This window comes from Aedes albopictus, chromosome 3, assembly GCF_035046485.1.
Source record: "Aedes albopictus strain Foshan chromosome 3, AalbF5, whole genome shotgun sequence".
NCBI lineage: Eukaryota > Metazoa > Arthropoda > Insecta > Diptera > Culicidae > Aedes > Aedes albopictus.
This window is the reverse complement of record NC_085138.1, coordinates 326,949,493-327,069,588: the sequence shown is the minus strand read 5'-3', so window position 1 is coordinate 327,069,588 and position 120,096 is coordinate 326,949,493. Positions and strand designations below refer to the sequence as shown.

Below are 120,096 nucleotides of genomic sequence, written 5' to 3'. Positions count from 1 at the left end.
GATGCATTGAACAAGAAAAGAATTGTGTTTACGATTTATTTTTCTGCGATGTTTGTCGTTTTGACGTGTTCTTGGTAGTCTCGTTTGAGAGTGGTCAACACGTGCTGGTGTTCATCTGGCGTTCATTTGGCGCGCTCCGCGTGAACACAAATCTTACGTGCGAACTTACACGCAAGTAGAGTATCCCTGGCACGAAACTAATTTATTTGGGGCTCATTCAAATATTACGTAACGCAACATTTGACCATTTTAGACCCCCTCCTCCCGCCTCACGTAACAACTTTTGTATAGGAATTTTTGAAATTTTGTATGAGGCATAGGGTTCGTTCAAATATTACGTAACGCTAAGGGGGGAGGGAGGGGGTCAAGCGCTGTGTTACGCTTCATACAATATTCCAAAATTTCTCATACAAAAGTTGTTACGTGGGGGAGGGAGGAGGTCTAAAATGGTCAAATTTCGCGTTACGTAATATTTGAATGAACCCATAACGCAGCGCTAGAATCCATCCCTCCCCCTTAGCGTTCCGTAATATTTCAACGAACCCTTGGAGTAAAGCCAATAAGAGAACGTACTTAAATTACGTCACGCTTTGAGGGGGAGGGTAGTTCAGCTGTGTGACGACCCATATAAAAAATGCAGTGGTCCCTTACAAAAAGTGTGATATAGGGGGAAGAAGGGTTAAAAATAGACGATTTTTGCGTGACGTAATTTATGGATGTTCCTAAAACCGGAACAAAATTAGCCATTTTGCGAGACGCTTCGGATCAGCTGATCGCTAATTAAATTAAATAGCGATCAGCTGATCCGAAACGTCTCGTAATGAATGAAAATTTGACAGGAGGTCGCGCCGAAGCCCGTGAGTGTTAATATCAATATCAACACTGTTGTCGTTTCGTAAAATAGACTATTCAATTTTGAGGTGTAGAGTCAACGATTCTACCACACCACTGACACCATCAGAATCAGAACAGAAATCACAAAATAAACATAAAAAACATTGCTAGCAAGCACTTTAGTAGCATTTTACTAGAGTGTTTGCATGAATTTGAGTGCGCATGTGTTTGTGAAATGAAGGCGAAGTTCGCGAAGTTCATCTCAGTCAGTCAAATGCCTTGTTATTATTTACATTCTTAAATTTTGAAGAGCACAAACTTTTTCATGATTTTCCGCAGAAATTCTGTGTAAAATAAAGTTAATTTGCCTTCCTCTCGGATCCACAACCAAAAAGTAAGTAGAATTCACAACTCAGCAGCAGAATCAGCTCTCAATCGGTAGTTAATTCCAAATCTTCTGCCGTCCAGTGACCAGAACCTGCTTCGTGCGTGGCTGCAAAAGTAGAGCCAATTTGAAAGGCATGCCCCCGAACTCGATCAAGTTTTTCCACTTTCCAAAAATTGATCGTCGGACCAAAACGTTCGAGGCGCTTTCCACTACCAGGCGGAAAATGTGGTGCAAGGTGCTGGGGGTGACGGACCAGAAGCGCTTCGATTACCACGTCGTTTGTGCTTATCATTTTGTAACAGGTAAGACGGAAAAGTTTTTTGCTTCGGAATTAGCTAAAGCCCTATTGTGTTCCAGGTCAAAGCGCCAAGCTGAACGAAGATGGACACGTAGATTGGGTGCCCAGTTTGTATCTGACTGAGGAGGCGGCTAGTCGTATCCCGCGAAATGGACCAAAAAAGCTCACACACGTACAGGTGCAGTCGGAGTTTACCCGGAGGCAGTTCGATTATACGGCCCCCGCACTGGTGATTGACGACGACAGCGATGATAGCTACGAGTACGACATCACGGAGATGGTAAAGGATCGTCAGGAAGAATGTCCGCAGCAGTCACTGATAATCGAGAACAACACCGGCATCGTGCAGGAGGTGAAGGTGGACTTCACCAACGGTGATTTTACTGGGGCTTACAAAGATGGAAAGATTCGTATCCCTAGGATCCCTAGAAACTAAGAGGTGGAGAAAGTGCATACTGACTGGTTTGGGGTTGTTTATAAATTACGTAAGATAACCTTAATTGATTTTCGACTTTCCATCCCCCCTTGTAAGATGCTTTGTATGAAAAAATAAACAAATATGTCCCAATAACGCGTAAAATGTCTCAAACCTACCATCATAAGTCCTTACGTAATTTATAGACGCTCCCTATTTATTAAATAATGTGCTGCACACTACCAATGATTCATTATTATAATTAGTTTTATACTTATTACCGCGTTGTTTTAATTCATTCTACTTTGCGACACCACAATATAAACTAGGAAATCAACCTTTTTGCATGTTGTCGAAGCAAAAATACTCAGATAGGCTGCCCTTCTTGGCGTAACATCTCAACTGAGACAAAAGCTGCTTACTGGATACTCGATGATACTCTACGCCGAATCAGCAATAAATGCCTCCACTGGTTTCGGTCCTGGGTCAATCGCTTCCAGTCGCCCTGAACTGTTAGATTTCCTCAACTGCAAAAAGCCAAATCGTGCGCGGCCTACCACGAAGCCGACCGCCTCTCCCGGGTTCTCTGCTGAATACAGTTTTAGCTAGTCGTTCCCCCAGCATACGAGCTACGTGTCCAGCACACCGCAGTCTTTCGTGTTTCATTCGCTTCACTACATCCATCGTTGATCGGCCCTCATGAAAACCCGCCTGATGTTCAGCGACGGCAAACTCTTCAATCGACCTCAGCCAGTGCTGAAAAATTCATTTCGTCATATCTATTTAAATTCAATCACCTACAGCTACAGCTCATATTAGAAGTTGAACCTGAGAATACGGTGTACACTCAGAAACGAAATAAAACTTAGTTCGGTTTTATTTGATACCATTTTTGTTTTCTCTGCATTTACACTTTGTTCAGTTTAAAGAGTATACTTGCGACTATTAAAAAGTTATACTGCGGAAAAATAACATGCGATTATTTTACGCGGTGTATTCAATAAAACATCAAATTTTAAACGTGTCGAATCACCAACGGCCAGGAGGAATTTCATAACAATATAAAGTCCTGGAGGTTCTTTACGCCGATTCCATAATCGGCAATCCTGCTTTCACTATCGCCTACCTTCAGTAGGTCGGCTCCAGAGGCACGTTCTCCTCGATTTCGGAAATGTGTGCCATCACCTACCTTGCAGTTCGTTGTAAAAACAGGTAAATAGTTCCCCAAAATATTATCGCCAAGCAGTGTTATCTAAGAAACCCGTTTTTAGGCACTTCCGTGGGTACCCGGACCGGACAGCACAACGAATATCGGCGGAAACGCTCTAATGAAAGATCAGTACGACCACGGATAAAGTGAGCAAATGGAAACCTGAATGGCACCGGCATCAAGATGCTGGTTTTCATGTACGTAGCCACGGTTCCCGTGCTGCCGAAACTTGATGCATAATACCGGTCACGGAAGCCACCGAACCGGTGGATGCATCGATTACAATCTTCCGCTTCCGGCAGCAAAGTGGTCATTCACGGCGGTGGAAGTAGCCTGAAGAACACCAAACTGGCTCGGCTTATCCTGGGAGACCTGAAGCCGCAGTTCCTGACGATTGGTGGTAACAACTAGAGAGTGCTGGTTTTGTAGACGGGAATGGAACGGAGCAACATATATAAAACTTTGTATTATTTAGAAAGTTATTTAGTTAATAAATTTAATTCGCTGTATTTATATTTCTTTTCCAAATATGAAAGCAAAACAAAACAAATTCTAGAGAAAATTAACTTAATCTCGGTTATACTAGCTTCGGTAGACCGAAGTTATACTAGCACATGTGTATATTAAAGTTATACTCAGAGAGTATAGCCTCCATATATACGAAGCCTGGGGTCAACCAGGCGAAATTGATTTAGTGTGGGATTTATACTATTTAGTTTAGATTTTTTTCTGAGTGTATGAAAAATTTGTGCGGCTAGACCAGTTCTGCATGAAAGTCACGAAAAAAACGATATTTTTTGAATATTTAAGGTGAATGTCACGGACTACCTTCGAAAAATGCGAAAAACGTATTTTTCAAAGGTAGTCCGTGACTACCTTGAATATTCAAAAAAATAGCGATCTTCCGTGACTTTTTTTGCAGAACTGGTCTAGCCGTACAAGTTTTTACATATATCATATTCTCAGGTACTCCTTCTAAAATGAGCTGTTGTAGGTGATTGAATTTAGATACCGTCAAGGCACCATTCACCGTGGATCTAAGAGGATTCAGGGCAAATAAGGGCTGTCATTTGACACCAGTCTCATAAACATTGTTGGTGCCGCTTTTAATTACCTTCATTATAGGTTAAAATTAAAGCAATATCCACAGAAGTAGAAAATTCTTCACAAAATTTGGTGATATAGTACAATTAGTAAACGGTAGTAGGGTCTGTCGTATCCATCCCTTTTCGTTTGGGACTGTGAACTTAACACCAACGAAATTCCAAAGAAATTCACCATTCTTAAAACAATCACACAGTTCACTAGTTTCCGCCGAAACACGGTTCTCAAAAACATACAACGCGCAACCATCAGTTACAAGCATCGTCAATAGACTGAATAAACATCGCACTGTCGCTCCGCTTCAAACCATCCATTTACTCTCTACCCCTTTCAGAGTTTCTTCGCTCTTTCATTCACTCTTCCATTCTTTGAGCGCACTCCACTGATCATCGTCTACGGTGTCTCTCCCATCGAAGGCCAACGACGCAGAGCATCGTCATTCATTTACATCTCACTCACACTCATACCCACGTACATACCAGCCAACCGCAAGACTTCTGCAGCATGCGCGCCAAATCAGTCAGATAGGTTTGCACGATGTGCGTTTTGTGTCATACTGATACACTCAAGAAAATGCTGTGTCAAAATTCATTTTATAACTACACAAATAATCATCCATTCACTACATCCTTCTCCTTCCCTACTCTTTGTTTCGAATTTAAAACTAGTTTTCAGAAACACACGCAATAAAAAGAATATCATAAAACCAAAAGTGGCCTAAAGTAATCAATTTAAAATTATTGAAGGTACTGAGTTTCAGCATTATTTTGTACGTTTCAGTATGTTTATTTTTAACTACAACTACTTTAAACGTCAATCCTTGCTGATCTAATTGCGACGCTCATCAAATCAAGCTGCAAACATTAAATTAATAGTAACAAGTGGATAAATACTCGAAAAGTACACATACTTTAGCAATATCAGGAAAATCGCAGCACCTAAAGCACATGTTCTAAAGATACACAACTTCAAAGCTAAATTTTAAAATGCGTTCATGGCTGAAACTTATCCGGCAATCATTCAATTAAGAAATCCAATCACGAAATTCTCATTTCGTATAATTCATATTAACGTGATATTTAACCCAAGGATAGTATCACAGAGAAACATAATTGGGTTCTTTAGGGGTTTCCAGATTATTCCATAATCGGAATCTCCGTCCAAAAGTTAGTTGAAATCCAAAATTTCATCATTTTTGATGCCCGGGAACTATTTCTCAAATGCATTTGAAGTTTGTATGGGGATTTTTTTTTGTTCGGGATAAACTGTCATTTTATCGATTGAACTGTCATTCTATCCACAAAAATAAAAACTGTTTTGTTTATTTAACCATCAAAACAAAGGCATTGGATCGCAAAAAAATCACGCTATACTCAGAAAAATGAGCTCTTTCTATTAGGATATAGAAAATAGCAATATTTTGTTCATTAAACAACCCAATTAGAAATCTCACAAGATATTTAGTATGTAATTATCAAGCAACCTTCAACCATCAACAGACAAACAAAACAAACGGAAAAATGTAACATCCTCAATCACATCAAATGCTTTCTTCGACACAGATTCTCTTTTCCCACTATGCTTAATCTCTGATCCCAGTTTTTCAGGCTTAATGTTTCCATACGAGCATCAAAGTCAAAACCTATTCAAATCATTCCTTCTAAATCCCTTCAAATGTTACCATTTCCAACTATTCGACATCTCCGATCTCAAACACGCTCTCTTGGATTGAGTTTTCCAGGCTCAATGTGTCTAATCGAGGGTCAAAGCCAGATCATATTCAATCGCTTCTTTCAACGTTCTTCATTATTGATTCTCAATTCCAACTATTTGATATCTCTGATCTCAGACACTCTCTCTTGGATTGAGTTTTCCAGACTCAATGTGTCCAATCGAGGGTCAAAGCTAGAACATATTCAATCGCTTCCTTCAACGTTTTTCTTTATTGATTCTGATTTCCAACTATTCGACATCTCTGATCTTAAACACGCTCTCTTGGATTGAGCTTTCCAGGCTCAATGTGTCCAATCGAGGGTCCAATGCCAGATCATATTCAGTCGCTTCTTACAACGTTTTTCATTATTGATTCTGATTTCCAACTATTCGACATCCTCATCATAAATTCTCAATTCCAAATATTTGATATCTCTGATCTCAGACACGCTCTCTTGGATTGAGTTTTCCAGACTCAATGTGTCCAATCGAGGGTCAAAGCCAGAACATATTCAATCGCTACCTTCAACGTTCTTCTTTATTGATTCTGATTTCCAACTATTCGACATCTCTGATCTCAAACACGCTCTCTTGGATTGAGTTTTCCAGACTCAATGTGTCCAATCGAGGGTCAAAGCCAGAACATATTCAATCGCTACCTTCAACGTTCTTCTTTATTGATTCTGATTTCAAAGTATTCGACATCTCTGATCTCAAACACGTTCTTTTGGATTGAGTTTTCCAGGCTCAATGTGTCCAATCAAGGGTCAAAGCCAGAACATATTCAATCGCTTCCTTCAACGTTCTTCATTATAGATTCTGATTTCCAACTATTCGACATCTTTGATCTCAAACACGCTCTCTTGGATTGAGTTTTCCAGGCTCAATGTGTCCAATCGAGGGTCAAAGCCAGAACATATTCAATCGCTTCCTTCAACGTTCTTCAATACTGATGCTGATTTCCAACTATTCGACATCTCTGATCTCAAACACGCTCTCTTGGATTGAGCTTTCCAGGCTCAATGTGTTCAATCGAGGGTCAAAGCTAGAACATATTCAATCGCTTCCTTCAACGTTCCTCATTATAGATTCTGATTTCCAACTATTCGACATCTCTGATCTCAAACACGCTCTCTTGGATTGAGTTTTCCAGGCTCAATGTGTCCCATCGAGGGTCAAAGCCAGAACATATTCAATCGCTTCCTTCAACGTTCTTCTTTATTGATTCTGATTTCAAAGTATTCGACATCTCTGATCTCAAACACGCTCTCTTGGATTGAGCTTTCCAGGCTCAATGTGTTCAATCGAGGGTCAAAGCCAGAACATATTCAATCGCTTCCTTCAACGTTCATCATTATAGATTCTGATTTCCAACTATTCGACATTTTCATCATAGATCCTCAATTCCAGCTATTTGATATCTCTGATCTTAGACACGCTCTCTTGGATTGAGTTTTCCAGGCTCAATGTGTCCAATCGAGGGTCAAAGCCAGAATATACAGTCATGACTCGCTGGTTGGGGGCTTAATAGTTGGGTGACTTTTTAGTTGGGGCCCCGTTAGTTGGGCTGTCAGCCAACTAAAAAGTACCTGGATGTCATAATTCAATGTCAAACTGAAAATGACAACCAATCTGTAATTCCGAGGGGTGAGCTAATGAGTTTTTGGTTTCTTAAACTTTACTAATAATCGAAAAGAATTTCTATTTCATATTTCTTTAAAAAAAAAGGATATGTACAATTACTTCGAAACAAATGCAAAACATCGGTAATCTTTATTTTGTCGATCATTGAAAGCGTTTTTGCTTGCTTTTGGTCCGGGTTGTTTCATAAACATCTATATTTTCACTTCACCGACTAAAAATGAGTGAAAATAATTATTTCCTGCATTGGCCATATATGTATCTTGCAAAACGTATCAGTTTTGTTCCAAATTGAAAAAATTTCCTTTTTGCTTCCAACCTAAACATGATTTAAAAAAACAATGCGCACGCCCCTTGTGCTGCTGTCACTTCACCCAACTAGCGAATCGAATTCGTTGGTTGGGTGGAGGTTGTGGCTCAACGAGCGGGTTCCGACTGTATTCAATCGCTTCCTTCAACGTTATTCATTATAGATTCTGATTTCCAACTATTCGACATTTTCATCATAGATCCTCAATTCCAACTATTTGATATCTCTGATCTCAGACACGCTCTCTTGGATTGAGTTTTCCAGACTCAATGTGTCCAATCGAGGGTCAAAGCCAGAACATATTCAATCGCTTCCTTCAACGTTCTTCTTTATTGATGCTGATTTCCAACTATTCGACATCTTTCGACATTTACTCTCTACCCCTTTCAGAGTTTCTTCGCTCTTTCATTCACTCTTCCATTCTTTGAGCGCACTCCACTGATCATCGTCTACGGTGTCTCTCCCATCGAAGGCCAACGACGCAGAGCATCGTCATTCATTTACATCTCACTCACACTCATACCCACGTACATACCAGCCAACCGCAAGACTTCTGCAGCATGCGCGCCAAATCAGTCAGATAGGTTTGCACGATGTGCGTTTTGTGTCATACTGATACACTCAAGAAAATGCTGTGTCAAAATTCATTTTATAACTACACAAATAATCATCCATTCACTACAGGGTCGCCTAATTCCGTGGTAGGTCACCATTCACCGTGGTAGTAGGGACCCATTCACCGTGTATGAGAAATTTTATTCTACTTTGTTTAAAAATGATCAAAACAACCCAGCCAAGGGAATTTTCTTCATTTAAATTCATTTCAAGTAATAACTTGCAAGATTTTATTAGAAAAACGAATGTTTAAATTTTCGATTTTTTCTAGATATATGGAACAATAAGCTATTTTACGAGACGTTCTACCGGTGGGCCACTCATTGTTATTGTTTACATTCGATGTTTTTGTTTTCGCGAAAAGTAGCATAACATTTGGTGAGCGCCAATCAGATTTTAGCGTGCAGAGATGTTTCGGTTTCTAATGTGGCATGTATCAATCCCCCGAGCTGCATCATGTCACTAGCTGATGAAAAAAACATCCCCACGGTCTACGGGTATTGATTATAGCAAGGGGACGGCAACCTATTTTTTCACTATGGAGTTTGACAGGTTGGATTGTGCCTCCTTACGTGGAGCATAAATTTATGCTCCAGCCAAAATATTCACCAACACAGTCGTGAAATTTGAATGTTTACCTTTTTACGAGGGATATCGGTGCAAAACGCTTACATCACATTAGATCTCATAAAAGTGTTGATCATGAAAAAGCGGCATTAATTGATAATTTTCAGTTCCAGAGTGTCGATGTTTAGGTAAAGTTCCTACAGAGAGTGAGAATTGCTTATGAAATGACACACAACACCTCTTTTCACAAACTTTGTTCGCCAAAGTGCGTTTTTCCTTATTTCCTCCCGCTTCTGTATTGAGTAAATGTTGGTTTTAGTGAGCGCTGGTTGCGCATGATAAGCGGCAACAAAATTAGATCACCGTAGCATCCCCGTGGATTATAGTGCACGGATTGACGCATTTTCGCAGCTAAATGAACCCCGTTTGTTGGATGGGCCTGTATCACATGTTATGCTAGCGAAAATGTAAATAAATGGGCCCAGCGGTTGGGCTTCAAAACTGGTAAACATTCAAAAAACAGCTGATTTGAAACGTCTCATAAAATGCCTTATATGGGGCACGGTGAATGGAGACCATTGATTTTTAGGGTACCTATTTACCGTGCCTTTTTGTTTCAATTAAAAAGTGCGAGTAATCGTACTTTCTGTGTGGGTGAGATGGCAACAGCGTGTGCCACTCTATATTATATACTCAGCTCGGGCCCGATCATTGCTGTCCGATCAGGAGCGGCGAGTCAGTCGTAGTGGCGACGTCCATACGGTAGGACGTGCGTTGTCATCCGAGCCGCAGTGGGTGATTTCTCGGTAGCGGTTTAAAGTTGCACATTGGCGTCCGTGACAGGTTTTGTCATGGTTGTCATTTTCCACCATGGCAATAAAATCGAATATCTGTGAGAAATCACCCATTGCATCGATGAAAATCTATTATGACCAACGAGAAGAAAAGTGAAAAAAGACAAGAGTTTGAGCGGCAGCAAGGAAAAAAGTGCGAGTTAAACGATGGGACCGCCAGTTGGAGGGGGTGTACCGGGTGAGTGAAACGACTAGTTTCAATTATGTAATCCGCAAGCGACAGTCGACAGGGTAAGTAGGTGTTGCCGATTCGGATGGCCCGCGATTTTGCATTATGCTGTTTCGGTCGGCCCGCTTGGGTGATAGTTTGTTCGTGTATTGACGCGCTTACTCCACTCTCTCTGGTTTCAGTCGTTGGCGAGATCGTAAGAGCCAGAAGAGCATGGTGCACGCAAAAAAATGTTTCAGACAATTTGGTTGCCAAATGTTTTATTTTTAAAGTTTTTTTTTCATTTTCAATGTTGTTGGCAAACGCTATTACCATGTGTAATGTTTTGAACTGTATTCGTCGCGGCATTCGAACATTAGGAACAACGAAGCGTCATCAAACAGGTTTATGCATGGTTTTAGATAATATTATTTTGCATCACCACTCTGTGCATTAAGCACGCAGTAATTTTACTTTTACGACCTTTCTTCACCTTTTCATTTCACTAGCTCAGATGATCAATCTGGATCAGCAACAAAAAGCGTGTTTTGAGGACCGCTGACCATATTTATAGCGTGTTTTGAGGACCGCTTAAGGGACAACAAGCGAGTTGAGAGGACCGCTTTATGATACATAAGAAACGCGTTTTGAGGACCGTTTTGTAAAAAAAAATCAAAAAAGCGAGTTGAGAGGACCGCTTGTAGGTAAATGAGACGCGTGTTTTGAGGACCGCCTAATAAAAAAACAAGCGAGTTTTGAGGACCGCTTGATGGCAGATTCAAAGCGTGTTGTGAGGACCGCTGGCCATATTCGAAGCGTGTTTTGAGGACCGCTTAATGGAAAACAAGCGAGTTGAGAGGACCGCTTGATGATAAAACTAAAAGTGAGTTGAGAGCATTGTTTGATAAGCAATGAGAACCACAGATTCGAAGCTTAACTGCTTAGCCTTCTGTAACTCGTGCGATTGGACACCTCCGTCAAGCCTGGAGCACATAGCGTCCTTTCCGTCGAGGTTTGCGTTTTTTGACAGTTTTCCCATGGGAAATGTGTCAAACTATTGTCACGCACACGCAAACGTATACATTGTGTGGGGCACTTCAGAACCACGCTAATGCTGAGTACAAAAAGTGGGATTTTTTTCAACGTGTTGTACAAAATTCAACAGCGCGATTTCTCGAGGGTTAATGGAAAACAAAAAGCAAGTTTTGAGAACCGAATGGTGAATCGTTGCTTGAGAAAAGCTTAGTAATAAGCGGAAAGCGAGTTTTGAGAACGGCCGGATGTTAGACGAAAAAAAACGATTTGATAGGGCTTCTTGGTCGTAAATTGAAAGGAAGTGTTGTGAACCGTTATGAGATCATTATTAAAAGTTTTTGAGGGCGTCTATGAGTAAATAAAAGGCTAACTAAGGAGACGCAGTTTCTTCAGGAGCACATAGTAGGCACGATTTCCGCTGAAGATGCACTTTTGTATTCCAAGACTCACATTGTTGTCAGCCGTTAATGAGGATCCAAGATAAATAAATTTCTCTGGTCGGGGAAAAATATTCATTCCTGTTATTGAGTTCTCACAGCGCGGTGTCACATACACTAAAATAAATCTACTGGCTGAAAATATGTACGTCCGTTTGATTTTGCAGGGAACAGCAGATTTTTGTTTTTCATCAATAACTATAATAGAGTACGTGTACATGCAACATCACTAGAAGTAGAAACCACTATTTACTGACACATGAATATTCACAATGGAGGTAAACAAATGCTTTTCATTAGCGCGGTAAACTCACACAATTTTCAGCATATATTTTCCATGTGTTATTGTGCCTGTATTAGCGGGTTTTTGTTGCGTATACCTAGGATGTGGTTTGGCACATAAGTAATTGTCAATAAGATGTGCGGATTTTCCTGAGTGTAGTTACTCGATGGTGTTCGCGCCTATCGTGGCATTACATCCTTAACGAATCTGGTGCTACTTCCGTCTGGTGCTTGGTTCCGTCCAATAGCATACGCATTGTTTTTGACTATTCACCAGCGATATTTGCTGCGTCGCTGATTGATTGATTGATTTGTCTTTATTAAAGAGACTTTCAGCCTTTGGCTGGTTCGTCTCAGGCCTGCTGCGTCGCGTTTCAGTATGGTGTACGTACAGCTCTGCCAGTATTTCAAACGTTTATGGCTTAAATATCCGTTTCGTCCGCAAAGCACACAAATTGACCGGATTTAGATAAAATCGTACCCCTGTGGTTAAGCTCAGCTCTTCGTATTACACATTCTAGGGTGATGGTACGGATTAGCATCGTAGACCACGGCAAGATTCAAATGAATGGATCACTAAATTAACTAAAACGACCGCTATGGAATGAACAGGTAGCGCCACCGTAGCCATGTGTATTTGACATAACTCCACTGCTGTAACAATGTTAATGGCCATATACGGTGGCGTCTCTGTTTGCATGCGGTGAACACTAGAAAAGTTGGCTTCATTGAATAGTTCACCTAAAACCCTTTAAGCAGTTTTGTACACCTTCCATCGTTGATTTGTTCAGTCTAGTCAATTGTTCAAGAAAGTCATATTCTCCATAGCTCTGCGCGGTTGAAACTGTCGGTTACCGCCTTTAAGACGACATATCATCGTATTTACGGTATATTTCGTTGATTTGCCATACGCCGAACATCTAGTCCGTTGTGGACTGACTGTCGATGAAGCTTATAATAACCAGTTACCTTGTTGGTTTTTTAGCTGATGAATGATATACTTCAATCCCATCCTCTGCTATATTTATTAAGCCATTTTTCCCGTTGCTGTATTGGCACCCACCTACCCCGTCTCAGTAGGTAGGTAAGGTACATTCTTATCTATTTGGAAGAATGTAGAACAGTACAAGGACAACAGAATGTCCAGAAGATTCAGGTTTCCTGGAGTCAGTTTCACTTAATAAGTACATACTCGGAAACGCAGTTGCAAAAAAATCGATAGTAACTTAACAAATGATATGAATTTAATCGGATTCACGGCTGTCGCACACAAATGAGTTAGCTTGCTGAATATTCGCCATGTGATAGATGAGTCTGCAGAAGCCAATCAATGCATTGCCCAACTTGCTGCAATCCTGCTTAAACGAATTTGATAGATACTTCGTCACCCTTGGCGATGGCTCAGTACAATGCCATTTTGTTTGACGACATGACTCCAAACTAATCCAATATTGTTTGTGCTTAGTGCCACCCTAGATATCAATCTGAAGCTTTACCCAACATTTCGATATCGGAATAGCTGCCTCAGGTCCAATGAAGTCAGGTGACTCATAAGTCAATTCACATCCAGGGATGGAAGAATGGCCTGGCCAGGTACCCATACAAGGCGAACAGCGTTTACTAAACTCAGCTCCTCGATTTGAGTTCGACAAGCGATAACTACCTTTGGCCTAGCGTTGGCGCGTCTGACTGTACTCTAGCAGTCTTCCAGATGGGACATCCATTTGATTTAGTCACCTTAGATCGTACCTTGGAAATTACCTTAGAAGTTGAAATAATAACAGGCTTTGACTTGGATGTGTATTTTGATTTTTGATCTATTTTCGTCCAGTGGAAATCAGTTGCGAGTATTTTTTGAAAAGTATCTACAAACATGAGTGTAGATCTTCAACCGTTGTTAGGGAAACCTAAACTCTCTGTGTTTCCATGGTTATTTTGGAGATATTCCAACAAACATTTTTGCTGTATAAAAGTGGAACAAATCATTCTTAATTCAACTTTAGCTTTGGAAACTGCTATTCAGTTAGTTACTGTTTACTGATTTCGCAAGGCTGATGTATTATCCAGTTTTGAATTAATATTTTCCACTAACTGGGCTAAAAGCTTAGTGCAACGTACGAAAGTTGACTGTACAAACAGCGTCAGTCCATATAATGACGTTCGATAACTTATCTCTGTTTAAGGGCATGCGACACGTCATGATGTCATCAGAATCATCAAGCACTAACCATGAATATTAAAGATGCGAATCCTTGGTTCTACCGTATTAATTGGACTGGAACCATCGATCTTCTTCGTTCTGTCGCCACCTTGACAGTGATTCATTGCAGTATTGGTCTATGTTGTATTTTTGCCTTGTTGTGTGCTTGATGCCGAAAAATATGACGTGTTCAGAGTTGTCTACAGTGTCGCAATTATAGCAGATGCCGTCGTTATCTATTTTCATTTTACTCATCAAATGGTTGGAGTAGTCATTTCCGGAGAGTAAACGGTTTAGTGTGCAAACTTCAACGTTTTTTTTCAGCCGTAGATTGTGGTGCCAGGGCTTCTTAGGGAACGTGTTGTTTATCTGGAAGAACTTTATGCCTTTACCAAGTTCTGCAGTAACCATCGATTGAGTTTGCCACGCCAGAACCAGGCATTGTTGTCTACAGCTAAAACAAGCCGTAATGGGGTTATGAAATGACGCAGCCAAAATATCCTACCTACGTTAAATCTACTCCATTGATTTAAGCGTACACTCTAAAAAAAAAAGAATTTACATGTGACGAAAACATTTTATGACTGAATGGTAAATTTAACTCTATATTACATCCATGTAAATTCGAGTTGGTTGCACAAGATGTCAACAAAGCTATTTGACCAGATAGGTAGAAAGAGTTTGACATTTATCGTTTGTCTCACAACTCGGTTATACAGCCGAGAGGTATAGCACGTGCCTTTCAATCATCGGACCAGAGTTCGAATCCAGTTCATTGTTTTACTTACATATGTTTTGTCTCTCGCTTCGGCTCAAGCGATTGCTAGCTCGACTTTATTTGTGATAGAAGCCGTAAATTTGTGTCAAACGGATCGCTCCTTTTATGTGCATCCAAGTGAACTTACATTTACATGATTTTTTTCTAAGACTGTACCCGAGACTGTACCTTAAGCTTGGGCTTTAGAGTTAGATCAGTCAATAGGAATTTTAGATTTACATCACCCGTACATAATTTTGTTTTTCTCATCATTTTTCCAGAGAGGAAGGGGGATGTGTGGGTGAGATGGCAACAGCGTGTGCCACTCTATATTATATACTCAGCTCGGGCCCGATCATTGCTGTCCGATCAGGAGCGGCGAGTCAGTCGTAGTGGCGACGTCCATACGGTAGGACGTGCGTTGTCATCCGAGCCGCAGTGGGTGATTTCTCGGTAGCGGTTTAAAGTTGCACACTTTCTTGTTAAACTTACTTCGGTAATGCAAAATACATACCTGATATGTGAATTTAATTGCTTCTTGGTGGAATAAAATCGTTACTACATTTAGTTTATCGCTTAAATCACCTTAGCGCAGTTTTCGTTTTTTCACTATGAATGCAGTGAACGAGCAGAAACCCGCTTCATGTAAACACACTTTAGTGTCAAAATGATACTTTTAAATGTTTCTAATGAGCGTTTTAACATGGTAACAATACATTAGTGTTGTATTGGTGAAATTGAAGGGAAATTGTCATATCATTCAATCATAATATGGAAATAATGAACAAATATTCGAAGGCACACGGTGAATGGCGCCTTGACGGTATGACGAAATGAAATTTTCAGAACTGGCCTCAGCTTGTTTAACAGAATTCAACAAAAAAAAAACAGTTTCTTTCATATTATCGTCGCAGCACCAAATCGAAGTTACAGATGCGAAATAAATTTGAATCGAGTTTTGGCATTGTACCGTGGGGTGCCCTGATTTCGTGCGGGTCCAAATTTCGCTCACTGATAATATTAAGAGATCAAAATCATAGAACTAATTGTTGAATTGTCCAAATAACACTATAGATATGTAGTATGAAATTTGGACAATTCAGGGCTGGTAGCAAGTCACTTTTAGTGACTTAGTCACTTTTTTTTGGTTGGTCACTAAAAAGTTTTTTTTTCAAGGTCAGGTCACTAAAGTCACTATTTTCACCTAAAAAGTCACTTCTTTCAACTTTTTTGAGAAATTGATAAAATACGGATTGAAAAATATTCAAAAATGTTAAACCATCAAATGATGCCACATTAAAAAAAAGTCCCTATACAAACCGTTCCATACAAAAAAAAATCGCTTCGCAACTACTTTTATGTCTTTCTTTAGGATCCATGGGAGACATTGAAAGAAAATCGGCTACTACTAACTCCTATCCTGTAATTTCAATGAAGTTGTCGGCGATGATTGAAATATTCCAACATAAAATTACCATATTAGCCATTAAATACCTCTGAGGAAACATTTGGTCGTCATGACCGCTTTTCTCGGTAGATCAATCATTGCAGAATCTAAATCTGGTATTAGATTTCTTAGTGAAGCGTGTTTTTACGAATTGGAATATATTTTGTAAACTGGAACAGCCATCTTCATGCACAGATAAACGCCCAAAAGTAAGCAATGCCCTTGTAATTTCATAGTGTTGAAACTGTTGTGTTAAAACTGTTTATTCAAATATTTACAACACCTCAAATAATGAGAGTGAACCATGCACGGCCTTGAATAATCTTTAAAGACCATTACAGCGCTTTGCGGACCTCTAAATTCCTTCGCGGACATTATTACATTACGGACCTTCACAGACCTGCACAAGCACTGGTTGTTTTGTGGACTGGACACAAAGGCTTATATTCCATGGAGATCTTGTAATATATGTACCATGTATACAGTTCAATATAACACTCCATTTTTTTGTTAGAAGGGTCATTGGTCTGAGGCGTATAGAATAGTCATTCGTATAATACTAGTTTTGCTTGTAGATCCTGCACCTACATTTCATGGAATTTTAGGACGACCTAGATCATATGTAGAACTAGAAGTAGTAAAACTGTTATAGAAATCTTCAAAACATATGCCTTAAAAAAAACAACATCAATGGAATCCAATCACTGTATGTGTGTATCGATACAACTTTTATATATATATACATATATATATATATATATATATATATATATATATATATATATATATATATATATATATATATATATATATATATATATATATATATATATATATATATATATATATATATATATATATATATATATATATATATATATATTTATATATATATATATTGGACGACTGAGTTCCATAAAGTTTGGAGAGTTTTATAAACTAACGCAAACATATTTTGTATAGGGCTGCCCCATGGTGCGTCAGTGAGAGTGCAGGCCTAATAGTAAGTCGCTATTTAGTGGCTTGGTCATTATTTTAAGTCCCCCAATAAAATTAACAACTTCTCCCAGAATGCTTGTAACTACATATTATGAAAATTTAACCAGAAACTATGAGACAATTCAAATAAATTAGTAAATATGGGACATTTTGAAGAAATTAGGAGTTTTATTACATGTCCATAGGCTATTAAAAAACCGTTGTTTTCTTCTTGTAATTCTTCTGAAAATTTCCAAGGGGGTACGTAGAGAAATATTGAAAGTATTACATCAAAATTACTTGATTATTTTCTGTTATTCATTTTATTTTATTTTGAGAGAATTTTTGCAAAAATATTCAAGAAATCATATTTGAAAAATTCTTATTCAAATTCATTCGAACATTTTTAAGCATTTGTCTATATAAGTTTCCATCAAGGTGAAATTCATGACAGAAAACATCCAACAAGTTTTCCAAGAGTTTCATAATTTATTTATTATTTCTTGACAGAATTTTCATGCCATGCTCATCTAATTCTGCACAATATATTCTATAAAATTTTAAATACATGCAGCTTTGTACAATTTTAGGAATGGAAGATGAAAGTTTTTCTTGAACATTTTCATTATGCGGTACTCCAGGGTTTTCTGAATCAAATTCGTTCTACAATGTTTCCTCACTAAGCATATTTTAGTTCCAAAAGTCACTTTTTAGCCACTTTTTTGCTATCTGAAAGTCACTATTTGGTCACTATTTCAGAGATTTTGGTCACTAAAATAACTATTTTGACCCTCAGTTCCTGCTACCAGCCCTGACAATTGCACAATTAGTTTTATGATAATTATTGCAGACTACATCCCAAATTGGACTATCACACTTTTTTTAGTACGCCTAAAAAGTGTGATAAAAGTGCACATTTGCCTCGGATCGTCTCGACGTCTTTGGTGCACTTATTCCTCCATTTACAAGGAATAAGTGCACCAAAGACCTCATTTCGATCCGACGTGACCCTGCGCTGCAATCACACTTTGAAGGTGTGTGCACACTATTGTGTCAGTCCAATTTTGGGTGCAGTCAGCAATACCTCTCAATATGATCAATGAGCGAAATTTGGACCCGCGTGAAATTAGGGCACCCCACATCATTAAGCTAAATAATTAAGAACTGCAATATGCACTAAGCCGAATCGAGTTAGGACATATAAAAGTGGGTAAAACCTTAATTATCGCACATTTCGGATTTCAACCAAAAGCATAATGTAACTCAAATGCGCATACTTTAGATCCAAACAATCAGGAAGCGTGATTCACAACCTATCAAGGCAGGCGAACTTAAATTGTCACACTCATCCTAGGATCTGATTATCCGCAATTAAAAATGTCAATTCAACAAAATTCCTCTGAATCAACCCTGAAAAGTGACAACCCTTCCGTGTCCGGCTCAACACTCGGTTCAGAACCGTCGAGCATAGTATTGCGTATCGCAGAGAAAGAAGCCTGGCTACCATCACCAATCGATATCAACATCAATTGCTCAGAGAAACTGACCCTACCGGAACTCCTATGGCATGGCTATGACACTCTTCCGAGTAAAATCAAGCTAACCAACACGGGCGAAACGGTCATTCTCAGTGCCAAGTGGGCAGATAATGCAATTCCCTTCCTGGAGGGGGGTCCTCTTGCCGGTCGATACGTATTCTCCCAGCTGCACTTTCATTGGGGAAATACGGCAGTGGATGGTAGTGCCCATACCGTGGATAATGCTCACCTCCCGCTGGAAATTCACGTCATCCACTTCAACAGCGAGTACGAAACTCAGGCGGAAGCACTACAACATGTTGGCGGAGTTATCTCCATTGTGTATCTCTTCAATCTCAAATCATCACCGAACAAGTTCATCCAACCAGTGATTGACAACCTAAAAGAAATTGTGTTTCCTGATTCGGTCTTCAAACCCGACCTGTTCCCAATCCTAGATTTGTTCCACACTTTCACCAACGACTACTTCCTGTACTGGGGATCAACACGTGCGACTACCCGCAGCCATCCTATTCTGTGGTTGATATCCCGCACGCAGGAGTGCATCGACTTCCAGCAGCTGACACACTTCCGTCAGCTCCTCGACCAGCGAATGCGAGTAATTGTCCGTGAACCGAGTCCGGTAGCTACCCTGGGCGAGAGGCACTTGTTCCACGTGAACTCGCTGACGCAGTGCTGCAATTCAACGCTTTCGGTTCTGCCACATGCCAAGTACCGGAATGACCGGTGGTTGGTGGATCGGATGAACATTGACATTGGATCACCTGGTGGGTGTAAGCAGTTTATCGAAGCGCTGCGGAATGAGATGAAGAGCAAATTCGGGTAGTGTTAAGCACGTACTAATAGTTAATCAGTAAACTCTTCAAAATCATTCCGTTTCATCAGATGGAAATATAGAGACCTCCTCTGGTAGATCACGTCTATAGTTATACTAAAGCTATTAGTACACAGGGTAAAATATTTGTCCAAAAAGAAATCAATGCTCAAACATCTTGTTTGACTCGAGCGACTTTTCATTAATGTCCAACTGATGTTGTTTCTTGAGTTCTTTGCTTGTCAGATATTTGACCCTGTGTACTACTGGCCTATTTATTTGATTATCTACAAACATCACATGGGGTTTTCAAACCATTACCTTACCTTACTGGTCATGCTAAGGTGTATTAGTCTTAGTCTAAGGCCTGAGTGACCTCTGCTGTGCGTAGAAGTCGTCTCCAATCTACTCGGTCCATGGAAGTGCGTCTCCAGTGCACTCTGCGAAGGGTTTGCAGTTGCTATCTGACATCCTGATGACGTGACCCACCCACCGTAGCCTCCCGATTTTCGCGGTATGGACGATGGTTGGTTCTCTCAGCAGCTGATACAGCTCGTGGTTCATTCGCTTCCTCCAAGTCCCGCCTTCCATCTGCACTCCACCGTAGATGGTGGGCAACGCCTTCCGTTCGGAAACTCCAAGGGCACGTTGGTGCTCTGAACGTAGAGTCCATGTTTGGTGCCCATAGAAGACTACCGTTCTAATCATCGTTTTGTAGATAGTTAACTTCATGTGACGGCGAACTTTGATCGATCGTAGAGTACAGTGGAGTCCAAAGCATGCTCGATTTCCAGCCAAAATGCGTCTTTGAATTTCTCTGCTGGTGTCGTTGTCGGCGGTCACCAGTGAGCCCAAGTATACGAATTCTTCAACCGCCTCGATTTAATCATCGTTGGTAGTAATTTGGGGTGGTGGGCACGGAAATTCCTCCCTAGAGCCCCTTCTTTGTCTTCGACTTCGACACATTAACGACTAATTCGATTCGCCTGGCTTCATTCTTTAGTCGGATGTACGTTACCACCATAGTCTTAAATTTGGGAGCTTTCAAATCAATATCATAAGCAAAACAAAGCAGCTGAACGAACTTCGTAAAAATTGAAATTGTTCCTTCTGTGTTTAGTCCCGCTCTCCTTATTACGCCCTCTAAAGCAATGTTAAAAAGCAAGCACGAAAGACCATCACCTTGCCGTAGCCCTCTGTGAGATTTGAAGGGACTCGAGAGTGTCCCTGATACTCGAACTACGCACATCACTCGATCCATCGTCGCCTTGATCAATCGTATCAGTTTATCCGGGAATCCGTATTCGTGCATAATCTGCCATAGCTGTTCTTGATCGATTGTATCATACGTCGATTGAAAATCGATGAACAAGTGATGTGTGGGCACGTTGTATTCGCGGCATTTCTGCAACACCTGACGGATGGCTAACATGTGGTCCGTCATAGCGCGTTCACCCATGAATCCAGCTTGATATTACCCCACGAACTGTCTTGCAATCAGTGATAGACGGCGGCATAGAATTTGAGAGAGTATCTTGTAGGCAGCGCTCAGTTGTGTGATCGCACGATAGTTCCCGTAATCCGACTTGTCACCATTTTTGTAGACGGGACACACGATACCTTCCATCCATTCCTCCGGTAATACTTCCTCCTCCCAAATATTGGTAATGACCCAGTGTAGTGCGCTCACCAGTGCTTCTCCACCGTATTTCAGAATCTCGCTTGGTAGTTGATCTGCTCCAGTGACTTGTTGTTTTCAACCGGCCAACCTGCTCAACCTCCGGTGCACCTCCTCAATCTCTTGGAGGTTAGAGCAGAGGCCGGAAGTCTTTCATCCTGCGCAAGAATTCCTAGATCTGTAACCTCCCCAACATTTAGTGCTTGCAACATCGCATGGAAATTTTTCAAAAAATCTAAAAATTCGATTTAAAAAAAAACTTTAATTTTTCATTTTGCTCAATTCACGGCATATTTTTTCAATCGTGGTAAAAGTGAAATACCACTACACTAAAACCTCTTTTTATCCATGTTTTTTTCCTCCCCTTTTGGGGGAAATTAAGCCACTGCGTCCAATAAGCTGAACTTTTATGCATGTTATTTTGATGCACTTTTAATTTATACACCTTTTTATGTTCTGCAGAAAAAGAGAGGAAGGGAAAGCTACTACATGGGGTCCGGAAGGGAATTTAAGGGGGTTTTAGAGGCATTTCAAGAAGTTTCAGAGCTGTTTCTCCGAGATTTGAAGGCGTAACGGAAGCGTTACGGAGGAGTTTACTAAGGTTTCAGAGCCTCTCATGTGCGTTACATGGGGTCTGAGGGGATTTACAGCTTGTATGCAACATTACACCCTAGTTTTATACAGTTTTACAATATGGACTCTTGAACAATCTGCTACCCATTATATTCATACATAATTTAAATTGGTTTTGCCTTACTAATAGTGACCCTCTTTTAACCTACTAACCCTAAACCTTGCCCTAAACAAATCCTACACCACTTAATACTAGAGACGTGGCTGTTCACAGGACAATAACACGAATTAAAAAATCTATAAATTAGTAGCAAACGGTTACAACTCTTTTATTTGAAGGTGTTCTTGAAACCCCTGATACGTCTCTGACCTAAAATGCCTCGAAACGTCCCTAAAACCTCCGAAATCCCATTGAAACGCTCTTGAAATCATCATAATAATTTTTAAATGCCTCTGATACCCCTTTGGACGGGTGAAAGTCTTTTTAATAAAGACAAATAAATCAATCATCCCTTTGGACGCATTTAATAGGGTCCATACATACATACATACATACATACATACATACATACATACATACATACATACATTTATTTGTTCAACATCATTAAGACAAGACATAATCAACAATAGTACGCCACAATACTCGGTTTGTGGCTGCCGCTCTCCATCCTCGGTCGCGCCCAAAGCTCGCCAAGTCACGCTCCACGATGGGCGAGCTCTCTGCGCTCCACGCTTTCTTGTGCCAACCGGATCCGTTGCAAACACCAGCTTTGCAGGGTTGTTGTCCGGCATTCTTGCAACATGCCCTGCCCACCGTATCCTTCCGGCTTTGGCCACCTTCTGGATGCTGGGTTCGCCGTAAAGTGCAGCGAGCTCGTGGTTCATCCTTCTCCGCCACACACCGTTCTACTGCACACCGCCGAAGATCGTCCTTAGCACGCGTCGCTCGAAAACTCCGAGTGCTTGCAGGTCCTCCTCGAGCATGATCCATGTCTCGTGCCCGTAGAGGATTACCGGTCTTATTAGCGTTTTGTACATGGTGCATTTGGTGCGTGGGTGAATCTTTTTCGACCGCAGTTTCTTCTGGAACCCGTAGTAGGCCCGACTTCCGCTGATGATGCGCCTCCGAATTTCTCGGCTCACGTTGTTGTCAGCCATCAGTAAGGATCCGAGGTAGACGAATTCCTCCACCACCTCGAAAGTATCTCCGTCTATCGTAACATTACTACCCAGACGGATCCGGTCGTTTTCGGTTCCGCCTACCAGCATGTATGGTAAGTGGGGGCAGGATGGGTCACTTAAGAAATGGATCCCTATAACTTTCTGAATATAAATCGCATTTCTCTGTATTCTACCACGACTCTCAGATACACTAGTCAGCTATGATATAAGAGTATAAAAAGGTAATAAAGTTTGAAACCTGCTTCTTGACAAACAATTTTCAAAACATGACCCATCTTGCCCCACCTCATTTTAACGGGGGCAAGATGGGTCAGCTATAAGAAAACTCGATTTTCCTTCAACAAAAAATACTATATCTCCTAGTTTTTCTCTATACATCTAAGCTTCATAGACGTACAGATTACATGAAGAAAGTGTTGAAACATATCGGTAGATTATTCTCAGAACTAGAAGATTTTTGTTCGGGTAGCCATAAACGGACTTTGAAAACCTATATTTTTTTAAGGAAAATTTAAAAAATATGTTCTCAAATTTTCAGTGCTTTCATCGCTTCGATAATGTAGGTCACAAAATAGCCTTTCCATGAAAAATAAAACATTTTCAAAAACTATGCAAACATACCGAAAAATTAGGGTGACCCATCTTGCCCCGTCTACACAATACACGTAGTTATATGGGATGTATAGCATAAGGAGTATAACGAAAAAATATTTTATTTTTTTCTGTGCGAGGAACGTATAGAATTTTCAAAACAATATACCACTTTTTTGTATATCCCCGTCGTTCATCTGGGAAAATTATTGAAAGATTCAAAACTTATATTGTGCGATTGAAAACGGTACTGACCCATCTTGCCCCCTGACCCATCTTGCCCCCACATACCATACTTTGATTTTGAGGCATTCACCACCAGTCCGACCTTTGCTGCTTCGCGTTTCAGGCGGGTGTACAGTTCTGCCACCGTTGCAAATGTTCTAGCGATAATGTTCATGTCGCCCGCAAAGCACACAAATTGACCAAATTTTGTGAAAATCGTTCCCCGGCTGTTGAGCCCGGCTCGTCGCATCACATCTTCCAGCGCGATGTTGAAGAGTAGACATGAGAGTCCGTCACCTTGTCGCAGTCCCCGGCGAGATACGAATGAACTGGATAGTTCACCCGAAACCCTTACGCAGTTTTGCACACCGTCCATCGTTGCTTTATTCATTCTAGTCAGCTTCCCAGGAAAGCCGTTTTCGTCCATGATTCTCCATAGCTCTGCGCGGTCGATACTATCGTATGCCGCTTTGAAGTCGATGAACAGGTGGTGCGTTGGGACCTGGTATTCACGGCATTTCTGGAGGATTTGCCGTACGGTAAAGATCTGGTCCGTTGTCGACCGGCCGTCGATGAAGCCGGCTTGATAACTTCCCACGAACTCATTTGTTTTAGGTGACAGACGACGGAAGATGATCTGGGATAGCACTTTGTAGGCAGCATTCAAAATAGTGATCGCCCTAAAGTTCTCACATTCCAAATGGTCGCCTTTCTTGTGAATGGGGCAGATTACCCCTTCCTTCCACTCCTCCGGTAGCTGTTCGGTTTCCCAGATCCTGACTATTAGCCGATGCAGACAGGTGGCCAACTTTTCTGGGCCCATCTTGATGAGTTCAGCTGCGATACCATCCTTACCAGCTGCTTTGTTGGTTTTGAGCTGGTGAATGGCATCCTTAACTTCCCTCAGCGTGGGAGTTGGTTCATTTCCGTCCTCCGCTGCACTGGCGTCGTCGTTCCTTCCGTTGGCGTGGGCTCCCGTGCCTACGTTCTCCACGCCGTACAGGTGCTGATCGAAGTGCTGCTTCCACCTTTCGATCACCTCACGTCCGTGCGTCACGAGGCCTCCGTCTTTATCCCTGCATATTTCGGCTCGCGGCACGAAGCCGTTGCGGGATGCGTTGAGCTTCTGATAGAACTTCCGTGTTTCTTGGGAACGGCACAGCAATTTCATTTCTTCACACTCCGCTTCTTCCAGGCGGCGCTTTTTCTCCCGAAAGAGGCGGGTCTGCTGTTTCCGCTTCTGTTTGTAACGTTCCACGTTCTGTCGAGTCCCTTGCTGCAGCATTACCGCCCTCGCTGCGTTCTTCTCCTCCAAAACCGTTCTGGACTCTTCGTCGAACCATTCGTTCCGTCGATTCCGTTCCACGTACCCGATGGTGCTCTCTGCTGCGTCGTTGATGGCTGCTTTCATTGTACTCCAGCAGTCCTCTAGAGGGGCCTCATCCAGCTCGCCCTCGTCTGGCAACGCGGCTTCGAGATTCTGCGCGTATGCTGAGGCAACATCCGGTTGCTTCAGTCGCTCTAGGTTGTACCGTGGCGGTCGCCGGTACCGTACATTATTGATGACGGAGAGTTTTGGGCGCAGTTTGACCATCACCAGATAGTGGTCGGAGTCGATGTTGGCGCCACGATAGGTCCTGACGTCGATAATGTCGGAGAAGTGCCGTCCGTCAATCAGAACGTGGTCGATTTGAGATTCCGTCGCTGTGGTGATCTCCAGGTGTAACGATAAGGGAGGCTGTGTTGGAAAAAGGTGCTACGTATGGCCATATTTTTGGAGGCGGCGAAATCAATGAGTCGTAGGCCGTTTTCGTTCGTTTGCTGGTGGGCGCTGAACTTACCAATCGTCGGTCTGAATTCCTCCTCCTGGCCTACCTGAGCGTTCAAATCTCCTATGATGATCTTGACGTCGTGGCTTGGGCAGCGGTCGTGCTCGCGTTCGAGCTGCGCGTAAAATGCGTCTTTGTCATCATCAGTACTTCCGGAGTGTGGGCTGTGCACGTTTATTATGCTGAAGTTGAAGAATCGGCCCTTGATCCTCAACCTGCACATTCTTTTGTCGATCGGCCACCAATCGATCACGCGCCTCTGCATATCACCCATCACGATGAAAGCTGTTCCCAGCTCGCGTGTGTTGCCGCAGCTCTGGCAGATGGTATGATTACCTCTAAACGTTTGCACCATGGATCTTGTCCAACACACCTCCTGCAGCGCTACGATGCCGAACCCGCGGTCCTTCAGTAGATCGGCGAGTATGCGGGTGCTCCCAATGAAGTTGAGAGATCGGCAGTTCCACGTACCGAGTTTCCAATCGCAAGTCCTTTTTGTTCGCTGGGGTCGTTGCCGTTGGTCTCGGTTCGTATTATTCTGTTGCTGATTTTCCGTTACAATGGTTTTTTACGGCTGGCTCGTAGGGCCTGACACCAACCCCCTACTTTCCGGAGGACCATAGTGCACAGTTGAGCTTAGAGTCCTTCCCTGGCACTCGGACGTAGATCAGCCACCCCTAACATGGGGATCAGACGCTGTTGTGAGCCGCTCCTCCTGGAGAACAGACGCTCAGGTTTGCCGAAGCAAACCCCCCCCTTCCCTGTCAGCCTACGACCAAAGTTCCCACCGGAGTTGGTTACCCGATCTTCCCTAAGGTTGCTCATAGTTTCCGGCCGGTACCGCGTGGTGGTAGGGATAGGAGTTGCTGGGCAGAGGCTAGTGGATCACAATGGGAACTGAATTGCGCAGCATACCCAGCCTTTACCGTGCCAATAGGGTCCATATACCCCCTGAAACTTGAATACCTCTTGAAACGCCCCAGAAATGCTATGAAACGCCCCAAAAACCTTTAGAAACGCCATTAAAATGTTCCTAAACACTCTGAAACTCTCTTAAATGATTTCGAAATGACTCTGTAATACCACAGACAAACAGACGTAACTCTTAAAGGATTTCGATTTGACGTTTGCTAACACGCACACTACTACTCAAATCGCCTGTAATTTTCGTTTGCATCATTCAGCAACATGTACACTAGGTCGTCCCTTATTTTGCAAAAATTGGAAATGTTATAAGTTCGTTTGTGGAAAACGATCTTTTTAGCTAAGAAATGATCGTGTCAAAATTTGAAGTACGTATCTCAAGGATAAGTGGTCCCTCAAGGGGTCTAAAGTTGTCAAAAATGGTATGGGATCAAAAAAACATAAATTGTTTTTCGACGAAAATATACGCTATTCTACTAAAACCGGTGATTTTAGGACCCTGTTATAACATTAAAAGGTTCGCATGCAACTTACCTCTTGGCCTCAGGGGCTGCCTACTCTGCCGTTCGGGAGAATTACGTTGGGCCCTCGCCGTCGCTCCTCTCGCGTCGTCGCCGCTGGTGGTGATAGCTTGGGCGTCGGGATGGAGGCGCCGAGATGCAATCCCGGCAATGGGGCACTCACGAAACACACGCGGGTATTAGCGGATCTTCGAAACCCCGATTCGGATACGACTCACAAATTCGCGCGCACTAGGGTGGTCCGCCTGCTTAGCTTTGTCGTCGGTTTCACGGATTCACGGGAACCACTAGATCTTAGCCCCCTACTGCGGAGTTAACTCACGGATTTTTGCACGTGTCGCACCGATTAAACGATCGCTTTTCCGTGATAGGGATCAAGTCGCAAATCTTCCGGAGTAAGTTTCACTCCCTACCCTTTTCGGCACTTCATGAACTCACTCGCACAATATCTATTGGTTTGTCTCTATTCACTTTTCTTTCGACCGACTCAATTTTACGTCCGTACTGGGAACTGGCTCAAGTCCAAAAGAGGCTGAGCAATGGAGCTCTAGCTCCATCAAGCCCCCCAATCGTTTTTTCCTTCTCTCTCCCTCTTATAAACGCCGGGTTTCCTCCAAGGCATGCATACCAACTGTCGTGTGGTAGCTGGTAGTCAGGCGGCGTTGGTAGCGGACGGCGTGTAAATGGGCGGTTTTATTTACAATTTTTTTATACGAAAAATCTAACTCCTAACATGCAAAACTAATACAATGTGGATGAAATTTATTTTAATTTATGGGACATTAACTAAATGTTACACTGTGGACCAAAAAAAGTGCTTAGAATTGCGATATCTCTACTCATTTTTGAGTTACTGAACAAAATAGGGTAAGTTTCCTTCGAAATCAAAAAAAGTGGTAAAAAATGCTAATTTTTCGATTGTTTTTTTTGTGAATATCTCGGAAACGAGTAGAGATATCGCAAATCTAAGCACATTTTTGGCCCCTAGGGTCCTAAAATCACCGGTTTTAGTAGAATAGCGTATTTTTTGTCGAAAAAAATTTCATGTTTTTTTGGTCCCATACAATTTTTGACAATTAGGCCCCTTGAGGGACCACTTAGCCTTGAGATACGGACTTCAAATTTTGACGCGATTATTTTTTAGCTAAAACGATCATTTTCCACTAACGAACTTATAACATTTCTAAATTTTGCAAAATAAGGGACGGTCTAATGTACACTGGCAAACGTCAAAGCGATCGAACACTAGCGCATCTGGTGGAAGCATCGCGCTAATCAAATGAAATTTGAATTGATCGTTAAATGCATGTGCCAAGCCGTTTTGAAAAGTGTTACGTCTGTTTGTCTGTGGTAATACCTTGAAACCCCTTGCAAAGGACTTTTTGCGATTCTGCACTATAAAATTTGTTTTTCACTTGCCGTTTCAGTATCACTACGGCCTACTTTTCATTACTGAATCAAACAATTGCATTATGGTTCATAATGCAACTCATTTGGGTTGCATTATGAACCATAATGCATTTGTTTGATTGACAACCACGGTCTCCGCGGAAAGAGCTTAGAAAACTGTGACGGTAATAGCACGGCTTGCTTGATTTAAATTTCATGTCTAGCATGATGGAACACGTGGGTATTCCCATTGAGTCACCGGGAAGTACGATGATACTGATGGTAATCATCATATTCCAATGAATAGTTTTTGTCATTGCAAAAAATGTTGTATGCAACTCGTTGCAAAACTCGATTTTTACAGCACTCATCATAATTATCCAACTCGGCAAGCCTCGTTGGATAAATGTACGACTCGTGCTGTAAAAATCCACATTTTGCAACTCGTTGCATAAATAACTATTAAAGGCTCCTGAGATCCCTTGAATTGCTCTTAAAGACCTTTGAAACGTCCCTGAAACCCCCTGAGTACTCCGAATGAGTGTTATCAGTTTCGTACCTTTTAATTCCGCCCTAATTGCTTATCCTTTGATAGATACGCGTATTTCAACCACCGACAAACCGACGTGACAGCTACAACAAATAAATTCAAATTTGTTGTCCCCGACGCCATGATGAAAGTAGCCGAACACTACCGCCTCCTCTATAACGGCTCGCGTTGTTTTGATAGCATGATTCCAAACCCCCGTGTATTCATATACGAAGAGGTTCGTGTCTGCGCTGATTTGACAGAAGCGTTCGCTCGCTCCGCTGGTCGACCGTTAAATTTGGGGGGGGGGGTACAGTTTTGAATCACCACTGTCACGTCGGTTCGTCGGTGTTTCGACTACCACTTGTAATCTTCTTCAGTGCCAGCTATCCATTGGATTACAAGTGGTAGTCGAAATACGCGTATCTGTCAAAGAATAAGCAATTAGGGCGGAATTAAAAGGCACGAAACTGATAACACTCATTCGAAGAGGGTATTCTGCTTAGAGGGTTCGAAAAGTCGGTACAAGACCCCTTAGTACTACTATTGAAATGCCTCTGAACTCCCCGTAATCCCATTAAAACGCCAACAAATCTTCACAGAACGCTCTTAGGGGCTGTCCATAAACCACGTGGTCATTTTTTTGGGACTCCTCAACCCAACCCCCCGCGTGGTCATTAGTCCATACATTTTTTTTTTCTTCCATACAAAATGGTCATTGGCCGAACCCCGACCCCCCCCCCCTCCCCCTCATGACCACGTGGTTTATGGACAGCCCCTTAAAGGCTTCTCGAATCTCCTGAACGCCTCTGAAGCCCCTTGCAGTCTCCTTTCTTAGGCTCTGGGAACTTTCTGGAAATCCCCGTAGCCCCACCTCAAATGCCCAGGAGACCTGTTATCGCGAACTACATTTCCCCATTAAAGCCCAAACTTAATTTATGCATAAATTTCCCTCTTTTTATGCTTTTTTTTAATTTATGCACATTTTTAATTTATGCAGTCCCAGCCATGTATACATTTTGATAAAATTATACTACTAACTTCATCTGTTGGACAAAAGGAATCAAGCCACTACCGTTTTGTAGAGTCTTTCTCTTTTGAGATCTAAAATGGAATTAAAAAGTTAATCTTCATGATATCACACGTTCAAATTAATCCATCATATCTTTCATCCTTTTGCGTTCACAACTTGAATCAAGTTGCATTGCTATGGGCCCGCGCCATCATCGGTCAACAGAAGCACAAAGTTTCACCATGTCCAGAGAGTTAAACAACCTTATTACTACCCAACCCATCCATCCATCCGTTTGTTGACTCTGATCCAGTTGTTACACCCTTTAACTCTACCCATGGACGGCATGCGAATCATGCAACAGCATGGATGGAGCATCAACGCACATGGTTCTGATCTAGTTTGTTTTGTTTTTTTTTTTTTCGTTTAACTTTAATTCCCATCTCATGCGTACGTAATTGCATCACCATCCCGTCCCATATATTATTATGGGCTTCTGCGATGGTCAAGTTTGCTGGGACGATGCGCTGCGATGTACCTACTACCTACATGAAGGACAACTGAATGTACTGTTGAGTACATGGAAATAATCTGGAACCTAATAACTAAAATAGGGCTCTCGTTCCACTTGGATTGGTTAGCATTTGCTTTGTAAACGTTGATTTTACCGATCTAGGAAAGTATGTTTGTGGGATAATTACTTATTTACATTGCAAAGATTAGGGGAAGGTGGTCTGAATGAACATTCACCATGTTTAACGGTCAGATATCATTCTTGCCAGCAAGGTGATACTGCCATTCGATTAGAAGTTGCCAGCTTTTCCTACTTCTATGACAATTTTCTTCAAGAACAGCCAATCTTGCACCAGCGCCAGCATCCCCTACGTTGTATCATCTCTTCCCGGTAGAATACCAGAGCACAGTGGCCGGAAGCCGGACAAAACCTCAAAAATCGACTTCAATATTTTATTTTTCTGATATGTTTCTTCCATTATAGATACTTCAACTAAGAAAACCCCAAATTTTCAAGTCATTTGGTCGAAAATTGAGTCTTGTAGATTTGTTCAAAGTTGAAGTTTTATGTGCTACAATATTAGTATTTATTGTCTCTATTTTATGAGCTTCCTTCATGAGTTCGTTGTAAAAGTTAGGAAGACTTCAGTTCGCATCGTACTCTTGTGCTGTGCGGACGTAAGCTCTCTCTGCTGCAGGAAGTTTTACTACCTAAAGCAATTCAACAGTACTTCTCAGTACTACCCACAATAGCACTTTTCAGCGCTAAATTTATACCTACTGATTCCTTTTCGATCCTTGCCTGGACCCGTGCCTTCGATTATTCGTTGGACCCGTTTACGGAAGTCAAATTCCGTGAAACGGTGGTAATCCTACTTGGACACCGATTAGCGAAAAAACCTCCTGGAAGGTCGCTTCAAATTAAATCATGGTTGCATCATCGAACAAAAGGAAGGGTGAATCCTTGAATTCACCGCTTCCTTCCAAAAAAGTCGGTTTCAAAACTGTCGCTAAACGCGGCAAAGTTAGAAGGAAAGGAGAACTTTCAGCTTCTCCGCTTCCTTCTACAAAAACAATTGTTTCGGATGAAAATTTCGTTGAAATGAGTAATCCTTATGAAACGCTGAACAATTTTTCGGAACAGCAAATTGAGGATGCCTCTAGCCCAGGTACTTCAATTTCTGCTAAAAAACAACGGGTGCCGCCAATCGTGGTCAGCGTCTGTGAATTTGCTGGTTTTAGGCAGGAGATCTTGAACTCCATAAGGGGAATCAAGGTTTCCTTCCAAATTGCCAGGAAAGGAGACTGCCGCGTATTGCCGGAAACCCTGAAAGATCGGGATCTTCTTCTCAAGTACCTTACTGAGAAGAAGCATAAATTTTTCACATACGACGACAGGTCTGCACGCTTGTTCAAAGTCGTATTAAAAGGTCTCTCTAGTGATGACAAATCACCTGATGAGATCAAAACTGAACTCAACTTATTACTTGGATTCACTCCAGTCCAAGTAATAAAAATGAAAAAGAGAACCCGCTCTGAGAATCCTCGGCAGGGTATCTCTCAAGAATTTTATTTAGTTCACTTCAACAAAAGTGATCTAAATAACTTGAAATATTTGGAAAAGGCGAAGAAAATGTTTCTTGTCCAAGTGACATGGGAACATTTTCGTAAGCCTGGGGGAAATTTCCAGAACCCAACTCAGTGCCGTCAGTGCCAAGGTTGGGGGCACGGAACGAAACATTGCCACATGGATGCTAAATGCATGATTTGTGGAGGTTCTTCTCACGCCAAGGACAACTGTCCGGTAAGGGAAGATACCAGGAAGTTTAAATGTACGAATTGCGGTGGCAACCATAAGTCAAACTTTTGGGATTGCCCTATCCGCAAAAAAGTTGTCGAATCACGTGCCCGGCAGATGAATGGGAACGCTAGTCGTACCCGAAACTCTGCAGGTAGAATTTCTAACACAAATTCTTCCATCAACAATCGGTTGAATAATTTTCATACCGCTCGTACCTATTCGCCGGAGGTAGTTAACCACCAAACAAACCTTCGAGCGAATAATCTACCCTCCAGCAGTGGAGTGAGTAATATTTCTAATTTTGTTCAAACGAATCGAGCTACCTATGCCCATGTGGCTGCGGGTAAACAAAATTCAAATAATTCCTATCACCAAACATCAAATACGGAAAATGCACGTGATTCAGGCATGTCTGCTTCCGATTTTGACTTTTTATCTGAACAATTGCAACAAATGATTGATGCAATGTTCAAAACTCAAACTATGGCTGAAGCAGTCCAAGTTGGAGTTAAATTTACAAATAAAATAGTAATTGGATTACGTTTTGGTAATGGATCCAAATAAATTTTTGAACATTTTTAATTGGAATGCTCGTTCTCTAAATGGTAAAGAGGATGAGCTATTCCATTTTTTAACAGTTAATAATGTGCATATTGCAGTTATTACTGAAACTTATCTAAAACCTGGGTCTTCAATCAAACGAAACCCAAACTATTTTATTTATAGAAATGATCGCCTAGATGGAGCATGTGGTGGAGTTGCTATCATCGTTGACAGGCGCATCAAGCACCAAATTTTTTCATCATTCGAAACCAAAGTTTTTGAAACTTTGGGTGTTTCTGTTGAAACAAACTTTGGTAAACATACTTTCATTGCGGCCTACTTGCCTTTTCAATGCACTGGCCAGCAAATAGATTTTCTTAAATCTGATTTGCAAAAATTAACTCGCAACAGGTCCAAATTTTTCATAATTGGTGATTTTAATGCGAAACACCGCTCGTGGAATAATCTTCAGTCCAATTCAAACGGCAGGATTTTATTTGATCAGTGCTCTTCAGGATATTTTTCTATTCTATATCCCGATAGCCCCACTTGTTTTTCTTCTGCTAGAAATCCCTCAACAATTGATTTGGTCTTAACTGACTCAAGTCAGCATTGTAGCCAATTGGTTACTCATGCTGACTTTGATTCTGACCATCTTCCTGTAACATTTCAAATTTCCTATGAAGCGATTTTTAATCCCATCAGCTCTACTTTCAATTATCACAGAGCTGACTGGGAAGCATATAAAACATACATCGATAGCCATTTAGATGTTAATGTTTCATTGGAAACACATTTTGATATTGACAACGCCCTTGAAACTTTGACTAGTACTATAGTCGAAGCTAGAAGCGCATCAATACCAAAGTGTGAAGTCAAATTCGACTCAGTTATTATTGACGACGATCTGAAACTTCTGATCCGTCTTAAAAACGTGAGAAGAAGACAATTCCAACGAACTCGAGATCCTGCTTTGAAAGTAATCTGGCAGGATCTTCAGAAGGAAATTAAAAAACGTTTCACCGAATTGAGAAACAAAAATTTTGCAAATAAAGTTTCTCAATTAAACCCCGGCTCTAAGCCGTTTTGGAAATTGACAAAAATTTTGAAAAAACCTCAGAAGCCTATTCCTGCGCTGAAAGAGGATAACAAAATATTATTAACTAATTCTGAAAAAGCTCAAAAACTTGCCAAACAGTTTGAAAGTGCGCATAATTTCAGTATAGGTCTCACTAGTCCAATAGAACATCAGGTTGCCCGCGAATTCGAAAACATTCTCAATCATGAGAACATTTTCGACAATTCATTGGGCACTGATTTGGACGAAGTGAGATCTATTATAAAGAAGTTTAAGAATATGAAAGCTCCGGGTGATGACGGAATTTTCTATATTCTCATCAAAAAACTTCCAGAAAGTTGCTTATCATTTTTGGTTAATATATTTAACAAATGTTTTCAGTTAGCATATTTTCCTGAAAAATGGAAAAATGCTAAAGTTGTTCCAATTTTGAAGCCTGACAAAAATCCTGCCGAAGCTTCTAGTTATCGTCCAATTAGCTTACTGTCATCTATCAGTAAACTTTTTGAAAAACTTATTTTAAATAGAATGATGATTCATATCGATGAAAATTCTATTTTTGCCAATGAGCAGTTCGGATTCCGCCATGGTCATTCGACTACTCATCAACTTTTACGGGTAACGAATTTCATTCGTTCCAATAAATCTGAAGGTTACTCCACTGGTGTAGCACTTCTTGACATAGAAAAAGCATTCGATAGTGTTTGGCACGAAGGCTTGATCGTAAAATTGAAACATTTTAATTTTCCACTATACATTATTAAAATTATTCAAAACTATTTATCGGATCGAACACTTCAGGTAAATTATCAAAATTCCAAGTCAGATAGATTACCTGTAAGAGCTGGTGTTCCACAAGGCAGCATACTGGGACCAATCTTATACAATATTTTTACCTCCGACTTACCTGATTTGGCACAGGGATGTCAAAAATCGTTATTTGCAGATGACACAGGAATCTCAGCCAAGGGGCGAAGTTTGCGTGTCATTTGTAGTAGATTGCAAAAAAGTTTAGATATTTTTTCTTCTTATTTGCAAAAATGGAAGATTTCTCCAAATGCTTCCAAAACTCAACTTATCATATTCCCACATAAGCCAAGAGCTCTTTATTTGAAACCCTCAAGTAGACATGTTGTCACTATGAGGGGAACTCCAATAAATTGGTCGGAAGAAGTTAAGTATCTAGGGCTCTTACTAGATAAAAACTTAGCTTTTAAAAACCACATAGAAAGCATTCAAACTAAGTGCAATAAATACATTAAGTGTTTATACCCACTTATTAATAGAAAATCAAAACTTTGTCGCAAAAACAAATTTTTGATTTATAAACAAATTTTCAGACCGGCCATGTTGTACGCTGTCCCAATATGGTCGAGCTGTTGCAATACCAGAAAGAAGCAACTTCAGAGGATTCAAAATAAAATTTTGAAAATGATTCTGAAGTTGCCTCCCTGGTATAGCACTAATGAGTTGCATCAAATTTCTAATATTGAAACATTGGAACAGATGTCAACTAAAATCATTACCAACTTTCGTCAAAAATCGTTGCAGTCTTCTATTGCTACGATTAGCTCTTTGTATAATTAGTTTAAGGTGGGTTAGGGTTAGGATAAGTTGAAAAAAATGTATTTCTGACACGCAGGTGAAAAATAAAGCCTGCAAAAAATCTGAACTGCTACAGCAAATGAAATGTAATATGTTATTAATTAGTATTGATAATAGCTTAAATTTATTTCACCAAATTAGGATGATAGTGTGTTATAATACACAGAACACCTAGATTAAGTTGAAGAATGTAAAAATTGATTGAGATACTAATAAAGATTATAAAAAAAAAAAAAAAAAAAAAAAAAAAAAAGTTAGGAAGACTTGAATAATGTGATAATTTTTTTTGTGTTTTTGGATATGAATAACCATTACATTTCAGGGATTGTTTGGAATTCCATCACAAAATTATTATGTTTTGACAATATGCAAACATATTGACTTTTATGAAATTTTGGAGAAAAACTTCGTATTAAAGAGATCTAGTACTTGTTTAGGAAACACCAGAAAACGACGCCGTATTCTGGATCTGACGTGCAATTTTGTCTAGTTTTTGGCTATATAGGTCACTGTTTGCGCATTTTTGCGCTAAGCGCGAAAAACAAATGTTTTTTTTTGCTATCAGGTCACAATGGACTCGCATGGTTGTGGAGGAAGTGGTATTGTTTGAAGTTTAAATTTTATCTTAACATAGTTCAAATTGACTTCAGAATACTAACAATTTAGTGTTATTTTCATTCTTGTAAGTGACTTTCACCAAGTCAGATGGTCATGGGGGGTGTGGGTATGTCTGCTAATGTAATGGCCACTGCTTTAACATTTTTATTATTATTATTTTTTTAATATTATTTTATTTTATTAATTTATTTTATTGTAAATATTTTATATTTACAACCTTGGAAGCAATCTCTTCAAGAACTCCTATCGAAGTTTCAATATATAGTGACACAAATTCGTCGACATCTACGTGTTTCTTTTCTACACGCACTGTACTGTAGTGATAGTTCAAAGCAACAATCATCTATAAAATATAAAAGGAATTCACTAAACGGCGTTAAACGTACTGTAAATATTTTTCTGTGTAAACGTCGCGATCACCAATGCAATCTTTGAATATTTTAATCGCAATTTTATGAAACGAACATTTTATGCTCTTTAGTGAAACCCTTTATATTGGTTTTCTAAACTTGAAGTTAAATTGTATGTTATTCATGCAGTTTCGTTAATCACATTTCTACTGAAGGACACACAAAGTGATAAAGATTTTAAAAATATTTGCTGGAAGTCTACTGTTCATAAATACGATTACCGATCTCCGATAATCGTTTATCAAAAACTCCCTTCAATATTGCGAATATGAATTGCCAATTCTTTATAGACAGGGTTGTTTTGGTTGCTTCGACAAGTGATAGCAGGGATCGATATACCTTACAATCCAAACTCGGAAGAGCATATATGAAGTTGTTGAAACGAGATTGATGAAAAGCAGTTCAAATTTTACGCAGCTCACTATATTAGACTATCTGAGCCCATAACGATTGAATAAACACACCTTCGTGCACCCACCGTAAAATGTCACGTGTTCTATGGGCAATCCCTGAGAATAAACCACGTCTAGTCAGCCAACATTGGTGTGTATCTGAATTGATCCATTGAAAGAAAACGTAGATAAACGATTTTTTCTAATGATTTATGTAGTTTAGAAGATTTTGGACCACCCTAACAACAACAAATACACAATTGTAGTTTATTTCAATACCAATACAGTCAGGTTTTTTTTTACGCGGGGGATACGTCCAAAATTCGAAAAACCGCGTAAAAAAAGTCTCACCATTTCTCGACGAATCATGCAAAAATAAGACGATGAAATTTTTTTGTATGGAGTTTTTTTTTTACGCGGCCGCGTAAATGAAAACCGCGTAAAAAAAGACCTGACTGTACATGATTTAAGAACCCCCAAATTAAAAGGTTAATCAAAACCTACGCTCAGAAAGCACATCGTGATAGCTTCTTATCGATTATTTTTACATGCTTTCCATAATCAGCAGATTTCAAAATTTTGAACCACCCTAATATAGTAAAATCAAAATATATGATAAGTTCCATATCAGAAATAGATTTAGGGAACTAAAATTATCATAACCTGTGAATTTTAGCAATTTCGGTTAACATTTGAGGTTTTGTCCGACTTTTGTATGGAGGCCCGCCACTGTGCAGAGTAGCAAAGCTAAAAGTTTCGATTCAGTTAGCAGATTTGTGCGATTCCCGTGGCTGTCAACGTCCGCTTATTCAATGACAAAAGGATTAGATGTGCAGTGTATGTTACATGGGCTAGTATTGGCGAATTCTAGAAAAGATGATCCTCTATTCTCTGGATGGTTTCTTTGCACTTTTGCTATAAAAGTTGCTTTAATTGTTACCATGTCTCATTAAGTAGTTTGAACTGAAGCTGAAAGGACGAGCAGTGTTGTTGCTGAGGGTGTGATTATGTGTTTCCATTGGACTATGTTGGCGTTTTCCAAGGCATTGCTGATTTGTTTGGTGAGAGCAAGCAAGTGTGTACAAATATAAAGTGATAATTGTGTTATGTTTCTTTTTTGGCAATTCCAGATTGCAATGAGTTTTGTGGATTGTATTCAATCTAGATATACATCTGATGTTAAAAAAGATGATGATCAATATTTTCAGCTCAATTCGGAATCAAGTGAGTACATAAATCCTACAATATGCGGCAGGAAAAAATGCGAAAGTGTTTTTCAACTTCAAACCTTATTTTCGTCCATTTGACATTAACCAATCTATGTTTCAACGTTCCATGGTCTCTAATAGGCTAGTTTTCTGAAAAGTTAATCAAAAATATTCCCATTTTGATCACTAACCTTTACAGGGCGGCGCCTGAAGCTAAAGACAATCAGAATTTTCAAACCGCAGAAAAGCACACAGGTCGCTAAATTTCGTATCTGATAAAACAAAATTTTTAATTTTCTCTACAATATCATCAAATATATGTACTTATTTCATCTAGTATGTGAAACTACATGGCTCTGCATCAGTGTGGTCTGGTTGTTCATCGAATTTAAGCTATTTTTTTACCGTTATAGTCAGTTTGTTTAATGACCATTGGGCGCGCAGTTTACTGATACCCGCTTATTAGGCTTACATCACCACATGTTAAACATCAAATATGTTTATTTTTATTTTGCAGTGCTAGAATATTGACATTGACTGATACACTGTCACGCAAAAATAATCATATATATCCCATATGTTTGGCCGACCACCAACTAGGTGGCGGTAGTGAGCAAACGTCAAACTCGAACAAAAACTATGCGAGCGCCACGGTTGGGCAGTTGGCCAATAATCAAATTTTGAAAAAGACCGTTAAATCGGTGTACGATGGGAATCATCAGAGTGTTACGTCTGTTTGTCTGTGTTTAGGGTGTAATAGTGCCTGGAAATTTTCGTATTTTTTCCTGCCACACCCTGTACAAGGTATTCCCGTTTGTTTTTTACTTATTCGTTTATTTGGAAGGCTCGGGCGCCACATGGACATAATTGAGCCGACAAGAGGCTTAACGTTAACCCGTAAAATTTAAAATTTTCGCATCTTCTACAAATATTGTTTCTAAGAATTGACCCAGTAACTCCAATTGGTAATCCACTTGATAATTCTTTGCGGGGGTTGCTCCAGGCATCCTGCTGCTAGATTTAGGAATCTATGGTAGAATGCACCAGGAAGTCTTGCTGAGATTCCCCAGGGAATTGCTTAGAGAACTCCTAAGGGCAATTACGGAAGAAGTCTTAATTGAAATTATTTAAGAATTCCTGAAGAAATCTTAGCAGGGATATTGCATTTTTTATTGCATTTTTTATTCGTTGATAGACTTTTGAGCAAATCTTCGAAGAGAAAAATAAATACTCACACGTCAGTTTGCATGCCAGTTAGCAGCTAAACGAACCATTCATTAATTGCACCAACCGAGAGTGTGCGTTCAATGATGTTATTGTTGGCGGGGTCAAAACCCAATCTATGGTAAAAGCGGTGGGAGAATATTTTGATGGGACAGAATTTTCCGCGTGTGAGTCTATTACGGGGTAATATCCGCAATATCTGAGGGAATTCTAAGTAGCAGGAATTTCTGTTAGTATTCGACAGAGAGAAATCTGGAAAAAAAAATCACGAGGGGGACTTCCATAGCAATCCTTGGAAGAAGCACAGGACGGACTTGCATAGGATAACTAGGAGAAACCCCCTAGGAGAATTCCCCATTAGCCATTTGTGGAGGAGTCTTAAGACATTTTTTTCAAAAATTCGTCCATTCTTTAAAAATGCCCACTAAGAATTGTACAGAAAATATTTTTAGATTTCTACATGAAATTAATGGGGACGTACACAAGTTACGTCACGGTTTTAGGAAGGAGGGGAGTTTTGCAGAACGTGACAATCCTTACAAAAAAATTAAAGTCCCGTACAAAAAGTGTGACATAGGGAGGTCGATTTTTGCGTGACATAATTTGTGTATCAACCCTAAAAAAATGATGATGATGATGATAAAGACAATTCACACCGTCTTCAGCCAGAGGCTGCACAGACTGAACACATTACTTACACTAGACAACGGGCAACACAGTACACCCAGTGGTCCAGTGGTGAATTTTTCGTTTGACGAAAAGTTTCCACCGACTGGAGCGAGAATCGAACCCAAGCTTACGATACGCTTAGACGACTGCCGCCGCTAACCGCACGGCCACGAAGCCCACATGATTGTGTACCCACCATCAGCGCAAGGATTACCTATGGCTGCAGAATCATACCGAAAGAGAATGATCTACCTGATCGTTTGTTGTAGCAGGGTAAGCAAAATTTACTGGAGACCTTCGGAAGACAATATGATGGTTGTTATCTCGTGATAAAGTCTGGCCACCCCACGAGCATTTGTCCAGAAACCAGTTCATTTAGCTTCCTTAGGCTACCCCCCCAAAATATCCCAAGTATCATGCAATTTAAATATATTTAATCATATAGTTGCCCAATTACCTGATTTTACCTGAAACAATAATTATTATGATTATGATACATAGAATTTCAATTGACCTACATTAAAATTACAACTTATTTACCTGAACGGCGCTGAAACAAATGGTTATTTTATTGAAGTTGAAGTTAAAATCAAGCAAATAACACAGAAACAAATGGTGTATTAGTAGTGAAAAAACAAAATACAAAAATAAAACAAAACACAGAAAAGCAAACCAAATTTTGATCCTATAATTTTCCTGCATTTAAATCAACCAAGCTGGAAAATTACGAAACCAAAACTGGTTATGGTGGATCTTACGCCGTATCACTCCTAAAAAAATGTCCACAAATTCCTCTTGGAAATTACCTCCAAAATTGTATGATGCAGTTCCTTCAGAGATTTCTCAAGGATTCCTCCAGGAGTTCATCCAAGAACTTCTCTGTGATTACCTTGGGAAATTCTTGCTGGGATTTCTCCTTGACGAGATTAATCCAGCAAACATTCGCACAGAGTTTCTTTGATTCAGGAATTCCTTCAGAATTTCTTTAAGGACCCTTTTGGAATTTCTCTTCGTATTCTTACTGGGAATCCTCTTCAAATTGCTTAGGAATTTTCCAAGAAGTCTTGCTGAGATTCTTCAAGCACGTTCTGCACGAAGTCCTCCAGGAAGGACTCCTGAAAGCAATAACTGAAATAAAGACAAAACTCCAAAAAAGTGAGACACACAAAATAATTAAAACTTTTGATTGCGTGCACAAAAATAGTAAATTTTTTTTAACCAGGAACAGCATATTATTTCATCATAATCGGTTCAGTACTTTTTTTAAGCAATTTAAACAAAAAACGGATTTGTTTTTAAATTTGCTCCAGCGGTTTCGTCAGATATATATCCTGGGATTCCTTCCTGCAGAATTAGGATATTTCTCCAGGGCTTTTTTTTTCAGGAGCTCTTCTAGAAATCACACAAAAATACTGGAAAGTTCTTGAGTCTAGATTCTTAAATGAATCCCTGAAGAATTTCTAAAGAAACCTTTGAAGATTGCTAGGAAAAAAATTCTGAAGAGATTGCTACACAAAAACCTGTGAAGCAATTTCGGAAGTTATGTGTGGAGGAATTCCTGAATTAATGCCTGGGAGATTATCTGAAGAAACTATGAATCCTTAAGATATCTCTATAATTCCCAGTAGAAAAAAAAAATCATGAGGAACTTCTGGAGGAACTGTGGAAGTAGTTCCAAAGAAAAATTGCTTGAGCAATTTCTGGAGGGATTCCTGCAGAAGTCCAAAGAGGGATTTTTGAAGTAATCTCTAAACAAATTTTGCCGGAGTTGCAAACAAAGGTATTGGATGAATTCCTTGAGAAATTCCTTAATTAATTTCTGAAGAATCCCTAGAAAATATTTTGAAGAAATTCTTGAAAGAACTCCAAGAAAAACCTCTGGAGGAAATATTAAATGAATTTCTTAAACAGGTTCTGATGCGATTAGTATATGAAAACCCCTTATGACTACTTGGAGATATTTCTGAAGGAAACCCTGTAAAAAAAACGTGTGGTATTTTTTTAGAGAACCAGGCTGAACTGGAGATCCCTATGCAGGTATGCATGCAGGTATTCATGAAAAATTCATTGAAAAATACCACTGAATAGAGTCGGAGTAAGTGTGGAGGAATTGCTGAGATAATCTTTAGTATTTTTTTCTTTTTATTCGTGAATTTCAACTTATGCTAATTTTTCACAGTTTCGTGAAATTCTGATAAATATTCTGTAGAAACTTCTGCTGGAATATCCTTGGTGGAAATTTCCAGAGGAAAATCTGAATAAATGCCTGAGAGAATCCCTGAATATATGGAGTAATCTGAAGGAAATTCTGGAGACACTCCAACAATAATTTCTGAAAGAGTTTAAAAAAATCTGGATTTTTAAAGGAAACCTTCAGAAGAATTTCCGAAAGAATATCCGAATCTCTGTGAACAAATTCTCCTGGAATTGCATCTTTTGAAGTAATCTTTGGTGGGATTCCTGTAAAATCTCCTGGAGAAAGTCCTACAGATTTTTTAAAAGAAATTTATAAAAGGAAGGAGGAAAAATATTTGAAACTACTCGTGGACTAATTTCAAGATGAATATGTTGAGAAATTTCTTGAGAAACTCATGAAGAAGTCCTAAGGAATTCCTGAGAATTTATATGTAGGAATCTCTGGAAAAATTATCAAAAAATTGATCAGGAATACATTCTCAAGGGATATCTGGAGGAATATTTGGAGGAATTCTTGCTGAAATCCTGCCTGGAATATTCTTTAAAAATCTTATTTCTATAAAATTATTTTAAAAATTAGGTATTTGAAATTCTGAACATGTACATGGACAGAAATACATACTTTCTAAAATAATTGTCGGAGGAATCTTTGGAAGAATTCTTGCTGAATTCATAAATGGAATTCCTGCAAGAATACTCCTTCCACGATAATTAATGATGATGATGATTGTGTACCCACCATTAGCGCAAAGATTATCTTCGGCTGCATAGTCACACCAAAACAGATGATTTACCTGATGGTTTGAGGTAGTAGGGTAAGTGAATTTCACTGCAGACCTTCGGAACACAACATGATGGTTATCTCGTGACAAAGCTTAGTTTAGCGTAGCATTAAGCTTTCTTAGGCTTACCAAATCCTGAGACCTTTTGGCCCAATTTGTACGATAATAAAAAAATCTCCATTCCAGGAAAGTTGTTCTTCATAGGTATGTGTGGTCAACACTAAATATCATATGCTGTTTAAATATGCACTCAGTGTTATAGACAGTGTTGCCACAGACAAACAGACGTAATACTCTTTAAAACGGCTTGGCACATGCATTTAACGATCAATTCAAATTTCATTTGTTTTCCGCGATACTTCCACTAGTGGCGCTAGTGTTCTATCGCTTTAACGTTTGCCAGTGTACACATTGCTGAATGATGCAAACGAAAATTACTGGCGATTTGTGTTGTAGTGTGCGTGTTACACCAACGTCAAATCGAAATGCATCATGGCCGACAGTGTCTCGCGCGGTTCTACCAGTAGGTGGCAGTGTGCTCATAAAAAGACACCGGGCAAAACTGCCCATAATCGCATAGTTGACGTAAGCGCCACGGTTGTTTTCAACACACTTTTGCATTTTTTACAATGATTAATGAAAAGTTTAAGATTTTTTTTCACGTTGACATCTAGCTAGTGGTTAGATCTTGTGCTCTATTGAATAAAACTGGTCACAATCATTCACATGCGTTAGATATTAGCTTGTGAATGCTGACATTGTCAATGGTGGTTACGTCAACTATGCGATCATGGGCAGAAAAGTTTTTGATGAATTGCCTCTAAGAGTTACGTCTGTTTGTCTGTGGTGTTGCCTTGATCTTATTCCACGTTCAGGTGCTTATTGAAGTGCTGCTTTCGATTACTTCATGTTTGCCCGTGCAGATGCATTAAGCCTCTGCTGAATACGACCCAGCAGATTTATTTTCTTGTGCTCCCTTTTCTTGCACACATTTGTGACCAATCGTTTTACTCACGTTCACTAACCGTATTAGATTGAGGCCCATATGGGGGTAAAATCACCGTTTATTATAAGAGTAAGAACCACACACAGACAGCTTAGCTAGTAGGGACATAATTTAAGGTCTAAAATCACAAGCAACTTGGTTCTAGAATGATAAATATAAAAATATATATATAAAAATAAATTCAATAAAACCGTTACGTTAGACGAAAGCTAGATAGTAGGATGGCACAACGAGTGAATTGAATACTGGCAGGCGTTATATTCAGAAGGCTACACTACACACCAGTCTACCGTGTTAACGGTGCTGAATTTGATTGGTAGCACACCTATTACGATGGGGAGGTTCCGGGGAGATGACACACATACGGTCTCAAAGGAACGCCTTCGAATTGGCGGTCGAAGGTCCCAGAGCCAGCGAATGTGATCAACTCGGTCACTTAGTTCAGAACGACGAAGCCGACAACAAATGTCCCAAAAGTTTAAAGCAAACCAGTGTTCTGGAAGAAAAGTGTGCGGTTTGGAAGGCATTATTCCACTGAATTGTGGAGCCGCATAGGATCGGAGAAGCCAATAAAATCCGAAGACCACGTATTCCGGGAAGGCGTCCCATACCCACGACGAAAATCGGAGAATCTACGATACGTTCCGGTGACCACGTGTTCCGGGAAGGCGTCCTTTACCCACGTCCGGGAGGCTCGATAGAAGAATCCACGTTAAGTTCCGGTGATCGCGTGTTCCGGGAAGGTGTCCCATACCACAACCAGGTGGCGGAGCAGACAAGTCGGCAGGAGAAGGTCCAGTGACCGCTTATCTCGGGAAGGCAGCCCGACCCCACTATCGGGGCACACCGGGCAGTGCAACAAGCTTGGGATCGAAGGCCCGGGACCAATCGAAGGTCGGATCCAGGACAGGAATCCGGTGTGAAAGAAGGCGTCCATGTTTCTGGAGCGAACATTCAACAGGATCGGAGTCCGGGAAACCCCCCCCCATCTGGCAGGCAACGAATGGGCCCCAACGAGACTACACTTCATATTGTAAGTAGATTGTAACGGTAGGATCTAGCTAGGGAGTCAGGTTGTAAGGGCTGGTTAGGAAACCTTGCAATAAAAGTGCCATCAACTTAATTCTCTGTGGTTTTCCCTCTTATACGCGAATCTCTTCATGGCTAGGAATTGTGCCGACCCTGAGTGTTCCTAAAGTCTAGTGCGGATTTTGCGGGCTGTGTAAAACGAATGTTACACATTGTACTACTCCCCTTTCTCTTACACCGTTCCACGTTCTGCAGTATTCAATGCTGCAGCATGACCCTACTTATCCACCTAAACGTCTCAGAATTCTATGCTAAACCAATCGTTGATCAAGACGTTGATGCTACAATTCGCGTCGTTGGTGGCTGCTTTGACTGGAGTATGCATTGCAAGAAAAATTATCCCGCAAATATGTGCGATAAAGCGATTTTGGATGTGATGTGCGAGTCTATGAGCGATTTTGGACATTTCTGGAGCAACATTTGAAAAGGGCATACAAGCATTGGTAAACATTGACTTCAAACGTCGCTCCTGAGCCCCTATCAGCTTATTCACAAAAACTAAGACCGTTATCAGATAGAGCAAACATCGATCTTTCGGATAACGGTGTTTATTGGCGTGGGCGGGCTGCTGTTATGCCCTACGGAGCGTTTTCGAAAAAAGACACAAGACCTCTTGGGCCCTTTTCAAATGTTGCTCCAGATTTTCGCGCGACAATCTACGGCGAAACACGCAATCCTCACCCATGGAAACACAGCCTTCGGTTGTTTCAGATGCTTCCCAAGTAACAATTTCAATTCCTTTTAGATTTGATTATATTTATGGAAGCTTTATCACAGCATGACCAATTCATGGAACATTTATAGTTGTTTTTATCAAGAGAAAACAATCTTCGTTCGTTTGCGGTTTTAAGTTGTCTTCAAGTTAATTTTGAAATTCGCGCATAAAACAACTGAATTTACAAGAGCATTAAATCTTATAATAAGTTTTAAGGCGTATTTGAAGTTATTTTCAACACATAACATCAACATATTTTATTAAAAGTTTATGCTTCGTTTATTCAAGTGCATTTCATCTGGCTAATCCTCCTTTAAAAACTTCTTGAAGCCTTCTATTCTTGAGCTAGAGCCATTACTCTGGAACAAGAACTATGCAAAATAATGATAATAAGACAACGAACTATTTTTCAATCCAAATAATGAATGTAACAAATTGGTTGAAAAACCGCGTTCTCATGCAAATATAAACACATAAACATGTTTGCTCACTGATAATTTAGCCATTCTTGTGCTAAAAAGTAATCATGTCAACGAAATAATGATTTTACGGCCAATCAAAAATGCGAGTAGCTGGCTGCTGTCGTCCTGCCTTCAACCAGTTTCTCACACAGGCCATAGCTATGCGAATTGAAAATGAAATGGGTACTTACTGTGACTCTGCTCAAGCTCATGCCATATAGTGTAATTGTAGTAAGTTGCACTTCATTATTTATAGCAAAAATACAGGGAAACAAAATAGAATTGGCACATCTTGACGCGAAACACCGCGAAATGTACAGAGACAACTTTCTAGCATCGAAAACGTAAACAAACAATTGTCAAAGGCTGTTACTCTTGTATAAAACGAATAAGTTTCATTTAAGACGAACAAGATGCCTTAAGATCATAACTAGTAAAAACAATCTTCAATAAAGGCTGTAGCGTTCATGCAAGGTGACTTGGTTCCATCATTGTTTTGAGGGGGTTTGGATTAAAGGTAATAACAATTGATGGCGGCTGCATGAGTTTTTTCGCTTGGAACGGCAGCCATGCTTAAAAAGAATTGAAAAAGTGGCGTAGCCTTTTGTTTTTAAAGGAAATTTATGTCTTCGTATATTAATGATTGATATTATTTTTGAGGCGCTTTGTAATTTTCATATGTTTTGGGTAGCATATCAACGAAAAAGTGGGTATGGCACGGACAATTTCGATTCCCTGTCATCAATGATCTGTCAGGCAATTAAAATGTTTTAGCCATTTCAATTTGATGAAAATTAATTCACAGTTCAATTAATATTTCATCCATGCAACAAAACTTGTTTGCATCTGCATAATGCTTAGGTAAAAGATTTAATTTATAATGCACTGTTGACACTTTTGAGAAAGACAGCTAAAAGATCAACATGCCTCAAGATATTCTTGTTAAAGTTTCATGAAGTTCTTATAATCAATCATCAGCGCATGTACATAAATACAACTAGTTTCAAAGCAGTCTTCAAAAGCAGCTTTGAAGATCTCCTGAAGAGTGGGCCAGATTAGTCTTATGGATGTTTTATACCTATTTTATCTCAGATTTGCAGAACAAAGAGCTTTATTGCTAAGTTTTATGATTCTTTCTTAGAAATTACTTCAGGATTGCCACAAAAGTATAATTGTTACTTGGGTTAGGCCGTTCCAAGGCTGCCTTAGAGTCTCTTACTGGCACTTGCAGGAGAAGCAACCACCCGAACATGGGGAACAATCGCTTATGAGCTGTTCCAAACGTCAAAATCAGACACTCAGGCTTGGTGAAATAACCTTATCTTCTTCTCTGTCAGCTTAGCAGTAAACTGCCGTAATTCTGGAAAGTGACGTAAGCGACATTGACGATTTTGGCACATTTTTGGTTATTGTGCATTAAATCATTGATAGTTCTCCAAGTTTCCTTCCATAGATGCTAGATTAAGACTAGATCTTGTATCCTAATATAGCGAGCATACTACAATGTCATTATTTCACTAGATATATTCCAACAGACGTTGAAATTTGGAATGGCGTTTACGTCACTTTGCAGAGTTACGGCAGTAATGTTCTCAGTACCTAGTGGTTAGGGATTTCAGTTGCTGGATAAAAGGCTTAGGCCTATTTAAAACCTCCTGGTTCACAAGGCACTTATGATACGCATTAATATATCATCATCAATATAATAACTTGTGCACAAACATCATTTCAGATACTTATAACTATGGCTACGAGGTAAGTCCAGACGGAAACTTTCACCACGAGCATCGCGATCATAATGGAGTAACGTACGGCTGTTACGGATACATCGACTCTAAGGGAAAGCTTTTCGTGACTCATTTCATCGCAGACCGAAAAGGCTACCGTGTTGTGGAACCGAACAAACCCCTCAATGTCTATCTGACCGACCGGATATCGTGGCAAGCGTTTCTGCTCCCTAAAGGATGTGGACAATCTTCGTCAATTGTTTCTCATCGTCCGCGACCGGAACTCATATACAAGCCACCTGGAGCCGTTAGTACGACTACTTCAACGACTAGGCGACCTTCAACAGCTAAACCAATGGATACTACAACCCACAAGCCTTCTCCTGTATGCTCGTGCTCACAATCAACCACGACGAACAAACCTTCAATCTCAGACATTCTGACCCCAAAACCTCCATCAACAACTACCATGAGATCAACAACGGTTTCGACCACAACTGTCAGAACTTCCCAAGCCACAAGTCCGTCCACCACTGTCGCAGCTACTCAAGCTAGTACCACACCGAATCCAACTACACCACCTCCATCTAAACCAAGTACAGTAGAAACATTTTTCAAACTTCTCAGACATAAAACCTCACATCTCTTTTCTTGTAGTCATCCCCACCATCATCGACATCGATGCCGATGTCAACCTCCTGAGCCCTTCGCAGTACGTCCGACAGCCGAACATATCTTCGTTCGGTGAAGCGTCCAACAGTTCAACACCCCCTGCTTTCTACTACGTCCCGTACAGGTACCATCTAATGCCACCCCCATGCGTCCCTTCGACAGCACCACCGGGCAGTTGCCACTCCCACTATGGCTTCATCGGATTGGCTCCGGTTGTTTTCGTACCCATTGGGGCGGCCAAAAGCCTAGGCTTACCGGCCGATGACTTCGAAAGCGATGCGATCCCTTTGAGAATGTTTGCCAAAGATAGCGGTGGGAATTTGACCCTCTCGGAGATGCTAGATGACGGGGGTGAAGTTATTAGGTTGGATCATTCCGGTGTGCTTCAGGGGATCGTCAATGGTGGGGATTTTGAATCGCTGAAGCGGGGTAGTTGAGTTATGTAGTAAGGATTTTCTATTGTGATATATTGGCCTCACACATTGAAATGGACTGCTTCCTTCTATTTCACGGAATAAAGATTTTTGACATAATCAGCTATACAATTTTATTTGCATCCAAGGCCGTTAGTCCAAACTAAGATTGCACAATATTACAATTTAGTACAGTACATAATCAACAATAGCACGCCACGGAACTCGGTTTGTAGATGCCGCTCTCTACCTTTGGACACGCCAAATTTTTGCCGGATCACGCTCCATTTGGTCCGCCCACCGGGATGAATACGCTCCACGCTTTCTTGTGCCAACCGGAACAGTAGCGGACACAAACTTTGCAGGGTTGTTGTCCGACATTAATGCAACATGTCCTGCCCACCATATCCATCCGGCTTTAGCCACCACCGTAGAGTGCAGCGGGCTCGTATTTCATCTTCCTTTGCCACATACCGTTCTCCTTCACACCACCGCCGAATATCATTCTTAGTACGCGTCGCTAGAAAACTCTAAGTGCTTGTAAGTCTTTTACGAGCATGGTCCATGTATTGTGCTCGTAGATGACCACCTGTCTTATAAGCGTCATGTACAACATGGTTCAATAAATTAGTGAAGAGGTGAATCTTCCGGAACACGCAGTAGGCTCGACGTCCACGACCGTTTCTCAAGCAACGACGTCAAGAATCAAGATCATCGTAGAAGCGTTTGAATCAGGTAGATCAAGAGGAGGAATTCAGACAGTGGCGTAGCTAGGAATTTGAGCGCCCGGTGCGGAACCAAATTTGTGGACCCCATCAAAATTACAGGTGTGCATATTTTGCAATGATGAATCTATACATTTCAGTCTCGAGTGACCGCGCTGTTGTATTTTGTACCTAACTTTGAAAAAATCTCAACTTTTGTACTCAGCATTATCGTGATGCTGACAGTGGTGGCCGACTGAGAAACGGATGGTTAAAAATTATTTTCTGCAATTCTTTATGAATTTCTTCAGGGATTTCTGCAAGGATAGGGTAGCGCACCCAGAAATCGCCCACACCCCAGTTTTCGCCCACGTACTGGATCTTTTTTATTTTAAATACGTTAAATCTGTTTTTGAATTATTAATTCTAATGACAATACATAGTTTTACATTATTCTTAATCAAAAACCTAAAATTGTAGCATCACATTCTGAAATTGATTCGTAAATCGTATGCTTAGACAAACCATGCTAGACCAAGCCCTCAGCATATGATAAATCACTAGAAATGCCATACATGAAAATAGGCATAAATGTATATATTGAAAGTGTTTATCGATATATTTTCGTTTATAACGTTGAATATCAATTTAATTATATTTTAAAAGCTCTTTTAAACGGAAATGTTGTGATTAAATTCGCGAAATTCCATTTAAATCAGATGGCGAAAACTGGTACTCGAATTAAGACGCTGAACCATAATTCGCCCTGGGCGAATCTTCATATACTGTACTTCTCATACCCGCTGAGCCAGTTTTCGACCCTCTTGGGCGAATTTTACCGAAAAGCTGTTATTTTTATGAAAGCGGTGAGAAGGCCTAAACTTGCTTTATTCTAGTTCAAAATCGTTTATCTGGTAGGTATTTTGATAAGAAGGTGGATTGGATAAAAATCTAAGAGGGGAAGGGATATATTGTTAAGCAATCCCGCACAGAGAAATACCGATTGACATAAAATCCAAACAAGGTTAGTTTTTCCCATGATGTTTATTGTTGAACAATGTAAAATCATATGCTGACGACCATAAATTACAATTTAGGCAAACCATATCAGATAGTGGCAATATGTTATAGTACCCAAGTATTGTTGAGCTATATGTAGATGCAAACTCGTTTGTAATGTAAACTGTTTCGAGAAGGTAGCAAAATTCTTGGCGTTCATCCAAAATTTGTTATTTTTTGCGATAGAGTCCCGCTACCATGTGTTTCTTTGTTTCGTCTGAAGTAAAAAGACCCAATTCCTAATAAGAAAGCAAAAATTGAAGCTTGTAATATTCAAATCTGATCGCTTGATGCGCTGATTATCATGCATTTAACAACATAACAATTTCTGAAACAAAAGTTTGATTCTCGCTCAAAACGTAACGCGTAAAATGTGTCCAATATGATGATCAGAAATATTTCCTCCTTTGGATCATTCTTCTTAAGCCTTCAGTACACGCTTTGCCAAGTGTGCAAACTTTTCCGCACGCATAACCCAACAGGCCAAAAACGGTCGCAACATTGACAAAACATTGGAAATGTCAAGCGTTTACTTCGATGTTTTAGTGGAGCGGATCTGGAGTGATGGTTAAAGCACGTGCCTATCACGCCGAGGACCTGGGATCGAATCTCACTCCCGACAAACTCGCTAAACGTGAGTTCTTCCTTCGGAAGGGAAGTAAAGCGTGGGTCCCGAGATGAACTAGCCAAGGGCTAAAAATCTCGTTAATATAGATAAAAAAAAGATGTTTTAGTTTTGCAATTTAAGGGATTAGTAGGCGCTGAAATTGTAAATATTTTTGTCAGATTTTTCCTTCTTTTCTGTTCTTTAGAGTTATTAATAGTGAAAACAGTGACATGATCACTCAAGTTCATCATTCCCTTTTCGGCCAAAAGGCATTCGGCCAAACGGCAATCGGCCAAATTACCCTTTTGGCCAAATGGCGTTCGGCTAAATGACATTCGGCCAAATAATATGAAACCAGGTCACTGTGTTGTGTAAGAGGCAATAAATGAAGAATGCTACAACTCGAAATTCAGACTACTTCTGATCTAGTACTCGATTGTGTCTTATTTTTGAAAAAAAAATGCTGCACCGGTTCATTATGATAATTGTTTAATGGAAAACAAATTTCAAATCAAATTAGGCCAAAAATGGTATAAACAAAAGATGGAAAATTAACGAAAATAGAAGTAATTCTATCATGTGGGAACCCATGGTACCCATGGCCGGCTATTTGTGGTGTATTTTCTTAACTGGAAACACAATAGATACATCATTTTGACGTCATACATTAATGTTTTAGTTCATCTGCAGATAAATTACATTATCTTAAGCACCAAAACATGTAAAGAATGTTAAAACAATAAGTTTTTAAAGTGGGCGAAAACTGGTTCCAATGGTGGGCGAAAATAGGATCAAGGGGGTCGAAATTGGGGACCTTGAGGTCGTTTTTAATTAAACCATTTATTAAAGATTTCACGACATTATTTATAAATTTTTGTCCCGTAATAGCAAGAACACATGCGTTTTTACATATTTACCGAAAAAATGTAGTTGACTTGTCCTAGAAGTATGATTTTTAAGCTGCGGAAGACAAATTCCCGCATAAACTGGGCGATTTCTGGGTGCACTACCCTACATCCCGGAGCTCTATCAATGAGCGTAAGATTTTTTTCTAAGATTTATGTCGAAATTTTTTTAACAATTGATTTCGGAATTTCACCAAGTAGTCCCTTAGTAATTCCTTCAATGTTTGCTGTACCGTTTAAAAAAATACCGTTTTAAAAGTACTTCAGTGAACTTAAAAAAATCTTGCAAAGGCTTCATCGAGTATTTCTAGAAGATCATGCATAGAATTCTAAAGAAATACAAAAAAAAAAACATGGGGTTCTCACTAAACAGATTAAATTGCTGCGTTAGCCATGAGTTTCTGCTTATTTGAAATGTTTCATGATTTTGCGCATGAAATAATCAGAGTTTGCCTTGATGATCGCGGCGTTTAATCAGTTTAATCAGTTTACGCTGTAAAGTGAATCCCCTCACTATAAAAATTCTGCAATGATTCTTTTAGAAACAGATACTAAATTACATCGGAATTCATTCAGAGGAAGAGAAGTCCTTATAAAATGTCTGCAAACATTCCTCCATGATTTCTTTCAGGTGATCCTCCAAGTATACCTTCGATGATTTTTTCCACAGAAGTAATGTATTGCTTCATAGATTCTTTAAGAATTTCTCAACTATTCTCTCACATTACTCTTTCAGAGAATTCTCCAACAATTTTTTTTGGCATCTCCTCAAGCATTCATCACTCGTAATGGCGTTCTTTTAAAGATTAAAAAAAAAATGTTCCAAGGATTCCTCTAGAAAATCCTCCAATGATGCTTTCAAAAATTACTGCAACGCTTTTTTTTGAAAAAAAAAATCGGCAAGGATTTTTCAAGGAGTTTCTTTAACGTTTTACTAAAAAAATCAGGAAACTCCAGGAAATTTCAAAAAAAAAATCATTGGATAATAATTTAAAATAAATCTCCAAGGATTCCTACAGAAGTTTCTCTAAGAAAATTCTAAAGGGAACTTCTGAAGGAGTTCTGTAGGAATTCTTTCAAAAAATCCTTCTGGAATTCCTCAAACGAATTCTTTAATATCCATCAACTCTGGGAGTTTTTCCAAGGATTCCTTCAGGAATTTTTGTTAGCATTCCTCTGTGAACTCTTCTAAAAATTTCTATTGCAATTTTTGATAAGACTCCTTCAAAATTCTGTTGAGAAACTTTTTCCAAAATCTTTTCAAGTTTCTATCAAGCATCTCAGTCAAGAATTTCACCAGGATTTATTATTGATTCTTTGTCTTGAGTAGGATGAAAATTGAAGCGTATATGCTTAAATAGTAAAGGAACAGATACCAATCAAACAATTTCCTCAGAAGTGTTTCCAAGGATTCCTGCCAAGACTGTTTTGCCGCTTTCATCAGGAATTCTTTAAGAATGCCAAGAAGAATCCCTTAAATAATTTATGTAAGGCTAAGATTTCATACAGGATTTCCATCAGGAATTCCTACGGGAATTTTTCAAGGATTTCTTAAATATTTCTTCAAAAAAATCTTTTGAAAAGTGTCAAAAGATTCTCAATTTTTTATCAAGGATTTAGAAATTCATTAAAAGGTTTCATCAATCGGATAAAGCATGAGATCGCTTTAAGAATTCTGCCAAGGTCTTATTCAAAATGTCAAAGAAATTCCTCCCAAACTTTCTACAGGATTTTTTCCAAGATATATTTAGTAGTTCATCCAATAAATTCCTTTGCGATGGACTTATCCACCGATGAACCGAATTCATCGCGGTCCGAGAATTTTGACACTAGAGCGGGGCCGTTCCAATCAGAATTGGACGATTCTGATTGGAACAGACCCCGCTCTAGTGTCAAAATTCTCGGACCGCGATGAATTTGGTTCATCGGTGGATAAGTCCATTTCTCCAAAAATTCATTCAGAATTCATTCAAGTATTTTCTTGGAGTTTCCTTAATTGATTTCATTCATCCATTCTTGAACTGATTTTCCCAGGTATTCAACAAATAATTTCGTGAAAGAAATTTTTCAGGAATTCTTTCATGCAAGGATTTCTTCATGTATTTATATAAGGCTGATACACATTTTATTTTTACTTTTTTGTCTCCCCCCCCCCCCAATTCTTTAACGAATATTCACAGAAATTCCTCCACAAAAATCTATTGAAATTTCTTAAAATATTTGTAGGAATTTCTTTCTTATTTTTTTAGGATATTGTTTGGGAACTTCTCTGGTAGTCATCTTATTTTTTTGCCTTTCTCGTACACTAAGTGTACTGGAAAGGCTATATGTTCACTCCAAAAATGACTTTTCGATAGAATGCCCGGAGGGTCGAGTCACATATACCAATCAACTCAGCTCGATGAATTGAGGTGATGTCTGTGTGTATGTATGTGTGTGTGTATGTATGTGTGTGTGTATGTGTGTATGTGTGTGTACAAAAAAAACTCACATCACTTTTTGGCAGTAAACCTGAACCGATTTTAATGACCGACGGTTCATTCGACGGGGAATCTGGTCCCATTGTTTCCTATTGAAAATGGTTTGGATCAGTCCAGCCGTTCCGGAGTTATGGCCATTTAGGTGTTCTGGATCGGTACCCCAGGAAGGGGCCAGATATGAAAACGCTACAAACCCATCCATGCGACATATCAAACTACGGCATTTTCGATAACTTGATGAACGGTAAGCAGAAAAATGGTCTCAGACCATATCTGAACCGGTAGTGTCCCGGAACCGGTTCCGGGTGACCAAACATAAAAGTGCACTAAACCCATGCATGCGGCATATCAAACCGCAGCTTTTTCGATACCCTGATGAACAGTATGAAGGAATACATTCTCAGACCATATTGGAACTGGTAGTATTCCGGAACCGGTTCCAGATGTCCCGCTGGAGGTGGTTAAGTATAAAAGTTAACCAAACCCATGCATGCGACATATCAAATAGTGGCTTTTTTGGCATCCTGATGAAAGGTAAGCAGGAAAATATTCTCGGACCATATTTGAACCGGTTGTGTTCCGCCGGAAGTGGCCAAATATGAAATTGAACTAAAACCATGCATGCGACATATCAAACCGCGGCTTTTTCGATAACCTGATGAACAATATGCAGGAAAGAATTCTCAGAACATATCGGAACCAGTAGTGTTCCGGAACTGGTTCCAGATGTCCCGCCAGAGGTGGCCAAGTTTCAAAGTTAACCAAACCCATACATGCGACATTTCAAATAGAGGCTTTTTTGATATCCTGATGAACAGTCAGCAGGAAATTATTCTCAGACCATATGTATCTGAACCGGTAGTGATCCGGAACCGGTTCCGGGTGTCCCGCCGGAAATGGCCAAACAAAAAAGTGAACCAAACCCATGCGACAAATCAAATCGCGGATTTTTAGGTATCTTGATTAGCAAAGTTTCCGGCCACATTTGGAGCAACCGGTAGTATTCCTCACCGATTAAGGGTGCCCCACACAGAAAAAAATATGTAATTAAAATTCAGCGAGAAATCATGCACATAAAGGGAATGCTAGATTTAGTGCACTTTTACATGAGATATAATGTAAAATTACATTACCATCGTGTGAATTTCCGCCAACCATCGCGTAAACCATCATGGACTCCAACCGGTTACGTGACTATTAGCGGAAATTTACACGATTGTCACGTAATTTTACATGATATCTCATGTAAATATGCACTAACTCTAGCATTCCCTTTATGTGCATGATTTCTCGCTGAATTTTACATGAATATTTTTTTCTGTGCATCGGAAGTGATCAAATGTAAAGGAGAACCAACCCCATAAATAGCTGTTTTGGTAACCTGGTGAACGGTTAACAAGAAAAATAATCATAGACCACACTTTGGAAAACCAATACTGTGCCGAAACCGATTCCAGGTGCTCCGCCGGAAGTGGTCAAATGTAGAACGGAACCAAACGCATGCACACCGCGCATTAAATATCGGAAAAGTCTCAGGCCACTTTAAGACTACCGGTAGTGTACCGGAACCACTTTCGAGTGTCTCGCCGGAACTGGCGAAATGCATAAATAAGCGTTTGGTAGTACATCAAATAGCAGCATTTTTGAATACACGATGATCGATTCGTAAGAACATAGCCTCAGACCGTATTTTAGACAACCGGTAGTGTCCCAAAACCAGTTCTGAGTGTCCCACTGGAAGTGGTCAAATGTTAAAGTGATCTATACCCACCCATGCATGAGATAAATCAAATCGTGTTTTTTTTTGGGTAACCTAATGAACGTTAGCAATGAAATAGTCTCAGACTATATTTGGGAGACCCGGTGTGCTCCGGAACCTGTTCCGGTACCGCATCGAAAATAACCAAATGTACCATGCAACATATTACATCACGGCTTTTTGAATAACCCGAGGAACGATTAACTAGAAAATAGGCTCACACCACATTACAGACTATCGATAGTGTTGCACAACCAGCGTTTGGTGCTTCGCCGGAACTACGAAAGTAAATAAAATCAATGCAAGCGATAAATATGTGTAAGAGAACAAAATCTTACAAATTAAACCCACATACAAACAGACGTTGCACTATACTCACTACCTATCGCTCTTGTTTTCAACGGTCAATAACATATAGCCCAAATGTTCAGAAAAAAAAATTGTGATCTGTGATTGTGTAAAGAGTTATCTTAGCTTGTTAGTATCGTCTTGATATTGATCAGCCTCCAGTGTTAGTGAAGGTGCTTAACAAAGTGCTCAAGCAGTCAACTGAGAAGTCTGATATTTTTCAGCCCTGCTTATACGTTGAACATAACGTCGGACTATGTGCAATCAATAAGTTTTAAGTCAATTCAAAGATGTCTTTGATAAAATGCTTGCTTTTCTATAAAAATATTCAAATTCAGAAACACTTTGACTTACGCTGTCGGAAAGATTGTGAGAACATGTTCGACGAGAAAGGCACTATCACCACTAGGTGGATTAATTTGGGTTTTTTTTTGTAAATTTCTTAGGTAATTCTTTTGGGATTTTCTTCGGCCGTTACTTTGTAAATTTTTGTTTTTTTTTTTTTTCATTTGCAAGAGTGTATTTCATAGAACTTTAAAAATAATAACAGACAGAATTCCGTAAGGAATTATCAAAAAAATAAATAACAAACGAATTCACTAATTTTCAAAGTACCTGTCGAATGGATTTCTAGCGGAACTATTGAAAGAATCACAAAAGTATTAGTCAGGTTTATTAACAAATGGAATGCCGTTGAAATTTTCAATTCAATTGCTGATATCCCGTAAGAGTTGCTTGATAAATTTCCAAAACAATTGACCTAAGAATTTCAGAAAGTAATGCTGTAGATATTTTCAGAAATAATTACCTAAATCAATTTCGAATTTATTTATTGTCGAGAAATTTCCAAAAGATTTACTGAGTCAAATTCCGAAGGAGTTGCCGAAATACTTTTGTCCAAGAATCCCCCAAAAATAATCTTATAAGGAATTTACGAATCCAATAAAAATTGCTAAAATGATTTCCAAAAAATTTGCTGAAAAAAATCCGCAAAGGGTAATTTGAAAGATTTGGTCAGGTAAATCACGGGATATTCACCGAATGAATTTTCAAAGTAAATGCCAAATTAATAAACCAATCAACTCTTATGGGAATTGGCAAGGAAGTTTCCAGAAGAGTGTTAAAGTTTTTCCCAAAGTAATTGCCAGAGGATTTTTCAAACGTATCGCAAAAAAAAAAAATAACAACCAGCGAAAAGAAGCGGTTCGCAAAGCCATTGCTGAAGCATTTCCGAGAATTGATTAAAGAAGTTTCCAAAGGAATTGCCTAACAATTGCTCAAAAGAATTGCCGCAGAAATTTTCAATGAGACTTCTAACGGAGATCCTGAAAAGAATTTGATTTGTTTACCAAAGGAATAGCGAACTCAATTTTCGACACAATAGCTGAGACAGTTTCCGAAAGAATTGTCAAAGAAATTTTCTCAAAAACAATGCATAATGAATTCAGAAAAAAAATGCATAAGGAATTCCCAAAGGAATTCCCAAAGAAAATTTTCATCAGCAACTTTTCTATTGATAGCTTTAAATATTTCTCAAGCGATAACACCAGTTTTGTGTTACGGTTTCATCAAGCATTTATTCCAAGCAGGGTATGAAAAACGGATCACGCCGAAAAACAAACGCTTTGTCCTAAACGGTGCATGTTGGTAACAAAGGCGCTCCGCAACAAACGCATGTCAGGCGATGAGAGCAATAAAACAAACATCACTTGCCGTGCGTGTGCTGATATTCCGGCTTTTCTGCCGAAATTTCCGACCCACATCATCGAATTCATAAGCATTTGGACGAATTAAGACTCTTGCAAACCTCAGAGTCGAATTTCAGTTGTAAAACAATGCGAAAATCACGATGTGAATAGAACGAGACAAATATTCCTACCGTTTTTGTTGTGAACAAACTCGGGAGCGATTTTGTCATTATCTGCTAACGAAAAAACAAAGCGTTGTTGCCGTGCCTTCTTTGTTGCCTATTTTTCGCTTGCGGTGGCATATTCTGCGTACACTGATTCCAAGTGAAGAACTCCAAGAACTTTTTCTTGGAAATCTTACGATTTATCTAGGAATTACTTCAAGGACTTTTTACAAATTCCTTCAAAAGTTCCTTCGAAAGTTGCTACAGGGATTGGTTCGGGAACTCCGCTTAGCGTCTGATAATCGGAAAACTAGAAAATATTTCATCGGCAAATTTTTTTCCATACATTTTGTATGGGACTTTTTTGGGTTAACCCTCGAACGATCGCGCTGTTGTATTTTGTACAACACGTTGAAAAAATCTCGCTTTTTGTACTCAGCATTAGCGTGGTGCTGACGCAGGTAGTCAACCGCGCGAGTTACGGAAGGTTAAAATAGTAATTATTGAATTTCACACACCAAACGCTTTCAGCAATATTTTGCTGAATTTCGCCGAGCTGACGGGTCCAGAAAATTGTTTGCTGAACTTTCGGCAAAGTTTGCTGAATTTCAGCAAAACGTTACTGGTGATCAGCAGACTTTACTGAACAAATCAGTTAAACTTTTCTGAATTTCTGCAAATTTTTTGCTGAAACTTTCAGCTCGGCAAAATTCAGCAAAATTTTGCCGAAATCCTCAATCGATTTTTGGTGTGTAGTATGGAAAATAGCCAAAAACTCAGCTAACTCAAATTTTCCCCGATAGAATATTTTGAAATTTTGCATTTATATATTATGGTCGAAATTCTAACATTCTATGAAGAAAAATCCGAACATGAAAGTTCGATAATAATCGAAATTTGGACACCGTGTATCGATGTCCGAACATATCGTGGCGGTAACATAAACTCTGACCACTACTTGGTCATGGTCAATATGCGCCCAAAACTTTCCGTCATCAACAATGTATGGTACCGGCATCGGAATCAGATGTCAACTCAGCATACGCGCAGAATCTCGAGGCAGCGTTGCCAGATGAGGGTGAGCTCGATGAGGCCCTCATAGAGGACTGCTGTAGTATAGTCAAAGCAGTAACGAATGGTTTGACGAGCAATTTTGACGATAAATACAGCGGCGGCAGTAATGCTGCAGCATGGAACTCGGCAGAATGTCGAATGATAGAACTAGATGCGAAAACAGCAGATTCGTCTTTTCCGGGAGAAAAAGTACTAATTAGAAGAAGCGGCATGCGATGAAATGGATCTGCTATGCCGTTCACAAGAAACACGAAAGTTCTACTAGAAGTTCAACGGCTTATTGCCGCGAGCAGTAATATTCCATTCACAATCATGAAGTAACTCGAGGTTATATGTAACTTCTTATAATATTAAGCACTCAATTCTTGAATCATTAAACAATAACGATTTGAAAAACCAAACCGAAGATTTGGGACATCCACATGATGTACGAATACAAAAATTGTCAAATGCCTAAGGCATGTCTCTGTTATAACATGTGAAAATGTTCCTTAAATTCTAAGCTAGAAGCAATCTCTGTTCCTGTTGGAAAGCAATGCCAAGAAAATGAAAGTATCAAAAAGTGTCCCATCATTCCACACAGAAACTAGTCCGTGCCAGTAGAACCAAAACGTTCTTTGCATCCTTTCACCTCTAGTACGCTGTGTACACTTTTACGCTCGGTCATGAATGGTACTATTTTTAACTAAAATGGAAACACCTGATGTGAGTTTTATTGCTTGCGGTGGGATCCGCAAATTGCCACTTATATTTATTTTGAACAAATTCTCTCTCTCGCCACACTTTCCATACATGACTTAATTTCCGCTCGTACGTCAAATATAATTTAAATATCAAATAGGTACCACAGTCTAGGCGATGACGGCGTTCATCATCTGAGATTATAATAAGCGAAATCAAATGTAAAATGAAACTAACTGTAGGGGGATGGTGAATGGAGCGTGTGTATTGGTTTCTACCCGAATAGCTTTCGTTGAACGTAGCTCCCGGTGCATGTTTCCTTCATGGAAAGCGTTGCCTCGTGCTCGCCGATGAAACTGTGATACTTGGCACGTGTGGTTGCATCTTCCGGTCCCCAATCGCTCATCGGATTCAGCACTGCCCGTAGCCTGCTGATTGGATCACTTCCCGGATGTTTGTACCACGCATATAGTCCCCAGGCAGGGAGCTGCAGCACGGCCACCGTGTACAGACACCATCCAAATGCTGGAAATAGTAATGTGGGAGATTGGAAATAGAATCGAAAAAATTAGAAGAGCAGCAAACTCACCATTATATCCGGATGGCAGTTCCTTTGGTACGTAGTGAATAATACTGAATAGCAGGATGACTAACACCACGATGGGAGTGACTATCCCCCAACATATCCTCCAGAACATTCCGGTTTTGATGCCAAGCATGAATTCGATATCCTTGCAAACTCGATCCACGCCATAGATCCAAGCGAAAGTTAATAGCTCGAATACGGCCAGGGTCAGCGTGACGAAAGTGGCCCCATAATAGTCCATCAAATCCAGAATGTACAGACCACCGGGAGTCAGATACACCAATCCGATGCAGAATCCCGAAACGGCCACCACAAGAACCACTTTCCACCGCTTCCAGTGTGGATTCTGGTCGTGAATAGCCGTGATAACTGATGTCACTATCCCCAGTAGCGTTCCGATGCCCAACAAGAACAGCATAAAGAAGAACAAAACCGAGAACAGTTGCGGGATGAAATCAAATTTGGCAATCGCATCCGGGTAGGTTTCGAACGTTAGACCTGGCCCACTTTTGACCACTTTTCGGATGTCGTCTTGGTTGGTGACGTGTGCCAGGTGACCGATGACTCCGAACACGATGCATCCGGCAATCATCGAAGTGAAGGTGTCGAGCCAAGTGATGATTACGGCATGTCTGAAATGAGAGGATTAGAATTCAAAGGTTAGGGAATAGGATAATGCAAAAGTATTTAGTACATACGACACTTAAATAGTAATAACTGAAATGCATTTTGAATAGATATTCGTAACCTGATAAAAAAAATTATTATTTGTTTGTTTCAAAATCAATAAGGCCGCTACAAGTATTTATTATACTTTTGGTCCCACCACTCCTTGGCTGGTCGAGAGGGGCGAAAAATATTAAAAACTTATCGGATTTGTTGAAGAATTTTTAACAAAAGCCGATATTTTGATAAATAATTTTCTATCTGCCCCCTCAAAATGCCAAGTCCTGCCAAAACTTTTTGAAAGGGGAGGGGGGGGGGAAGCAAAAAGTCAAAATGAAATTTGTATCCGCCTAAGATGGGTGAATTATGTGAAATTGTTTGAAAAATTAAAATTATGCAACAAGTTGTAAAATGATGTTTTTTTCAGTACGAGTCGTACATTTATCCAACGAGGCTTGCCGAGTTGGATAAATACGACGAGTGCTGAAAAGTTTTGCAACGAGTTGCATTCAAAGTTTTTTTTTGTAATTGCAAAGAATACCCAATCAGCATTATCTCTTCTTGCAACACGATAGAACAATGCCGCAAACATAGCAGGCTCCAAAATTTGAAAAAGATCAACTATCGAAAGTTCCTCAAGTATATCGTTGGTATGCATGGTGAGCCTTGCCGCTTTGACGCTTGCGTCATATTCCTGATATGCCACAAGCTTAATATTCACAAGAAAAATAGTCGGGGTTATCTAACCCAATTTTTTGCAGTATGCTTTCTTGTACTGGTTACGTATGTATTAGATTAGATAAGAATTTAGTTCTTATACGTATTTTATGGCCAAAAATAATCACATGTGCAAAGTCAGTGAAATTATGTTATGCGTTTATTCAACGATTTAGTAAAGCTTTACAAAGCTAAATACGATATATTTACAACAATTTGTATGATACTTCAGTTAGTGCTCAACTTCCGAGCCGATCGGTCGATCTATTCGATAGAGCGAACTTCGGGAGCCGTTCACGGACTATTCAATATTTTTCGGTATACGCGGTACACGCTGAGTTTTTGAGAATCGCAGTTTTCGCTTCGGCGGGATACGCGATGCCACGCCGCGAAAATACGTTTCGCGTTGATTACTCGCAGTTTCCGCGGCAACTTTCCCATGAAGAAATTCATAAATTCGTGGGGAAGGAACTTGGTTTAACGCGAGAAAATGTGTGCCTACTCCAGCCAAGCAAGCGGCTCGGTTGCACCTTCGTAGAGGTTAACAACCTTGAGCTCGCTGAGAGGATTGTTCGTGACCACGACAACAAACACGAATTCGTCTTTGATGGGAAGACGTACAAGTTGCGTATTCTAATGGAGGATGGAGCAGTGGAGGTACGCTTGTTCGATCTCTCCAACGACGTCAGCAACGTTCACATCGCCGAGTTTCTCGCCGAGTACGGAAATGTGCTCCACATTCGGGACCTTCTCTGGGACGAGCGCTCCGCTTTCGGTGGTGTGAAAACCGGCGTACGCATCGCTCGGATGGTAGTTGAAAAGAACATCCCTTCACTCGTAACGATTCGAGGAGAAGACACGGCGGTGGGTTACAGGGGACAGCGACAAACATGCGTACACTGTCATGAGTTCGTACATGTCGGCATTCCGTGTGTACAAAATAAAAAACTGCTCGCGCAGAAGCTCGTAGCAGACCAATCGTATGCTAATGTTGCGAAACAGCCAGCGCTGTCGAAGTCGAACAATCCAATACCGCAACCTCAACATCTGAATGTCAAACAACACGAGAACCGAGCTTCGCCGCAGTTGAACACGATGCCACCTCCGACAAACAACCCCCTCGAACTCTACCCATCACCCCAATCTCTTCGATTCCAACCACGATCGGCAGTCTATCCACATTGCGTAAAACGGATGAAAACGACACGGACAGCTCGCAAGCCTCTTGTAGCTCGACCAGCACCCGGCGATTGCGTAGTAAACGATCGCCTCCAGGTAAAAAGATGCGACACAACAACGAAGTCAACAGCGAACACGGCCGAGGCTCCGGGGAAGAAATGCAGCAGTAATGGAGCACACCAGCGTGAATATCGGCACAGTCAACATCAATACCATAACAAACGCAACGAAAATCAACGCTCTCCGCACGCTCTTACGCACTACCGACCTGGACATCGTTTTCTTACAGGAGGTAGAAAACGAACAGCTGGTCTTGCCCGGCTACAACATCGTGTGTAATATCGACCATGCAAGGAGAGGTACGGCAATCGCTCTCAAATCCCACATCAAGTTCTCGCACATCGAAAAAAGCCTGGATGGAAGACTGCTAGCTTTGCGCGTGCACAACACCACACTGTGCAATGTGTATGCCCCCTCGGGATCCGCTCTCCGTGCCGAGCGAGAAAGATTTTTCAACAGCACGATAGCTTACCTGCCGTGCGCAGCATAGTTGTCCCATGTTAATAGGGAATCCCATAGAACATGGGACAACTATGCTGCACACGGCAGTTACTACCTGCGGTTTCGCACCGACCACATCATTCTAGGAGGCGACTTCAACTGTGTGGTTCGGCCGTGCGATGCGATAGGGCCCAACCCGAGCCCCGCTCTTCAAACAACCGTACAACAGCTTCGTCTGCTCGACGTGTGGCAGCAGCTTCGTTCTCGCGAGTCGGGGTATACATACATCACACACAACTCTTCGTCCAGGCTAGATCGGCTCTACGTTAGCGCTGGCCTTCGCAATCAGCTGAGAGCAACAGCTGTTCATGTTTGCTGCTTCTCTGATCACAAGGCGGTCACTGCGAGAATTTGCCTCCCTCTCCCTGATAGAGCACCCGGCCGAGGATTTTGGTCCCTCCGGCCCCATTTGCTGTCCGCCGAAACGATAGAGGAGCTCCAAATACAATGGCAATATTGGACTCGCCAACGTCGCTACTACCCGTCTTGGATGGAATGGCTTGGATGGCTTGGATGGCTGTCGTGCGCGAAAACGAAGCTAAAATCATTTTTCCGATGGAAATCTAAACTCGCATTTGATGCCTTCCATCGTGAGCAACAACGCCTATACGGCCAACTAAGGCTAGCGTACGACAGCTACCACCACGATCGCTCCATGCTGGTCACCATTAACCGCGTAAAAGCAGAAATGCTTTTGTACCAACGACGTTTCACTGAAATGTTTGTGCAAATAAATGAAACGTTTGTAGCTGGCGAAGCCCTCTCCACCTTCCAGCTAGGGGAAAGAACGAGACGAAAAACAACAATAGAGCAGCTCTGAAACGAAAGAGGCGATATCATCGACAGCTCCGATGGGATTCGAGATCACATGGTCGAATATTTCACCAACCTCTACACACGGGGAAACGTAGAAGATGTGCAAGGCAGTGGCTTCCAATGCGAACGGGTCATCCCCGAGCAGGACCAGCTCAACACTTCATGCATGAGCGAAATCACATCGGTAGAAATTCTCTCCGCTATTCGATCTAGTGCGTCGAAAAAATCACCAGGTCCCGACGGGTTGTCGAAAGAGTTCTATCTGCGAGCGTTTGATGTGATCCACAGGGAGCTAAACCTAGTGATCAATGAAGCAATCAACTCAAACATTCCGACCAAATTTCTCGATGGTGTGATTGTGCTGGTGAAAAAGCGCGGAGCTGGGGACACCGCTCGTGCGTATAGACCAATCAGCTTAATCAATTATGATTATAAAATCCTCGCACGAGTCCTCAAAATGCGACTCGAAAATGTGATGCGCACCCACAATGTTCTAACCGATTCGCAGAAGTGTTCCAACGGTAGGAGGAATATCTTTCAAGCAACGCTCGCTGTTAAAGACCGAATCGCCCAGCTGAAGCGAAGTAGGCAGTCTGCTAAATTGATTGGGTTCGACCTCGACCATGCTTTCGACCGTGTTGATCGCGGATTTCTTTTGGACACAATGCGTGGCATGGGATTCAACACAGCACTGGTGGACCTATTATCGCGAATAGGAGCTGCCTCGTCGTCTCGTCTTCTCATCAATGGCTTCCTTTCTGAGAGTTTTCCGATCCAGCGGTCGGTGCGACAAGGGGATCCACTGTCTATGCATCTTTTTGTGATTTACCTGCACCCTCTCCTCCAGCGTTTGAAGCAAGTGTGCGGCAGAGATTTGATCGTGGCCTATGCGGACGACATCAGCGCTATTGTTAACAGCGTTGAGAAACTGGATGCGATGCGGGACATATTCCGGCGCTTCGGGCGTGTGTCTGGAGCAGTTCTCAATGAAGGCAAAACAACAGCAATCGACGTTGGGCTTGCGGATGTGCCTCTTAATGTGCCATGGCTGCGAACTGAGAACACAATCAAAATTCTCGGAGTAACTTTTTCAAACTCGGTGCGGGAAATGATCAACTTGAACTGGGACTCAATCGTGACAAATTTCTCCCGGCAAGTTTGGCTTCATTCACAACGCACCCTGACACTACACCAAAAAGTGATTTTGCTAAACACGTTCTTGTCCTCCAGAATGTGGTACATGGCATCACACTTGACTCCGTTAGCGGCACATGTGGCGAAGATAACGGCGACCATGAGAAGGTATTTGTTTCGTGGATCACCTGCGACCATACCAATGCTGCAACTAGCTCGTAGGAAGGAGGACGGTGGGTTAAAACTGCATCTTCCGAGCATGAAATGTCCATCGTTGCTCATCAACAGACATCTGTTAGAGATCGAGTCCCTTCCTTTTTATCATTCCTGCATTAGTCAAGTTAATCCTCTCCCGGCAAATGCCATTTCAAGCCTTCCCTGCCTGAAGTTAATCATTAGCAGCCTTCCAAATTTCCCCCACCAAATCAGACATTACCCCTCCGCCGATCTTATCCACCGCTTCTACGTCGATCAAACAGACAGACCAAAAGTGGAAGCAGATCATCCAAACTCCAACTGGGCTCGTATATGGACGAACATTTCGACGCGTGCACTGTTGTCGTCTCAAAAATCAACTCTATACGTGTGGATAAATCAGAAAGTGCCACACCGGCGGCTTCTGTTTAGAATGCGACGATCGGATGGAGAACAATGCTTGTTCTGTGGTGCACCCTGCGAAACAATAGTGCACAAATTTTTCTCCTGTACCAGAGTACAAGCTGCGTGGCGACTACTTCAACGAAGGCTGCTGGTGATAACTGGTCGTCGGCGTTTGTTTGACTGCGAGGAATTATTGAGGCCATCCCTTCAATGGATTTCGACCGTGAATAAAACCATTGTTTTGAAAACGCTAGTTAATTACATTACCTTCATTGTAAATTGTAATGGCAGGGTAGATGTAGATGAACTAAGTTTCCATTTAGAAGTCGATGTTTAACCAATTATGTAAATAATTTTTAATAAGCAAATCGACCAAATAAACGTTTTAGAACAAAAAAAAAAAAATACTTGAGTAAGTCCAAAAATAACCTTATCTTATTGTATTTGATTCAAACTTTCGATTGATCTTTTGGTTTTAATGCGTGAATGAAATCACACTTCAGATAATTTAACGAAGATGGTATATGATGATGAGGAACATTCATATCAAAATTTTGTTTTTCGAGTCGAACTCAACATTTCTTAAGAAATAGGCTCGGAAATTATTTCCTTCATTTTAAAATTCATTGAATTTCATTTGGGAAATTATTTTGATCTACAGTGATTGTTTTTATGCATCTTTATTTTTTTTGTCGAATTATTTATAAGTTGATTTGATTATTCCCATGAAAATTACCTTGATGGCATTTCTTTAAGGAATTTATAGGCATTTCTTTATGAGTTTCTTCGGGAATGCATTTGAAATTTGATAATTTCTTTGAGAATTTCTCCAACAGGGAAATGTGAATTTCTCAAATATTGTGTTTCAACTTTGGTCAGCAATTGCTTTTAAAATTGAACGGCAATTTCTTAGATATTTTTGTTTTGTAGTTCTACAGTCAATTCTTGTGACAATTTCTTAGCAATGCTTTAGAGATTTTCTTCCTCAAATATATTGAATTTTTTCTATAATTCCCTTGTATTTTATTGCATATATAACTATTCCTCTGAAAACTGCTTCGGCAGTTCCTTCAGGGATCCCTCTGGCAATTTCTACGCATATTTTTATTTCAAAATTTACCATGCTGTATTGCTTTAGTGACACATTGAAAATTTATTCAGCAATTGCTTTGGAAATTCTTTCGGCAATTTGCGACTATAAGATTTCAAATATTAATTTTTATAGTCAGAAGATTTTATTTCGGCCATTAATTTTAGAATTTCACAAGCAAAGGCAATCATGGTGGGAATTCCTGGAACAATTCCTTTGGCAAATTCTTTGTGAATCCTTTGGGCCATATTTTAAATTCGTCTTTAATTCCTGCTTCCGAAATCCAGGAAATCCTCAATGGAATTTCCGAAGGAATGTTAAACTGGCCAAAGGAATCTGAAAATGGCATTGCCGAATAAAATTGTAACGGATTTTTTGATGAAACTGTAACAGAAAAATACCGAAGAAATCCCTAGAAACAGAACTAGCTGAATAACAGTTTTATAAGCTAAAGTTTGCTTAAGAATGGTTTGTTTCACCCTTGTACAGCGAAAATATTTGCAGGGATTGCAAAAAAAAACTGCCTTAGTCATTTCCAATTAAATTTTCGAAGGAAAATTTCCCGAAAAAATATTCTTGAAAATTTACAATAAAATTCATATAAAAATTGTTAAAGAAATTCCAAAAGGAATAATCAAAAATGATTCCAAGAAAGTTGTCGAAAAAATTCAATACAAGTTTCCGCAATAATCCACAATCAAATTCCTAAAGGATCTCTTAAAGAATACAATGAAGGAATTTCGTAAAGGGTTCCCGAATGAATTGCTTGAGGAATTTCCAAAGGAATTGCGGAATGATTTTCCATAGACAATACCAGAGAAATTCGTGAAGGATTTGATGAAGGGCTCCACAAAGGAATCACTGACGCAAAAACTTCGATGAAATTCTCAAACAAATAACAGAGGAAATTTCCAAAGAAATTGTCAAAAAAGTTCTGAAAGAATTACTAAAAAAAATTTAATGGAATTCCTGAAAAAAATAGTCATTTTAGTCGTCAATGTTAAATGTCTGAGAAATTTTCAAATTAAATGCTGATGATATTTCTTAAGAAAATTTCGAACACCTTCTAAAGGAATTTCCGAAGAAATTCTAAAAGACATCGCCGCAGGAATTTCCAAAAATATTAGAGGAGAACTCACGAAAAAAAAATGTCCATAGAATGCATACGCATTGCGGAAGAAGTTCTCTAAAGAACTTTGAAAATTCCTTCTGCAAGGAGTTTTTAAAATTCAAAGAATTGAACATTTCCTGTATGACATGTAATGTAATGAAGATCTTTATCGCTACGTATACTTTTTCACTTGTACATGGGATTAATTTCAGGCGCGGTGAATATTGAACACACGCCGTAATATAAAAGTTCGTACCAAAAATACGTTATTTGTTTAAGATTTTATAGTTATAAAGTTCAGAGGTCTCCAGTTAGCCTAGTGGTTAAGGATATGGATCGCCAATCTGGAGACGGCGGGTTCGATTCCCGTTTCAGTCGGGAAATTTCGAAGTCCTGAAAAACTTTGTCGAAGACCGCGAAGTGATCTGATGCTTATGAAAAAAAAAATATAGCGTTGACATTGCTTGGCGAAACAGTATGATTTTGTTGCTATTGTTATTCCTTTACATGTTAAAACATAAACAAATGCATGCGGTTCGTTGGTTATAACTATTTTCACAAGCATCGGATCGCTTCGCGGTCTTCAACAAAGTTTTTCAGAACATCCTAGGCTATCATTCAACAGTATCGGTTAAAAAGCTTCAAACAAAATACAGATCATTTACCCACGTGATGACCCGCATTAAACGCCTAAAAGTAGGCAATTTGGCTAAAAAACGTCTTACTTTAATGAAAAATATGATTTTTTTACAAAAATTATTCAGGAGAACTTACTTATTTTCGGCAATTTTGTTCTCTTCGTCATGATTTTTTTTCTAAACCTGTTGAACTTAGAGGTGGCATAAATTCCTTTCCAACCAAGCTGAGTTACATGCCTAAATTTCAAACAATTTGGCCCACAAAAACCCTGAATGACGAAGGGAACAAACCTGCCGATAATATCCTTTGTCACCCTGTTACGTCAAAAAACGCAGTTGGCAAGATAGAGTTTGCGGGGACATCTAGTTCCTCATATTTCTTTTAGATTTTGCTGGTTGCAAGACTTTTTTTTAATATCACAAAGGAGAATTTTCTTATACGAATGGGAGAACCAAAACAATTTATAAGGGTTTTTTTTTCATATATCTATGAACACTAGAGTGGGGCAACGTTGTATGGAGAAACTTTAAATTTGATCGTATCAACCCGGAACAAAGCTTTTTAAGTCTATATTAACGCCCAAAATAACTGTGCAAAATTTGGAGGTGATTGGTTGTGTCCCCGTATTCCGCATTCTGATTGTAATTTGTATGGAAATTAGTATGGGAAAACGTACTTTTTTGCCTTTTACCCATAAGTTGAATTCTTTTATCTAATACTATGTAACTAATGACGTAAAATTATAGCCTACGATATGCCGAACAATTTTGCCGAAGACCGCAAATTGATCCGACGCTTGTGAAAAAAGTTATTCGCCTGGTAACTTAGGCCAAAAATTGAGATTTTATTATTGATGTGATTCCTTTACATGTTAAACGTTAAGCACCACCGGGAAATCTGTACGTTATAACTTTTTTTTACAAGTGTCGGATCACTTTGCGGTCTTCGGCAATGTTTTTCGAAATATCCTAGGCTATACTTCAACGTCATTAGTTAGATCATTTTAGACGAAAAAATCAATTTATGAGAAAAATGCAAAAAAGCACGTTTTCCCATATTCAATCCATACAAATTTCAATCGCAATGCGGAATACGGGAGGTAACCAATCGCTCCCAAATTTGCACAGTTGTTTTTGACGCTAAAAGGAATTGAAAAAGCTTTGTTCCGAATAATCGACTTTGTTGACCCAGTCTAACGAGCACACATCTTTGCAAAATGGAGAGCGTCCAACATAGCTCTGGTCCTCACAAGCTCCTACCTCATGCTTCCACGGGTCAAGCGATGACAAAGACCGCTGGCTAAGAGTTTTGTCCTTAGGTGCCATTAGACAGTTTGTCATTATGACAAATATTTGCCATTGAAGCCCGACATTCGACCAAGGTTGCTCTGCTTCACATTGTGTTGGTCATTTGTCGGGCTTGTTTGGCCATATCTAATGGGACCTTTAAGAATAACAACATATTTATTAGGCCTGTCCAGCTTTTCAAAAATGGTCTCTGATTCTCAAGTCCACCCTCATATTTTGATTGGCATCCTAAAAGAAGTAACTGGTCAAAATTTCAGCCAAATTCATTGAAATTAAGAGGTGCATCAAATCAATTTTGTGTTTTTCGCCTATTTTTGAACTTCAAAAAATGCCAATAAAATTGAAGGAAACATGTGTAATTATCACATTTGTAATCAGAAAAACCTTAAAAAGTTAATTTTTTGATAGATTTCGTTCTGGAACACCCTAATATACTTAAAAAGCTGGATTTTTCAAAACGGCATCATATTCTCCAATGTTTTTGGTTATTTGCTTCTTTGACACCAATGCTGTAGGAGTGGAGCAAAAATTACTAAAATTCGTGAAAGTCAAATGTGGCCTAAAAACTAGCTTTTTGGAGGCAATCACGTTGTGGCGCGAAATTGCACTGAACGTAGTAGCTTTGCTTCCTAGTAGTTTGCCTTGGCTACCCCCTACTACGGGTGATAACAAACAAGCGCGATGACAGGTGTTGGGTATCATATCAGTGCTGACGCGATGCCACTTTTTGCGCGCCAAAGCGTGATTGCACCCGAAAAGCTAGTTTTTAGGCCACATTTGGCTTTCACGAATTTTAGTAATTTTTGCTCAACTTTTATAGCATTGGTGCCAGAGAAGTAAATAACCAAAAAAACATTGGAGAATATGATGCCGTTTTGAAAAATCCAACTTATTACGTATATTAGGGTGTTTCAGAACAAAATCTATCAAAAAATCAACTTTTTAAGGTTTTTATGATTACAAATGCGATAATTACACATGTTTCCTTCAATTCTATTGGCACACGTTGTTCGAAGAAGTTGTAGCAAACAAGTATAGCTTTCAATTTCTGCCAAAAGAATTAAGTTTTGACATGTTTTAGTGTAGTTATGATTTTTTGAAGTTCAAAAATAGTCGAAAAACACAAAATTGATTTGATGCACCTCTTAATTTCAATGAATTTGGCTGAAATTTTGACCAGTTACTTCTTTTGGGATGCCAATCAAAATATGGGGGTGGACTTGAGAATCAGAGAACATTTTTGAAAAGCTGGACAGGCCTAATTAGCATTAGCATTAGCATTTAGCAAGTCGCACAAATTCGTAGGTGGTACAGCCCTGGATCGCTGTTATGAGGGTTGCATCTTTCCTGTCCGTTATCAAAGCACAAAGATTTGGGACTAATCTCTGACTCTTAGACAAGATTGACGCAATCCTCCAACGGTCGAGTGCTGTCCTGGTTGAAAAGCTGGACAGGCCTAATATTTATAAAATAATGAACAATTCATTAAATTTGTATTATCGATTTGTACTTAGTATTCATTACTACAATCCCTGTTTTTGTGAAAGAATCATATGTACATTAGAATACTACCAAAATTGCATGTCATTGCACTGCTGAAAGAAAACCATTCTATGAAAGAATGACCATGTGTCTCCATTTGTTTACTCCGAAACATGGAAGAACTTTGCTGATTTTGAAAAAAACTTGCAATGAAACACAATCATGAGAGTATAATATTACTTTTGCATTAATAGTTGAGAGATAGCTTTCGAGAAGTAAAGCTCATCAGAAACTACTGCAATTCTTGTGAGTTTCTCACAAAGCATTTTCAACAAAACTTTTTGTTATGTATCGCAACGGTTTACGTCTGATGGCATCATTTCCTCTAATTATCCCGCACTGTTGAATTCACTTACCGGTAGATGTTGTTCTGGAAATTGTTAAATGATGAATACACAATCAGCCCGCCGAAGCAAATAGTCAGCGAGAAGAAGCACTGCGTCACCGCTTCGTACCAGACTTCGATCGTCAGCAGTTTATCCCACTGTGGCTTGAAGAAGTACAAAATACCGGTCCATGCACCGGGTAACGTTAGGGACCGCGCCAGCAGGATGAAGATAATGATGTATGGGAAAATAGCGAGAAAATAGGAGAATTTCCCCGAGCTTTTGATTCCTCGAATCAGAATCGCTGTGATGCATATCCACGCTACCACTAAACATAGAACAAGCCTCCAATCTGGCATGCCGATTCCATTGTCAAGCGATTCTGCCTTGTGTAGAACGGTTTTCCTAGAAGAGATAAGTGATGTCGTTATAACATGTTTAGATTCAAACAGATGATGTCGAAACTCACTGGAAGTACAGCTCGGCAGATGACTGAATTTTCGTCCCGTTTCCCATGGGAATCGTTCCGATGAAGCTGGAATTGACGCAATCCACCCACGAGGGGTCACACGTGCTCCATGGCAGTTCGGCACTGAACGATACCACCAGGTACCGGAAGGTGATGGCCAACACGGCAGCATAGTACGTAATGACGGTAAAGATGGCCACCGTTTGACCCACGCCGATGCCTCTCATTAGAGGGGCCATGTCGTACACTTTGACACAGCCGCGGTTCGAGAACTGACCTAAAACCATCTCCAAATAGTAAATCGGTCGACCGATGATGAACAGCACAATCAGGTACGGAATAACGAAGGCGCCGCCACCGTTGTTGAACGCTGTGTAGGGGAAGCGCCACACGTTGCCGAAGCCCACCGATAAGGCCACGCAAGACAGCAGGAACTCTATGTTTTTGCCCCATTTCTCGCGTACTGTAGGGGGTGGGTCGTCCGGATTGTTGTTATTGTTGTTGGCGGTGTTGATGGCAATGTGGCTCGAAAATCCATTAACAGCTCCATTCTGAAATCGATCAATTGAATAAACAACAATAATGGCGACTATAAAGATGAGCTTCCGAACAAACAAACTTTTTACGAATAGTTAACAATAATGCTGTTAATATTGTTTGGGCGCATTAGGTCATGGGAAGCTAGAGCCAAACAAGGTCATCAAAGTCACGATCCCATTAACACAGGTGGCTATAGGTCGCTTCTCGCTCATTCTTAGGAAAATTGACTTCGCGGTGCACTGTGGGTCAAATTTGGAGAAAGACGGTCAAAATTTCTTAATGCGTTTCAGGTTTCAGTACAGTCTATGAACGATTTGCTCAGAAAGATTTTAGGTACAGTCTAGTAAAATCAACGGTGAAAGGTAATTGCGATCATGGTTAATTAAAAACGATCCACACAAAACCAAAAAGTACTCCATTAAGAATGAACGCATGCTCCATTGTAATACAATATGGAACATTATCCATTAGAAATAGAAACGCTAGAAATAGAAAATGCAACGGTAAAACCTATACTTTTCTGACTAAAAGTAAGCATCACACTGTGCAACAGTCCACATACTCCCACTGATATACGAGCAAGCCCAACATCGCCAACAACCAGCAGCATCACACAAACGCCCGTCACAAAGTTAATGACCGTTGGCATTATGCGATTTACCTAGTTCCACGTGTGACACACCACCAGCGACCGGCACCTCGCTGCATTGCCTAATGATTCACATCTCGTGCTAGACAAAACGACACCACTGACCTACACGCTTAGCTCGACTCACTCATAACTGTGGCTCTCTGAATTAGCTATAAACTTTGCTAGGCCTTTAAGTATATCCCCAAATTCCACATTTTCTCCGGTTTCAAACGTAATGTAGCTTTAGTTTAACCGTAACAATTTTGCATCAACATTTTTTAGCGTGCATTCCGATGATTAAACCCGTTCAAGCCGATCCATTGACTGAACTTTCAAAGGGAAGCGGTAGAGCAGCAGCGTTCGGACGCTTGGCATCGCGGCAAAAAAGCACACAGCGATTAGGAAAGCCCAAACATGCTCGAAGTTGATCTTCGAGCATGTGGGGAAATCCCTCCATGTGACTGCCTTTCTCTTTCTTCTATAGGGCATTTGCGAATTGCAGTGCGGTGGAGACCGAACAGCTGTTTTTATGTTCAATCTGCTGAACATGGTCTGCGTCTGCAGCTCAGCGCGAGTGCATTTGACTTCTGACTCTCTGGCGTTCTTCGGCTCGAAAAAAATCAAGAGACGAAATGGATAGGGTCTGGGACCATTTGGGCAGGAGCACCTATTTTGGGCACTTGCTGCAATAACTCAGTCAATTTTGAACCGATTGACTTGATTTTCGAAACACGATCAGATCCGCACAGTATCTAGCCATGTACAAAAATTCAAGTCAATTGGTTTAAAATTGACTGAATTATAGCACCAAGTGCCCAAAAAAGGTGCTCCGGCCCAAATGGTCCCAGACCCTAGGTATTCCGATTTTACTTGGTTCGCGCGCCACACTATGACGTGATTGGGGTTTTGAACGAATACAGTGCGCTTGGTATGCGAGGGTCAATCGAGAATCGGGATGATAAAACATCGAAATGGTTTTTGAATATCGTTTAGACCAATGTCAATTGTCAATAATAATTTAATTTTGTTGAACAAACTATACCATGTCATTTGGACGTAAACTTTGGTGCAGATATGATAATGAAATCGTGTGAGGATGGTAGGTAGGTAATCATTGTGTTTTCTACCGTCATTTACTCATTTGGCATAATGCTGTTTGTCCTATTGCTCTTGTTTTGGAAATTAGCAGTTCTTAGGGCTATGTCTAGGGGTAGAGCCGTTTTATGGAAGTGCTTCCAACCTCAAATTCATTAGGATGTAGTCACTTCGTAGACTTGCGTTTCAGATTCAATATGACTCACAGGTTGCAGTAATATCTAAGGGAATATATTTGATTGGCGCCAACCGCAAACTTCTAATGACGTTCCGATAACTGATGAGTTATTAATGGGCGTCAATTGGTGGGATTCCCTGCTAGCGCACAGTTTCGCCCTTACACACGAGTATGGCACTTCCTTACTACAAACATGATGTCATTATTCCATTGAATATTGTCGTTAAATACACAGTGGATAAATTTGTTATATCCATAGACTTAATTTCTGGCGATGTAATCAATTTCAAACGTAATTCCATTTAGTCCCGTCGTTCTTTAGCAATTATTACTCTCACCGCGTTAACAATAATTGGTTGCGAAAGATGTCAATAAACCCATTTAACCAGATACACAGATTCATTAAGATTCACTCCAGAAATTATTCGAAGAATTCCCTCAAGAATTTCTCCAACGACTCCTCCAGGAACTAACTTTTCGAAAAAAAAACTCCAGAAATTGCCTCAAGTATTTTTCAAGGTTTTTTTCAGAGTATTTTCAGGAATTCTTCCAAGGATAACCCATACACATTTTGCATGTGTATATCGTGTAGCAAGTACGAAAATACTATAAGCCCAAGGAAGTCATGAAAATTTCAATTGCGAAAAAGTGCTGGGTCGACCGCTGTGATAATAAGGACCTTAGGAATTCCTTCCATGGAATCTAATAATTTCTCCAAGAACTTTTCCAAAGATTTACACTTAACCCTCCTGAGATGTTAGACTAGGCGCAACACGACAGCGTAGTGTACGTTCAGCTTGCCTGGCTGGGTCATATTGACCCCAACATCCTATTAGGGTTTAAACCTTCTACATAAGAATTTCTCAAAGTACTGCTTAAAGGACTCTTTCTGGAATTCATCAAAGGATTGCGCTAGGAATTGTGCCAATAATTTGGAGGTGGGCTCCTTCTTGGATTCTTCCAAGGTTTTTTTTTAGAACTTGACTGACTGCTAACGACTGTATTGACGAGTATTTCGCTTGTTTTACGGCTCTTTCAGTCTATATTAAGCAGCTAAACGCCCGCGTTAGGTTAGCTGCAGTGCGCGGGCGATAGAGAAGCTTAGCTTTTATCCACAGCGTAGGTGCGGGCAAAAGCAATTAGTGCAAAGCTTTTATAGCAGAAATAATCGATACAGTGAACGCAAAAGGTATTCGAACACATGCACCGTAGAGGGACGCCATCAACAAAAATCATAGACAGCAATATGTCGGACAAGATTCATACACACACAACAACAAAACGCAGCCTCTAATTCCCAGAAGAAGGTGAAATACACACCGAAACGTAGGACAGTAGATGCGAAAGGCGTTTTTGCTGCCTTATATAGACTGAAAGAGCCGTAAAACAAGCAAAATATTTTTTTAGAACTTTTTCCAGAAGCCCATTTAAGAACTTCTCAAAGAATCTTCCAAAGCATTTCCCCACGTTTTCAACTTAGACTTTCAACAGGAATTATTACAAATATTTCGCCGAAGCTCCTCCAGGAATTCCTGAAGATCTTTTGCAGGTTTCTTTGAAAAAAAAAATATCCATGTAGAAATTACTGAAAGAAATTGGAGTAATTCTAGAAGAAATCCTTGAGTACATTTCTGGAGGAAGCCTCTGAATTCATGGTAGAAGTGACTCCTTCAAAGATTTTGAGGAATAATCCGGGAAGAATGCCAAGCTCAGCCATTTTAAAATTTCTATTTTTGGAGCATTCTTGAAGAAATTGTTGGAGAAATACTTGGAGAATTTTCTAAATTGATTCCGAGAATTTTTTTTAAGAAACTCCTCAAAAATTTTCTAGAGCAAATGCAAAAAGTAATCCTGAAAGGAATTCTTGCAACAATACCTGGAAAAAATCGCGGAGAGATTCCTTAAGGAACCCTTGGGAAAATCTTCAGAAGAACCTTTGGTGAAATTCCTCACTTTTTTGAAAGATATGCTTGTAACAATTCTTAGACGAACTCATGAAATATTTTTTGGAGGAGTCCTCAGGATATTAATGGGTTGATTCCGTATAACACTACCCAAGTAACAATCAGCATGCCTTGAAGGTTTATTCATGTTTTATCCCGGTTTTATACGAGCATGTGAAAAAGCTAGTTGATCTTAATTAGTTTTATGTGGTAGTTTTTTACTTTGAACCTTTGGCGTTCCATAAAACCATCATATAACTTCTGCTATAAACATCTTCAGTTAAAGACTTGCAAGTAGACATGAATTGGTTTTATCATTTATTATATACCATTTCAATAAAGCTTGCATTTGCGGTTGTTGTCGGACAGATTTTTTTTGTAAACAAATACACAAAACTGTGAGGCAATGCATAAAACCAACAAAAGATTTCGTGGCCGTAACATAAACCAAAAAATGCTGTGATAAAACCACTACTTCTATCATGAGCTAAGTTATGACCACCTCAGGAGGGTTAGCCCTATTGGAGGAATCATCAGGAACACAGAGTTTTATCAGAAAAACATGTCGCCTGGCCAGGATAATTTATGTAAATACAGGAAAATCATTACACAATTTTATGATTTCACGTACAGCTTAAGATAAAATTAAACCATACAACACGTTTCCGTCATTTTATTTTGTCAGAAAAATTACATAATGTCTTTTATACTCCGCTGTGTTGAAAAAACCTTTTTTGCACCCAATTCCACCGAGTAAATTAAATGCATTTAACTTCCAAATTATGCATAGTTTGTGTGGCGCACTTAGTTTTTGTCATTATCACAGTCACATTCACCACAAATTTTCCGTTGCATGTCTCCAGATACGTATTAAATAGGAAAACAAATCTGAGTTCCATATCTGCATCTTTCCAATTGATGGCTGGATAAACAACTAAGCATAATTTATTCTGACGATCGAACATTGAGAGTGAAAAATAATCAAAACAATTATTTGACAAGTCAGAAGATGGTTTTATTTAGAAGGTTGATAAAACTATGATACAACTCGAAATCCTAAGCCGGTTTGCATACGAAGTTCTATAGACCCTAATGAGACTGGGCCAACTAGCCAGAACGTGGGCTTATTGAGGCATACAAGAACTCGAGAGCATTTTCAAGTCGGCATCAATGGTTTTATCCCAAGTAACAATTTTAATTTTATCAAAGTTTTTTAGCGATTCAAAAATCCTTAACATAAAACCATTGATGCCGACTTGAAAATGCTCTCGAGTTCTTGTATGCCTCAATAAGCCCACGTTCTGGCTAGTTGGCCCAGTCTTATTAGGGTCTATAGGACTTCGTATGCAAACCGGCTTAGGATTTCGGGTTGTATTATAGTTTTATCAACTTTCTAAATAAAACCATCTTCAGACTTGTCAAATAATTGTTTTGATTATTTTTCACTCTCAATGTTCGATCGTCAGAATAAATTATGGTTAGTTGTTTATCCAGCCATCAATTGGAAAGATGCAGATATGAAACTCAGATTTATTTTCCTATTTAATACGTATCTGGAGACATGCAACGGAAAATTTGTGGTGAATGTGACTGTGATAATGACAAAAACTAAGTGCGCCACACAAACTATGCATAATTTGGAAGTTAAATGCATTTAATTTACTCGGTGGAATTGGGTGCAAAAAAGGTTTTTTCAGCACAGCGGAGTTTAAAAGACATTATGTAATTTTTCTGACAAAATAAAATGACGGAAACGTGTTGTATGGTTTAATTTTACTTAAGCTGTACGTGAAATCATAAAATTGTGTAATGATTTTTCTGTATTTACATAAATTATCCCGGCCAGGCGACATGATTTTCTGATAAAACTCTGTGTTCCTGATGATTCCTCCAATAGGACTAACCCTCCTGAGGTGGTCATAACTTAGCTCATGATAGAACTAGCGGTTTTATCGCAGCATTTTTTGGTTTATGTTACGGCCACGAAATCTTTTGTTGGTTTTATGCATTGCCTCACAGTTTTGTGTATTTGTTTACAAAAAAAATCTGTCCGACAACAACCGCAAATGCAAGTTTTATTGAAATGGTATATAATAAGTGATAAAACCAATTCATGTCTACTTGCAAGTCTTTAACTGAAGATGTTTATAGCAGAAGTTATATGATGGATTTATGGAACGCCAAAGGTTCAAAGTAAAAAACTACCACATAAAACTAACTTAGAACAACTTGCTTTTTCACATGCTCGTATAAAACCGAGATAAAACATGAATAAACCTTCAAGGCATGCTGATTGTTACTTGGGATGTTTAGGATTTTTGAATCGCTAAAAAACTTTGATAAAATTAAAATTGTTACTTGGGCAGTTTACAGCATTTTCGAACTCGGTAAGCTGATGATAATTTTTAGTGCTGAATCATGCCCTGAGTTCGAAAACCTGACAAAAAAAATACAGTAGAGCGGGATTTTTTTCAACTTTCCATACAAATCCATACAATGGAATTTTTCAAAAACCGTGTAACCGACAAAGTGAAAACATAGCCTAGGGTGTCCTGAAAAACTTTGTCGAAGACCGCGAAGTGATCTAATGCTCAAGTTATAGCGTTGACATTGCTTGGCGAAACAGTATGATTTTGTTGCTATTGTTATTCCTTTACATGCTAAAACATAAACACATGCATGCGGTTAGTTGGTTATAACTATTTTCACAAGCATCGGATCGCTTTGTGGTCTCCAACAAAGTTTTTCAGAACATCCAAGGCTATCATTTTATAGTATCGGTTAAAAAGTTTCAGACAAACTTTTTCAACTTATGACAAAAATGCAAAAAAAAAGTATGTTTTCCCATACAAAATCCCATACAAATTTCAATTGCAATGCGCAAAGTGTAGACGCAACCGATCGTGCTCAAATTTTGCACAGATACTCAGGACCCGAAACGGAACCAAAAAAGCTTTGATCTGAGAAAACGGTTCCGACCAGATTTTTTAGAATAGAGTCGTCAAACATCGAAGCTCTTCCACAAGATATTTTTGGAAAAAAATCTTGACAAATTCTAGATGAAGCACGAGTATGTTTTTGTTTTGCCTTTCTCGTACACTAAGTTTACTGGAAAGGCTATATGTTCACTCAAAAAATGATTTTTCGAAAAAAGGCTCGGAGGACCAAGTCGCATATACCAATCAACTCAGTTGGACGAATTGAGATGATATCTATATGTGTGTGTGTATGTATGTCTGTGCACAAAATGAGTTCACTCACTTTATAGGCACTTCCCATTGGCCGATTTTTCGGATTATAGTTCAAATCGGCCTGAAGCTGGCCCCATAAAACTGCGGCGATTTTTGTAACCTTTAGTATGGTTGACGAATTTTGTGTGGATATCAATACTGAAGACCAGACATCTCACGATGGCGGCCCAAAATTCAAGATGGCGGTTCCAAATTCAAGCTGGCGACTGTTTAATGGAGTTTTAGGACCTAAAATCACGCAATATGGGTATACTTGGAATGGGGAAGAGGATTTGAATCTAAAAATGGCGACCAGGATATCCAAGATGGCGGTCCAAAATCCAAGATGGCGATTGTTTAATTGGGCTTCAGGCTCTAAAACCATTAAAAAATAGCGTCCAGAGTATACAAGATGGCGTCTCAAAATTCATGTTTGCGGTTGTTCAATGATGTTTTGGATAAATAAATCATTCACCCGAGACGATTTAGCCTGGGGCTAAAAATCTCGTTAATAAAGATGAAAAAAATCATTCAATATGAGTATATTTTGAAGAGGAAGGATTTAAGATTCCAAAAATAGCAATCAGAATATCCAAGATTGCTATCTGAAATCCAAGATAGCGATCCCAAATTCAAGATGGCGGCTGTTTAATTGAGCTTTTGGCCCTAAAACCACGCAATTTGGGTATATTTGGTATGGGGAAGATATCCGAAGTCCAAAAATGGCGACCAGAGTATCCAAGAAAGTGGTCAAAAGTCCAATAGAACGGCTTCAGATTCAAGATGACGGCTTATAAATGCAGTTTTAGGCCCTATAACCACCCAATATGAGTATACTTGATATGGGGAAGATGACCGGAGTTCAAAAATGGCGACCAGTACAGCTGAGATATTTATACACACAATAAAAAAGTGGAGATTTCTTTTCCACCTTTCAAAAGTTATCCGCAGTTTTGTAAACCATGTCACTTTTGCGCACTGGGCGAGATGCCAGTCGTATACATAGATACAGCGTTAATTCGCAGTTTTTACGAACACGAATTTAAAATCTGAACCCACTAATGGAAAGCTGAAGGATTAGGCTTTTCAAAACACTAAAAAAGCTATAAGAACAATGCCCGCATCATTGAGAAACAGAGAAAAACGGAAACGATCCTCCGATTTTACCAAATTTTGCTACAACTGGGTATGTGTATACAATTATACATGCAGGCGTAAAATCTGATGCTGTTGCGTGTTTTTTTCGGTGCACATGGAAATGTAAAACGTAGCTTGATTTACAAAACTGCAGATAAATTTGATAGGAAAAAAGACATCTGCATTTTTTTGAAATGTTGCGTATAAAAGTATCATTGATATAAAATTCTTGAAAATCGGTGGTTGCCAACATGGTATAAATAGTTTTGCTATAAAAATCCAAGATGGCGGCTTAAATAAATATGTCCGACCCTAGGTCCAACCCAAGTTTTTATACCTGTAAATAGTAGCTCTATCTTTCCTCTTATCAACAACGTTTCATTTTAGGGGAGTGACAGAAAAAACTTTCGGCTTATAACAGTTCGAATGAGTCAACATTTGACCAAAATCGTGGGATCTGCAAAAAATAATGTGGATCTAACAAACGAGGGGTTTATCTATTTGAGTAAACAAATGTATTTTCCTTATTTTTTTGGCAAGCACTTTCAGAGAACCGCTACCTTAAGCATTTTTGAGAACAAGTTGTAAATAGTGGGCCGGACTCAGCGAGTGTTACTCAGATGTTATTTTTTGTGAAATCTCATAGAAAAAAATATTGGAGAATTTCCTGCAAAGATATACATGATGGCAGAAATAATTGAAGTATTTTATAATAGTACGTTTTCTTGATTTGCAGATGTGCTTCTGACTGAATGAAAACACATGATGTTGTAGGATTTCATTTCAATATTTGTGAATGAATTCATACACATTTATCTGTGCTATTTTACTTTAAGTTTCTAAAAGAGAGAACCAAAAACAAAGAGTATTAATTTGCACAAAAACGGACTATCTGTAAAATTCCACGAAAAAAAAAGGAAATTTTCGTTTCGTTCCGAAAAACATCGAGTGAATTCCCATTTTGTATCGATCTCACCGAAAAAAATTGTTTTGTTTCGTTCGTGCAGGAATCATTAAAAGAATCCCTGGAAAAAAATTAAAAGTAAAACAAGTAGGAATCTCAAAAAAAAAAAATTCTTTGGTACAATCTTTGAAAAAATCTATGGAGAAATCTGTGCAAGAACTCTGAAAAGCATCCCTTGTCGGCTGGAACATTTGACAACATTTCATGATAAATCTTGGATTGAATCCCGGCAGGAATAACTGAAGTAGTTCCTGAACGTATCCTTAGTAGACTTCTTGGAGAAATCTCTAAGGAAACTTTAGTGGGAATACATGGAGGGATTATACCATGATTTTTTTATTCTTCATTCACTTAACCTAATTTACAGCTCTATTGTCCACTAGGGCACTGCGTGAGCGATTCTAATGAATTAAATGCTTTGACTGTTTTCCTACTCTCCGCATCGACCAATGTGGCGGTAGCTTCTATGCGCGAAAGATCGCTAAAAGTAAATCGCAAAAATATTATATGGCGAATAGCATCTAATGGCGTATTTCTCGAAGTGAAACACATTATTCGAAAAAAATATTTGGTAGCGGTTGTGCACAATGATGACCGGTTTGGTGCCTACCAAATATTTTTTTCGGTAAAAGCTTTTCATTTCGAGAAATTCGAGTTTAGATGCTTTTCGCCATACAAAATTAAATGATTTTACTCCTGTTGAGCAACATTGAACGCACTCCCTGCCGGTAATCCATTGGAAGCTGTACATCAGCGATGCCAGATGATTTTCTGTATCACTCGTTCAAACATCTGTATCCCATACAAAATTAGGGTGAAAAATTTGTATCCTATACAAATGGAAAATCTTTATTTCATATAAACGCAATCTGTATCGATGCTCAAAAATCTGTATAATACAGATAAATCTGTATATATGGCATCCCTGCTGTACATACACTTTTTGTACAGCGCCTAAATGTATTCGGTTCTAATTGTACCACATCGAACTGGTTGCCATTGCGTTGCTTTCACTTTCTACCCTATCATGGTAGAATGATGAGCACGAGGATGTTGATGTGTGGCTGTTGGTTGTTCCTGTTTGCAGTCCGATTGGGGGTCCATTATGGGTTGCCGTTCGCCGATGTCCAACCCGATGTAAACAACATAGCACTTTTTAATTATTATTTTTTTTAATTGCGAAATTTAGTTCCAAACAGGCAAAAAGTTGGAGTCTTTTTGTAAACTTAGAATAGTTTGTAAACTTAGTAAGTAGTTTGATCAAACGGTGTGTTGCTGAAGATCGATGGTATGTATACTAAGCGAAGCATGAGATAAACGTTCTATTCACTTTTTTTTTAAATTCACTAATACACAAAATTTGCAAGAAATAAAATTGCAACAAACCTTATTTCTGAATCCTTCGTTGAAATCATCTTTGGCATTTCCCCTTGGTTCATACAACAAATTCGTTTTCACTGCGTCATCTGTCCTGAATTGGATCAAAACACAACAACCGTCGTGGTCCCCACAATTGTGATCCACAGTATTCAATAAGTTAACACTTTAATTGTGCCCTGATGCAAACTTTGAAATTAAGATTGATTGCTTGAACTAGTTTCACTTGAATGCTGGTTCTTACTGATGTTCAATTAGATTAGATCGCCGGTTTTGTTAGTTAGACTTGCTTCAGCATTCAGCATCAGCAAGTAAAATTAAGGGATTTCCTTGGGGCTTCCCGGAAGTAGAACAATTCGCTTTGTAATCATTGTTCTAGGAATTTATCGCAAATGCTAATAGTTGATGCTTTCTATACCCTCATCAGTTCCATTTTAAACTTGTTCAATCCAACATATTCATAGAAATAAGAATCTTAGTCATACAACCATACCAAGTGCACTCAAACCACTTCAATTCTTGCGTTTTTGCGCCACTGCAATTACCTGGTAAATAATGTCACCGTTGGTCACGGTGATTCCCTCGATACGGGTCTGCCCGGTTTCATCACCAATGTAGGCACCGTTCTCCATCTTGCGTCAACACTCCTATCCGATGTTGTGTGGCTTTTCCGCCAACCAAAGAAAATCTTTCACTTCTCAGTTTCCGCAGTTCCACCAGAAATCAGCTCTCTCACACTTCTATTCACTTTTCCACCCTCTCTCGACTGACATAATATAAATCATGCATCAACGCAGCGACAAACCGTCTTAACTCGTTAGTTGGAAAATTTGGCACTTGTCACACTATTTTTGTTGTTGCACCTTCTCGTTGCGTCCACCACACCGCGAACGACCAACAGCTGCATTCAAAATTCTGCGACACACGTGCCTGCGCAATTTGCTTCGCGCGTTCTAGGTATCCGGCGCGGCGCGTACTTACGCGTTCGAATCAGTTCCACGACTTGCCACTACTAGCACAACTGCTTTCAATCTCGATCTTCTAACGTTTCCAAGCTCAAATCCCAAAATCTAAACTTGATAGAGATCAATCGAACAGAGTCCGAGAGGGGCACGCGAGGGCTTCACTAATTTAAAAATCCGACCGATCCCACCGCTGCCTGGAGCAGAACTGATCCGAATGGATGGTTTCGAGCGCGCGCAAGTTTGGCGCGCGGCCGGCGCGCGAGAAGCCGTTTGTTGATGGTTGGCGCTTCTAGGTACTAAGTCGCTGGCGGCGTGGTTCGCCCCACCGCCCTGTGTAAGGTAAACGGGGATCCGTTGCTTACAGAGCTTTTACTAGTTGAGAGAGAGCACCCCATTGCGAGCCAGTCGTTGCCCGTATAGGGTTGGGGTTTTCCTCGCTCAAGTTCTCTGCCGTTGTTGATGGGGGTATATTTTAAACGGCACCGTATATTTTGGGCTTGGGTGTTAAGGTATATTGAATTGTGTGAATGTAGTTTGTTTTGATGGAACACTAGCAAAAAAAAAAACGAAACAGGTTTTAACGCCGGCACAGGTAAATCCGAAGAGCGTTCTCGCTTTGTGGATGCCGTGTCAACATATATCTAGGTTGATTGAGCTGGGTGTTAGAACTATCTGCTAGGTGTATAATAATTTCAAAGATGTGGTGTTTCAGGAAAATCATGTTCTGCCAGTTTTGTGAAGTTATGAATCATCTTAGAATTTAGTACCAACATTTGAAAAAGGTGTAACTACTTTTGAAAATTCTATCTTTTATAAAAGTTGTAGATCATATTTCATCCTTCCTACGCAAACCGCTGTGGTTGTCAGAAAGCGACGCATTTTTCCTGCTTAGTACTAGTATTCAACCAAATACATGGAAAAAATACAGTACGATATACAACTTCGAAAGAAAGTGATGTTTCCAAAAGACGTTACGCAATTTTGAAATGTTGATACCCAATTAGTTTTTTGTTGGATCTATGAGTCATCGCTTGCACAATCAATGCCACCGGTACCACTTGCTCAAAATCAAGCTAAGGGTTGAGCTACTTATTTTCATTCAGTCCTGAACACCCATGGTGGTGCAGAGGGCCGCATTGAAAGATCTCCATCCTGGGCGATTGCCTGCCACCACCTTGACCTGTGGCCAGTTCAAATTTCTGTTGACTTGCTTGATTTCATTATTGAGGCTGCGCCGTCATGAGCCTCTGAGTCTGCCTCTGATGAGATGTCCTGCTGGTTTCCAATCTAACACTTGCTTGCAGATTTCGTTTCCGCCCCTGCGTTAGACGTGTGCGCCGATGCAGTTTTCACCGGCGGCGGCGTGTATAGCAAAATCAAGCAGCGGCGGCGGCGACGCCGGCGTCACGCCGTACGTCCTATTCGGCGGCGGCGGCGTAATCGGCGTGACCAAATATTTTATTTCATTTTTTAATGAAGTGACATTTTTAGCCATTGAAAAACGTCAATCCAGAATCATTTGTTTCTTGTACCAATATTACAATTTTCACCTATTTTGTGTGAAAGGTTTAAACGTAGGTAAATCTGAGGTTTCAATAAAAATTATTCTCATAAAAGTTATTCTATTAATTTTAGAGAGAATATTTGAGGAGTTCCTCCAGGGGACTTACTAGAAGATCCCCACAAGTGGGATCGTAAGCTTCTTTAGAGATTTTTAGAAACCTTCCTTCAGGGGTTCTCACAGATTCTTTTCCGGAGACCCCCAAAAAATCCCTTCAGAGATTAGTTCAGGAGTTTCTTTAGAAATCATATTAGGATTTATTTCTTAACGTTTATCCAGGAATATCTCAAGAATTTTTTCTTGGAATTACTGCACAGTATTCACAATATTTCCACGCATTGTTTCAGAGATTCCTTGAAAAAAAAACACACATTTTTAGATTTTTTTTACGATACCTTCAAGTATACAACTTCCTCTAGGAAAATTGTATCAGGGAATTCCATTTACTAATATCATTCAGACATTGCGTAAGAAATTCTTTCCAAAATCCAGAGGTATGTCCAAAAATTCTTTCAGGGTTAGTTCCAAATCATCCTTCAAAGATTCATTATGAGATTGTTTCAAGGATTCTTCTAGTACCCTTTGTCTGCAAATTCATCCGTGCATTTTTTCGAAGATTTTTTTAGGGATTCTTTCAGCAACTTCTTCATGGTTTAGTACAGAAATTTCTCAAGGATGTCCTTCAGAAATGCCTTCAAGGATCAAGAAACTTCTTCAGGATTTTTTCTTGATTTTTTCCGAAATGTCTCATAAAATTCGATTAAAAAATCCTCCAAAGCCATCCCAGGAGTTTTTTTTCCTACTCCTCTGTTGGAGAAATTAAGCCACTGTATCCTATCAACTGAACTTTTGGACTGATCCAGGTATTCCCCAGAGACTTTTCCAGGAGCTCCTCCAATGATTGTTTCTGAAATAGTTTTAATCTCATCAGGAAATTTTTAAACATTTCTTTAGCAATTTCATCAGGTTGTAGGATATTCGGATATCACACTTATTCTTCAAAAATGCCCAAACTGATGGTCAGCGACAAACAGAGTGTAGACGTGTGAAGTAGAGCTCGAGAGTAAAGTGGTGGAAAATATAGTGAAAGTATTATTCAAGAAATTTGGGCATTTTTGAAGAATAAGTGTGATATCCGAATATCCTACACAGGTAACTCTCGAAGAGTAACTTCAACATTGTTTATGTTCGAATGAGTGTAATCAGTTATGTACCTTTTAATTCCGCCCTAATTGTTTATCTGACACTAACACTGACACTGAGAAAGATTACAAGAGGTAGTCGAAATACGCGTCAAAGGATAAGCAATTAGGGCGGAATTAAAAGGTACATAACTAATTACACTCATTCGAAGAAGGTATTCTGCTTAGAGGGTTTGAAAAGTCGGTACAACATGGTTAATGTTGTTTCATAAAATACTTCTGTAAATATCTGTGGAGGGACATCTCAAAGGAAATATTTCTGATAGAACCGCAGAAAATTCTAAAAATTCCAGGAGGAATTCATGAACAGTGTTTGAACACATTTTTAAACAGTCATTGAACACATTTTTAAACGAATCCCTGAAAGAATGTCTGGAGGATTACTTTAACTGTTAAGGTTCCTAGAAATTTCCAAAGGAATATAGGGTGACTAAGGGTATTATCGGCAGGGTTGTTCTCTTCGTCATGAGGGGTTTTTGTCGGCTAAAATACTTGAAACTTGGTCGAATAACTCAGCTTAATTGGGAAAGATTTGATACCAATTTTGAGTTCAACAGTTCTTTAAAATCCCTATGATGAAGAGAACAAAACAGCCGAAAATAGGTAAGTTTCCCTATGTTAAACTTTCTAGGAATTGTTACTGAAGAATTTCATATTTTTTTTAAGGAATCCGAGTAAAAATGTTAATGCCCAAGTAACATTTTCAGTTTTATGAAACACTAGAGGATTATTATAAACCTACTTCAATAAAACTTTAGCTAAAGCAACTTTATCCGCATTGCTTCTACCATAACCTCAGGAAGATTACAATCTTGCTAGTTGGCCCATACTGGTGAAAATTTTGAAGTGTATTCAACAAAAGTAATCCAGCATTTGTTGTAACCATTTCTAGAGTACTCTACCTAGGTAAATGCTATCCCCACTAATAATAACTTTCATCGTAACTATTCTGAATTTTGAATTATATTCAGTCTTCATAAATTTATCATGACAGAAAAAAAAAACAAAACTGCCAGAGAAATAATGCAAATAATACGTTCGAAGTTTGCAAATTTCGCACGGTGAATATTTATCGTATAGTACCGCCACACCAATTGCCCAATGAAATTTATTGTGAAATGTGCTAGTAAAGATGTGAAAAAATAAGCTCCCTCTTCGAAATCGATAATAGGTATAACATAAAAATGTCACCTGAAAACATGCTTAAAAATCATCACCAAACAAGAAAAATTCAACAATTCAATATGTCGGCGGCGAAAATATCTATTTTTCTACCATCTCCAGTTTGCTTTCATAAAAGCATAGTTTAACGCATACTGTCTTGTGATTGCATTTGTAATGATAACCTGCAAGCTAAATGATTACGTTAAAAGCTAATCTAAAACCGTTTCGTTATTTTTTTTTACTTATATGTTGACTAAACAGCAACTGGTTAAAAATTTGACAGCTGCAGTGATGTTTAATCTGAACCATCCATTCCAGTAAAAGTGCTTCATTTTAGGTTTGATTATTAACGAAGTGACTAAAAACGGCAGAAATAACGTACGATGGTCTTTTTTCCATCGGCCATCACATTCAATTATCAAGAATCGAGTGATAAGTAGCTCCCGAGCAGAGGAGAATAGCAAGTTAATAACTACGAAATCACATAACCTGTTTTTATATCTTGTTTTGTTATTATTAAATTATCAAGGCATAGCTTTTTCATAACAAATTTTGTTGGACAATCTCATTTTGTTATAATCAAGCTATTGATATACATTAACTAAATTACATTTAAATAACATGTTTTGTTGAAGTACGAGTTTAGTTATTGTTGTACTATTGATCAACTAATCAGCAATAATAGTACAACAGTAACAAGTTTTGAAATCACAGCAACAATTCGACAATTATGACCTGTCCCTTTGTGTTGTTCCCAAGGGCGTAGCCAGAGGGGGGCAGGGGGGGCCATGCCCCCCCCCTGGCCGACTGATATTTTTTTTTTAAATTCAAGCCGACTCAAAGATTGTCAATAATTCAAGTGTTCCAGAAAAAATATTTTAAAAAACTATTCTCTAGACTATTCTAATAATTGAGGTTTTTATCCACAATTATCCAACCTTTTTTTTTCTTGAGAATCACAGGAAATTTCGCCAAGTATTTCTCCAAGAAATCTACTTCAATCTTATAGAATTTAACCAAATAACAAGCTTGGATGAATGATTAAATTTTGCGATGTTTATTCATGGAACACAAAAACAGCATGGCAAGTTTCCGGTAGGGAAAAACAAGGACTTTGTAGAACTAGAGTGCAGTTATATGCTATTGCTGCACGAATTTTCAATTCAAACAAACGTCATGCTAAGATAATAATACCTGGGATTTCTTTACAAATTCTTTCAAGGACATCTCCAGAAATTCCTTTAGGCAGTTATTCAGGAACTTTTCCAAGGATTCCTTCAGAAATTCCTCAAGGAACATATCCAGGAGTTTCTATTTCGTGAATTTTTCCATGGACATCTTGCAGGGTTCAGATAGTTTTTTAGAATTTCTTCCAAGAAATGCTTTAAGAATTCCCCCCACGATTCCTTCAGTTTTTTACAAATACTTCTGCAAGGATATATCGATGAATTCCTTCAGGAATTTTCCATAGCTTCCTTCAGTGATTCTAGATGGATTGCTCCAGAGAGTTTTCCAAGAATTCCTGTATAGGTTTCACCAGGCATTCCTCCGGGAATTTCTCCTGAAGTTCCTTCAGTGATTGTTCCAGTGCTTTTTTTGATAATTCCTCCAGAAATTTCCAGGAGTTCCTTAAATCATTGTACAAAACATTCTCCATCCAAAAATTCCAACAATAATTCGTCCAAAAAATATTGCAGACATGGATGCCTTCATTTTTAATTTCCTACAGAAATTCTTCCAGGAATTTGTTAACAAAGCTTTCCTGGGATTTCCTAAAGAATTCATCATGGGATTGCTTCCGGGATTCCTCCAGATTTTCCTTCAAGCATTCCTCCAAGTATTCGACCGGGAATATCTTCTCCAGGAATTATTTAAAAAAAAATCCTAAAAGGGTTCCCCCAGGAACACCTTTTAGAATTTCTTCAGAAGATTCCAAAAAATAATCCAATACTTCCTCCAGGAACTATTTAGGAATTCCCCAGGATTTCTCCTGGGGTTTCTTCAGGAACTGCTACAGGGATTCCCCAAGGCGTTCTTCCACAAACTCTTATTAGTATTCCTTCAGGATTTCTCCAAGGATTCCATCTGCAATTTCTCCAGAAATTTTTACTGCGAATTCTCCATGAATTTCTTCAGAGATTCCTTTAAGAATTATTCCAGGAATCCTCTGGGAATTTAAATGCGTATAGATATTTCTCCAGAAATTCCTCCAGGAATTCTTATGGAGATTCTTCCAGGAGTATTTCTAGAGATTCCTCCGTTAAACTCTTCGGGTATTCTTCTAGGATATCCCCCAGAGATTCCCCCAAGAATTTCTGCAGGACTTAACTCGGGACTTCCTTCTGTGATTCTTTCTGAAACAACTTATTTTGAACATCCTCCAAAGATTCTCCCACGAACTCTTTTTAGGTTCCTCCAGCAATTTCTCATTGTATTTTTTAAGGATCTTTTCTAGGAATTGATTCAGTACTTCCTCCAGGAACTGCTTAGGGATTCCCTTAGTAATTCCTCTTGAAATTTCTTCCGGGTTTCCTTCTGGAGTTTTTTCAGAAACTCTTCTAAGGATTCCTTCCGAATTTGTTCAAGAACTCCATCTGCGATTTCTTGAGGAATTATTTCTGGTATTCCTATACGAATTCCCTAAGAGATTCATCCAAAAATTTCTTCAGGAATTCCTCTAGGAATTACTTCAGGAAATCCTTCAGGGATTCCTTCAGAAATTCTTCTAGGATTTTTTCTAGGAATACCTTCTGGATTTTTTCCAGAAATTCCGCCAAGAAATCTTCTAGTATTCCCTCCAGGAATTGCTACAGGCATTCCTCCAGGATTTGCACAAAAATCTCCTCCAGGAACTTTTCTAGTGATTTTTCCAGAGATTTCTTCAGAAATTCCTCCGGGATCCGGGAGGCGATTTTTTCAGAAATTTCTCCCACAGCTCCTCTAGAGATTCCCCCAGAAATTCATCCACAAATTGTTGAAGGAATTATTACAGAGATCCCTTTAAGAATTCCTTCAAGGATTCCGCCAGCAATTCCCAAAGGATAACTTACAGCAATTCCTCCAGGATTTTATTTAGGAATTTCTTCAGGAATACCTCCAGCAATTTCTCTAGGAATTGATCCAGGAATTGCTTCTGGACATCCTTCAGAAGTTATGTCAACAATTTCTCCAGGATTTTTCCAGAAATTCTTCTAGAAATTTTGTCAGACATTCTTCCAGTAAATTCTCCAGGAATACCCTCAGGAATTTTTCAGGGATTCCTCCAGGAAATCCTCCGAAGATTCCTCCAGGAAATCCCCCAGAAGTTTCTCTGAACATTATTTTTGGAAATCCTCTAGGGATTTCTTTATAAAGTCTTCCAGGAAATTCCTGGAGGAATACCATCAGCATTTTTTTAGGGATTCCCCCAGGAATTTCTTTATAAACTGCTTCTAGGATTCCTCCAAGGATTTCTTCAGGAATTCCTTCGAGGATTTATCCAAGAATTCCTCCAGAAATTCCGCTAGAAAATCCTCCGGAGTTTTCTCAAGGGATTTTTTCAAAAATAGAAAAAAATAGAATAAAAATAAAAATTTCCCAGAATTCCTCTAGAAATTCATCCAGTAATTCTTCCAAAAATTCTTCTAGAGATGCCTACTGAAATTCCCAAAGGAATACCTCTGGGAATTTCTCCAGGATTTTATCCAGGAACTTATCTAGGAATTACCCCAGGAATTTCTCCAGGAATTTCTCCAGGAATTTCTCTAGGAATTGCTCCTGGACATCTTGCAGAAATTATGTCAACAATTCCTCTAGGTATTTCTCCGGGAATTTCTCATGAGATTCCATCAGGAATTGCTTAAGGGAATTCTTTGAAGATTCCTCCAGGAAATCCTGTAGAAGTTTCTCCAAGGATTCTTCCAGGAAATCCACTAGGGATTCTTCAGAAATTCTTCAAGAATATTCTCCAGGAATACCTTCAAGAATTTTTCAGGGATTCCTCCAGGAATTACACCAGGAATTAATCAAGGAACACCATCATAAATTAGGGATTAATTCCGAAATTCTTCCAGGGTTTTTTCCAGGAATACCTTCTGGAATTTTTCCAGGAATTCCACCAAGAAGTCTTCCAGTTTTACCTCCAGGAATCGCTACAGATATTTCTCAAAGAATTCCGCTAAAATTCGTCCAGGAACTTTTTCAGGGATTTTTCCAGAGATTTCTCCAGGAATTCCTTCAGAGATGTCTCTTGAAATCCCTCCGTGAATTTCTCAGGGTTTTTTTTTTCCAGAAATTTCTCCCAGCTTCTCCATAGATTCCCCCAGAAATTCATCCAGAAGTTGTTGACGGAATTCCTCCAGAGATTCCCTCACGGATTCCGCCAGCAATTCCCAAAGGAGAACCTCCAGCAATTCCTCCAAGATTTTATCCAGGAATATCTCCAAGAATTATTCCAGGAAATTCTTCAAGAATTACCCCAAGAACTTCATCAGGGATTCCTCCAGAAATTTCTCTAGGAATTGATCCAGGAATTGCTCCTGGACATCCTTCAGAAATTATGTCAACAATTTCTCCAGGAATTTTTCCAGAAATTCTTCTGGAGATTTTCTCAGAAATTCTTCCAGAAAATTCTCCAGAAATACCCTCAGGAGTATTTCAGGGATTCTTCTAGGAAATCCTTCAGAGGATTTTGCCTGGAAATCCTCTAGGGATTTCTTCATAAATTCTTCCAGGAAATTCCTGGCGGAATACCATCAGTAATTTTTCGGGGATTCCCCCAGGGACTTCTTCACAAACTGCTTCTAGGATTCCCCAGAGATTCCTTCAGGCATTCTTTCAAGGATTTATTCAAGAATTTCTCCAGAAATTCCGCTAGAAATTCCTCCAGGATTTCAGAAACAGAAAAATAACAGAATAGAAATAGAATTCTCCCAGAATTTCTCTAGAAATTCATCCAGTAATTCTTCCGCGAATTTCTCTTAGAGATTCCTCCAGAAATTCCCAAAGAAATACCTCTAGTAATTCCTCCAGGTATTCCTCCAGGATTTTATCCAGGAATTTCTCCAGGAATAATCCCAGTCATTTCATCAGGAACTACCCCAGGAATTGCTCCTGGACATCTTTCAGAAGTTATGTCAGCAATTCCTCTAGGTATTTCTCCAGGAATTTATCCCGAGATTTCATCAGGAATTGCTTCCTGATTCCTCCAGATATTCCTCCAGGGGATTTCCCTCCTGAAGGGATTCCTCCAGAGATTTCTCCATGAAAAATCTCTTCAGGAAATTCTTTGAAGATTCCTTCAGGAAATCCTCCAGAAGTTTCTCCAAAGATTCTTCCAGGAAATCCTCTAGAGATTTCTTCAGAAATTCTTCAAGAATATTCTCCAGGAATTCCTGCAGGAATTTTTCAGGGATTCCTCCAGGTATTCCACTAGGGATTCCTCCAGATATTCCTCCAGGGATTTCTTCACAAATTTCTTCAAGGAAACCCACTGGGATTCCTTCAGGAATTCCTTCGAGAATTTCTCCAGGAACTCCACTTGCAATTCCACTAGAAATTCCTCCAGGAATCTCTCAAGGGATTCTTTCAAAAATAGAAAAATAACAGAAATAGAAACAGAAATCTCTTAGAATTCTTCTGGAGATTCCTCTAAATATTCATCCAGTATTTTTTTCGAGAATTCCTCCAGAGATTCCTCCACAAATTTCCACAGGAATACCACTAGGAACTCCTCCTTTTATTCTCCGGGATGTTATCTAGGAATTTCCCTAGGAAATTTCTTCCGGAATACCTCCAGGAAATACCCCAGGAATTTCTTCCGGAATATTCCTAGCATCCCTCAGAAATTATGCCAACAATTCGTCCAGGAATTTCTCCTGGAAATCCTCTTGGCATTTCTTCAGAGATTCTTTCAGGAAATTCTCCAGGAATACTTTGAGGAAATTTTCAGGGATTCCTCCAGATATTCCTCCAGAGATTCCTCCAGCAATTACTTCAGGGATTTCTCCACGAATTTTTCGAGGGGTATTTCCAGAGATTCCACCAGGGAATCCTCCAGAAATTCCTACAAGGGTTCTTTCAGGAAATCCTCCTGGAATTTCTCAAGGGATTTTTTTTTTTAATTTCTCCAGCAATTTCTCCCAGAGTTCCTCTGGAGATTTCATCAGGAATTTCTCCCAGAATTCTCCTAGGGATTCCTAGAATTCACCCAAAAAATTGCTCAAGGAAATTCTCCAGGAATTCTTCCAGGAATTACGCCGGGAATTTGCTCAGAAGTTTCTACAGGCATTCCTGCAAGGATTCCTTCACAAATTTCTCTAAGATTTCATATATTAATTTTTAAAGACATTTCTAATGAAATTTTACTAGGGATTCCGTCCAGAATTCCTGCAGGAATTTCTCCAGAATTTCCTCCAGGGAATCCTCCAGAAATTTATCTAGGATTTCCTCATGAGATCTCTTCAGAAATTTCACTAGGTATCCCTCCCATAATTTATCCAGGAATTCGTACAGGTTCATTTTTTGAAATTTTTACAGGAGTTCCTTCTGGAATTCAAAAATTCAAAAAATTCTAGAGGAATTTCCTCAGCAAATAGTATTGGAAGATAAATGGAAGCATACAGGAACCAGGAAATTCTAGGTTTATCCTCAAAACAGTTCGTAATTTCCAAAAGAGTTCAGCTATAATTTCTGGTGAATGTTTTGTAGACATTGACAAAAAAATCAGAGCAAAATATTGCACGAGTAAATAAAAATCCTTAATCTTCCAGAAATTGGCCATCGCTATCAGCACCACGTTGATTTGTGTAGATCAGGCGAGTTTTTGTAAACGTATTGTGCAAAATACAACAGGGTTAAGGGTTAAATAAAGCTTTTAGAATATAATGTTATTATATTCAATCTCATCGTGTTGCGTTTAGTTATAAAAGCTAGTAGGTACATTTTTACTAAGGGTGCTTGCCCCCCCCTGACCGAAAAGCTGGCTACGCCCTTGGTTGTTCCATTTTTGTATTCAGTTGAAAAGGAAATTCCTGAACGATTCCTTTTTAGAATTCCTTAAATAATTTTCGGATAAGCACTTGGAAGTTCTAGAGGAACCTTTCCATAAATCCCCGGAGAAGTCTTCAAGAGAACTACTGGCGCAATTTTCTTAGAAATTCCGAAGGTAATTCTTCTGAGCAATTATTAGGTTTTTTGGCGGAATTTTATGACAAAGTCATTTGATAAACATAAAAGGAGTTTTTGACGGAATCCTTAGAGAAATAAATAGAGGATTTTTAGAAAAAAAAAATATTGCAAAAATTTCTGGTGAAAGTTCTAGAGGAAGTTCTTGGAGAAATCATAGCAAAATTGTTGGAGGAATTCTTGTAGAATCCAGGAGGAATATTCGACATAATTCTTGAATCCAGGGAAAAATCGGAGGAATTAAAACAATCTTCGAATGAGTGTAATCATTTTCGTACCTTTTAATTCCGCCCTAAGTGTACGAAACTGATTACACTCATTTGTAGAGGGTATTCTGCTTAGAAGGTTCGAAAAGTCGGTACAAGATAAAACAATCTTTCCAGGAAAATTGTCATAATCTGTACAATATCTCCAATATCCCAAACATTTTCTGCAAAACTGTTGAGCATTCTAAAAATTCTTCAGTTTCTATGCTGAAAAAAAAACAAAGGTCATATGTGCTCCCAAAACAATTAAAGTATAACAGTTTTTAAATTACGGGAGGAAATCGAAGCTCGTCGTATTTAATAATATAGAAATTACTAAACTACGATTATCTTGCGACTTCAAATCTCTTAGAATGAATTAAAAGCTGAATATAGTATTTTTCGATCATTTGAAAATATTTCTTACGTGATGAGTGATGAGACAAAGCGAATAATTTTATATAATAAGTATTATATCTTATTTAGTAACGAGTTTGATATCATAGCAAATTCTGCTCTCCGATTATTATCAATAACATATTAATATCAAAATTTGTTATTGAACTATTTTCCGAATCCACAGTTATTATGTTGTTATTGAAACTAACAAAACAAGTTATTGAAATGGTTTTCCAGGAACATTTTTTTGTTATGGAATTTGTTATTTTGCCGCTTATGACAGACAAGTTTATAACACAATATGTTATGGTAATAACTTAAAAATAATCGATTTTATTATTCAATTATTTTGCTCAAATAACACAGCTCCTTATGCTGTTGTTATTCCCTTCTGCTCGGGCTGAATATTCAGACGAGCGTTGTTCATAGTGCCAATTCAACCTTCAGATTAACTAGAGATGCCTGCTATGAACCTTTTTCTTGATGTGGCACTGGTTAGTGCATTGTAAAGTGCCCGTTTGTGATTCCGTCCCTGGTTCTGTTTCACTTTCACGGCCTGGAGAATGTCGAGATAAACTTCCATTCGAAACTAGCTTTGATTGGAAACATAGATTCTTGCTAGCTAGCGCAAGAGTGCCATTACGGGATGTGAATTATAGGCCAAAAACAAAGATGGCATTCGGTCAGCAGGCAGCCGCTGATCAGCTGGCTTAAATGCCGTTTGATCTTAGATAAAACCATTGTGCTTACTCGTGTCTTTCATAATAACAAAGTACATTTATAGAATAATTTATCACAACATTCATAAGTCTATGTTTGTAGTTTTGAATGCAGGGTTCTCTAGAGGAACAGAATGCTATGATAAATAAATTGTAAATACTGGTATTTAAATTTTGGCTACAGAAGGTTATGAAAACAATTAGAGGTAAGATTTTGAACTGTGGTTATTTTGCATATTCAAATGCTTCCTGTAGGCAATACGGCATGTTTGCCGATATAATAAAGCCTTTATAAATTACCACGACAGCTGAAAGGTTGTCAATTTGTTACTTGGGTGGTTTCTTTGGAAGAATTTCAGGAGGAATTTTCTGTGAAATACATCGAGGAATATGCAGAGGAAATCTTAAAGGAATCTCTATATGATTTGTTTTTACAAAATCACAGAGAGTATCTACAGAAATTACTGAACGAAATAATGGAAGAATTTCTGGAGAATTTTCTGGAGATACTCCATGGAGAAATTTATAGAAGAAGCAATTGAAGAATGGACCATTTTCACGTGACCTATTTAACGAAATCTATATATATAAAAATGAATTTCTGTCTGTCTGTCTGTCTGTCTGTCTGACCGCTATGGGTTCGGAAACTACTAGACCGATCGGTGTGAAATTTTGTATGTGGGTATATTTGGGACCGGGGAAGGTTCTTAGCTTGGTGCGGGACCTCTCCGGTCTCTGGAACGGGGGGCTCCCACACAGATAACTTTGCGGGGGACGTCTCTACGGAGCTACATGTCAAAAAACACAGTAGGCAGGCAGTACGACGTTTGCCGGGACAGCTAGTTTTTAATAAATCCTCCATAGACATTCTTTGAAAAAATTATGGAGGAACTCAAGGCATCTCTAAAAGTATTTCTAAAGGAACATTCGATTTTTTTAAGAATCCTTGGAGAAATTTCTGACAGAATTTTTAAAAGTTTCTCTAGAAGAATTCGTAGTGAAATTTCTGGAGGATCCTGTATAGGAATTTCTTAAGAATTCATGGAATATATGCCTCCAAGAATGTCATTCGTAAATTGCCATAAAAATCTTCCAAGAGATATACAATGAATATGCAGGAGAATGTGTTTAGGGACCTAATGAGAATACCGCCAAGATTTTTGTTGATAATCCGTTATGGGTTTCAAAAGAGTCTCGCTTAGTACTTAAAAAAGAATGAGTATTTTCACAATACATATTCCTGTAAGAAATCATTAAATGAAATCACTAAAAAATACGAAAAAAATCACAAGATAAGAACTTCAGGAAAATATGTCTAATATGCACAAAGAAAGCAAATAGAAATTGTTTGAAAATTAACACTGTTATTGGTATCATATTTAAATAGGTTGTTGAGAAAAAAAATCTTTGTCGTTTTCTCATCGGCGTGAGAAATTTTGTTCGGCGGCGTGGAAAAATATGAACAGCGGCGCGCCGGGTCAATTCAACTGGCGGCGGCGGCGTGAAAAAATCGTCGGCGACGGCGGCGCGGCGCGGCGGCGCACACGTCTACCCTGCGTAGAGTGTGGCCGACCCACTTCCACTTTTGCTCCCGAATTTCTGTCGGCTTTTGATGACATCGACGATGGAGCTCCTCGTTGGAGATCCATTTGTGAGACCACCATTCTTCTTCTTCTTTTTGGCGTAACGTCCTCTTTGGGACAAAACCTGCTTCTCAGAGTGTTCTATGAGCACTTCCACAGTTATTAACTGAGAGCTTCCTCTGCCAATGACCATTTTGCATGCGTATATCGTGTGGCAGGCACGAAGATACTCTATGCCCAAGGAAGTCAAGGTAATTTCCTTTACGAAAAGATCCTGGACCGACCGGGAATCGAACCCGTCACCCTCAGCATGGTCATGCTGAATACCCGTGCGTTTACCGCCTTGGCTATATGAGACCACCATGCAAGAATTATATACCGCAGGCATCTATTGATAAATCCTTGCAATCGTTGCGAGTTCTCCACTGATACACACCAGGTTTCACTGGCGTACAGCAGCACTAGACCGGCCCACATTTGTATGGCGAGAAAGAAAAGTTGGAAAAATTTATGGGGCACCCTCTAGAATCGTGCCTTTGGATGAGAAGAACAATCTGTGAAAGATTCAGCTTCCTCTCTCCTCTTCTTGGCGTAACGTCCTCACTGGGACAAAGCCTGCTTCTCAGCTTAGTGTTCTATGAGCACTTCCACAGTTATTAACTGAGAGCTTCCTCTGCCAATGACCATTTTGCATGTGTATATTATCGTGTGGCAGGCACGAAGATACTCTATGCCCAAGGAAGCCAAGGAAATTTCCTTTACGAAAAGATCCTGGACCGACCGGGAATCGAACCCGTCACCCTCAGCATGGTCATGCTGAATACCCGTGCGTTTACCGCCTCGGCTATATGGGCCCCAAAAAAAAAGATTCAGCTTAATCGCTTTAAAACTGAGCTGGCACAAATGAGTTGAAGGTTTGTATGGGATTTTCAGTCCAAATATATGGGAAATTGGATGACCTACAGTCTCTCACTCAGTACGCCGGTTCAGCGAGTTCAATTTAGTTCAGAATTGAAAGAATGGTAGTTGATACCCTCAGGAACAACTTTGTAGAAGACCATATCATGATAAAACTTAATTTAGTTGCGGTTTCAGCTAACGAAAGCAGGATGAGGACATCTCCCCCCGTTTACTCTCGGTTGTTACATGTAGCACGTGTTTGTCGGTTGAAGCTTGCGCACTACATCATAGGCAGCTATGTAATTCTTCATTGTTTCGATACCCGCCCACGTGCGTGAGCAATTGAAATGAAGGACAACATAGCCGCCTATGATGTTGAGCGCAAGTTTCGAACAGCAAACACGTGCTGCATGTAACAACTGAGAGTAAACAGGGGAAGATGTCCCCATCCTGCTTTCGTTACCAGAAACCGCAACTAAATTAAGTTTTATCATAATATGGTCTTCTACAAAGCCCCCGTAACTTGGGTAGATCACCTTAGAATGGTGCGTTGCGGTGTAAGATCTACCACCACATCAAATTTTGATCTTGTTAATGTTTTCATGCCTAAAATGGCCGATCAGTGGTGAGCAGATATTCCAGGATCGAGATTTGATGTGCTTTTTTCAATGTGTTGATGTTAATCCACATTCTATTTCAGGAGTAATCAAGTAAATGTTTTGTTTATAAATGCTTATTAATCATGATTATGATTGTTTTTTAAACAAATGTATAACAAAACATACACAACACACACTGACATTAGACTGGCCCAAATGCAAAAATGTCGAAAAATTCCACGGGGCACCCTCTAGAATCGTGCCTTTTGATGAGAAGAACAATCTGTGAAAGATTCAGCTCAATCGGTTGAAAACTGAGCTGGCGCAAATGAGATGAAAGTTTGTATGGGATGTTCAGTCCAAATATATGAGAAATTGGATGACCTCCAGTCTCTCATTCAGTACGCTGGTTTGGCGAGTTCGATTTGGCTCAGAATTGAATGAATGATAGTTGATACCCCAAAGAACAACTTTGTAGAAGATCATATCATGATAAAACTTAATTTAGTTGCGGTTTCGGCCAAGGAAATCAGGATGAGGACATCTTCTCCCGTTTACTCTCGGTTGTTATATGCAGCACGTGTTTATCGGTCGTAGCTTGCGCGCTACATCATAGGCAGCTATGTAATTCTCCATTGTCTCGAGACCCATCCACGTGTGTGAGCGATGGAAATGAAAGACAACATAGCCGCCTATGATGTAGTGCGCAAGCTACGACCGACAAACACGTGCTGCATATAACAACCGAGAGTAAACGGGAGAAGATGTCCTCATCCTGCTTTCCTTGGCCGAAACCGCAACTAAATGAAGTTTTATCATGATATGATCTTCTACAAAGTTGTTCTTTGGGGTATCAACTATCATTCATTCAATTCTGAGCCAAATCGAACTCGCCAAACCAGCGTACTGAATGAGAGACTGGAGGTCATCCAATTTCTCATATATTTTTACTGAACATCCCATACAAACCTTCAACTCATTTGCGCCAGCTCAGTTTTCAACCGATTGAGCTGAATCTTTCATAGATTGTTCTTCTCATCCAAAGGCACGATTCTATGGGGTGCCCCGTGAATTTTGAAAACTTTTTTTTTGCGTCATACAAATGTGGGCCGGTCTAACTGACATACATTACATATACATATCTCATCATATATTGGGAAAGGGAGAGACCATCAGGGCACCCGATTGAAACGATTTGGACAGGAGCTGCCTCCTCCTTGTTGTTAACATTTCGTGGATTGAGGGCGGGCTCTTCGACCCCATCTATTGGGAGTATTCTGTCAATCGAGGGCTTGATTTTGCAGTTGTTCGTGAGAACTTTCTTCTGGAAGGAGAATCTTTTCCCCTGACGCGGGTTTCGCGCAAGTGTCTCTGCTTGCGGGTCCGCGCAACCCTTTTTGGCCCTTCATACAGGAGAATGACTGACCACTAACAACAGCACAATCTTGATCATATCGCTTTTCAGATTATTCCAGTGCTATAGGCAGCTGCCTTGCTACAATAGATGGTAGAACAATATCATCATCATATATGGTCTTATACAAAGTTGTTCCTTAGGGAGCGTCCATAAATTACGTCACGCAAAAATTGCCAATTTTCAAAAACCCCTCCCCCCTTTGTCACACTTTTTGTATGAGACCTCTGAAATTTTTGTATGGGTTGTCACACTTTACTGAACCCCCCCTCCCCCTAAAAGCGTGACGTAATTTATGGACGTTCCCTTAGGGTATCAACTACCATTATTCTTTCAATTATGGGCCAAATCAAACTCTTTCACCCAGCGTGTTGAATGAGAGACTGGAGGTCATCCAATTTCCCATATATTTGGATTGAAGATCCCATACAAACCTTCAACTCATTTGCGCCAGCTCAGTTTTAAACCGATTCATCTGAAATTTTCACAGATTGCTCTTCGCATCCAAAGGCACGATTCTAGAGGGTGCCCCGTGGAATTTTTCGACATTTTTGCATTTGGGCCAGTCTAAGCAGCACTGATTTCACATTCGAGTTGAAAACGCGTTGACTAGTGTGATTGTTTTTTCCATAAATTCCTTAAACTCACAAACTCGTCTTCTTAATCTGTGTACCTTTATAGATTTTGGTACCACCATCGGCTGTCATTTGGCTTCAAAAATATAGGAAGCTTCCATCATTCTCTACTGCTTGTCCATAGCTTTCACGTTAGCTGAAAAAGTTGACCGTCTTTACATCCAAAGGTTTGGTCTTGTTGACGTTGTTGGTACGACCTGCCACCGAGAAGCGATCGACAAATTATCGAACTTACTCTGCATGTCAGACCGCCGCCGTTTAGCTAAGAGAGCAACGTCATCAGTAAGTTCAAAGTCATTTAGGTGCTCCATGGTAATGAGCTGCCACAGCAACCCACGATTTGGTGCACGATCAATCGCACCTACCAGAGTCTCGTCGATTACAATGAGGAACAGTAGCGGTGATAGTATACATCCTTGCCTCACTCCAGCAACGACCCGGATGGGGTCGGATAAATCAGCGTTGGACAGTACTCTGCCAGAAAATGCACTGTACTGCGCTTCGTGAGGCCAATGATTTTCTCAGGGACACCCTTGCACCAGAGGGCTCTCCACATGTCTTCATGATTGAGACGGACGAAAGCTTTTTCGTAATCAATGAACACCAGGTAGAGAGATTCTTGGAATTTAATGATTTGCTTCAAGATGTTACGGGTCTCCAATCTCTAGTTAGCCTAGTGGTTAAGGCTACGGATCGCCAATCCGGAGACGACGGGTTCGATTCCCGTTCCGGTCGAGAAAATTTTCTCGACTCCTTGGGTAGAGTATCATTGTACTTGCCTCACAATATACAAATTCATGCAATGGCAGGCAAAGAAAGCCCTTCAATTAATAATCCCAAGCAACACGACTTGTTGCTAATCCAGTAACAGCAACCTTAGTGGAATTTATTCGCTGTCCGTATTACGGACGACAGAACGCAACTGCTTCTTCTTTGAAACCCAAAAAGCGCAGATTCTGAATTCTTATGCAACATAAACGAGAAGGAATGATAAAAAAGTTGGGAAAAGATTTTGTCCAGACTCGAACCATGGACACCAGGAGTATCATCTACTCACCTTACATACTACACCAAAAGCTCTGTGAGAGAATCGATGCTCAACACACCATAAAAGCTACTGAAGTTACTTGTTACTTTATTGCACCTTCTTTGTCACGGACTTTAAATGCAACTCAACTGACAAGATGGAAGTTTCGTGTGCTTCTAGTGCAACTCATTTAGACCAAAGCATAGAAAGCCACAATCTGCTTGATGTTGCAGGTGCTGCTTGGGAACTGTGGAAGTGATCAAAGAGCACCAAGTTGAAGGCGAGGCAGACCAAGTCCTAGTATGGACGTTGAGCCATAAAGAAGAAGAAGAATGATACGGAGCGTGTGTGGACCATAGGATCGTCCGGCACAGAATCCTGCTTGCTGCAGCCGGAGTGTTGCGTCAATCTTCTCCTGTAGCCGATTAAGATTGACTTTGCAGAGGACTTTGAGGACGATGCACAGCAACATGATACCCCTTCATGTACCCCTTCCATCATCGCACACAGTCAGGTCATCCTTTTTGGGCACTTCTACTAATTCGCCTTGCATCCAGTCGACCGGCAATGTCGCGGTTTCCCATGTGTTGCAGAATAATAGTCCTGTTCAACGACGCAGGTTGAACTTGCTCGAAGTTGCTGCATCCTGCTCTTACCCATTTGTCAACAAACGGGTAAGAGCAAGATGCAGCAACTTCGAGCAAGTTCAACCTACGTCGTTGAACAGGACTAATTTATGCAACAATTGTGCAGATACTACGGGGTCAGCTTTGAGCCTCTCGGTTGATATTCGATCGATCCCTGGGGCTCTGTTCGGTTTCACGCTATGGATGCCTGTTTCTATCTCCTGCAATGATGGATCTTCGGTGTTGACTATTGACACGGGTGATGTGTCGAACCCTTGGCGTATCATGCTGAGATGTTGATGGCATGGCCGACACTTGAAAAAGGTTTCCAAAGTGCTCAATCCAGCGTCAGCGTTTCAGCTGGTCAGTCGGGTTCGTCAATAGCTGTCCAGATGTGTCCTTCATATTCTGATTTATCGACCGTAATTTATTTATAACTTGATGATTTTGTGGCTATATCGGTCTCTTTCTACTCATAGTATAAGGGAGTAGAGATCAAAGTGAATAATGAAATGATGGATTACTGCACGAATTTATACTGACCTGCTTACTCTCACACGAAATTTGACGTTTGAGCGGTGTCGGCACCTCTCAAACTTCAAATTTTCTGTGAGAGTAAGCAGGTAAGGTCGTGCAGTGGACCATAGATATGATAGAATTCGCTAGGTAGCGAACAAGTGTGAAAATTTTATAGAAGGTGAAATTAGGCAAGTAGGCCATGTATTGAACGAATACATCGAATGCGTGAAACTTCTGCCGTGCGACCTGTGCTTTTAAACAGATCGGCTTGGTTGGTAGTTCATACCACCTTACCAAGACTGGCAAAACTTTCAGGCACCCGACTACCTATGTATTGTTCTGTTTTCATCACAAATTCTATCGATCGGTAGCTTTTTCGGAATTCGCACTCCGTTCATAGGGGTATGCCTATATCGTGGCGTGTCCTTCACGGGCATCGTAGCCCTTATCTTAGTCCCACTAAGGCGATGTGATACATCGTAGGAGGAGACGAATGTCGCCGATATTTGCAGCTTTCTTGCCTTCGTCGGAGTCCACCACGCTCTTTTGCCCCGCCTACATGACCGCTTTGCTTCTTCCTCGAAAGCCGAACAGCGCTGACAGTCTACGACTTTGGCTTCTCGTGTTTTCGCTCGCTCTATCGCGGCTTTGGCGTTCCTTCGATCCTCTCTTCCTCCGGGTGTCATCTGTGATCCACTGTTTTTTTTTTCGGGTGCGTAGATCACCCAAATTATTCTAGCGATGTGGTGGTGGCGATGAAGACGTTCTTGATGGCGGTCCATTAATCTCATACGCTTCCACCTTCTTTTTCACTGCAGCGTCTTCCAGTCGGCGTGTGTTGAACCGGCGCCCGATTTTCTCTTCCTGTCGATGTGCTCTGATAGATGGGGAAAGAGCGATCCCTCAATCACCATGTTATTATTGCCACGAAATTTTGCAAACAGCTCACCGTTCACGCTCGAGATCATGGTGTCCAATGAAGTGTTCAATTTCCGAGTTGTTAAATACATAGGGTTGATACATACATATAACAAATGCATTTATTTTTGTTTTACATTCAAATCTCCATTTAGGTAATGAGTCGGGACTGCCTGAATAGAGTTTTTATCAAAATCGATTCAGTTTAGCATGTTGATGGATTTCAAGGTTACCACGAAGCGAGTGGCTAGGAGATTTAAAGGAGGGTCATGCGGAATTTCAAAAGGCTTTTGAAGGCGTTTCATGAGAGTTTAAAAGCATTTCAAGGGGCCTCAGAGGCATTTTTGAGGGGTTTCGGAGCAACTCAGGTGCGTTATAATGTATACATTGTGCATTACCAGACTGTTTTACGGAGTTACGGAAGGTCCCATGTGTCTTATAAGTTTGATGGGGTTGCAGGGGATTTCGGAGGCATTTCAGAGGATTTTCTGGGGGTCTCGGAGCCGTTACAGGCTCGTTTTAAGGGGCTACAGGTGCGTTACAGGGGGTATTCGGTGGCATTTCAGAAAGTTAGCAGATTTCAGATGATATTTAGCGGGTTTCAGAGGCGTTTCCGGGGCTTTCGAAGGGTCCCAGGTGCATAACATGGGGTCCAAGGGGGTTTCATGAGGCTTTCGAAGGCATTTCAGGAAGCTTCAGCGGAAGCGTTTTCTGGGAATTCAGTAGTTCTAATGTGCGTTACAGTGGGTCCTAGCCAGTTGTAGGGGATTTCGGAGCCGTTTCAGGAAGTTTCAGGAGTTTTTCAGCGGATTTCAGATGCTTTTTGGAGGATTCCTGAGGGTCTCCGGGTGCTACAGTGGTTTTTGAGGGCGTTCAAAAGGCCTACAATATATTTTGTGTTACATATTGGTCTCATGTGAGCTTCGTGGGGTTGCACAGACTGAACAATCGCTAACATAAGACAACGGATAACGCATGAAACTCGCTGTGGTTCAGTGAAGAATTTTTTGTTTGACGAAAAGTTTTCACCGACTGGAGCGGAAATCGTACCCATATTTCTACGCATAAGAAACGCCTAGACAACTGACGTAACGTTACCTAAGTGGAGGTACCTAAATATATTTTACCCAAATGGGTTCTACCTAAGTAGATCCGAAAATTCTTTCATGGAGGATCAAAAAATCTCTTCACAGAGGTTCTGAGGATCCCTGCTCAGAATTTCCAAGACTTCCTTTTCGGAAGCTCGAAAATTTCTTCACGAAGATTACGAGAATCTCTGGGATTCTTAAATTCCTTTTTTGAGAACTCCGGAATACCTCCCGGTAGGCAACTAAAGTTGCTCTTTGAGACTTCGCTAATCTTTTTTTCGTTTCAGAGGGTCCCAAAATCTCTTTGATGGTTTGTTTTAGGAAGCTCCGGGAATCCCTTTTCAAGGGTTGCAAGAAACTCGTGGTTGCAAATTCCTGCATGAACCTGTTTCAGAAAAGGGATGGACTACTTGCATAGTGGTACGAGGAAGTCGATCCCACCATAGAAGAACGGTCTTGAGCATGCTGTTAGGCGAGCTGTCGAAAGGTCGGCTGAAACCGGTGGATGCGATCGGGCATTTTTTTTGCAAAACTGGCATTGCTGTCGAACTTCGTGGCAGGTTCTTCGTAGTTGTGAGATCTTGTATTTTTACCGCAGTTTGTAGACGACCGTTTCGTTGTTCAGATGGAGATAGCGATTGTGGATAAATGGGATAATCAGTGTCGGGACTGGATGATTCTTCGGCATCAAAATGTTATGAACGGCATCTTCATCGATGAACTGGCATGCAGCAGTTCTTCTGCCTAACCGCAAAACTCAGTGGTCATCCAGGAACAGCGAGAGCTGTTAATCAATTTTCGCTGGCGTCGATGAAGACATGAAGAAGTCTTATACCGTTAACAACGTGGAACCCATACTTACTTTAAACTGTGACTCGAACATACTTCAGCAGTGTTTTGCTCAGAAGAAGAAATAATAGAAGCAGAAGACGAAGAAGAAATATAAGAAGTAGTAGTAGAAGAAGAATAAAAAGATACGAACAAGAAGGATAAGAAGAAGAAGGCGAAGAATAGTTTGCAAGAATATTTTTTCAAGATTCCATTCCCAAATGGTCCCAAATTGCCTGCTTGAAGGTTTTCAGAATCTCTTCACGGATATCCCGGATTCTCGGAGGTTCTAACAGGTTCCAAAACTTCACGAAGGTTCCAAGTAACCCTGATTAGATTTTTATAGAATCCTTACTCATATGTTTAGCTATTCGCTTTTCGAAGGGTCCGAGGAGTCCTTCTCAAAGGTCAGATGTATATTTTTGTACGATCCAAAACCCCTTTTCCCAAGTTCAGGAGGCTTGGACGTTCCAACAACCTGTTCTCAAAAGTTCTGAAAATCCCTTTTTTGAGGATCCCAGCATAAGATATCAGAATTAACGAGAATCTTTTTTCAGACGAACCGAAAATCCCTTTCTGAAGATTCAAAGAATCTTTAAACAGAAGTTCCGATCATGCTTTTTCGGAGGATCCAAGATTTATTTCTCAAACGTTCCTACAATTACTTCACGAAGATTCAGAGAACCCCTTTTCGAAGGATCCGAGGATCGTTTCTCGGAAGATCAAACGTTCTAGAAGGGGTTCCAAGAATCCTTTCTCCTTTGTCACAGGTTCCAGGATTTTTTTCTTATAACTTTTAAAACAACTTCTTTGAGGTTCTGAGAATCTCTTCAGGATGGTTTTGAAAACCCCATGTCTAAGAACCCATAATCTGAGCTTGCATTCCAAAGCACTGAAAACTTTCTTCTTGTAGATTCGGAGAAATCGTTGGGATCACTTCAAAAATACCAATACCAATCACTCAGAAGCACCTAAAACTCCTTCGCAAAAGAATCCAGAACCCTTTTGATGGAGGTTTGGAGAAGATTCCAAAAATGCCCATCGAGGTGCATATGCTGAAAACCGTTTCGTTGCAAAGACTCTGTCTATGAGGTTCAGATGATCAATCAGTTCTATTTCTATTCTGTTTCTGTTCTGTTTCTGTTCTGTTTCTGTTCTGTTTCTGTTCTGTTTCTGTTCTGTTTCTGTTCTGTTTCTGTTCTGTTTCTGTTCTGTTTCTGTTCTGTTTCTGTTCTGTTTCTGTTCTGTTTCTGTTCTGTTTCTGTTCTGTTTCTGTTCTGTTTCTGTTCTGTTTCTGTTCTGTTTCTGTTCTGTTTCTGTTCTGTTTCTGTTCTGTTTCTGTTCTGTTTCTGTTCTGTTTCTGTTCTGTTTCTGTTCTGTTTCTGTTCTGTTTCTGTTCTGTTTCTGTTCTGTTTCTGTTCTGTTTCTGTTCTGTTTCTGTTCTGTTTCTGTTCTGTTTCTGTTCTGTTTCTGTTCTGTTTCTGTTCTGTTTCTGTTCTGTTTCTGTTCTGTTTCTGTTCTGTTTCTGTTCTGTTTCTGTTCTGTTTCTGTTCTGTTTCTGTTCTGTTTCTGTTCTGTTTCTGTTCTGTTTCTGTTCTGTTTCTGTTCTGTTTCTGTTCTGTTTCTGTTCTGTTTCTGTTCTGTTTCTGTTCTGTTTCTGTTCTGTTTCTGTTCTGTTTCTGTTCTGTTTCTGTTCTGTTTCTGTTCTGTTTCTGTTCTGTTTCTGTTCTGTTTCTGTTCTGTTTCTGTTCTGTTTCTGTTCTGTTTCTGTTCTGTTTCTGTTCTGTTTCTGTTCTGTTTCTGTTCTGTTTCTGTTCTGTTTCTGTTCTGTTTCTGTTCTGTTTCTGTTCTGTTTCTGTTCTGTTTCTGTTCTGTTTCTGTTCTGTTTCTGTTCTGTTTCTGTTCTGTTTCTGTTCTGCTTCTGTTCTGTTTCTGTTCTGTTTCTGTTCTGTTTCTGTTCTGTTTCTGTTCTGTTTCTGTTCTGTTTCTGTTCTGTTTCTGTTCTGTTTCTGTTCTGTTTCTGTTCTGTTTCTGTTCTGTTTCTGTTCTGTTTCTGTTCTGTTTCTGTTCTGTTTCTGTTCTGTTTCTGTTCTGTTTCTGTTCTGTTTCTGTTCTGTTTCTGTTCTGTTTCTGTTCTGTTTCTGTTCTGTTTCTGTTCTGTTTCTGTTCTGTTTCTGTTCTGTTTCTGTTCTGTTTCTGTTCTGTTTCTGTTCTGTTTCTGTTCTGTTTCTGTTCTGTTTCTGTTCTGTTTCTGTTCTGTTTCTGTTCTGTTTCTGTTCTGTTTCTGTTCTGTTTCTGTTCTGTTTCTGTTCCTGTTTTTTTTTTTTCATTTGAATCCCTCTGTTCAATGCGATTTTAATTAATATTTTTGATCTCCAAATAAGAAACTAATTTTGACGGTCGTGTGATTTTAGACCGATAATAAGAAGACTATAAGAAAAATTCGCACACACTTTATAAACCTGTTCAATAGGCCTAACATGCCTTCAGACTTAAGAAGTTCAGAAAAAATCAGGAAATAAAAGTTCATAAATTAGGCGTTTTGTGCTGAACCATTAACATTTAGTTTTCTTCATATCTAATCGGGATATTTCTGGATACAGTCGATATTGTAGCAATAATGTATTCAACTTGCGTCAACTCAGATAAAAAACAACTTCTAAAATCTTTGTTTAAAATGTTCAAACGACTATCGACAACAAAATCCAAACAATAACGCGATGAGAAGAAAGAAGCCCCTAATTATCTAATCCCTCTTCCAGCACATTATGCAAAATTGTCTTGCAAACAAACATCTTCTGCCGTCTACCTGGCTGCGGCGGCCACGGTTTCCCTTTCATAACCATCAGGACCGAAACGTGACTGAAAGTAAATCTCGCAAAACCAGACATCATTCGCCTTTACGATGACAGCTGGGTTAGTCCCGGGACCGGGAAGCGAGCGAGTCAGTGATCCCATCTTTATGGCCTTTTGTGGTTTGCCTGTTTATTTTTTGCGGGCACTTCTATATGCAGATCCATTCCTATGGGGTGTCGCTGGTTCGCAGAAAAATACTGTGACTAGCGTGAAACGTGCACAAATTTCAGTTATTCCAGCATGGTGAGCGTCCCTTAATCTAAGAATCGTCGTTTGTTAGTATTCCATTCTAACTCATGATTCAGTCCGGCGGAATTTACATTCATAAGTGAATTTCACCTATCGATCCCATGATTACAATCTGTAATCGCTCTATTTCAAAAAACATCAATCAATAACCGGTTTCAACGCGATGCGCTTGGCAGGTTAGTCCACTTCAGCTAAGGCCGTTGAGTCGGCTGCCGCCGGCACTTGTATTCATTCAGCGTACATCTATTTACATGGCTGCGTGAACTTCAAAGTGAAACAATTGTCCGTCGTCACCGTCGTAAAGCGCACTTCAATCGTGTGATACCAGCTTTTATCGGCGAGTAGAATTACGATTTGTCAATATGTCTCAATTAGAGCCCGCGTGGCAGAGGGTTGCCTAGAGTATGGCAGAAACGTGATTGAATTGTGGAGCGTGCCTTCTATTTATTTTTATACTCAATTGAAGTATATTTAGATAACAATGTTTATCGATAAAAAATGCATCTCATTTGAGTTATTCTTTTTTTTAGAACAACGTGATATCTGGGACAAAGCCTGCTTCTCAGTGTTCTGTGAGCATTTCTATAGTAATTATCTAAGAGTTCTCTATGCCATTCACCATTTTGCCTTCTTGTATCGTGTTACACGTACTAAGGTACTAAGGCGATAGATTCAATTCCCTGTCAGTCGTAAGAAAAATTTCTTTGACTTCTTTAGACATAGAATATCTTCGTGTCCGCAAAATGAATGTATACAGAGAAACTCTTAGTTAGCGGCACTTGGGGTGCTAAGTTATAATCCAGTGGGCACGTTACGCAAAAAAGAGGAGAGGAAAGGATATTTCACTTCAAGAAATGAATCTGGATTTCTCGATGAAATTGATTAAAATAAGTTTGCTCTATATGAGACTTTTGGCTGGATGTTTGATAAATGTTCAAACTTACATTAACATCTACGTTGTTCAAGAGATCCTACAACAATTTCCTTCGTTTGCAGTGAGTAACTCAAATAATGACTTCATTGAAGAGTTCTTTCCTAGGAAATGAGATGTCACAAACCTCAGCTCATCCAGCTCATACGCTTTATTGTTATCAGTTATTGCATTGTGCATTAAGTACATTGAGTAATCACTTCATGGTTATATATGGAGTCCCACTGGAAGAGCCGCTACTTACGTTTACACCGTTGCACTTACGCATCATTGCATATTTGCAGCAAGAATATCACAACGCCATCAACTTGAAGTATCTAATAGGAGATTGAACCGATGACCCATTGAACGGGTTCATCACAAAAGGTAAGGTACACCGGGGCAAGTTGAAACGGGTGGGGCAAGATGAAACAGAAGGTTAACATGATGTTTTCTAATGATGATAAACAGTTTGATCGCCATAACACATAGTTTTTGATTCAAACAATCTTTTGGCGAAGGATAAATTTGCAAATTGTATTGCAATCTATTTCAAAACTTCGTGTTTCATCTTGCCCCACCCGTTTCAACTTGCCCCGGTGTACCTTACTCAACATGGCGTGGTTCCAGGTAACCCTGGTTTCCATTCATGGCTCCCGGGCGATGATGTTCTGATTCTATTTTTTTTATTTTTCTCGAATTTTTAAAAATGATCTGCAGAGCATTGAAACTTAATCGACAGTGATCGTCAAGCAGTCAAGCATATCTATGTTGCTTACCATATCCCTATCGGGACGGAGCGCACAAATGTGAAATATCCATACAAATGTCTCATATTCAGCTCTCCAAAACTCCTAAATTTTCCAATAAAACAACTGTTGTTCCTCATTTGGAAGAAAAACGCTTTCCAGCTTTGACTAGGGCTTTAATCTAATTTTCATCCACCTTAGCACCGACCATTAATGTTTGAGTTTATTCTTGTGTGTCACCTAATGCCTCATGGCCAATTTAATATCAATTAATAATTTACAAATTAGCTTTCATATCATGTATAAAAATATTGTAAGAAAATACAATTTCCTTAAAATAATAAGATTGAATAATTGTCCCTCGAATTCTTTTCCCATACAGTCAACGTCTATTTCGGGCACAACTTGAATTTAAATTGTAAATACAAGGATTTTCTCAGAAAAAAAATTCAAATGTTCCCTCTGTAATATTTTTGGGGATGCCATAAATTCTTAGAAATTCCATAAATTAGATCACGCAAAAAAAATGTCCATTTTCAGCCTCCCTCTCATCTATGAAACACTTTTTGTATAGGACTTCCTCTAAAATTTCAGTTTGGGTTATTACACTTTTCAGAACCCATCCCTTCTGGAAGCGTGGCGTAATTTATGGACTTTTAGAAATATCTCCAGGAACTCGATTTACAAAATAATCCCAGGGTTGTTTCATTAATTTCTTCATGGGTTGCTATAAATTTCTTCATGAAGAAAATTCTCCTTAGGTTTTTCACGATTTTGTTAAATGGTTCTAGAATACTTTTCAGTGATTTCTGCAAAAGTTTGTATTGAGATTCCTTGATGAGTTCCTCCAGATATTCCTCCATGTATTTCACCAGAAATACCTACTGGATTTCTTTAAAAGGTAACTCTAAAAAATTTTACTCGGATTCCTTAAGAAATTCAGAAATTTCTTCAGAAACAATTCCAAGGAAGTTTTACGTAAATTTCTTTGGTAAATTTCTTATGAGGTTTTTCCAGGAACATTAACAGAAGCTTATTTACAAAGAATTAAAATTGAACTATAGATGACGAAGATATAACCAAATCACTTTTCCATGTTTTACGAAAGTGACCCCTGATCATCATATTGAGGGGTGACCCCAAACTTTTGGTAGATGACATGAAGGGTTAATTTACTTAATAACTTTTTTTTCTAGATTTTTTAGCTAAGTTCTGTAAAAATCAGTTGAAAATGGGTTATATTACCGCTCTCATCTTAAAATTTGGTCGACCCAATTTCCAGCCACACTGCCGTAAGTTTATATTCATTTTTCAGAAAATTTGGCAACTTTGGGTTAAGTTGCCAGAATCTCGCAGGCAGTTAAGGCAAGATGAAAAAAAAACGATTGATTTGAATTTTTGTACAGAGTTAGATACTGTGCGTGCCTAACTCTATACAAAATTTAAAATCAATCGGTTTGAAATTGACTTAGTTATAGCGGTAAGTGTCCAAAATAGGTACACCTGCCCAAATGGTACAAGACCCTATCTCCAGCAGTTCTTATGAAATTCATTGAGGGCTTTAAGAAAGAAATTCACCAGTAATTTCTGTATTTTTTGCAGGGATTTCAGCAGATATTTCTAAGAGATTCTTTCTGAAATCCGTCAACGTATTCCTCCAGCAATTCCTGCAGAAATGTCTAAATCTGCATTTTCCTATTGCTCCAGAAGTTTCTCATGATTTTATCTAGGAATAAGGGAGGTTCATCAGGTATTCTCACAGTCATTCATTCAGATCATTAAAAAAAATGCTTCAGAAAATTTTATTCAGGAATCTCCTCTTGAAAGTTTTTAAGAATTCCTTCTAGAAATATTCAGAGGATTCACCAGGAGAATTTAAAGAGATTCCTGCTTTTTAAATTCCTTCTTACCTTACCTTACCAATCAGGCTTAGGCCGGGGTGGCCTCTTCTGTACATAGTAGCCGTCTCCATTCCACTCGGTCCATGGCAGTTTGTCTCCAGTTCCGCGCTCTGCGTAGGGTCCGCAGATCGTCCTCCACTTGGTCGACCCATCTAGCTCGCTGCGCTCCACGTCTTCTTGTACCGGTCGGATGACTCTCGATAACCATTTTAGTCGGGTTGCTATCCGACATCCTGATGACGTGACCCGCCCACCGTAGCCTCCCGATTTTCGCGGTGTGGACAATGGTTGGTTCTCTTAGCAGCTGATGCAGCTCGTGGTTCATTCGCCTTCTCCAAGTCCCGTCTTCCATTTGCACTCCGCCGTAGATGGTACGCAACATCTTCCGTTCGAAAACTCCAAGGGCGCGTTGGCCTTAGAGTAGAGTCCACGCTTCGTGCCCATAGAGGACCACCGGTCTAGTCAGCGTTTTGTAGATAGTTAACTTCGTATTGCGGCGCACTTTGTTCGATCGTAGAGTTCTGCGAAGTTCAAAGTAAGCTGGAGTTCCTGCCACAATGCGTCTGCTGGTGTGGTTTTTGGCGATCACAGTGAGCCCAAGTACACGAATTTTTCAACCGCCTCAATTTCATCACCATCGATAGAAATTCAGGGTGGCGAGTGCGGTGATTCCTCCCTAGAGCCCCTTGCCAACATGTACTTTGTCTTCAACACATTAATGACTAAAACAGATTCGCCTGGCTTCATTATTCAGTCGAATGTATGTTTCCGCCATCTTCTCAAATTTGCAAGCTATAATATCAAAATCAACTGTTGGGACCCGTGGCACAGTGATCCACACGTTCGCTTCATTCGCGAGATTCTAAGGGACTGGAGAGCATTCCTGATGCTCGACCTACGCACATCACTCGATCCATCGTTACCTTGTTCAAACGTATCAGTTTATCCGGGATTCCGTATTCGTGCATAATCTGCCATAGCTGTTCTTGTTCGATTGTATCATATTGAGCGTTGCAAGGATTTCGCGACAATCGTGCAAATGTTCAATCTTTGAAAGCACAATGTTCAAAAATCCAACAACAAAGGAAACAGCGCGAAAACAAACCGATTAGTCAAAATACCACCCCAACAACGCACCCGCTGCTGAAAAACTGTAGCGGTGACTTCAACCAATGTATGCTGAAACTGTTGTGAACATTTTGGGGTGGGACAAATTTATTTGCCTGTGCGTCATATTTGGCGCAAGATCGTCAATACGCCGGTTTAAAATCGTTGAACAAGTGATGTGTGGCCACGCTGTATTCGCGGCATTTCTGCATCCGCCGATGGCGAACATCTGGTCCGTTGCAGCACGTTCGCTTATGAATCCAGCCTGATAGTGCCCCACGAACTCTCTTTGCAATGAGTATGTTGTAGGCAGCGCTCAGTACTGTGCGTATAGTGCTCTCAACAGTGCTTCTCCACCGTATTTTAGAAGCTCGCTTAGTAATTGAATTCCACGAATCTCTCTATCGGGTGTTCAGTGATTACGATAAAGCTATCGATCGTCTCAATCATGAAAACATGTGGGGATCCCTCAGGCGTGAGGGGGTCCCTGAGAAAACCAGCGCCCTCATTGAAGCACAATACAGGGCATTTTCGTGCAGAGTACTGCACAACGGTGTCTAGTCCGATTCCATCCGGGTCGATGTTGGGTGAGGCAAGGATGTATACAGTCACCGCTACTGTTCCTCATCGTATGGGGCTGTTCATAAACCACGTAGACCAAAATTTGCCCATCTCAAAACCCATCGCCCCCCCACCCCCTCGTAGACTTTTGTCCATACAAAAATTTTGCAATTTGTATGAAGCGTAGACTTTGGTCAGACCTCCCCCCTTCCCCTAACAGTCTACGTAGTTTAAGAACGTCCCCATACGATGGCATGATAACATGGCGCATCTAAATGACTTCGAACTGGCTGATGACGTTGCTCTCAAAGCTCAACGGCGCTCTGATATGCAGAGTAAGCTCGATGATCTTGTCGATCGCTGCTCGGCGGCAGGTCTCAACATCAACGTCAACAAGATCAAATCGTTGGGAGTAAACACGGTTAACGCTTCCAGCTTCACGGTAGCTGGACAAGCAGTGGACAATGCTGAATGCTTCCAATATCTTGGTAGCCAAACGGTGGTCGATGGTGGTCGATGGTGGTCGAAGATGACGGATAAAGAAAGTTCGACTGTTGCGATCTATAGAGCTACTAATTCGGCACAGCAGTCTTGGGGAAACAAAACGAAAGTTTTAGATTTTTCCCCAAGACTGCCGTGTCGAATTAGTAGCTCTACGGTACAAAGCCCAAGTAACACACTTGTCACCGAAGAGTCACGGCGGCGCAGGTTTTTGTTGCGCAGAAGTCACTATGACTTACTTCTAACAAATAAACACTTATTTGCTAGGAGTAAGTCGCAGTGACTTCTGCGCAACAAAAACCTGCGCCGCCGTGACTCTTCGGTGACAAGTGTGTTACTTGGGAGATCGATAGAGGTGGGCGAATTAAAAAAAGATGAGAGCTACCTTTGCGAGTTTAGGATTTGAATGAAAAAACAACCAGATCAGTCGACGCACCAAATTTCGAATTTTGAACTCGAACGTGAAACCTGTGCTTCTGTACGCCAGTGAAACTTGGTGTGTATCAGCGGAGAACACTCAACGGCTGCAGATCTTTATCAATAGATGCCTGCGGTATACAATTCGTGCATGGTGGCCTCACAATTGAATCTCCAACGTAGAGCTCCATCGTCGATATCATCAGAAGGCGATAGCGACAGAAATTCGGGAGCGAAAGTGGATGTGAGTCGGTTACACTCTACGCAGGGGCGGGAACGAACTTTGCAAACAAGCGTTATATTGGAAACCAGCAGGACATTGCAGTAGTGGCACATCCAGAGGCTCCTGGCGGCGCACTCTCAACAAGGATGTTGGATCATGCATCGAAAGCGTGGCTGTGGCTGGCTGTGTGGATCGCACCGACCGGGTGCTATTCAATTGTTCCCGTCTGCGCCGTGCGTTTAGCGCAGCCTTATTTAATTGTCGCTGCGAATTAGGCATCGTAGAGCCAGATGAGCAGCGCAGCTTTGCATTATTTTATTTTATCCCATTATTCCGTGCACCTATAAAAGGCGCACTCGACTCGCACAGAAATCCGTTGTGTATGAATTTATTCCCCTGTACATTTACTTCGATCGCCACTGAGCGGGCCTGCTGCCCCTCAATGGTAAATAAATCATTACCGTATAGATAAAAGTCGTGTGTTAATCCGTCGTCGTCTCCTCCAACCACAAACCACAACATAGGCAAGACGTCCTGGCCGCAACAAAGGATATAAAGGAAGTCGACCGAAAAATAAAAGTAGCTTGGTAGATGATCTGCTCCATCGGCTTTGTTGTTTTTTAACCGGCCAACCTCCTCCTAAATCTCTTGGAAGTTAGGAACCGGAAGTCTTTCGTTCTGTGCACGTACTCGCAGATCGGTTACCACGCCATCTTCGGTGCTTGCAACGTTGTCATTGAGGTGCAGAATCATAATAATGCTGCCTCTTCTCGATCACCTCACGATTGCTCGTGAGAAGATTCCCGTGATTGTATCGGCACATGTCGGTTTCAGGCACAAAGCCTCTGAGAGATTAGGAGATTCTTCAGCGATTCTGTTAGAAATTTCTCTAGAGGCTTCCTTTGGACGCTCAGGATTTTTTCTGGGACTCTTTCAGAGATTATTGTTGGTCCAGAGGTTCCTTTAGGAATCACTCCACATATTCAGGGAATCTCTAGGGCGTTTATTTCGACATTCCTATAGAACATTTTCAACAAGAGATTCTTTTGGGATTTCTCCTGGAGTTGTTTATGATTCATTTAGAACTTTCCCTAGGGAGGTATCTCCAGCAGTTCTTCAGAAGTTTATTGAGGATTTTCAGAAAAAAAAATTTCTGCAGTGATTTCCTCAGATATTTTTAAGAGATTCATTCTTGAAATCCTCAACGTATTTCTCCAGCAATCTCTGCAGAAATTTCTTAAGCAATTTTCCTTGTAACTTCTTCCAGAGCTCCTCCCGAAGATTCTCAGGACTTTTTTATTACTATTAGTTGGGGAGGTATCTCAAGGAGTTTTCAAGGTGTCCTTCGAGGTATTCATTCAGGAATTCCTTCTTATCTTCAAAAATTGCTTCAGAAAATGTTGCTCAGTATTCCTTCAGAGACTTTTCAAGATTTTTTTTCTATGAAACTTCAAAGGCATCAGAGATTCCTTCAAACAACCCTTCAGAGATATCTTTATTAATACTTTAGAGGGTTCTTTCAATATGTTAAGAATTAGCTATAGTTAAAATTCTCAAATAAAAAGAATTTCAATAAATGGTCCAGTATGTGTAATTTCTGAAAGCACACACACTGAACATATCTCTAAAATATCTGAAACAATTCCAGCAGGAATCTTTGAAGGAATATCATGAAATATTTCTGATGGAATCGCAAGAACAATTTCCAAAAAACCCTCGCAGGAATCTCCGAAGGAATTTTTCAAGGAACTCATAGAGGAACCCTAAGAAAAAAAAAATTGGAGGGAATCGCTGTAGGATTTTTAGATTTATTTCTGAATAATTCTGAGATGATATTTCTGAAGGAATCCCTGAATTTCTAGAGAAATCTCTAGTAGAATCCCAGTATAAATCTCAGGAAGTTCTCTTTAATACATATCTAGAGCATAGTTTCTCAAGCTTCGTTTTGAGAATTTCCAACCACTTGCAGAAATGCTTCGATAGTTCTACGTAAAGCGAGTGACGACAGACTGGAGGTCGCGAGACCCAAGTTTGGAAAGCAATGCTCAAAAGGAATATTTGAACAAATCTCAGGGTCTCTTGAAGGAATGCTACAGGATGAGTTTATGAATAACTTTCTGGTAAAATACCAGGAGAAACTCTTCACAATACTCTTGATTCATAGAAAAGTTTTTCAGGAATTTTTAGGAAAATTCATGGAGTAAACCTTGATTTATCCTCTTTGAGGATTTCCGAGAAGTATTCTTGGAGCTTCTGTAATGACCAATGAAAAAATATTGAGATATTTTTAAAGGAATTTCTGTAGAAACTTCTAGAAATTATTTCTGGTTAAATACATGGAGAAAATCCTGCAAAGAACCTCTGTATGAATTGCTGTAAGATTCTACAGTAGAATTCCTGCCTGGATCACTGAATGTTTACTGCATTGTTATTGCAACAATCTCTGGAATATTCCTGCCAGAATCGTGGGAATATTGGTGCGAGAAGAATCTCTGGAAGATTTTCTTTAGAAACTACTATAAGAATATATGAAAGAATTGCTGAAAGAATTCTAGTTCAAAATTCTGAAACAATCCTTGGAGATATTTCAAAGGAT

At 39.9% G+C, this 120,096-nt stretch overlaps 4 protein-coding genes across 5 annotated transcripts; 3 read left to right on the top strand and 1 right to left on the bottom strand.

Moving 5' to 3' along the window:
• Positions 1 to 1,069: 1,069 nt before the first annotated feature.
• On the top strand, positions 1,070 to 2,212 carry LOC134291537 (uncharacterized). Its single transcript, XM_062859425.1, has 3 exons — positions 1,070 to 1,228; positions 1,303 to 1,524; positions 1,580 to 2,212. Coding segments are annotated over exons 1-3 (600 nt in total). The 5' UTR covers positions 1,070 to 1,227; the 3' UTR covers positions 1,957 to 2,212.
• Positions 2,213 to 9,748: 7,536 nt separating this feature from the next.
• On the top strand, positions 9,749 to 49,284 carry LOC109426877 (mucin-2). 2 transcript variants are annotated; one of them, XM_029864973.2, is made up of 4 exons: positions 37,900 to 38,062; positions 38,132 to 38,225; positions 48,084 to 48,674; positions 48,736 to 49,284. In XM_029864973.2, the coding sequence occupies exons 1-4, from the start codon at positions 38,009 to 38,011 to the stop codon at positions 49,185 to 49,187; spliced, it is 1,191 nt and encodes a 396-aa protein (XP_029720833.2). In that variant the 5' UTR covers positions 37,900 to 38,008; the 3' UTR covers positions 49,188 to 49,284. The 2 variants fall into 2 exon arrangements, with proteins under 2 accessions (XP_062698851.1, XP_029720833.2); XM_062842867.1 differs by lacking the exons at positions 37,900 to 38,062; positions 38,132 to 38,225 and adding an exon at positions 9,749 to 10,127.
• LOC109426878 (carbonic anhydrase 1-like) lies at positions 18,506 to 19,666 on the top strand. The gene has a single exon (XM_019702439.3). It carries the CDS (start codon positions 18,611 to 18,613, stop codon positions 19,595 to 19,597), a length of 987 nt encoding a protein of 328 aa, XP_019557984.3. The 5' UTR covers positions 18,506 to 18,610; the 3' UTR covers positions 19,598 to 19,666.
• Positions 49,285 to 60,657: 11,373 nt separating the features above from the next.
• LOC109623338 (sodium-dependent nutrient amino acid transporter 1) lies at positions 60,658 to 85,639 on the bottom strand. The gene is made up of 5 exons (XM_020077878.3): positions 85,016 to 85,639; positions 73,376 to 73,926; positions 72,937 to 73,311; positions 61,222 to 61,850; positions 60,658 to 61,157 (listed from the first exon to the last, which is right to left on the bottom strand). Exons 1-5 carry the CDS (start codon positions 85,100 to 85,102, stop codon positions 60,907 to 60,909), a joined length of 1,893 nt encoding a protein of 630 aa, XP_019933437.3. The 5' UTR covers positions 85,103 to 85,639; the 3' UTR covers positions 60,658 to 60,906.
• Positions 85,640 to 120,096: the final 34,457 nt, after the last annotated feature.

What these genes read in the sequence shown, in the direction of transcription:
- LOC134291537 (XM_062859425.1), top strand. An exon ending in TGCTTATCATTTTGTAACAG is followed by an intron (nt 1,525 to 1,579) that starts GTAAGACGGAAA and finishes ATTGTGTTCCAG; the next exon opens with GTCAAAGCGCCAAGCTGAAC.
- LOC109426878 (XM_019702439.3), top strand. Translation starts at nt 18,611, where the DNA reads ATGTCAATTCAACAAAATTCCTCTGAATCAACCCTGAAAAGTGACAAC.
- LOC109426877 (XM_029864973.2), top strand. Translation starts at nt 38,009, where the DNA reads ATGTGTTTCCATTGGACTATGTTGGCGTTTTCCAAGGCATTGCTGATT. An exon ending in AGGCATTGCTGATTTGTTTG is followed by an intron (nt 38,063 to 38,131) that starts GTGAGAGCAAGC and finishes TGGCAATTCCAG; the next exon opens with ATTGCAATGAGTTTTGTGGA. An exon ending in TCAGCTCAATTCGGAATCAA is followed by an intron (nt 38,226 to 48,083) that starts GTGAGTACATAA and finishes ACATCATTTCAG; the next exon opens with ATACTTATAACTATGGCTAC.
- LOC109623338 (XM_020077878.3), bottom strand. Translation starts at nt 85,102, where the DNA reads ATGGAGAACGGTGCCTACATTGGTGATGAAACCGGGCAGACCCGTATC. An exon ending in ACGGTGACATTATTTACCAG is followed by an intron (nt 73,927 to 85,015) that starts GTAATTGCAGTG and finishes GATCGATTTCAG; the next exon opens with AATGGAGCTGTTAATGGATT. An exon ending in TTCCAGAACAACATCTACCG is followed by an intron (nt 61,851 to 72,936) that starts GTAAGTGAATTC and finishes CTCTCATTTCAG; the next exon opens with ACATGCCGTAATCATCACTT.